General features: G+C 42.0%; 2 protein-coding genes across 2 annotated transcripts; one reads left to right on the forward strand and one right to left on the reverse strand.

Moving 5' to 3' along the window:
- Window positions 1-24,261: 24,261 nt before the first annotated feature.
- TAF7L (TATA-box binding protein associated factor 7 like) lies at window positions 24,262-43,403 on the forward strand. The gene is made up of 13 exons (XM_040266515.1): window positions 24,262-24,460; window positions 24,686-25,125; window positions 29,668-29,746; window positions 30,688-30,821; window positions 31,446-31,572; window positions 31,820-31,875; window positions 34,751-34,792; window positions 35,567-35,714; window positions 36,047-36,160; window positions 36,595-36,795; window positions 37,102-37,214; window positions 38,497-38,556; window positions 42,478-43,403. The coding sequence occupies exons 1-13, from the start codon at window positions 24,262-24,264 to the stop codon at window positions 42,520-42,522; spliced, it is 1,758 nt and encodes a 585-aa protein (XP_040122449.1). The 3' UTR covers window positions 42,523-43,403.
- Window positions 43,404-46,625: 3,222 nt separating this feature from the next.
- DRP2 (dystrophin related protein 2) lies at window positions 46,626-94,311 on the reverse strand. Its single transcript, XM_040264955.1, has 23 exons — window positions 93,984-94,311; window positions 80,094-80,273; window positions 75,188-75,351; window positions 73,286-73,442; window positions 71,745-71,865; window positions 69,447-69,715; window positions 68,675-68,821; window positions 68,139-68,217; window positions 66,341-66,401; window positions 65,965-66,026; window positions 64,530-64,604; window positions 63,444-63,645; window positions 63,135-63,220; window positions 61,332-61,489; window positions 60,648-60,814; window positions 58,370-58,481; window positions 56,572-56,708; window positions 56,044-56,109; window positions 55,716-55,781; window positions 54,723-54,866; window positions 52,415-52,652; window positions 51,190-51,310; window positions 46,626-50,878 (listed from the first exon to the last, which is right to left on the reverse strand). Exons 2-23 carry the CDS (start codon window positions 80,208-80,210, stop codon window positions 50,754-50,756), a joined length of 2,874 nt encoding a protein of 957 aa, XP_040120889.1. The 5' UTR covers window positions 80,211-80,273; window positions 93,984-94,311; the 3' UTR covers window positions 46,626-50,753.
- Between the last annotated feature and the right edge of the window lie 38,621 nt (window positions 94,312-132,932).

Raw genomic sequence — 132,932 nt, forward strand, 5'->3', positions numbered from 1 at the left:
AGCCTGGGGACGTGCACTGATCTTTTTTTTTGTTCAGTCACTAAGTTGTGATTCTATGTAACCCCATGGACTGCAGCATGCCAGGCCTCCCTGTCCCTCACTGTCTCCTGGAATTTGCCCAAGTTCATGTCCGTGTCCCACTGGAGGAAGGAAATGGCAACCCACTCCAGTATTCTTGCCTGAAGAATCCCATGGACAGAGGAGCCTGGTGGGCTACAGTCCACAGGTCAAAAGGGTTGGACACGACTGAACAACTACCATACACAAGTATTTTTTTTCCTGTATCATTTCTTATTTTACTGTATCAGTATTTCTTATTCTTCATTACCTTTGGATACAAACCGATTTGTCTGTTCTTACAAAGTAGTATTGCTTGCTCAGCTAACATACATGGTAAGAAAGTGGGTCTGTCAGATTCAGGCAGTACACTTGAGCACCAAGTATATGTTCGCTGCTGCTAGACACAAGGGGAAAGAAAAAGTAGACCATTTGCCCACATCCTCTTGGAGGTTAAGTCCCAGAGCAACAATTTGAGCTCTTGTTTGTCAGTCTCAGAAATTTATTTCAAAACCTTGATAGAAAGGGTGCTGTCAGCCCTAATGACATTCAAAGTCCTCATTTCAAATATTGAGGGTAGAAAATTCAAACTTCAACTGTAAAACAAGAGGACTGGGTTAGTAGACTTTTCCTGAAAGGAAAAGGAATCTAAGATATAAAATAGAAACACAAAGCTGCTCTGGTGGTGGGGGTATCTGGAGGCCTCCTCCACATCCCTGTGCAGCAGCTCCCCCTGGTGACTAAAGCACTGTCTCTAGGGTCTCCCCAAGCATACTGTGGACCTCTAGGGTTTACCCAGGCATACTGTGAAAACTGGAACCATACTATCCCTAAGGCCCTTGCACATGAATGAGCATCAGGGATAACTGATACACGGAAATCAAGCAAGAACTTGGTATTTATGCTAACAAATCACGAGGAGTGTGAATTTTAAGAAAAATTCAGTAAACCCCATGTAAAATAGCCTTTACATGGAAAGCAGTCAATGGCCCTTTTTGAACCAGTTTTCCCTTAGTACAAAATTTTGGCCTAGGGAGATTTTAATTCAGTCCTCCCAGTAGGGCTTCTTTTAAGATTCCTTATTCTCTCAGCCTCATTTTTTTTGTTGTTGGCATTTTGCTGGACTCAAAAGAGATTGGTGGAAAAGTCTGGTAACTTTCATTCCACGGAGGAGTAAGGGTATTTAGATTTATTGATCATAGACAATAGGGGCTTCCCTGGTGGCTCAGATGGTAAAGAACCTGCTTGTAATGCAGGAGACCTGGGTTCAACCCCTGGGTCAGGAAGATCCCCCTGGAGAAGGGAATGGCAACTCACTACAGTATTCTTGCCTGGGAAATCCCATGGACAGAGGATATAGTCCATGGGGTCACAAAAGAGTTGGACACAACTGAGTGACTGTCACTTCATTCACAAAAGACAACAGGTATGGACCAAAAGGAATATCTTAAAAGGTAGAGAGGGAAAACAGCCAAGAGCTGTAGAAAGGAAGTCACAGGAGGTACCATTAAAGTTGTTGAGGGCCATAGGCTGCCATTTCTTGAAAAGGAAATACTACATGGAATGACTGCATAGGTACTGAAAATACCCAAGGCCCTGTTCAGATAGTTTATCTGAATGCTTATACAGAGCACAAGACAAATAGTATCCAGCCCAGGGCTGGTTTTTGTGATTGGCTTCCCTAAAAGAAAGGGTTGCAAAGAGTCAGACATGACTGAGCGACTTTCACTTCAAGGCAGTGTCCAAACTTGATACCTGACACAGAAAGTGAGTCAACAGAAGAGCAGATTAGAATACACACCAGGAAGTTACTCTGGCCATCCTGAGGTTCCACTAGGAAGACAAGCAAGTAGAACTGATCACTAAACACAGGGCAAAAAAAGATAAGTCCTGCAGTAAAAGAATTACTGTTGTTAGCATTTATATAAGAAATGCTAAAGCAATTTGACAATTAAATCATTGCATTCTTAACACCCTAACAAGTGAGCAGCATTTGAGCAATTAGCTGTTTAATGTATGAATTAAAATTAGTGTTCTAGAGCTATGTCTTGGAAAAATCACTCAAAAAGGAAAGCCTGTACAATATAATTATGCTACACAGAAATGCATAGAAAGGACAATTAGGATATGGCAAATCAGGATTCAGATGTACTGACCAGGAATTCCAGATGAACAAAAGGGACAACAGGATTTTGAGATGCACCTGCAGTATAATGATAATAATAGCTATGCTTTATTGAAGTTATACACACTATTTGCCACACACTGTACTAAGTATTTTATATTGGATCATCTTTTGAAAACAATTCTGAGTGAGAAGATCTATTGTACCCATTTTACAGATGGAAAAGCTGAAGTTTGGAGAAATTAACTTATTGAAGGTTATACAGTTAGTTGGTTGTAGTAGGGCTAGGATTTGAACCCAGGTAGTAAGCATCGAGCTCATAGTCTGAAATACTATACTAAGCTGCCTCCTAAAGTGTTAAAGATAAGAAGTAATGTTCCTCTAGATGATGGGGCCAGAATGCTGGGAACATTCCATTCTAGAAATAGCATGGAAGAGTGGAAAGAGCCTAAGGTTCAAATACCTCGCCCAGTACCTGTGTCCCATTGGGGAAGTCACTTAACCTTGGATCCTCAGTTTCTTCATTAAAAGAAATTAGATGGTAATGCCTGCCTTACAGGGTTGAAAAATGAGATTACATGTAAAGCGCTTGACACACTGTAGATACTTTAATGTAGCTATTTATTATTATTCAGAACTGAGCATCTTTTTACAATTTTAATTATTTTTTATTTTTTGGCTGTGGCAAGTGGCATGCAGGATCTTAGCTCCCCAACCAGGGATTGAACCTGGGCTCCCTGCATTGGGAATGCAAAGCTTAAGCCACTGGACCACCAGGGAAGTCCCAGAACTGAGCATCTTTGATAACCCTAGCAGAGTTGTCTGGGAGAAAAAGAGAAAAGCAAGGCATCACTTCGTGAAGCTAACTGATGAAGTGATAGAGCTAAAGGAGACTATAATGTTAAGTTTGAGTTTTATCTTGCAACCATTGGATAGCTGTTCGAAAATTTTAAAGTGGAATAATATAATATTTGTGCTTGTTTCATGACAGAAGTACTAAATGTATGGTATTAAAAGTTTCAAACAATATAGAATTGCTTAGAATAAATGAAAATCCTCCCCTTACCCTCTTATATACATTTAGAAAGATCATTTTCGCAGCTCTATGGTAGTTGGATTAAGACTGGGAGAATAGTATTTATTTTGCTAGTTCAGGCAAGAGGCTGGAAGATTGAATTCAGAGTTAAAGTGGGGATGGACAGGAGGGGACATTTTAGAAATATGAGAGAGCTGTGAGAGGAGAAAACTGGAGCAAAGTAGAGAGCATGATAGGGAAAGAGGTGAAGGTGAAGGTGAAGTCGCTCAGTTGTGTCCAACTCTTTGCAACCCCGTGGACTGTAACCTACTAGGTTTCTCCGTCCATGGGATTCTCCAGGCAAGAAGAGGTAGGGGATAGAAAAATGTGCCAATGAGATGATGCCTTGGGATTCAAAGGGGTGCAAAAGTGACTGGGAAGAGAGGAAGGTAACAGAACTTACCCTGTTGAACAGGCTACAGAAAGCAAGTTATACAAATGGTCATTCTCAGTGTCTGGGTAACCCATGGAATTTCTCTCTGCCCTCAAATTTAAGGAACAAGTAAACTTTTCAAAGGAAAAGTTAGAAGCAAGCTAAGAGGGAAAAAAATACTAGTTGAGTTTTAACTCTGTATTCTGATAAGGTAAGGAAGAATGAGTAGAAATACAACAAGGAAAAAGGAAAAGAAGAAGTTGAGTCAGCCGTTCAGGCATCCCTCCAGGGGTATTGGTTCCAAGACACACACCCCCACTGCTGCAGAAAGTAAAATCTCCAGGTGTTCAAGTCTCTTATAGAAAATGTAGTATTTGCATATCATTTATACATATCTTCCTAAATACTTTAAATCATCTCTAGATAATGTATAATGCACAATACAAGGTAAGTGCTATGTAAATAATTGCCAAAGTGCAGGAAATTAAAAGTTTTGCTTTTTGGAACTTTTTGGATTTTTTCCCAAATATTTTCAATCTGCAGTTGGTTAAAATCCACAGAATCAGAACCTGTGGACACAGAGGGCCTACTGTTAAACTGTACTTCAGACCTGGGGCTTCCCAGGTGTTTCAATGTTAAAGAAGTAATCTGCCAATGCAGGAGACGTGGGGTCAGTCCCTAGGTTGGAAGATCCCCTGGAGCAGGAAATGGCAATCCATGCCAGTATTCTTGCCTGGAGAGTCCCATGGACAGAGTCTGGAGGGCTACAGTCCATGGGGTCGCAAAGAGTTGGACACGACTTAGTGACTAAATAACAACAAACTTCAGACCTATAGTTATTTCCTTATAGCTTAAACCATTTTGTGGCTTCCCTGGTGGCTCAGGGGTTAAAGCGTCTGCCTGCAATGGGGGAGACCTGGGTTCGATCCCTGGGTTGGGAAGATCCCCTGGAGAAGGAAATGGCAACCCACTCCACTACTCTTGCCTGGAGAATCCCATGGATGGAGGAGCCTGGTGGGCTACATTCCATGGGGTCGCAAAGAGTCGGACACGACTGAGCGACTCTACTTTTCACTTCACTTAAACCATTTGCTGCATAACATGACTGACCTGTGCACTAAAACAGTATTGTTTAAATTAAAAGTCTCAGGTGGTCATGTTATTGCTGGATGTACCTTGACACTACAAAAGGAACATCAGCATGGCCTAGTTGCTTTTCTGAACACCTATCCATCATTGTTTGGGTGCATACACCACCACATCGAAAGAGTTGATCCCTTCTTTTCAAGCATTTTTTTTCCGTTCCCTCAGGCAGATCCCAGGGATGCTTTATTTTCTTTTTTTTTTTCTTAAAACTGCCAACACTTTGAGGTTCTTTTCCCCATCAGATTAGTTATTATTCCTATTTCACCCCATTCTCCATAAGACAAGCATATCTTAAGGGTTTTCTTATAGATATTAAGAGTTTTGCTTTGAATTACCATGGGAGAATAGCCATGGGACAACACACAGAATAAATATGGGTAATTGCAAAGGTTCAGAATTTTACAAGTTTTTAACATTCACCTCTGATTCATATTCTCTTCCTTACTGATAAGGTGATTAACAAGATCTCTCTCAGTCTTTATTCTTTAGTGGGCTTCCCCAGTTCACACAAAACTCACAACCAAAAAAGAAAAGATTATTAATTTTGTCTACATAAAAAAATACCTGAACAGCAAAAGCTTCCATAAGCAAAGTTAACAGGAAAACAAATGGGGAACAAATATTTGAAAATTTTCAACAAAGGACTAATTTACTTATTATATAAAGGGCTCCTTTTCTGGTGGTGCAGATGGTAAAGAATCTGCCTGCAACATGGGAGACCTGGGTTCCATCCCTGGGTTGGGAAGACCCCCTGGAGGAGGGCATGACAACCCACTCCAGTATTCTTGCCTGGAGAATCCCCATGGACATAAGAGCCTGGCAGGCTATAGTCTGTGGGGTTGCAAAGAATCAGACATGACTGAACGATTAACACTACTAAATCTATTCCAGAAGTCTGACTTCTAAGAATTCATCCTACAGATACACTTACATGTACAGGATGAGGAACCACTTTATATATTGATATGGAATGAGCTCCAATACATATTGTTAAATTAAAGCAGCAAGATTCAAGTCACAATATGCTGCAATTTGTGCAAAAGGCGGGATTAAAATAGATGTACACATTTGTTTGAATAAGCATAAATTATCTCTTGAAAGTGAAAGTGTTAGTCGCTCGGTCATGTCCGACTCTTTGCAACCCCTTTGTGGCCCATCAGGCTCCTCTGTCCATGGGATTTCCCAGGCAGGAATAATGGAGTGGGCAGTCATTCCCTTCTTCAGAGGATCTTCCTGACCCAGGGACTGAACCCAGGTCTCCTGCATTGCAGGCAGATTCTTTACTGTATCAGGCACCAGGGAAGAAGGATATCGTTAACATGTTAACATTGTTTTCCGGGAGGGGAACTGGGTGGTTAGAACTTAGGAGTGACAGGGAGACTTTTTACTATGTATATTTTCTCTGTGTCTTTTGAATTTTGAATCGTGACTATATTCTCTATTAAAAATAAATATTATTTAAAAAATAAAATTCCTCCCCACTTCAGAATTCTGAAATGTATACTAAGAAGCAGAGAGGTGATAGAAATAACTTCTAGGAATAAAAATCCTATATCTGCTACAATAATTTCAGATGCCCATTAGTTACAAATGGATTATTTATATATCTAAAGACATCAAATAGGGATGGGATAAGGGTGGGGTGAGTAAGACATTCACCTTGTGTGCAAAATTTAAAGGGATGCCAAAAAACTCAGTGATCAGGATAAATATTTTAATGTAATAGTTTAAAAATTAGTGCAAAAATCCATGATGAACAAAAATGTAAAAAATTTAAATAAAGACAAAGCCATACCAAGCCATACTGGACTGAGGAAAATGGGAAAATGTGGACCCCATGTACATGTTTTTGTGTGTTCTTGAATGATTAATTTTTTTCCAAAAAATTAAAGCAGTTGGAAAAATTGAAAAGTAGGTACATTAAAAATCACAGCATTGTTTAAATAGCTTATCTACACTAAAAGCCAAATAAAATTTTACTTTCCTGACTTTAATGGAAGCAAACTCATCAATAATATTTTCATTAAAACCAATAATATTTCATTAAATATTTTCTTAGGCCTAATAAGAATATGTAGAATTTGGGGAGAGTGCTAATACGCTGGTGGAACTTAAATGCAAGGTAGATATTGGAGAATCTCGGGAAATAAGAATTGCAAGGTAGACGAGAACTATTTAGTTAAGCCCTGCTAAGGAGTTTAGATTTTATTTTGAAGGTGATGATGAACCTCTAAAGTATTCCTGAAGTATTTCAATCTTCTTGTAGGAAGATTACAATCACACCAGTGACAAAGTCCAAAAAAGGGTAAGACTGAAGGTAGGGACCTGATAGATTAAGTTAGAAATGTAATTGCAAGGTAGGTTGGGTAAATTCTGATGACTAAATAAGAGGAGCAAGGGACTTCCTTGGTGGTCCAGTGGTTAAGACTCGGCACCGCAAGGGGGAATGGTTGGATCCCAGGTCTGGGACTAAGATCCCACATGTCTTAGAGTGTGGCCAAAAAATACTTAAAATTTAAAAAAAAATAGGAGGAAAAGGGGAAAAATGAGAAAAGAACAAGAAATTTAAAAGATCAAATAATTTTGAAAGAATTCTAGAAGTTCAAAAAAAGTTTTGATATTAAAAACTCAGTGAGTAGATTAAACCATAGATTGAGCACAGTTAAAGAGAAAAGTGGTAAACTGGAACACAGATATACAAAATATAACAGAGAGATAAAGAATTAAAAATATGAAAGAGGTAAAGAGACAAAGAGGACAAATGGGAAAAAAAGTAATATTCAAAGAAGTAATGGGTAAGAGTGTTCTAGAACTGATGAATTAAAGATGTGAATTCTGATTCAGGAAGTGAGTCCTGAGCAGGAAAAATACAGACTAAATTCACATTTAGACCATTTTTTATATCTTAGAACATCAAAACAAATGATCCTAATGATAATACTCTACATTTTCTATGTGCCAGGATTGTTCTGAACATTTCACTCAAAAGACAATCATTTTAATATATTGGGGTATTTTTCTTCCAGTCTTTTATCCATGCATGTTTATGTATAAAAACAAAAATTTTGAAGAAAAATATACTACACATATAATTTTGTATTCTAGTTTTTTACTCAGCATCTTTCCATAAGCATTTTCCCATGTTATTAAGCAGCAGTAGCAATAAAAGCATAAATAACAAATAACATTTTACTGTTGTGGTTATGAACATGGGTTTTTGAAGTCAAGCTTTCTGTATTTGAATCCCTGGTCACTACATACTAGCTGTGTGGCTTTGGATAAGTGACCCATTCTCTCTCTGCTCCCATTTTCTCATCTATGAGAACCTACATCCTAAGAGTTATTGTGAGTTACTGTTTACTAAGCTATCTGCCAGGCACTGTGCTAGACACATGAATGATCTCATTCAGTACTCACAAAGTTCCTGTGGTTAGAACTGTTATTGCCCCTGTTTTACAAATGAGAAAAGTAGGGCTTAGAAGGACTGTTAAGTGATTTGCCTAAAGTGACACAGCCAGTGATGGTGCTTAAACTTGAATTCAGATGTCTCCAAATACTATTATCTTGCTTGTCATGCTACACTCTTCTTCAATATGTTTGAATGGCTTCATAGAATGTAGGGATCATAAAGCTCATCACAATATCCCCCAAATGTTGCACATTTAGATTTTTTTTTAAATTTTACTTTATTTTCCTTTACAATACTGTATTGGTTTTGCCATACATCCACATTTAGATCTTTTCCACCTATTTCCCATTACAAATAACCCAGTGAAGAACATCTTTGTGCATAAAATATTGTGTGCACTTCAGGTAACCTGTTTAGGGCAGTTATTCTGAAGTGGACTTAGACTAAGTCAAAAAGTTTGAACATTTTAAGGCTCTTAACAAAGTTGGCAAACTGTTTGCCAGAAAGGTTGAAACTATTTACATATCCATAGGTAGTTAACAAGAATAAAGTTGAATATTTTTTTTACATATTGACCACTTACTTAAATGCTTTGCCCATGTTTCTTCAGAGATGTTCATTTTTCTAATTTGTATGCTATATAGTTATATATTATGTTCAGTTCAGTTCAGTCGCTCAGTCGTGTCTGACTCTTTGCGACCCCATGAATCGCAGCACGCCAGGCCTCCCTGTCCATCACCAACTCCCGGAGTTCACTCAGACTCATGTCCATCAAGTCGGTGATGCCATCCAGCCATCTCATCCTCTGTCGTCCCCTTCTCCTCCTGCCCCCAATCCCTCCCAGCATCAGAGTCTTTTCCAATGAGTCAACTCTTCGCATGAGGTGGCCAAAGTACTGGAGTTTCAGCTTCAGCATCATTCCTTCCAAAGAAATCCCAGGGCTGATCTCCTTCAGAATGGACTGTTAGGTGTATATATTATATAGGCTTCCCAAGTGGTGCAGTGGTAAAGAATCTGCCTGCCAATGCAAGAGATAGGAGTTTGATCCCTGGTCAGGAAGATCTCCTGGGGGAGGTCATGGCAACCCACTCCAGTACTCTTTCCTGGAGAATCCCATGGTCAGAGGAACCTGGTGGGCTATACGGTTCATGGGGTTGCCAAAGAGTCAGACATAACTGAACAACTAAACAGCAAATTTATTCCCAGGATGTCTCTCTTATTTGCGTAATTTTCCTAGCAAAGTTGCTTCATCCTCAAAATAGAGTAAATATTCAAAGACAGGGACAATCTCTCTTCTACTTCCTCCCTCCCCTCCTTTGTTCCTTCCTTTTTTTAAAAAAATTTTTTTGCTTTTTTAAAAAAATTTTTATTTTTACTTTATTTTGCTTTACAACACTGTATTGGTTTTGCCATACATTGACATGGATCAGCCCTGGGTGTACATGAGTTCCCAATCCTGAACCCCCCTCCCACCTCCCACCCCAAAAGTTTCTTCCTTATAGTGCAGGCCTTGAGAAGTGAGATTCAACTGTAACTCTAGGCCAAGGCAACAGGAGCTGAAGTTAAATTTGGTTTTGCTTAGCCACACCAAAATGGATCTGAATGTAGGGCAGAGACAGAAATATACTCTTGAGATGATTTTTTATTATGTAAAAGTAAGTAAATGTATATCTATGCTTATGTAACTATGTCTGTGTATGTGAATGTGCATGTAATTATTGGGAGGAAATGAGATTTTACTGAAAATATCTGGGAAAAAGAGAAACCCTGAATGCTTGTTGGCTTATTCTAAACCTGACTGTGATCCATGGAAAAAAAAAAAAACAACAACCTTTTTAATCTGAGCATTGAGTTAAATATAATTCCAATAGGTTGTACATTGAAGAATGCTTACTGAATATTAGTCCAGCCCACATTCCTTCAGGTGTGTAGCCACTATGACCTAAATAAAGGCAGAAGTATTATTAGTCTATTAATTCTAAAACAGTATAATATAATAAGCTTATATTGCAGCTATTTATATTTTTCTTCAGGTGAAAAGAGAATTGAAAAATGTAACTTGTTTATAAGCTTTAGTAAGGAACTTAGATTTTTTTTCTTATTAATATCAAGTTTATTTTATTCCATTTGTGAAACAAGATATTTACTTGATTTTTAAAAAGCTCAATTGTTTCTTCTGATCATTATTAACATGCATATTAATTGCAAAAATAAATCAGAAAATACAGAAAAGTGCAAGGAAGAAAATGTGCTAATGGAAAGAAAAGAAAGAAAAAGAGAAGAAAAACTAAACAATCACTTTAAAAATGTGGAGATTGCTCTAATGGAACTGCTCCTGGTCACTTTAGTAAGGCCTATCTTCTATAAGATAAAGTTTCTTCCGATGAAAATACTGGAGCTGAGAACCAAGACTAGGCCCATGTAGAAGTCAGAGTGGCCAGACACTGTGTCCTTCTAGCAATGATTCTCTGTTGAGATAAAATACTGAGATGGACAATTTCTCTTGATTAAAACATAAATCCTGTGTTTGAGTTACATCTGTGAAAAAATGGCAGATTAGGAAACACCAAAAGTCCTTCCCTCTACAAAAAAGCAAACTGTCAAACACTATCAAAATCAACTTTATAAGAACTCTGGAAACAAAAGTTTATAGCAACTGTAGTTGTTGAGTGACATCACCACAAATGGCAGAATAGGGAACTCCAGGGTTGTATCTACACAAAAACAAACAAGACATCAAAATCTGTCAAGTTTTGCAGAATTCTAGAATCTAATTAAAAAATACAACAAACAGTGGAAAGTTTAGTGAAGAAAAAGTGGTTACATTGCAGTAAGAGTGCTCTGGTGCTTTCAATCACCTGCCTACCAACTCTTCACTCCCCAGGTCAGTGGCAGCAACGAAGAATGACGTCCTGCACTCTTGGCACAGGTTGATATTGCCAGAATGAGTAATACAGACCTTGTTCCCAAACATTATGGGTTTCCCTAGTGGCTCAGATGGTAAAGCACCTGCCTGCAATGTGGGAGACCCGGGTTTGATCCCTGGGTCAGGAAGATCTGCTGGAGAAGGAAATGGCAACCCACCCCAGTACTCTTGCCTGGAAAATTCCATGGATGGAGGATCCTGGTGGGCTACAGTCCATGGGGCTGCATAGAGTCAGACACGACTGAGCGACTTCACTTTCTTTCCCAAACATTGTGATTGTTTCAACCTGACTAGTGGCTGTCTGGTATAAGGACCTGACTTTATTTCACCTGAATTAGAACATTCCCATGGCTTCCTTGGTGGCTTTTGCCAAAAGCATTTAAAAGCAAAAGTGTTGTCTGGAGTAGCCCAGGGAAAGGGGTGACAGTAGGGATAGGAAATAGCTTGAAAAGCCTGGAAAAAAGAAGTTCAGAAAGGAAATATTCCAACAGTTCTCATGTATACCAGCGAATTAAGAAAGCTACATGCATACCAACAGCTGGACTCATGTTCAAAAAAGGCCGTGAGAAGATCTAAGCTTTCACCTCTGCCTGATCTTCAGGATTTGTGCAAACAGGAACCGACAGTTAAGGTAGAGTTCTAAATGTACTGGCTAAGCATTTATACAGTCCCCAAACACATAGCCAATCTACAAACGTTGGTAGAGTGCTTTTTTCTTTCTCTTTTTTTCCTTTCTGTATTTCTTTTCTTGACTCCAAGCAATTAAGCAAATTCTGTCAGAATACTAGTTGACCACTCAGTTAATGGAATACAAACTTGACTGGCCACACTGCACACTACAGTAGTTCCCCCCTTACCTATGAAGGATATGTTCCAAGACCCCTAGTGACCAAAGCCTATATATACTATGTTTTTTCCTACACATACATATTTATGATAAAGTTTAATTTGTAAATTAGGCACAGTGAGAGATTAACAATAATAATAAAATCAAACACTTATAACAGTATGCTGTAATAAGAGTTATGTGAATGTGGTCTCTCTCTCTCTCAAAATACCATATTTTACAAACTTAACACCTTTTCCATTTTAACCAAGCCCTTATCATGCACTGTGGCCATAACTTTTCATAGTTTGAGGTGCAACAGCAAAGCTATCATGAATTTCTTTTTCCTTCTTCAAGATTTCACAGATAGAAGACTTGTTCTGTCGATCTTACCAACCTCAGCAGACATTTTTTTTCTTATTAAGTCAAGAACTTTCACTTTTTTACTTAAAGGAAGAACTTTAAAGCTTCTTTTTGGCATATCTGAATTGCTAACATCATTACTCTTATGCCTTGAGGCCATTATTAACTAAAATAAGGGTTATTTGAACATGAGCACTGTAATATCCTGACAGGTAATCTGATAACCGAGAGGGCTACTAAGTGACTTATAGGCAGGATATGTTGGACAAAGGGATGATTCATGTCTCAAGTGAGATAAGATGGGAAAATGAGATTTCACCATGCTACTCAGAACAGAATGTGGTCCACTGGAGAAGGGAATGGCAAGCCACTTCAGTATTCTTGCCTTGAGAACCCAATGAACAATATGAAAAGGCAAAAAGATAGGACACTGAAAGATGAACTCCCCAGGTCGGTAGGTGCCCAATATGCTACTGGAGATCAGTGGAGAAATAACTCCAAAAAGAATGAAGGGATGGAGCCAAAGCAAAAACAACACCCAGTTGTGAATGGGACTGGTAATAGAAGCAAGGTTTGATGCTGTAAAGAGCAATATTGCATAGGAACCTGGAATGTTAGGTCCATGAATCAAGGCAAATTGGAAGTGGTCAAACAGGAGATGACAAGAGTGAACATCGACATTCTAGGAATCAGCAAACTAAGATGGACTGGAATGGGTGAATTTAACTCAGATGACCATTATATCTACTACTGCGGGCAGGAATCCCTTAGAAGAAATGCAGTAGCCATCATGGTCAACAAAAGAGTCCAAAATGCAGTACTTGGATGCAATCTCGAAAACGACAGAATGATCTCTCTTCGTTTCCAAGGCAAACCATCACATAATTCAAGTCTATGCCCCGACCAGTAACACTAAAGAAGCTGAAGCTGAATAGATCTATGAAGACCTATAAGACCTTTTAGAACTAACACCCCAAAAAGATGTCCTTTTCACTATAGGGGACTGGAATGCAAAAGTAGGAAGTCAAGAAACCCCTAGAGTAACAGGCAAATTTGGCCCTGGAGTACAGAATGAAGCAGGGCAAAGGCGAATAGAGTTCTGCCAAGAGAATGCACGGATTATAGCACACACCCTCTTCCAGCAACACAAGAGAAGACTCTACACATGGACATCACCAGATGGTTGACACCAAAATCAGATTGATTATAGTCTTTGCAGCCACAGATGGAGAAGCTGTATACAGTCAGCAAAAACAAGACTGGGAGCTGACTGTGGCTCAGATCATGAACTCCTTATTGCCAAATTCAGATTCAAATTGAAGAAAGTGGAGAAAACCACTAGACCATTCAGGTATGACCTAAATCAAATCCCTTATGACTATACAGTGGAAGTGAGAGATAGATTTTAGGAACTAGATCTGATAGAGTGCCTGATGAACTATGGATGGAGGTTCATGACATTGTACAGGAGATGGGAATCAAGACCATCCCCAAGAAAAAGAAATGCAAAAAACCAAAATGGCTGTCTGAGGAGGCCTTACAAATAGCTGAGAAAAGAAGTGAAGTGAAAAGCAAAGGAGAAAAGGAAAGATATAAGCATCTGAATACAGAGTTTCAAAGAATAGCAAGGAGAGATAAGAAAGCCTTCCTCAGAGATCAAAGCAAAGAAATAGAGGAAAACAGCAGAATGGGAAAGACTAGAGATCTCTTCAAGAAAATTAGAGATACCAAGGGAACATTTCATGTAAAGATGGGCTCAATAAAGGACAGAAATGGTATGGGCCTAACAGAAGCAGAAGATATTAAGAAGAGGTGGCAGGAATACACAGAAGAACTGTACAAAAAAAGATCTTCACGACCAAGATAATCATGATGGTGTGATCACTCACCTAGACCCAGACATCCTGGAATGTGAAGTCAAGTGGGCCTTAGAAAGCATCACTAAGAACAAAGCTAGTGGAGGTGATGGAATTCCAGTTGAGCTATTTCAAATCCTGAAAGATGATGCTATGAAAGTGCTGCACTCAATATGCCAGCAAATTTGGAAAACTCAGCAATGGCCACAGGACTGGAAAAGGTCAATTTTCATTCTAATTCCAAAGAAAGGCAATGCCAAAGATTGCTCAGACTATCGCACAATTGCACTCATCTCACACGCTAGTAAAGTAATGCTTAAAATTCTCCAAGCCAGGCTTCAGCAATATGTTAACCATGAACTTCCAGATGTTCAAGCTGGTTTTAGAAAATGCAGAGGAACTAGAGATCAAATTGCCAACATCTGCTGGATCATCAAAAAAGCAAGAGAGTTCCAGAAAAACATCTATTTCTGCTTTATTGAATATGCCAAAGCCTTTGAGTGTGTGGATCACAAACTGTGGAAGATTCTGGAAGAGGTGGGAATACCGGACCACCTGACCTGCCTCTTGAGAAACCTATATGCAGGTCAGGAAGTAACAGTTAGAACTGGACATGGAACAACAGACTGGTTTCAAATAGGTACAGGAGTACATCAAGGCTGTATATTGTCACCCTACTTATTTAACTTACATGCAGAGAACATCATGAGAAATGCTAGGCTGTAGGAAGTGCAAGCTGGAATCAAGATTGCCAGGAGAATTATCAATAACCTCAGATATGCAGATGACACCACCCTTATGGCAGAAAGTGAAGAGAGCCTCTTGATGAAAGTGAAAGAGAAAAGTTGGCTTAAAGCTCAACATTCAGAAAACGAAGACCATGGCCTCTGGTCCCATCACTTCATGGCAAATAGATGAGCAAACAGTGGAAACAGTGGCTGACTTTATTTTTGGGGGCTCCAAAATCACTGCAGGTGGTGATTGCAGCCATGAAATTAATTAAAAGATGCTTACTCCTTGGAAGGAAAGTTATGACCAACCTAGTTAGCATATTAAAAAGCAGAGACATTACTTTGCCAGCAAAGGCCCCTCTAGTCAAGGCTATGGTTTTTGCAGTGGTCATATATGGATGTGGGAGTTGGACTGTGAAGAAAGCTGAGTGCCTAGGAATTGATGCTTTTGAACTGTGGTGTTGGAAAAGAGTCTTGAGAGTCCCTTGGATTGCAAGGAGATCCAACCAGTCCATCCTAAAGGAGATCAGTCCTGGGTGTTCATTGGAAGGACTGATGTTGAAGCTTAAACTCCAATACTTTGGCCACCTGATGCAAAGAAGTGACTCATTGGAAAAGTCCCTGATGCTGGGAAAGATTGAGGGCAGGAGGAGAAGGGGATGACAGAGGATAAGATGGCTGGATGGCATAATTGACTCGATGGACATGAATTTGGGTAGACTCCAGGAGTTGGTAATGGACAGGGAGGCCTGGCGTGCTGTGGTTCATGGGGTCACAAAGAGTCGGACATGACTGAGTGACTGAACTGAACTCAGAACAGTGTGTAATTTAAAACCCATGAATTGTTTATTTCTGGAATTTTCCATTTAATATTTTCAGATCATGGCTGATTATGGGTAACTGAAACCATGGAGAATGAAACTTAGCATATGAGGGAACTAATGTAAAGATTTTACAAAATAGTTTAGAAATATCATTAAACAAACACAAGCCACAATAGGGAGCATAAATACACCCCGAGGAAGGGGAACAATCATATTTCAAAAGTTACCATGTTGTAACATTCAAAATATCCAATTCTCAACAAAAATTACAAGACAGGCAAAGAAAGAAGAAAGAATGGCACATTCACAGGAAAAAAAGAGAAATTAATAGAAACTGTCCCTAAAGGAGCTGAGAATAAGAGTAGACAAAGAGTTTAAGACTTTAAATCAACTGTATTAAATATGCCTAAAGAACTTAAGGAAACCAAGAACAAAGAATTAAAGGAAACAGTAGGACAATGTCACATAAAGCTGCTGCTGCTAAGTCTCTTCCGTCGTGTCTGACTCTGTGCGACCCCATAGACGGCAGCCCACCAGGCTCTGCTGTCCCTGATATTCTGCAGGCAAGAACACTGGAGTGGGTTGCCATTTCCTTCTCCAATGCATGAAAATGAAAAGTGAAACTAAAGTCACTCAGTTGTGTCCACCTCTTAGGGACCCCATGGACTGCAGTCTACCAGGCTCCTCTGTCCATGGAGTTTTCCAGGCAAGAGTACTGGAGTGGGGTGCCATTGCCTTTTCCAGTCACATAAAGCAGAGAATATCAATAAAAAGATATAAATTATAAAAAAGGAATCAAAAAGAAATTCTGGAGTTGAAAAGTACAACTGAAATAACTGAAATAAAAATTTCACTAGAGAAGAGAGTTTTTAGCAAGATTTGAGGAAGAGGAATCAATGAAATTGAAGACATTAATCCATATTATCCACTCTGAAAAGCAGAAAAATAATGAAGAAAAATTAATAGAGCCTAGGGCTTCCCTGGTGGCTCAGACAGTAAAGCGTCTGCCTGCAATGCGGGAGACCTGGGTTCGATTCCTGGGTTGGGAAGATCCCCTGGAGAAGGAAATGGCAATCCACTCCAGCACTCTTGCCTGGAAAATCCCATGGACAGAGGAGCCTGATAGGCTACAGTCCATGGGGTCGCAAGGAGTCAGACACGACTGAGCGACTTCAGTTTCAGTTTCAAGAAACTGATGAGACACTATCAGTCATACTAACATATGAAAAATGGGATTCCTGGATGGAAGGAAGAGAAAGAAAAGGGAAAAAAAACATTTAAAGAAATAATAAATGACTGATTACCTCCAAAATTTGATGAAAGACATGAATTTATATATACACCAAGAAGCTAACAACTTCCAAGCATGGTAAATTCATGAGATCCACACTGATACACATTATAGTCAAATAGTCAAAATACAAAGCCAAAGAGAGAAGTATGAAATATCACAGAAAGAAGTGACTCATAATGTGTATGAAAGCCTCAATAAGATTAACAGCCTATTTCTCTTCAGAAGCCATGAAGGCCAGAAGACAATGAGGTCATATATTCACAGTGCTGAAAGAAAAAAACTGTCAAGTAAGAATCCTATATGTGGTCAAACTATCATTCAAAAAAGGGTAGAAATTAAGATATTTCCAGATAAGCAAAAACTGAGAGAGTTTATTACTAGTAAACCTGTGCTACAAGAAATGCTAAAACTCATCCTTCAGGCTGAAATGAAAAAAACACTAGAGCATAACTCAAAGCCATATGAAGAAATAATGAACAACACAAAGATAGCTACAGAGGTAAATGTATAGGCCAGTATTATTGCATTTTTCATCTGTAACAAAGATGGGCGACAAGGCTATATAGAAGTAGAGTTTTTGCATGCCATTTAAGTTAAATTGATATCAATTTAGATTATTATAACTTTAGGATATTAAATGTCTTCCCCATGGTAACCACTAAGAAAATATCTATAGAATGTACACAAAAAGAAATGAGAAGGGAACCTAAATGTGTCACTACACAAAATCAACCAAACACAAAGGGAAATGAGGGATAAAAAAGCTATAAGACATATAGAAGGTAAAAACATTAGAAATGTATGTTATCAGTCTTTCTTATATTGATGCTACAAAACTTGGAATTGAGGGGAGCAATAATTATCAAAAGATATGTCACTTCTGTGTGGATGCAATTTTTCTTGCAAAAGTATTGCTCCAAAATAAAATTCTAAACTATGCAAAAATGTCAAAAAAAAAAAAGACATATAGAAAACAAATAGCGAAATAGCAGAAATTCTTTATTTTTCCTGAGGAGTAAGGGATCTGAGCTCCACACCAGGCACTCTAACTCTGATCCTGCACAGGAGAGAAAAGACCCTCAAAGTCCTGGCTTTGAAAACAAATGGGTAATAATCCAGGAAAACTGTAAAACTACAGAGAACAGAAACCCACTCTTGAAGGGCTCATGTGTAACCATAGCCCTGGCACAACAGGAGGATGCAAGAAACCCACATAGGGGACATCCCTTGAGTACCTGGCTCTGGTGACCAGGTGGGACTGCACTTCTGGGCCCCACAGACATCTATGTAAGGCCATTTATTCAAGATTGTGAGAGGTAATGCATAGAAACAAACGCAGAGAGTTGGGCAAAAGAAGAAACAGAGATTGTTCCAATAAAAAGAACATGACATGAAGAAGGAAATGGCAATCCACTCCAGTACTATTGCCTGGAAAATCCCATGGACAGAGGAGCCTGGTAGGCTACAGTCCATGGGGACTCGCAGAGTCAGACACGACTGAGCGACTTCATGTTCACATTTCTTAAAAAACCGAGATATAATTGACATGTGAGGAACTTCCTCAACCATAATCTCTCCCCCCAAAAAAAATAAATAAGAAAGCCAACTGGAAACCCAATAGGAAAAAAAATGGCAAAGAATGTGATTAGTCAGTTCACAGAGGGAGAAAACTAGATGGCAAAAAAAAAAAAAAAAAAAGAACATGACAAAATCTCAGAAAAAGCACTAAACGAAATGGAGATAAGCAGTCTACCTCATAGAGTTCAAAGTAATGGACATAAAGATGCTTACCAAACTCAGGGAAAGAATGGACAAACACAGTAAGAACCTCAACAAAGAGACAGAAAATGTAAGAAAATACCAACAGAACTAGCAAGTGGCCCAGCTATTCCACTTCCGGGTATTTTCTGAATGGGACAGAAACGCTAATTTGAAAAGGTACATCCACCCCTGTGTTCAGTGCAACATTATTTACAGTAGCCAACCTAAGTGTCCATCAATGTATGAATGGATAAGGAAGATGTTGAATATATATACAAGGGAATACTACTCAGTCACAAGAAGGTTGAAATCCTGCCATTTGTGACAACATGGATGGACCTTGAGGGTATTATGCTACATGTATAAACATATATTCTGAGATTTCACCATGCTACTGAAAACAGTGTACAATATATACATATATATTCTTTTTCAGATTCTTTTCCATTATAGGTTATTATAAGATATTGAATATAGTTCCCTGTTCTATATAGTAGGTTCTTATTGTTTATTTTATGTATAGTAGGATATCTGTTAATCCCAGGTGCCTAATTTATTCTTCCCCTCCTTTTCTCTTTTGGTAACCATAAGTTTATTTTCTTTGTCTGTAATCTACTTCTGTTTTGTAAATACATTTCTATCATTTTTTAGAGTCCACATCTAAGTGATATAATGATATTTGTCTTTCTCTGACTTCACTAGGAGGATAATCCTAGGTCCATCCATGTTGCTGCAAATGGCACTATTTCATTTGTTTTCATGACCAAGTAATATTCCATCACATATATATTGACATTTATGTTGCTTGTTATTTATGTCTTGGTTACTGTAATAATAGTGCTGCTATGAACATTGGGGTGCATGTATCTTTTCAGATTTAGAGTTTTCATCTTTTCCAAATATATTCCCAGGAGTGGGGTTGCTGGATCATGTGGTAACTCTGTGTGCATGCGTGTGTGCTCAGTTGCTTCAGTCATGTCCAGTTCTTTCTGACCCCATGGACTGTAGCCCACCAGGCTCCTCTGTCCATGGGATTCTCCAGGAAAGAATACTGGAGTGGGTTGCCATTCCCTCCTCTAGGGGATCTTCTCAACCCAGGAATCAAACCCATATCTGCATTGTGGGCAGATTCTTTACCTCTGAGCCACCTGGAAAGCCCTGTATGATCACTTACTTTCAGCTTTTAAAAGAACTTCCATGCTGTTCTCCATAGTGGCCACACCACTTCTTATTCCCACTAACAGTGCAAGAGAGTTCTCATTTGTCCACACCCTCTCCAGCATTTATTTTTTGTTTTTTGCTTCCTTTTGTTTATTTGTTTTTTGACAACAGAAAATCTGACATTTATTGCTAGTGAAAAACCAGGATAATATTTAATAGATTTAATTCTCATTTGAAAAATTGAGAAAACTGAGGTTTCCCTAAAGAAAAACGAATCACATTCAGAATGTTTTTTAAGCATTCTGTTGAATTCCTTGAATTTCTGCTTATAACTCTGTCCTTGGGGAGTACAGATGGAACTGGCAGATGATAACACTTATTATTTGTAGACTTTTTGATGATGGCCATTCTGGCCAGTATGAGGTGGTACCATGCTCATTGTATTTGTGATTTTCAGTTCTCTAATAATTAGTGATTTTGAGCATGTTTTCATGTGCCTGTTGATCATCTGGGAGATGGTCTTTGGAGAAATGTCTATTTAGGTCTTCTGCTCATTTTTTATATTGAGCTTGGAAGTTGTTTTCATATTTTAGAAAATAATCCTTTGTCAGTCACATTGTTTGCAAATATTTTCTACTATTCTGTAGGTTGTGTTTTCATTTTGTTTATGGTTTCCTTTGCTGTGCAAAAGTGTATGTGTTTAATTAGGTCTCATTTGTTTATCTTTGTTTTCATTTTCTAGGAGATGGATCCACAAAAATAAAGCTGTGATTTATTTCAAAGAGTGTTCTGCCTATGTTTTCCTCGAGGAGTTTTATAGCATCCAGTGTTATATTTAGGTTTTAATCCATTTTGAGTTATTTTTGTGTATGGTATTAGAGAATGTTCTAATTTCATTATTTTACATGCAGCTGTCCAGTTTCCCCAGCAGCACTTATTGAAGAGACTATCTTTTCTCCAGTGTATATTCTTGCCTCCTTTGTTGTATATTAATTGATATGGTCAGTTGATTTTCCACATGAGTGCCAAGACCATTCAATAGGGGAAAGGACAATCTCTTTGACAAATGATTTTGTGAAAACTGGATAAGATGTCCACATACAAAAAGATGAAGTTGGACCTTTACTTTACACCACATATAAAAATTAGTTCAAAATGAATCGAAGACCTAAATATAAGACACAAAACTATAAAACTTGTAGAAGAAAACATAGGGGAAATCTTCACGATATTGGTTTCAGTAACAATTTCTTGGATACAACACCAAAGGTACAGGGAACAAAAGAAAAAATAAATTAGATGCCATAAAAACTAAAAAAAATTGTGTCAAAGGATTCTATCATGATTATGAAATAGTAATCCACAGAATGGAGGAAAATATTTTCAAAGCATATATATGATAAGTGATTAGTTTCTAGAATATATAAAGAATGCCTACAACTCACCAACAGCAAAATATAAAAACCAACTAACTCCACAGAGTGTACATACCTCAACATAATAAAAGCCATATATGACAAAACTACAACTAGCATTATACTCAAGGTGAAAACCTGAAAGCATTCCCCTTAGATCAGGAACAAGACAAGGATGTCCACTCTCACCACTTTTATTCAACATAGCTTTGGAAATCCTAGCTACAGCAATCAGAGAAGAAAAAGAAGTAAAGGGAATCCAAATTGGAAAAGAAGTAGTTAAACTATCACTGTTTGCTGATGATATGATACTATACGTAGAAGATCCTAAAGATGCTACCAGAAAACTACTAGAACTCATCAATGAATTTGGTAAAGTTGCAGGTTATAAAATTACTACACAGAAATCTGTTGCATTTCTATACATAACAATGAAAGATCAGAAAGAAAGTCAAGAAGCAATTCCATTTACCGTCACATCAAAAAGAATAAAATACCTAGGAATAAACCTACCTAAGGAGAGAAAAAACCTGTACTCCAAAACTGCAATATGCTGATGAAAGAAATTGAGAAAGACATAAACATATGGAAAGATATACCATGTTTGTGGATTGGAAGAACCAATATTGTCAAAATGACTACACTGCCCAAGGCAATCTACAGATTCAATGCAATCCATCTCAAATGGCATTTTTCACAGAACTAGAACAACAACAAAAAAGTCTCAAAACTTGTATGGAAACACAAAAGACTCCAAATAGCCAAAGCAATCTTGGAAAAGAAACACAGAGCTGGAGGAATCAGCCTCCCTGACTTCAGACTATACTACAAACTACAGTCATCAAAACAGTATGGTAGTGGTGCAAAAATAGAAATATAGATCAATGGTACAGGATAGAAAACCCAGAAATAAGCCCATGCACCTATGGTCAATTAATCTATGACAAATGAGGCAAGACTACACAATGTTGGAAAGACAATCTCTTCAACAAATGGTGCTGGGAAAACTGGACAGACACATGTAGAAAAAAAGAAATTAGATCATTCTTTAACTCCGTACACAAAAATAAGCTCAAAATTCATTAGAAACCTAAATGTGAGACTGGACACTATAAAACTCCTAGAAGAAAATGTAGGCATAATACTCTCTTACATAAATCACAGCAACACCTTTCTTAATCCATCTCCAGAATAATGGGAATAAAAGCAAAAATAAACAAAGGAGATCTATTTGAATTCAAAAGCTTTTTCATGGCAAAAGAAACAATGAAGAAAACGAAAAGACAACCCACAGATTGGGAGAAAATATTTGCAAATTATGTGACCAATAAGGGAATAGTCTCCAAAACTTACAAACAGCTTATGATGCTCAACAGCATCAAAACAAATGACCCACTAAAAAAATGGGTAGAAGACCTGAATAGACATTTCTCCAAAGACAACATACAGATGGCCAATAGGCACCTGCCCAACATGGCTAGTTATTAGAAAAATGCAAATCAAAACTGCAATGAGATATCACCTCACACTGGTCAGAATGGCTACTGTCAAGAAATCCACAAACAATAAACGCTGGAAAGGGTATGGAGAGAAGAGAATCCTCCTACACTGTTGGTGGGAATGTAAATTGGTACAGCCACTATGGAGAACAGTATGGAGGTGCCACAAAAAACTAAAAATAGAGCTACCATATGACCTTGCAATCCCACTCCTGGGCATATATCTAGAGAAAAACATGATCCAAAAGGATACATGCAATGCAGGTTTCATTGCAGCACTGTTTACAATAGCCAAGACTTAGAGGCAACCTAAATGCCCACCCACAGAGGAATGGATAAAGAAGATGTGGTACATATATACAATGGAATATTACTCAGCCATTAAAAAGAATGACACTACAGCAGATAGAAATAGTTAGGGATTGGGAGAGAATATGATTATTTATTTAAGACAAGGGACCTATCAATGGTGATGGCACCCCACTCCCGTACTCTTGCCTGGAAAATCCCATGGACGGAGGAGCCTGGTGGGCTGCAGTCCATGGGGTCGCTAAGAGTCAGACACTACTGAGCGACTTCACTTTCACTTTTCACTTTCCTGCATTGGAGAAGGAAATGGCAACCCACTCCAGTGTTCTTGCCTGGAGAATCCCAGGGATGAGGGAGCCTGGTGGGCTGCCGTCTATGGTGTCGCACAGAGTCGGACATGACTGAAGTGACTTAGCAGCAGCAGCAGCAGCCAGTAAGGTTCACAGTTGTTAAGAGGTGGATGAAAATTGGGTCTGAGCTTCCTAGCAGCCATAGAAAGGAAAGTTAATTACATAATTCACACTGTCCATAGGATTCTAAACACACAATTACTTAACTATCTCAGTTATGGAGAAGAATTTTCCTTTGAATTATTATTAAATAATTATTTTTGATATAATAAATGCCATCAATAATTTTCTACAGGAAATAAAAAACTAATTTCATCAATCCATTTTGTATTGCAATCCTCAATGTACCCCCACCAAATAACGCTAAAGTTCAGTGGCTGAATTCTCAAAGGGACAAAAACGGTTCTGTGTAGATCTGAAGCTCTGGCAATTTAGCTTCAGGAAAAAATCGTGTATCCAGAAGAAATGAGGATACAACAATTAGTTTTCTAAAAATATTTATTTCTTACCATGAAGTTTAGATAAGTGAAGGCAACAGAGACATCATGGCTATAATCTTCTAACAGGCACCCCATAATATTTCTAATATTACCCCTGTGTCTTTAAGGGGAATACCTCTGACATCATTTTAGGAAATCCTGGCGTCTTTTGGATCTTATGACGCAACAGGAAGCCATTTTACAATCTCAACGGTTTAGATCAGAGAGCTCCTTGAGGCACGTCGCCCCAGTCTCTCGGAATTTAATCCAACATCAGGAGTAATGAGCCTCCAAGATTCCCAAATTCCTGCTGACCATGGAGCTGAAACTTCTGGCGATCACGGAGCCCAAACTGCTAGTGACCAAGGCATCCAAACTCCTGCTGATGACCCTCACGGTGATGCCGCCATTGCCGCCATTGCCGCCATTGACACCCAGGCTGCTGCCCAAGCCTCTGTGGAAAACTTACCCCAAGAGAAAGGTAAGATGTTTTTTCCTCTAAGAATCTTTGACAGAAACGAACTATTAGAAGTTTGTTTGAACTGTGATGACCGCAAGAAAAATAAAACGGACTACCTACTATCTCTTGCGCAAAAGACATAAAATAGTGACCTCGTTGAGAAGGGATCAGCTAATTCCGTTAAAGTAGTTGGGACTCGGATTCTGGTTATTTAATGGGTTTGTGCGGCGGTGTATTTGTCATCAGGCGAGGTCACCTCTCTGAGAAACAAATTCATCCAACCCAATGGATTTTGCAGGGCAACCGATTGTGCCAGCCCTTGTACAGATATCACTGTGTACTGGCAAAACTCCCGCGGCCGTTGCCAGGGTCGTCCCTCGGTCAAGGGTGTTTGTTCTACAGCCTTGTTCCTCGAGGCCCCAGAGCGGCTGTGTCCCCGCGGCCATCAGAACCCTTCGTGCCACCCCTCCCAGGCACGCGGCGAGCTGGCCACCGCCTCGAGGCCACCCTCCAATACGCTGGGCTGGCGGGGGAGGAGGCGTGGCGAGGTGCGGAGGGGTGTCACGCAAGGCTCCTACCACGGTCGGCTGCATCCCGCCAACGCGGGACGCAGCCTGGGAGCCCGCTTGCTTCTGGAAACCCTCTGGGCAGAGAGGCGGTCCCGGCGCCAATCAGCGGAGGAGCGGGTGAGTTCGGCGATCAAAGGGCACATGATGGGCACCAAAGGGCTTCGCGCTGTGCTAACCTTCCAAGCTGGCCTGGGGTGACACTAAGGCTTAGGGCCCCTTGGACCCGAGAGAGGTTTTCTAGGGAAATGGGATCAAAGACTCAGAGCCGCGCTCTGCCCTTGGGAGCTTAGTGCCCCCCTTGGATAAGGATGAAGTGGTCATTGCCTCCAAACTGCAGCCAGCGGCAATGAACTTGAGAAAGTACCAGCTTAGGCTTGTGCTGAGTTGTGCTGCTGGGAGCACGCGATCAGGCACTCTCCATCTAGCTATAATTCTAATTCCAATTCTAATTCTGGTGAAATGAGGTGGAGCTGGTGAAACGTGTGTGTGTGTGTGTGCGCGCACACACGCGCGCGCACGTGAGGGAGAGAATGGTGAAGAGCGGTCCTGTTAATTTAATTCAGTATCAGAGTGCTTGCTGCAAAAAAGTGGATGCCTTTTCTTGAAGATGATACAACCAGTTCATTGTATAAAGTGAAAGTGTGTTAGTCACTCAGTCATGTCTGACTTTTTGCGACCCGATGGGCTATAGCCCGCCAGGCTCCTCTGTCCATGGAATTCTTCAGGCAAGACTACTGGAGTGGGTAAGCCATCCCCTTCTCCAGGAGATCTTCCCGACCCAGGGATCAAACCCAGGTCTTCTGCATTGCAGGCGGATTCTTTACTGTCTAAGCCAAATTTGCAGGTAGCAGATCTTAAAAAATCATTAAAACTCATTTCAACTAAGGGTGTTTCCCTTCTTTGAAAATGATTCCAAGTTCTTACATTCTTTCTTTCATAAGAGAGGAGTTGCCAGAAAGGCACTGAAATGAACAACATGCCCTAGTCTTAGTTCTGCTGAGAAATCCAAAAGTTACTACTGATCTGATAAAATCTTGCTTAGCAGCTAGTTCTGTACTTCTGCTACTTCTGTGACTCTGTGCTTCTGCTCCCTATCTTGTTTGTTGCTTTTATATTAGGCAGTGTACCCAGTTCCAAGATTTTTTGTTTAATTAACTTTTCCCCTTACCTTTACATTTAGTTTTTGTATTTATGTGTGCATGTGTTTGTATAACTGTATGAAGCAGAAAAAAGAGAGAAATGACTATCACAAATCATCAGTCCCTTTTCTCCCTTTTTCTTTCTCTCTCCCTCCCCCTTCCCTTGCTGTCTCATCCTGGATGTCTCATTTCAGTTCATGATTTCTCTTGTGCTCCTGTGCTCTTCTGGTAGTTTCTGAAGTCAACCTAAAGGACTGAAACCATAACTGGTGAATGATTTACCTATAAAAGGGTCTCAGACTCACTTGTATATGGTTTTTTTTTTTCTCTATGTTAACTGCTGCTGCTGCTGATAAGTCACTTTAGTCGTGTCCGACTCTGTGTGATCCCAGAGACAGCAGCCCACCAGGCTCCCCTGTCCCTGGGATTCTCCAGGCAAGAACACTGGAGTGGGTTGCCATTTCCTTCTCCAATGCAAGAAAGTGAAAAGTGAAAGTGAAGTCGCTCAGTCGTGTCCGACTCTTAGCGACCCCATGGACTGCAGCCTCCCAGGCTCCTCTGTCCATGGGATTTTCCAGGCAAGAGTACTGGAGTGGGGTGCTGTTGCCTTCTCCGCTATGTTAACTGATAATGTTAAATATTCTTTGTCCCCTCCTTTCCAATTTCTTCTTTTATTGAAGTATAGTTGATATGCAGTACTATATGTTACAAGTGTACAATATAGTGATTGACAGTTTTAAAGACTATGTTCTGTTTATTATTATAAAATATTGCGTACATACCTGGTGTTGTACAGTATATTCTTGTAGCTTATTTTATACCTAATAGTTTGTACCTCTTAATGTGCTACCTGCAAATTTTCCCTTCCCCTTCCCTCTCTCCACTGGTAACCATTAATTTGTTCTGTGTATCTGTTAGTCTGCTTCTTTTTTGTTATATTCACTTGTGTGTGTTTTTTAAAAAAGTTTCCATTGCATTTAAGTGAGATTTAAATCAAAAACTCAGAACTCAGTTAATGGTTTACAGAGTATTAGGAACTGTACATTATCTGGAGCTTTTTGTCTAACTTAAAAGTATAAGATTTTATAACTTGGTGTATAGCATAGTGTCCTTAGAACACAAGAAAACTGTCAGATTTCATATATGTACATGGCTTTATTTCCATTTTTGAGAAAAAAATTCCTCAGAAGTAGTGTGGACCCTGAAACCCCAAATGCAAGCTATTACAGATGTATCTCAAATAGAAGTTAAAATAAGATGAAAAAAATGAAGATTAACTTGGAGATTATTCATTTTACAGAAGGTGTATTTTGTATGTGTGTATGAAGTGAAGTGAAAGTTGCTCAGTTGTGTCCGACTCTTTGCAACCCCATGGACTATACAGTCCATGGAATTCTCCAGGCCAGGATACTGGAGTGGGTAGCCTTTCCCTTTTCCAGGGGATCTTCCCAACCCAGGGATCGAACCCAGGTCTCCTGCATTGCAGGCAGATTCTTTACCAGCTGAACCACCAGGGAAGCCTCTGTGTGTGTGTGTGTGCATGCATGCATGAGTGTGTGCTCAGTCGTGTCTGACTGTTTGTGACCCCATGCCAGGCTCCTCTGTCCATGGGATTTTCTAGGCAAGAATCCTGGAGTGGCTTGCTATTTCCTCCTCCAGGGGATCTTCCTGACCCAGGAATTGAATCCACATCTCCTGCGGCTGCTGCATTGCCAGGTGGATACGTTACCACTTGAGCCAGGAGGGAAGCCCATGTCATACTGTGTGTGTGTGTGTGTGTGTGTGTGTGTAGCTTCCCAGGTGGTGCTAGTGGTTAAAGAACCTGCCTGCCAGTGCAGGAGACATAAGACATACAGGTTCGATCCCTGGGTGGGAAGATCCCCTGGAAGAAGGCATAGAAACCCACTCCAGTATTCTTGCCTGGAGAATCTCATGGACAGAGGAGCCTGGCAGACTGTGGCCCATAGGGTCGCAAATCTTTGGACACGACTGAAGCAACTTACCTCACATGCTCGCAAGGTGGCTTTTAGAAATAATCAAGATATATCAAATAAGGTGTTTCCAAGCTGTATACACATCATTCCAGTGAGGGTTATTAGCAAGATATCATATAATTTAATCAGTACTACCACTTCAGTATTCTTGCCTGGCAAATCCCATGGATGGAGGAGCCTGGTGGGCTGCAGTCCATGGGGTCAAGAAGAGTCGGACACGACTGAGCCACTTCACTTTCACTTTCATGCATTGGAGAAGGAAATGGCAACCCACTCCAGTGTTCTTGCCTGGAGAATCCCAGGGACGGGGGAGCCTGGTGGGCTGCCGTCTATGGGGTCGCACAGAGTCGGACACGACTGACAACTGACGTGACGTGACGTGACCAGAAGTGGTCGGTAGAGGGAGCAAGAGGAATTTTTAGTAACTTTCTGTTGGTTTTATTTCTGTTTTCAAGAAGTCGAAAAAAAAGAGATGAGTGGAAGCCAGGATGAACCTCCTCACGAGCTTGAGAACCAGTTTATACTGCGTCTGCCTGTGGTAAGAAACCCTTGTATCTCAGACCAGATATCTTCAGTGCATAAGTATTAGCTTTGCTTGGATTCTTAAATATTTCTGTTTATTTAAGATAGCCTATAAAACCAAGAACATTTGTTTCCCAGAAATCGTGTTCTATTGGCAGTTCTATCCCAGCATGTACTCTTTTAAGCAGTATTTCTTTCATCCTGCACATGCCACTTATCTTCCTGGTTGATTTCCTGGCAAGCGGGTAGGACGATGATGGACTCAGTCACTTATCACCAGTGCTAAGAGCTTTGATCACTGGACAGCCCAGACAGGACTCTTCTAAAATAAAGTTCTTTTCTGTAACCTCAAAAGGGGCAATCTAGTGGTCAGCGCTGTCTCCTCAGATTCATCACCGTGCGAGGCTGTCGAAGCTCACCTCAACAGTGTGTTAGCATTTCTTCCCCTGTTGATACTTGTGTTCAAGTATTTATTTAGTCTAAGAAGGGTATATTAAGGATGGGCTTCAGAAAGGTATTTTCCCACTTAGGGTTAATTAATATACCCTATAATTAGTCGGACATGACTGAGCGACTGAACAACAACAAATATACCCAGTAAACTGCAGCTAAGCCTTCCCTTAGCAACCACAACTGAAGGGCAACAGTGAAAACCAGGAATGTACAGCTAGGAGAAGGCATTATCTGTAGCTACTAAGAGACAATAGTGACCAATACAGAATTGTAAAGTAAAAATTATAAATAAATAAATAAATAAATAAATTAAAAAAAAAATTAAAAAAAATAAAAGTTAAAAAAAAAAAAGAGAGACAATAGTGAGATTAGAGTCAACTTCTTCCTAACGTGACTTCACAGTGCACAGTATCACATGGTGCATGGCACTCTTCCTAACGTTTGAGACGTTTAAGGTTTTATTTAAAGGAGGACTGTTTCTGACATATCTTCCTATTAGCTGCTAAGTTGACACTTGATCCTTCTGATTTTTCAATTTACCTCCTTTTTAGGAACATGCTTCCACTGTCAGAAAGATGCTGCATTCTGGAACTTCTTCCATGAAGAATAAACTAAAAATTAACTTATTTTGTAAGTAGTTAATATCCATTCACCATACATTGAACAGTAGTTCATTAAGGGATTGCTGTGTGTCAGGCATAGTATTAGAGGGCAAGGATGTGGCAAAGAATACAATGTGGTCTCTGCCTTAATGAACTCAAAGAGAGGCTTCAGGCACTCCTACCTCTTCTTTTTAAGAGGAAAGAAAATAGAACTTGCATAAAACTTGAGGTAATTATCATGGTGTGTATAAGAAAGAACTTGGAGGTCAACTGTGGGATTTACATACTGGTGATTGTTTTCTAGATGCAAGTTTTTCTGACTGACTAGGGGAATAACAAGTGAATTTACTAATTTTTGTTCACAAAAGTGACATATCTTTATCTCCATAGTATTTATTAGATTTTTAAATATGGAGAGGTATATGAAGAATAAAATTTTAAATGGCCCATAATCCCAGCACTCAGGTAGTGTATGACTGATTGTTTCTCTCTTTCTCTCTCTCTCTGGCTATTGTATAGAATTTTACCTTTGTGACTTTAACTAGAGATTATAACTTGAGACTTACTAGTACTATTCTAGAATCAAGCGTTCCCTTTGAAAACACCCACGTTCAGTGACATGATCGAGTGCTCCTAATGGTGTCCAAATGAATGGACTTGAACGAATGGAGTTGGTCTTTCAAGAAGAGAATGAAAGATTTACTGCCTCATTCACCTTCAGTTCACAGCCATTACCAAGAAACTGATCTACTTTTGATTGAGTGACATAAACTGGAAAAAAAAGAGCTCCATATGCTCCACTTTCTTTGCTCTGGGAAGTTGCTAGTTGTGTACCCAATTCTCGCATTATGAGAAATAATGTTTCAGTGAAAGACGCATCTGTCTCACATAAGTCTTCATTATTCAAACCATCAGGTTTAAGAGTACATTGGGAAGATGCGAACCTTAATTTTTTCTACTTTTCTTTAGCTGACACACGTCGTGCAGTTGTTGAGGTAGACAACGTCTCACTAGCTGCTAAGGTGGTTGATTTGCCTTGTGTTATCGGAAGCCTAAAAACTCTGGATAGAGAAAGTTTTTATAAAACGGCAGATGTTTCCCAGGTATGGACAACTTTTCTTAATCTATTCACCCTCATATCCTTTTAGGATTTCCTTTCTCCCTCCTTTTTTTTCTTTCTTTCAATTCTCCTTTCACCTGTTTGTCATTTCTAATTTCCAGCTCAATTGCACAGGAATACAATGTCATGTGCTAGTTTGGCGTTTGATCCATCACTTCTCACTACTTAATTTTATCCAAATAGCCTTTAGAGCCTCCTGTTTGCCATTTATCATTATTTGAAAAATATGAACATCTGGGATCTTCGTCTGAACTCCCTGCTAACTCTGGAGGTTTACACTGGTTCTTGTTCAGCATCTCTACTGTTGATTTTTTAATTTTCTTTCTAAAGCAAAATGCTATCTTTTTTTTTTCAGCCATATTCCTTCTGCAGCGGTAAGCACTTGAGCAAAAAACAAAACAAAACAAAAGCCCCTCAGCATCCATATGCAGTGCTGCTGAGATAGAGAGGGAATGAATATGAGTGTATGTAATACTTGGTTTTCTGGAAATGCCAAGTAACATTCTCCTTCTGTGCTGCAGGATTGCTGGTGGTAAGAATGATCACGATCCATTACTAACTGAAGATTTGTGGCCATGGTCAACTTCTTTGTCTTTGTCAAATGTAGATGCTTGTGTGCACTGCTGATGCTGAGGTTCCCTCTTCTCCTGAAGAACCAATAACCTCTACTGATCCTAGAGCAGTCAGGAAAGCTGAAAGGCGGAGAAAGAAAAAATATACCTGGAAGCATGGCAGTGAGTCAACGACAGTCCCTTGCTCATTCTGGCTAACTATATCTATCTGCTGAGTTCTGATTACTTGGGAGCCAGGGATCTGTTGTCATACTTAGGTATTGGGTTCAGGAGGCATCTAGACACTCTTGAAAGAACAAGTCGTGTCATGAGCCTGTAGCTTATAGTGTGAGCTTTCTCTGTCCAATTCAGATAGATATGTGACTACCATCAATCATATATACATTTCACCATGTTGAATTTATTTCAGTTACTCCACCACTTAAGAATGTCAGAAAGAGAAGGTTCCACAAAACAATAAAAAAGGTTTGTGGCATGCAATTTCTGTGTCTTCTGGGTGGATTGGAAGAGGATTATGGCGGGGAAGGAGGGAGACAGTCAGTCGGATGTTCATTTGTTCACTCATTTATATGTCCAGTAAACATTTATTAAGTGTGAGCAACATGCCAGGCACTGTGTGCTAACAAATGGAAATATGTAATGAACAAAAATAGACTGGACTCTTGAAGTTATAGGCTGCTGCTGCTGCTGCTAAGTCGCTTCAGTCGTGTCCGACTCTGTGTGACCCTATAGACGGCAGCCCACCAGGCTCCCCCATCCCTAGGATTCTCCAGGCAAGAACACTGGAGTGGGTTGCCATTTCCTTCTCCAATGCACAAAAGAGAAAAGTGAAAGCGAAGTCACTCAGTCATGTCCGACTCTTCTTGACCCCATGGACTGCAGCCCACCAGGCTCCTCCATCCATGGGACTTTCCAGGCAAGAGTATTGGAGTAGGTTGCCATTGCCTTCTCCACTTATAGGCTAGTGTTTAGGAATCTAGATGTGTCATGAATTTGAAACTTCTGCTAATGCTTTCAAACGTTTCCAACTACAAAATCTTATTTTAAAGTGAACCCAGCCAGAACCTGAGAATTGGGAAATGTGGTTGTAGTCCTAACCTTACCTCAGATTTGTACAACCCTGGGAAAACTACAAGAGTACTATGCCTTGGCTTCTTTTTTAATTACATTTTTTATTTTGAAATAATCGTAGATTCACATGCAGTTGTAAGCAATAAAAAAGAGATACCATGTACCCTTGACCTAGTTTTTCCCATTGTAACTTTTTGCAAAACTATAGTAGAATATCACAAACAAGAAATTGACATTATCACTAATCACTAATCTTTTTCAAGTTGCTCCAGTTTTCTTGTACTCCTCTGTATGTGTGTGCATGTTTGTTGTTGTTTAGTCGCTAAGGCATGTCTGACTCTTTGCAACCCCATGGACTGTAGCCTGCCAGGCTTCTCTGTCCATGGGATTTCCCAGGCAAGAATACTGGAGTGGGTTGTCATTTCCTTTTCCAGAGGATCTTCCCAATCCAGGGATCGAGCCCGTGTCTCCTGCATTGACAGGCAGATACTTTACCGCTGAGCCACCAGAGAGGTCCTTGTATGTGTTTAGTTCTGTGCAGTTATCCCATGTGTGTATCTACCTACACCGTCAAGATACTAAACAGTATTGTCACTACCAGATCCCTCATCTTGCCCTTGAAAGCTACACCCACCTCCCTCCAACTGCCACCACCAGGCTCTAACCCCTGTTAATCACTAATATGTTCTCCATCTCTATAATTTTGTCATTTTGAAAATATCATATAAGTGGAATCATACAAAGTATAACATTTGAGACTGACTTTTTTCCACTCAGATTAATTCCCTTAAGGCCCATGCAGACTGTTGCATGTATGAATAGTTCTTCCTTTTTATTGCTGAGTAGTAGGCTGTGTTATGAATGTACCATAGTTTGCTTAATTGCTCACTCATAGAAGAACATCTGGGTTGTTGACAGTTTTTGACTGTTATAAATAAAGCTGCCAGCAGATTTTTTGTGTGTGAACATAAGTATTCATTTCTTTGGCATAAATACCCAGGAGTACAATTACTGGATATGTTGCATATTTAGTTTTATAAGAAACTACCCATAGCATTTTCCAGAGTGGCTGCACCATTTTACCTTAGCACCAGCAATGTTCACACAATCCAGTTGTCCGTTTCCACCAGCATGAGGTGTTGCTGCTAGTTTTCAATCTGAGTCATTCTGATAGTTGTGTAGGGGTCTCGCTGTGGTGTTGGCTTTCCCTCGTGGCTAATGATGTGGAGCATCTTCTCAGGTGCTTGTTTTCCATCTGTATGTCCATTTCAGTGAAGTGTCTGTTCATGCCTTTAGTCCATTTTCTAAATGGATTGTTTTTATTGTTCTTGTTGAGTTTTGAGGGTTTTTTTATATTCTAAATACTAGTTTTCTGTCAGATATGTGGTTTGCAAATATTTTCTCCCAGTCTGTAACTTGTCTTTTCAACTTCTTCACAGGGTCTTTCAAAGAGCTAAAGATTTTTGTTTGATGAAGTCCAATTTATTGATTTTGTTTTCTTTTAAGGATCTTGTTTTTCATGTCAATTATAAGAACTATTTGTCTAGCCCAGATCCTGAAGATTTCTCCTATTTTTAAAAAAGTTTTGTAATAAATAAATAAATAAAAATTAAAAAAAAAAGAACCATAAAAAAAAGTTTTACATTTAAGTTTGCAATCTATTTTGGTGTGAATTTTTGTACTTGAAGATTAGTTCAAGATTCTTCTTTGTTTTTTTTTTTTTGCATGTCCAAAATCTCCAGCACCATTTGTTAAAAAGGCTGCCCTTTGTCCATTGTATTGCTTCTGCACTTTTGTCAAAAATAAGTTGGGCAAAAAAAAAAAAAAAGTTGGACATATTTGTGTGAGTTTTTTTTCCTGGATTCCCTATTCTGTTCGACTGATCTGTGTTGATCACCAGTTCCACAATGTAGGTTTGTAATAAGTCTTGGAATCACGAAGATTGATTTTATTTTTTATTCAAGATTATTATAGCCATTCTAGAGCCTGTACCTTTCCATGTACATTTTAGAATAAGTTTGTCATGTATTACAGAAAAGGTTGTTGGAATTTTGACAGGAATTGCATTAAACCTATAGATCAATTTGGGAAGAACTGATAGTTTTACTATGTTTAATCTATGAACACAGTTGCTTTGGCTTTATACTGTTAGTCTAGAGCATTTATTGAGTGTCTACTAAATAAAAAACTACGTTAAGAATGGGTCTAGAGCTCTTTAAACTTTAGTAAAATAGAACAATTTCATCGTTTACTGTCTTCTCTTTCATAGGTTACTGATACCAAACAAACTGAAGAAATAGAGCTTCCTGAGGTAGACAAATCATAATATAACCTCATTGTTTACCTATAGTGGATTTTATTTTGCAGCTTTTAACAAACCCCCAAAATTATCAAGTTTACTTTTGAGCCTTCCTTCTCACCTGTAACCCCTACTCCCATACACATAGACTGAATTTGATTCACTGGAAAATGAAGAATTCATTGTTTAATGTTTGACAACTCCTAGAGCGGAAGATGCAATTTGATCAGTAGTCTTGGTATCTTAATCTGCTTCTTTTCTGTGATATTTATTTTTAAAAATTTTCTTGGAAGCCAGAGTTCACTTTTACCAGCAGTTTTTTGCAATTGCTTATTCCCCCTCAAAGTTCTAATTTCTATTTGTGGCACGATGAATTGGTTGCCATGGAGATAATTATCTAAAACTGGACTTAAGGGAGAATGTGTATAAAAACAGGCTAAGGTCCTGTTTTTATAAGAAACTCTCTAATAAAGATTTGGGAAAGTAGAATCTGGGAATTTGGGTCTTTACACAAAATTACGTCTAAGTGGCAAAATATAGCAGTTCTTTGCTAGTAAGGGTCAATGCAAATAATAAGTGAGACTTAAGGGTGGTACTTCTGAGAGAGTCTTTAGAGTTGCAGATTGAAAAGATTAAATGTCTCAAGTAATTGATTGGGAAAAAATAAGCTTGCTGTACAAAAATATAGACCCTGATCAAAGTTTCATTTATAAATAGCATTGTTTAAAGTAGAAATTTGATTGGATGTATCTTAAGCCTAATTTTTTTTAATTCATTTGTATGTAGGAAACGGCCATTCCTGCAGAACACAGGGTGTTAAGTGACATTACTGGTATTCCTTCTTTCCCTACTGTGGTTCAGCACATTGAGTCTCCTGATGTGGAAAAGGAAGTGAAAAGACTGCTGTGTTCAGATGCTGAAGCTATCAATGCCCGTATCCTTTTATACAAAATATTTTCTGTGCAGTTTGTTCCACCTCAAATGCACTAGGTGGCAAGCCCTCGTTTCTGGTATTTGTGTGCTGACGTTAATGTACAGAACTTAGAATTGGGGGTAATGTTACTTTCTAGCTAGGAATAGTACATTCACATAATAGAAATCATTCACTTGTGTAATTCAATATAAAACATTTATCCATACCAGAAATCCAGCTACAAGTGGCCTGAAGTTGGACTAAATTAAATAGCACTTTCAGATAGAGAGCCTTTTCCCTTTCAACATTACCTTCTTTCTTTCTGCCTTTTCCTTGACTTCCTCTCCTTTTAGGGTGGGAGGTCATTGCTGGAGATGAAACCAAGGAAATTGAAAGTCAAGGCTCCATTCCTAGCTATTCAGTAGCCTCAGGAATGAGAGACTATAAGCAGGGTCGTATCTTACCAGGTATGCTAATAAAGGCAAAGCAGAAGATTCAGAGAGAGAAAGTGTTGACTGTGTGTAGGCCCATTCTCCACAGACTCACAGGCCAATCACACAAAAAAAATGATGCCTTTGCACCTTCTTGTCTCTTACTGGTCCCTCAAGTTAAGGGGTTTTATATTGGGGTTCTAATATCCCATCCATCACTGCTATTCTAAAATTCCTATGGGCCCTTGGGTTGTCTAAATATTTTGATCATTGAATACATGAGTGGATCTTACACTGTTTTGTATTTTCTGTCCTTGTTTTATAAAGGGAATCATCTTCCTGTGAGACAAATTATTTATGAAATTCATTGGTTGCCCAGTAAACTTGAAGGGGAGTATAATTGCAGTTGGTGTGGGAGTCATTTAAAAAGCTTCAAATGTTTTCACCTTTCTCTTTTTTAAAACCCTTAGAATATTACATGCTTCAGGAGATGCGCAGTGATTCTAGCAATAACACTGAGGAGGATGATAAAGAGGAGGAGGAGGAGGAGGAGGAGGACTATTATGAAGAAGAGGAGGAAGATTATTATGACGAGGACATAGAAAGGGAGCTACAGGCCGGGTTCATTGAATATGGCCAGTGTGAGGCAAAGGAGGGAACCAGCTCAATGGGTAAGTTAGAGGGAAAAACAAAAGGGTGGGACAGAGTGGGTGCCAGTACTAAAGACTGACTTTTTTTTTTAATTTTAATTTTTACTTTATTTTACTTTACAATACTGTATTGGTTTTGCCATACATTGACATGAATCCACCACGGGTGTACATGTAAAGACTGACTTTGAACTTGCATTAGATGCAAAGTTAAGTTTGAGAAATTATTGCTCAAATATGTACTGGAGTTTTAGTTGATTTGGACCGTGGTCCACTAGTTTAGGCCTTGTTTAATAGATACCTGAGGGTTTTATCTATCTGTGTTAGTCATGGACATTCAGAAGTACACTCAATACGCAGAGAAAAAGCTCCATGAGATTCAGCGCAAGGCACAAAGACAGAAGGAGCTCATCAGCAAAGTGGAAAACCTGACACTCAAGGTAAATTCTTGTTGGTGGGTATAAAGATATCTTATTTTCAAAATCCCATCTCTGTGTTTTCCACTCATCTCATCTCTGTGCAGCATTCTAGTTCATTCATGAACCTGAGCAACTGCTTTAGAAATCCCTGATAAAAGATAGCCTTATTTTGTTTTACCTGAGTAATTTTGTTCATCCTATATAAGTATTTGGGGGAAGGGACCAGCAGACTTGAAATAATAATTGCCAATATTGAACATTTAACAATGTGAAAGGCATGCACAGAGCTAAGCATTTTACATGTTACTATATTTCATCCTGACATCCTTGAAATACAGGTACTGTCACTATTCCCATTTTATAGATAAGAAATTGAAATTCAAAGTTCAGGACTTTGCTAGGGACCACAGTAAGTGGTAGAGCATAGATTGCATCTTATTGCTCTGTATCAAAATGTATTCATTGCAATGAAAGAGAATTAAAGTTAATTTTTAAATTTTATGATGCTGCTTGAATAAGAATACCATGCTTGAGTTTTATTAATACAAATTAATGCATATTTTATTAATACACATTTCAGCAAAGGGAAAATGTATGTCTAGGCCATGTTTCTTCCCCTTTTATAGTGAGGGAAATTCTGAAGCATTCGGGAAATTTCTTGCCAGATTTCTTTTTCTGTAGAGCTTTTGTCATTGAAGCGGAGACACTTGATACAGAACTATACTTATTCAGAGTGTTGTCCTTTAGAATAACCAAGTGAGATAATAGATGTGGACATATTTTGAAAGCTACAGATATCGTGATTACTATTGCGTGCAGTATTAGTTAAGAATGATAATATTCTGTCCGAGTGCAGGGGAATGAAAGAGTCAGCAACAAATTCCAGGCCAGCTTTTTAAATGGTTCACCACAGTCAAAGAATTTGTGCTAAGCTAGAGAAAGGGAACATGGAGGCATTCCAACTGTTTGTTTTAGGGCAAGGAAAAAAAAAAGCTTTGTAGGGTCAAAAAATCAAATCAAATGGCCCTGTAGTTGGAGAGCATAGTTTTTATACTCTAAATCCTTTTTAAATTTTTTTTATTGAAGTATAGTCGATTTACAGTGTTGTGCCAGTCTCTGTTTCATAAAGTGATTCAGTTACACACATAAAGACAGTCTTTTTCTAAATCCTTTTTAAAAGTCTTTTGTTACAACAGACAGTTTTTTTTTTAATTTATCAAATTATTTGCCAAACTCTTTGTCTCTCTTGGTTCTCTTTTCCTTTGTGACTGAGCATTCATCACTCATATGATTTGCTTTCCAGAATCATTTACAGTCTGTGCTGGAGCAGCTTAAGTTACAGGAAGAAGAAAAAACTGAGCAGGTGAGAAGTGTGTTTTCACATCAAAGAAAATTATTTGTTTGATACAATAAATTATTAGATAGAAAGAATCCCCCAATCTCATTTCTGGCTGTTCTTTTCATAGGAATAGTAGTGGCCCAAATCTTCTAAATGAAGGTAGCAGGTTGAAACAAAGTCTTTGTGAAAATTCACTCATTCAGTAGGTATTAAATGCCTATTAAGTGAAAAGCACTGGATGTACACACAGTGTTGAAGAAGACAGATACAATACTTGTCCTAATGGAACGAACAGTCTAGCAGGGACGATCAACAGTAAACAAATTATAATAGAAATAAAAAGGTGCAAATAATAAAGGAGAACTGTGAAGGAGAGTCAGGGATGTGCTTTGAATAAAGAGAGTCCTGAATTAAATTGGGAGGGGGGATCATAATCAGCCTTTCTGAGGAAGTGATATTTAACCTGAGACCTGAAGGGTAAGTCCAAGCAGAAAGGATATGAAGAACTTGGGTGGAGCGTATGCCAGGTCCCACACTGGAAAAGAGCTTGGTCTCTTTGAGGACCTCTGAAGTATTAAAAGCAAGGAAGTGACTCAACGTGAGGTTGGTGAAGAATGCAGAGGCCATGATAAGGAAGATGGGTTTTATTCTTAAGAATGTAATGGGAAACCTTGGAGAGTTTAAAGCAGGAAAGTGACATTTAATTTAGAAGTTTTAAAGATCCTTTGGATTATTGATATCTGGAGAATGGATTGTGGGAGGACAGGACTAGAAGCTGAGAGGGCAGTTAGGAGGCTGTGTTGTAGTCTAACAAAAGATGATGGTAACTTGAAATAAGGAGGTGGAAATGGAGATAGAATAAATAATTTTTTTTTTTTACTGAAGTATAGTTAACTTACAATGTTGTGTCAGTTTCAAGTGTACAGCAAATTGATTCAGTTATGTGTGTGTGTGTGTGTGTCCATCCATCCATCATGTGCTCAGTCGTGTCTGACTCTTTGTGACCCCATGGACTGTAGCCCACCAGGTTCTTCTGTCCATGGATTTCCCAGGCAAGAATACCGGAGTGGCTTGCCATTTCCTGCTGCATGGGATCTTCTTGACCCAGGGATTGAACCCGAGTCTCTTGAGTCTCCCACATTGCAGGTGGACTCTACCGCTGGAGTCATCTCTTTTCAGACTCTTTTCCATTATAGGTTATTACAAGATACTGAGTATAGTTTCCTGTGCTATATAGTTGGTCCCTGTTGTTTATCTAGTTTATACATAGTAATATGTATATGGGGTTCCCTGATGGTTCAGTGGTAAGGAATCCACTTGCCAAGCAGGAGATGTGAGTTTGATTCTTGCCTGGGAAATCCCATGGACATTGCAAAAGTCAGACACGATTTAGCTACTAAACGGCAACAAACACATATATGTTAATCCCAAACTCCTAATTAATCCCTCCCCACTCTTTCTCCTTTGGTAACCATAATGTTGCTTTCTATGTCTGTGGGTCTATTTTGTTTTGTACATAAGTTCATTTGTACCATTTTTTAGATTCCACATACAAGCGATGTAATATTTGTCTTTCTCTGACTTACTAATACTTCACTTAATATGATAATCTCTAGATCCATCCATGTTGCTGAAAATGGCATTATTTCATTCAGAAAGAACATATATATTTGTAAATGCAATAAAATGTTTTATAACTGTTTTACTGGGATATAAATTCATGTGCCATACAATTCACCCATTTAAATTGTACAATCCAGTGACTTTTAGTATGTTCACAGAATTGTGCATTCATCACCACAATCAATTTTACATTTTCATCACCCCCAAAAGAAACTTGTACCCATTAGCAGTTACTTCCCATGTCTTCTGACCCTCCCACACACTCCATCCCCATCCCCACCCCCCAGCTCTAGGTAACCACTAATCTTCTTTCTACTACCCTACTTTGCCTATTCTGATTATTTAATATAAAAGGAAATATAAAATACATGGTCTTTGTGTTTGGCTTCTTTCACTTGGCATAATGTTTTCAAGGTTAACCATGTTGTGGAATGTATCAGTAATAGATTCTATATTATGGCCAAATAATATTCCATTGTACAGATATACAACATTTTGCTTATCCATCAGTTGACACTTGGGTTGTTTCCACCTTTTGGTTATTACAAATAATGCTGCTGTGAACATTTATATATGAGAGAATATATTTTAAAGTTAGAATTGATGGGACTCAGATCAGTTTCTGGGCATTGAAGGAGAAGGGAGCGTTAAGGGCATAGGCTTGATTTCTAACTTGAAAGACCATTATGTAAAGCCCCCAAAGAGTGAGCAGAGTGAAGAGAGAAGAGGGCAGTGTGGGATTAGTGAAGGTCAAGCAGCTGTACAGAAATGTATGCTGCTTAAGAGTAGGATAATGGTTTTAAAGAGAATGGTGGTCTTATTATGAGGATGGACTTAGCATGGGGCTCTTTTTAGTTATTTACTTTTGGCTGCCCCATGCAGTTTGGGGAATCTTAGTTCTCTGACCAGGCATTGAACCTCAGCAGTGAAAGTGCAGAGTCCTAACCACTGGACCACCAGGGAATTCCCTAGCATGGAGCTCTTAAGGTAATGATGCCATTCCCCCATGTCCATCCCCATACCAACAAGGTCAGGAGAATTCTCACATTCTGTATATGCCCTTCCCCTCGGCACATCACTCACCCAAGTACTGCTTATATACAACCATGTGAACAGTTAATGCCATGATTGCTTTAATACCCTCTAAACATCTTTATTTTCCTCCATATAAGTAGTTAATATTGGGGAAGTGCTATTTTCAACATAGAACTATTGCTGTACTCTTTATTCACTTAGAGTCCTTTTTGTGCTGTGCTGTGTGCTGAGTTGCTCAGTCATGTCTGACTCTTTGCGACCCCATGGACTGTAGCCCACCAGGCTCCTCTGTCCATAGGGATTCTCTAGGCCAGAACACTGGAGTGGGTAGCCTTTCCCTTCTCCAGGGTGTCTTCCCAACTCAGGGATCAAACCCAGGTCTCCCACATGGCAGGTGGATTCTTTACCAGCTGAGCCACCAGGGAAGCCCTTTATGTTAGCTCATTTATTCAACACAGATTTATTGGGTACCTACTTAAAGCTAGGCTCTGCAGGGAACTACAAAATGCTTATGTCACAATCTCTGCCTCCAGTTGGGGAGAAATCCATGAGAGGGATAGGGATTTAAAGGAATGAGAGCTCACTTTTGTCCATGGAGATTAGAGAAAACTTCATAGAGAGATGGTGTTTAGGGCCTTAAGAGGTGGGTAGGGTTTTAATAAGCTTCTCAGGTGGCACAGTGGTAAAGAATCTGCCTGCCAATGCAGGAGACTGGGTTTTGATCCCTGGGTTGGGAAGATTCCCTGGAGCACAAAACAGCAACCCACTCCAGTATTCTTGCCAGGAAAATCCTATGGATAGAGGAGCCTTTGTGTCCATGTGGTCACAAAGAGTCAGACATGACTGAGCAACTGAGCACACACAGACACAGGGTTTAATAAAGAGACAGAAACAAAGGCATTCTGTATGGAAATTTGTATGGAAAGTAGCATGCACAATGGCTCAGAGGTGGTGATGCCAGGCTTCAGAGTTGAGATTTTTGGTGTAGTTCATAGTAAACTTTAAAAGCTTTTTCATCTGGAGAGTAACTCAGGAAAATTTCTGTGCCAGAAGTAGATGGGAGAAATTGAGGTAGGAAAAGATTAGAGGAAGATGCAAGTGATAGAAGGAATCTGAACTTAAAAGTTGATTGGCACTGTTCTTTTTTTAACATTTTAAGACTAAGATAACCTTATAAATGCCAAATGACAGTCTTTCTATTTGGTTTATATAAGTAAATTCTAGATCAAGTAATGGGACTTAAGATTTCAGATGAATTTTTCATGTTTTTTCTCCCTCTGCCTACAGCTCACTTATCTACAGGAAAAACTGAACTATTTCCTGAAGAAGTGAGGAGAGTCTTCACTCTGGCACCCAGGCCTTCGATTAACCATCCAGACTGAAGTCTAGATAAACTGTGCCTGTTTCTTTTCCTTTCATTGCCTTATGCCAAATCATTTCTATTTACTTCTCTGAACCTTTTTTTTTTTTTGCTAGTTCTGTAGGACCTGAAGATCCAGCTCAACTATGAGACTTGGCTTCTTTTTATAAAGTTTTAAGAATTTCTTAAATGCTTCTATACTATGGTGCCATCAGATAATTTGGCCATGCTTGCCAAAGGCAGACAGTCTTAACCTGGAGGCTACATAGCCAGTCTGCAGAGATTTTAGCTTTTTCTTCTGCTTGTTTCAGATATTTACTGAAACAGAACAAAGTCAGACCATTTCTGCCAAGTGCTAGAATCCGCCACAGTGAATTTAAGTGCCTTCCTGGCAGCAGTTGTTCCTAAGTTGTGAGGTGTCTTTGTTCAAGCATTAGCAGCTGCTTTCCTGCTCAGAGGAAGTTTCTTGCTGCCTCCATCTTCTTTACATTGTTAATATTTTTAGAATTGTGCCTGGTTGTTATTTGGCAGCTATAGGAATAGTTAAAGCAGAGGTGAAATTCTGAGCTGTTTTCCTTATGCTGAGCCTCTTCATCCTAACCCCCACCAGAAAAGGTTAGGAAAAAGCAGACACCTGTGAGTGTTCCCTGGTAGCCCACTGGTTAGGATTCCAGGCTTTTCACTGGTGTGGCCAGGGTTCATTTCCTCATCTGGGAACTCCTGCAAGCTACATGGCCCAAACAAAAAATAGATGCCTGTGAAAACATCCTTAAAAACCCTGGGCCAGTTCCTTTATTTCTAGCTGTATTAAGATTTTCTAGCCTGTGTTTTTAAGCAATAAAATTATTTAAGTGGATTATTGTCACTTTATTAAAACAGTTCCCTTGAGAAGTACATTCAAATCCAAAAGGAAACTGATGAGACAAGCAATAAATTCTGCAGTTAGGAAATGACAGAAGATGCTGTCAGCACTGGGGCATCCTTCTAAAGAGCTGTTAGGATGATTCCTAATGAGCTAAGCAAATCGTCTAATATTCACAATACATCACTGGGCTTTTGAGAGAAGGTACAGAGAAGTGATAAAAATGGCAGCTCCAATATTTGCACTGAATTATGTTGTAGTCGAAGGAACACAAGGTTAGAATCCTGGCTCTGCTACCTAACTTGGGCAAGTCCCTACACCTCTTAGAACTTCTGTGTCCTTATGTGGAAATTAAGGGTGATAATGCTTATCACCAAAAGGCAGCTGAAGGTTTTCTGGAAGTAGCCCAGCTTGACTCAGATCTGGTCTCAATTGGTGAAGTTGGTGCCACTCCGGGAGATGAGCCCCAAGCTTGCTCTGCCACTTTCAGTGCTCCCATTCCCAGCTGAAAGCAGTGAGCCAGGGCAGAGAAGGGGAGGTTAATATGCATGGGCTGGGCCTGTGCAGAAGGGATGAAGATGCAAGGAATGCTTGGGGGAAAATGCAGGGGAAAAGTGGGACTAAAGGGAAGGAGAAAATGAAGCCAAGCTTAGGAGAGAAGTTAGAGGACAGTTTGAAAACCAAGATGATTTTTTTTTCAGAAACCCAATTTAAAAGATGAAAGAATAGGGAAAAGGAATTGTCATAGGCAGATGGTGGGGGAAGAGGCAGGATTTGAAAAGAAGGCAGGCCTTTCCAGGTGAAAGGTGGCAGAGGACTAGGGAAGAAATGTAAACAGTGCCCTGGGTACATGGCTGGGGAGGCTGCGGCCAGAGAGCATGCCACATGTGCCACGTATGGGGCCATCGCGTGGGAGCAGGAGCTCTGGTGAGGCCATGGGGAAGAGAAGACAACAGGAAGGAGCAAATTCATGCATCTGTGGCACCCTTCTGCTCCCTCTTCCACCACATCTAACCCTGGGTAACTGCCTCACCACTGTCCAATCCCCCCTCAGGCGGCAGCAATAAGCTGCCCTGACTCCCTCCTCACCCCAGCACACACACACGCTACATCATGAAGTTTTCCTTCTCTACAGCCCAGTGATTCTGACTTTGGCATGTTACAGAACTGCGCTGTCCAATGTGGTATCCACTAGCCACATGCAGCTTTTGAGCACTTGACCTACGGCTAGGCAAAATTGAGGTGTGTCTTTCCAGGTAGGCAAGGCTCAACTGCAGGAAGCCCTAGGCCTTGGCTGAATGCTCCATGAGCCCCCTGGAACCTGGAAAGACAGGCAATCTCATGGGGCTTCGGGACACACAGCTTCCTGTTTGGAGGGAGGCTGTCATGGGGCAGTTTCTCATCTGCCTCCCTCATTCTGGTGAGGCATGGGGTTTTTCTGCCTGCCTCCCTTCTCCCCTGTCCTTGCCCCACAGGGTTCTGCTGCGAGCCGTAGAGCTGCTTGGCGGAGGTGTGGAGCTGCTCCTCAGGAACGCAGTGCGCTGCCACTCCTGTTGCATGCCATCTGGCCCCTTTTGTTTCAGTGTCATCCTGTGCAACAGGGAGCAGGTCCCATTGCTGGCCTTGCTTTTACTGTCTCTTCAGTAATAAAGTGCCTGGCTCTATGTGGGTTTCTAGTTTTTTACCAGCTGAATTTGTACACTGCTTGACAATTTCTGAAAGTGTAAGTGAAAGTCGCTTAGTTGTGTCTGACTCTTTGCGACCCCATGGAGTGTAGCCCACCACGCTCCTCTGCCCATAGGGATTCAGGCAAGAATACTGGAGTGGGTTGTCATGCCCTCCTTCAGGGGATCTTCCCAACCCACAGATCATAGCCAGGTCTCCCACAATGCAGGCAGATTCTTTACCTTCTGAGCCACCAGAGAAGCCCAAGAATACTGGAGGGGGTAGCCATTCTCTTCTCCAGGGGATCTTCCTGATCCAGTAATCAAACTGGGGTCTCCTATATTGCAGTCGGATTCTTTACCAGCTGACCTATCAGGGAAGCCCCTGACAATTTCTAAGGCTTATTAAAAAAAACACCAATACAGTATACTAACGCATATATATGGAATTTAGAAAGATGGTAACGATAACCCTGTATGCGAGACAGCAAAAGAGACACAGATGTATAGAACAGTCTTTTGGACTCTGGGACAGGGAGAGGGTGGGATGATTTGGGAGAATGGCATTGAAACATCTATAATATCATCTATGAAATGAATCACCAGTCCAGGTTTGATGCATGATACTGGATGCTTGGGGCTGGTGCACTGGCATGACCCAGAGGGATGGTACAGGGAGGGAGGAGGGAGGGGGGTTCAGGATGGGGAAGACGTGTATACCTGTGGCAGATTCATGTTGATGTATGGCAAAACAAATACAATATTGTAAAGTAACTAACCTCCGATTAAAATAAATAAATTTATATTAAAAAATAAAATAAAATATGTTAGTAATGGTTTTATACTGATTACATGATGAAAATATTTTGGATATATTGGGCTATTATTATAATTAATTTCATTTGGGTTTGTTGGGCCTTTTTTTATTATGGCCGCTAGAAAATTTTAAGCTGCATATGTGACTCACACCATATTTCATGTCAACTTCATTGACAATGAAGTCATAGACTGGTGAGAAAGAAGATTGGTGGTGGGGAAGAGGGACTGACGGGGATTTATTTTGCCAGAAAAATGTATTAAAAAAAACTTATCACCAATTCACAGAGACATTTAACACAGACATCCCCCCAAAATATATAACCGTAATCTCAAAATAAAGGATACATTTTTCCTGTATCAGGATACATTTTTAAATTGAATATATGTAACTTTATGGAAACTCCCTGCATTGTCCATATTTTTCTCTTACTGCTTTAGGGTGGTGAAAAATTCCTCAGACTGATGAGGACGGTGTTGAAGAACCATTGCTATAGAGAGCTCGTTCCCTGAGTGAATAACTAGCTAATTTTTATGGGGCCTTTAGAGGTGACCACTCCAGGTAACAGTGGTGGATGAGGCTAGTGGGGTGTGCCTTTTTTGTCCTGTACGTGTTGGACTCTTCTGGTGTGTTTTACAGTGTTCTTGTGGGCTTGTGGCCCCACCCTCTCCTCCCACGTGCAATAAGGGAACAACGTAGAGTGTCAGAGTCAAAGAGCATAACCAGAGGAACCAAAGTAAACAAATACGAATTTATTCTTTCAAAGCAGAATTTAAGGGAAAGGGGGAAAAGCACCACGGTGAGTGGCAAAGTTAATCAATTTGTTCCCAGCCCTGTCCTTTCATTCCAAAATTTTCTAGACTAGTATGCCACCCTTTCTGCTTCCCTGAATACCACCCTTGTGACCACCAGCTCTTGTAGCCAGCGAGCAGCCTCACAGGCTTCAATCTGGCCTCAAGACTGACCTAGGGACACCAAAGACATTGAGCAGGTGCCCCTCCAAATGTGGCAGCTGTGGGAGGAGATGAAGCCTGGGAGCTTAACCTTGGCCTTGAGCCTTTTGCTCTCCCACAGTCACTGGTGTTTAAAGAACCACAAGGAGCTGATGTATTCCTTTGTTCTCAGAGTCAGCTTTTGGCAGGAAGGCCCAGACATAGAGCTGCCCAGCTGAGTAACTAAGTCTCCACAGCCCTAGGGCAAGCCTCCACCTTTCTCCTCCAGAACTATTTATCTTAGGACAGTTACATTCTTAGTTATCTGTCACTTACGTCAACAGAAGTTTGATGAGAGTCTTGGCTTGAAATGTTCTCAGAGGCCATGATTCTGTCATTGAGAATGCCTGTTCAAGGAATGTTCTAGCCTGAAGTTGAATATGGAGCCCAGATCCCAAACGCACACCTCAAGCATCATGGGTATTCCTTAAAATTTATCCGGAAGGAAATCATCACCCAGGATTGGCCTCTGTTTGACCTCAGGGTTTCTCATTACCATGGCCTGCCAGCCCAGCCCCTAAAGTACGACAAACTCAAGCAAGTTTCTCTACAAGGAAATATCTCCAAACGTTGGGCCTTGAAGGAAATGGGCATTTGAGGGCCTTGGTTTCAGCCTTTCCATCTTGGAGGGAAGGGTGCATATCCTGGGTTGGACCCTCTCTAGGGAACCATGCAACAAACAGCCGGATGTCCTCCAACCAGTCAGCCTTCCTTAATAATTTCCCAGTCAACCTGACTCCACTCTGCTCTCACTGGAAGCAGAGGCACCCTCCTAATGGCTTTTTGGCCTGTGTCAGATTCTGGCAAGAATATATCACCTATCAATCCTAACTGTTCCCCATACTATATGACCACAACCCCAGCAAACACTCACTTTCCTTACCACTGATGCTAATCCCACAAGTCAGAGGTTTTCATTAGGCCGCCTACCCAGCAACCCCCCTCACCACCCTTCCAGTGCAGGGCCATAAACTACGCAGCACCACACACACTACCTCTAGGAGACAAGACACACAGCAGACGGCCTAACACACACATCTCAGGAAATCTCACCTTCATCTGAATTCGCAGTGCCCAAAGATCTGTTTACTTCACTGTGGGCAATCTGTGCTGCAGTGACTATCACTGGACCCTTGAGCCATATGCACACCTCAGGCATCAAGGTAAACACAGGACCACAAAGTGTCAGTGACCCTATTACTGAGAATTCAACTCTTGACCTGCTGCTTCAGTCCACCTATAACACAAATCCTACATGACGAGATCTACATCTTCTCTACCAGGACCCACTGCAGTTGTCATAGGTCCTCAAGAGCCCAAGATCTCTCAGGCGGAGCAGAGATTATGGAAAAAGATTTTGCAAAACTTTCCTGGTAAGATTGTTTCAGAACATGTGCTTTCTTCAGGCTTAGGCAGGCATATGCCTCAAAGATCCTGAGCTCTCAGTCCTATAGAAAATTTCTCCTATCCTTAATGTGCTCAGTTGCTCAGTCATCTGTCTCTTTGAACTACAGACCCCATGGACTGTAGCCCACCAGGCTTCTCTGTCCATGGAATTCTCCAGGAAAGAATACTGGAGTGGGTTGCCATTCCCTTCTCCAGGGTATTTTCCCAACCCAGGGATTGAACCTGGGTCTCCTGTATCGCAGGTGGATTCTTTACTGTCTAAGCCACCAGGGAAGGCCCTACCTATAATCTAGGCTCCTACAAATACAGGTCCCTTGCCAAGCTTGCTAACCAATGTCCAGGCTCTTTGTTTGATGCCTACCTGCCACCTGCTCACCATATATTACCAGTTCTCCTGCCCTGAGACCTCATGAGCAGTAAGGCAATTGTCATGAAAAAGTCTGACACCCTGAAAATGTGGCTAGTGCCCCTTGGTGATTCTAGAAGGAGGCAATCCTAGGTTTCTGGACCAAAGCCACTGCCTTCCATGCCCTGCAGTAGATAAATCTAGTTTCCCAGCAGTTCTACCCACTGGCTACTGCTTGATTATAAGAGAGCACTCCAACCATCTCACACCCTTCTAAACTTTGTGGCAATTTCTACTTTCTTTAAAGCCCTGAGTCAGACTTAGAAATTGGAAGGGGCAAGAAGATGTACTCTGTGTCTTAGCCCGGCTATTTGTTCCTCCCTTTATGCACAGGATGGGTAGAGCTTGGATTTGCTCTATTTTGGCCCTTGAACCATTATTCAGAGAAGCCCAGAAAAATTCACCCCAGGACCAGGTCTTCAGGGAACAAGATTTGGAATGAATGAAGAGAACAGAGTGACTCTTCCTGTTAGATTCCTCTGTGGCCACAGGCTTTCTGTTGCTTTGGTTTTGAGGATGGCTCACCTCAAATATGAATGGAGAGACATCCTAAATGAGCAGCTAGGAGGCATCTTATCTGTCCATCCAGAGGCTGGGACTAACAAAGAGCAAAGCAGAACATTAATACTTCAAGAGGTATTAGAATTTAATGTGTGAGTGAGGCTGGGGTAGTACTGATGTACAGTAGATACGAAGGATAGCTAAGTATCTATATAAACTTAGGCAAATCAAGTCAGTTGCAGGATTCTAAGTTATAAAGTTCCTTTTGACAGAAATCTGCCTAAATGAGACCTGACTCTGTTCAAAGTTCCCAAGCCTGCTCCCCCAAATCTCCCCCCTCCCACTATCTACTCTGAATAGTTTCTGGATAAAGGGATCATGGTATGTGTTGCCTAGGAAGAGTTAGATAAAATTGCCTAGGCAGATTCATCCAGAAATCTGCCTAACAAATTTGAGGATTGGGTTCATTTTCCAGAGTTAGAAAGAAAGGTTTTATGCAAAGGACGGCCCTGCTGTTGTCTGTGCGGAAAGCGGCCAACTTGCTGACCTGAAGCCCATGGATCCTAGGAAAGGGCTGCTATTCAGGGTGGACTGTTGCATGTGCCTTCTGATTAGCTGAGGGATATCAGCCACCTCATCTGATTCAACTTAAGAGAAAGAAGGGTCACAGCCGTCAAGGGTGTGGGACAGTCACACTCCTCTGGTCTAGAGGGTGGCTTTCCTTTCCTCACCCAAGGAGAAGGCCCCCTTGCTGAGAAGCTGCCAGCCCTCCCCCGGGGCTGTGAGGGCTGACTCAGAAGAGTTGGTCTCTCAGAATGCTGAGCCTTGCAGGAAAGAGGAGGATCCGGGGAAAATATCTAAGCCCCTACATATTTCTTTACTGTTTCCCAAAGTAAGGTGAAAATAGGAACCTGAATAAACTGTTCCCCCTTGAGAAAGGTCTGCCAGGGACTGAGGCAGAAGAAACTGAAGATATTCACAGGGGAAACAACATCTAGGTAGCATCAGGAGGACTAGAGCTATACCCTCGAGCCGAAGTTACCTGACATACATTGTCCAGATTTTTCAGGGGTACTTTGGGGGATGGGAGTGTCTTCAGACTACCCCTTCACCTCCCTTGTGTTGGGTCAGAGAGTAGGGCTAAGTTCTGTGTATTCATAATGCTGGAGCCTTGGGGTCATTAGGTGCCCTCCTTCTCCATCATTCCATGGAGAATAGAAAGGGACCAATGGGCACTGCTTCACAAGGCAACCCATCTGAATGGCTTCCAAGTGCCATCAGCCTGGGCTGCAACAGAAGCGTACTGAAGGGACTGATGTCAAACTTGAAGTAAAGGGCACATTTCTAGAATCAGAGGAATCATGCCTCTCTCTCCTCCAGCCCCCCTACCCCCACCTCGCATACCACCAAATCTCTGCTGCTGCCCAGAGCACAAATTACTCCAGCTGAGGAGAGTGGGGCCACTGGGGACTGGGAAGGTTGGGTGAAGTCTGAGGAAAGCCTTTGGCCAGACCAGGAGAGGACCATGGACTATAGGGTGGGGCTCTGGCTCCCTCAAGAGGCCAGCAGTGTGTTGGCAGTCACATCAGAACTTCGTACACTGGGGAAGGCATGGCGGAGCTTTTCCATGATGTCCTCCAAGCAGAGGCTGACATCTTGGCTCTTCAATCCCACATCATCTGAATTGGAAAAGAGAGATTTGGGAAGACAACTAGAGATCCCCTTATGAGGTCAAGGGGCCGAGGTAGGATGCTGCCTGCTGAAAGATAAACCTGTAGCATGTGTATCTTCCCAGCATGATGCCTAGGTACGCATGAGGTGGTCAATATACATTTGTAGAATAAAGAAATGAACGAATCATCAATAATCCAATCATCCCTGACCCTAAGCTCAAAGACACGAAGAGGAACCAGTCCCAGCCCTAGCAGAATCTTGGGCAGGAGACCTGAGGCAAGACAAAGCCATGGAGGAAGGGGTTGAGAGAACTCACCTGCAGCTTCAGTGTCTGGAGTAGTCTGTCCTTTCTCTTGGGGGTGACTGCCTTCTGACTGCTGTGGAGAGGAAGCCAGAGACGAGCCTGCAGAGCCATTGCCATTGGATTCGATAGGTGGCTGGCAAGAGGTAAGGCATAACTTAAGTGACTTTGCCTTCCTGACCTTACTTTGACAGACTCTTGAGCTTAGAAAGGTCCTTAGAGACCTCATGCCCATCTCTTTACCCTAGGACTTGAAGATACTTTTGATGGTGCCCCAGTCAGTTGCTTCTCCTTACAGGAAACTTCTTAGACTATTTAATTACTAAACACCTTCTTCCTTCAACACCAGGTATCAAAGGCTTCCAGTTCTTATAAGGATGGCATTGCCCCCAGAAGATCTCTTGCTTGTCATTTCAGCTATAATTAAACTATTTAGAATCCAATTCTGTCTGGAAATATAGAGTTGCACTCCTGATCCTTAGGTCATGACATAATATCATTTGTTAAGACCTCCAGAAATTGATCCGGAGGTCATCCCTTGGAAGATCTGGTGTGGTATTCCCTGGTATGGATAATGACAACAATAGGTAACACTTATAAAGTGTTTACTAATATTTCTGGCATCATGCTAAATTCAATAAATGTATTATCTCATTAGATTTTTACCACAATTCCATGAAATTGGTATATTTTCATCCCTGTCTTACAGATGAGGAAACTGGGCTTAGTGAGGCTAAGGAAGTTGCCTAACAATCCAAGGCCACTAATTGGCAGAACCATATTCAATTCCAGGGCTGTTGAACTCCCGAACCACACTACATTCTATACACCCCCTCTCAAAGAGGAAAGGGATAAAAAGTAACAAGTGATCTGTCCACAGCTGAAATCTTTCTTTCCCCAAGCATGCCCAAATTTGCTTCTTTCCAGCAAACATCAAAGCAGCAAAATCAACCTTTTGGATGGTTCTTTGAACTTGTTCTTTCAATACCAGATTCAAATGGGGGTTGGGGACATGAGCCCCCAAAACCCTCCCTCTGCCCGAGGCCCCATGGTGACTTGAGAGTAACACAGAAGGATGGAGTGGAAGCTCAGTGCAAGAAAATTGGCTGAGCGCTGTGATATAGTGGCTCCTTCATTACCCCATCTTTTCTGATTGCCAGCTCAGCGCTCTTTAGAAAGTCTTCCCAGCCCTCCCGTGCCCAGAGGCTTGCTCTGGTTCTTCCCCTGGCCCCAGACCCACCTGTAGGAGCAGCTCCCTTAAGCGCTGCAGCTGGGACTCCAGTTGCTTGTTGTGGTCTTCAAGAATCTGCATGCGCGTCTCCAGGCGGCTCTTGTGCTGCCGAAGGATCCGGGCCTCAGCCAGCAGCTCCTCATTGCAGTGGCCCTGCGCCACCTCGGCGGAGCCCTCAGTCAGGGCGGGTACCTCAGTGGCCTCCTCATGCTGCCACTTCAGGCGCCTCAGCTCTCCCTGGAGAATCCTGTCAAGGATGGAGAAGCCAAGGCTGAACGACCTCATGGGGTATTGACTGTCCAGGGCCAGTCAGAGCCAGGTGTGAACAATCCCTTCGCATTCCCATTCCCACCCCCACTCCAGCTGTGCTCTTGCCTGAATGGCCATATCCATTTCCTCTCCAGCATATGTGTCATTTACTCTGCTGTTCTTAGGCTGCAGCGCAGAGAGAGCTGACATTTAGTATAACAAATTTCTCAGCACTTTGATGTGCTGCTTTGGGGATTAATTCTGACCTTAAAGCCAGGCAGAAACACGTTCTGCAAAAAAAATAAGGCATTAGAGCCGCTGACTCACCTACTCCACTTTTAGATTTTTAGATTACAGGGGAAGACATAACATAAACAAAAGATCACCCATCTTTCCTCTTCTCTCTGCCACCCTCCTCTTTGGCCCACTTTAAACACCCACGTTGGGTCATCAAGGAAACAGATTCCAAAGAGATGGTCTCCTTGGGGGGATATTACTTTTTTTTCTCTCTCTCTCTTTTTTTTACAATAGAATCACTCTCTCCGGTGCTTCCCAGGGCCTCCCCACCACTGCCTAGCACAGCACTTCTCAAAATATCCATAAGGAAAAACCAGGGGGATTTTTCAATCCATCGTGGATGAGTGTTTGGTCTGAATGCATATGACTAGTACATTGGTCATGCCACACAGCACTTGCCACACAAAGTTCAACAATACTCAAACTGGTCTACATCCTATTCAATGAAGACAAGTCCACTCATTATATGCTTGGATATCATGGCAATGTCAAATTGCTATGAAAGTTTCTAAAAGCTTACTCTGTATTTATGTATTTATCTTGTCTTGAACCAGTAAAAGATACTTTGCAAACAGGCACTGTTCTAAGGACTAGCAACTCCAGACACAGTCTGTTAGGCCAGCAGCATGGGCAACTTCTAGGTTAGAAGAGCAGGAACTCAGGCCTCATCCCAGACCTGCAAATCAGAACCTGCATTTCACTAAGCTTCCCAAGTGGCCTGTATGCACACTGATGTTTGAGAAGCACTGTTCCAGGGGGTGCTATTTATTCTAGGACACACCCCTGAAGTGGCTTAGATGCTCTTCAGACTTCTGCTGCCCTCTGTGCTTTAGGGAGATCAATGTCATCCCCATAATCATCTTCATCTTCGCTCTTCCAGTCGTCACATGTTCTATGCAATATTATCCTCCTATTACCACTTTCACTAAGTGATAAGGATTTCTTTCCATTTCCAACAGCTGAAAGTTCCTTGAGGACAGAGACAAGCAGCATCTCTTCTGTATTCTCTGTTTGCATTCTGTCTGCCGGCATCTCCTGGGTACTTGGAGATACTCAGCTTGAGTTAAAATGATTCAAATAATTATTAGTATTGTGTGTGTGTGTGTTTATTTGTTCAGTCATGTTTGACTCTTTGTGACCGATGGACTGTAGCCCACCAGGCTTCTCTGTCCATGGGATTCTCGAGGCAAGAATACTGGAGTGGGTGCCATGCCTTCCTCCAGGGGATCTTCCCAACCCAGGGATTGAACGCACATCTCCCATGTTGCAGGTGGATTCTTTACCATCTGAGCCACCAGAGAAGCCCAAGAATACTGGAGTGGGTATTCTAACCCTTCTCCAGAGGATCTTCCTGATCCAGGAATTGAACCAGGGTCTCCTGCATTGCAGGCGAATTCTTTATCAGCTGAGCTACAACAGGAAAGACCAATTATTAGTATAGCTAGCTTTTATTTTAGCTATTGAAAGGGCTCTTTTGGAACCCTTTCAATAAGACGGACACTGGCTAACATATTGAAAGGGCTATTTTACAACACTTACAATAAGATAGACACTGGCTAACACATTATATGCCTGATCATTTTATCTTCACAGATGACTCTCAGACATAGGTACTATTATCACCATCCCCATTTTACAGATGAGGAAATGGAAAATCACAGAATATACGTCACTTGTTTGAGGCCACAGAGTTAGGATGTGGAAGTCCAGGACTTGAGTTAAGCTGTCTGACTGTAGAAACTACACAGATCTCTGCCATTGTCACACCCACCGGTTCTCATCCTCTAGGTGGGCTAGGATCTTCTCAAGCTCCCCTTTGCTCCCCGTGGCCATGCTGTGCGGAGCCTGCTGTCTGAAGGCCGGCTCCCGGTCTGTAACGGGGCTCGAGTGCCGTAGCAGGTACTGGTCCTCATCTCTGTGTGTGTGTGGAGAGAGGAAAGAGGGGCCGGACATTGAACAGGGAAACAGCTCAGGGTGTGAGTTCTCAGCTCCCAGCTCAAGCCCCAAGACACATGTTGGGGAAGTCCCTCTCTAAGTTGCACCCAGCAGGAAGAGGGATCGAAGTGTTCAAAGGTGCAAGGGTCATGCTTGGGGGTGACAGGAGAGAGTGCTTCCAGGATGCTGGGGTGTCTGGGTTCTACTTGTAGTGATCTGGGAAACAATGAGCAAGTCGCTTCCCTTTCTGTGATGTCCCCCCACCCCATCCCCCTTCGCTTTCCCATCCCCAAGGGAATTGTGGCCTGCCTGAGTCCCAGTCCCAGGACCGGATTTATCCATGTAACTCACAGTTCCGAGGTCCTCTGAGAAAGCTGGGAACCTCCCTAGAAATGACAGGTCCCTTCTCTGGGCTAGAGCATCCAGGAATCTCTCTGGCCACACTTCAGTCAAGCCCCTGATATCTCCCCAGGGTTCATGTGACCCAAGATGGGGCATTGGCATTTTGAGCATAAGATACGGCTTATTTGTGAAACTTTAGATGAGGGCATATTCTTCTTCCCTTAGAGTTGGAAATAGAAGGATGGGATCTTACAACAGAAAGGGACCTTGATGGATGGCAGGGAGGTAGTACATCCTTCTCTGCCCAGTTCAGCTGATAGAGGGCACATTGCTTCTCTCATTAAACACTGTGCCCAGAAAGCAGCCTTCTTTCCTTAGGATGTCAAGGACCCTAACCACCACACCCCTCTTCCCTTGAGGATATACCCTTCCCAAATAGTGGCCAAGGAGAGCTATTCTTGGCAAATAAGCAGCTGTGAAAACTCACATGCTGTCATCTGGGGACAGGCTGTCATTAAAGAAGGAGCAATTTTGACTTTCCATCTCAGCAAGCCTGGGAAGAAAGAGGAGGAACATAAGGGAACACAGAATATGAAGCTTGCTTTCATCTCAAGGACTCTCATCACACAAGAGGATAATCAGGGAGTTTGGGGGGCTGTCCCAACTCTCCCTCCCCCCAAACATTGGGCCTTGCTGGCTGCTGCATATCCTCACTTTGCCCATCCCCCCGGCTGTGGTGCCATTCTCTTGCCCCAACTGAAAACCCCTTCCCCCTTGGACTCCTTACAATTCTCCTCCCCCAAATGTGGTGGTACCTGCTGGCAAAATGCTCAATTCGGGAGTGTGTGTCAGCATGTGGCAACATCGGGGAAGAAGCTGGCCTGGAGGAAAGCAGCAAAGACTCAGAAGACCAAAGAGTGCACAGCTGGGAAGCCTGTCTCCTCACTACCACCCATCCACACCACCCCATCACCACCACCCAGCCACACACACTCCATCACCACCACCCAGCCACACACGCCCCATTACCACCACCCATCCACACCACCCCATCACCACCACCCATCCACACACATCCCATCACCACCACCCAGCCATACACACCCCGTCACCACCACCAAATTAGAGAGCTGGGCAAGAGCTGATGGGAACCAGATCCAGAGACTGGATTCAAATCTGTTTCTTAGGTCAGACTCCTGGTCAAGCCCCAGCTGAATTGTGCTGTCACTAGTTGGGTTTGTCCTGGAGCACTGCCCTAGCCCACGCAGGACTTGGCCACTTCACAGCACACCCCTAGGCTCAGTGAGGATGCCTGCAGCCCCTGCTCAGCCTCCGGTACTCACGTCTCACTGTAGTCAGCCTCCAGCACCGATTGAACAGGCAGATAACCTCGCTGAGGGTGTTTGCTGAAATAATGCTTTGAGCGGAATTTGTTCTTTAAGGTAGTGGCAAAGTCCCTCATGTTCTCACTGGATGTGGTCTGGGGGGAGACAAGACAGTGGGACTCACACTAATGGGCTTTTCTATGGAGGTGTGGCTGCTCCACTGGAGCAGGGAACATGACTGGTAATCAACTCTCATTTATCTTTATCACATCTCACTCCTAGAAAAAGATCTAGAAGGATATGTGCCAAACTATGAACACTCGTTGCCTCAGGGAAGTTGGGCTGGAGGGGTGGAGAACATACCGAGAAAAGGGGACTTTGTTTTATACTTTAAACAGCTCTAAAAATTAGAATCTTTCACAATGATCATATATTTGTTAACTTTTAGATATCTTTTACATAAATTCTAGAGATGTAGATGAGCAGGAGCTAGAGGATTATCAGTCTATCATCTCAAGCCAGTTTTCATGTATGATTTTAATAAATGTTTATTTTTGCAGTGCATGGTAAGTCGCTTCAGTTGTATCTGACTTTGTGACCCCATGGACTGTAGCCCACCAGGCTCCTCTATCCATGGAATTCTCCAGGCAAGAATACTGGAGTGGGTTGCCATGCCCTCCCCCAGGGAATGTTCCTGACCCAGGGATTGAACCTGCATCTATTACATCTCTTGTATTGGCAGGCAGGTTCATTACCACTAGTGACACCCGGGAAGCTGAATGCTTATTTTTAGATCATAGTAAAAGAGAAAATTTAAAGGGCAACATCACTGCTTCCATTGGGTCACACATGTTTCTGTGCCAACAAAACATAGAGAAGAAATGACAGCTCATGGAGATGGATTATGGAGATGAGGAGAGGAGATGGAAGAGAGCAGTGGGGAGAGCTAGGGATATGCCTGGGACTTTGGTCTTATCTGTGGGGAGAGGGATAAAAGAGTTTAGGGAACAGAGTCAGCTCAGGAAGCTAAGCCTGGAGCTGTGGGTCCTCAACACAGCAGAGGAGAAACTCTGTGGCTTGAGTTCAGGGATGCTGACCAACCTGGTCTCAGGAGGCTATGAAGGGACCAGTTTTCAATGAAAGCCAAGTCAGTTTTGGAGACCCAGATAAAGAGCATTTCCTCCTTTTCCCACAAGAGACTGAGTAATGAATCTGAGCACAAACTTTAAACTTTGGTTTTGACTCAAAGGGATAGAAGCAATGACAAAGTAGCAAGTGAAGACCAAGAAACAAGAACGATCCAGGAAGCTAAGCAGGAAAAACTAGAGGGATCAAAGGCTAGTCACCAGGAACTGTCTTGCTCTATTTTTTTCCTAGACTTTTCTCTGCAGGAGAAGGCTGCTGCTGCTGCTGCTGTCGCTTCAGTCGTGTCTGACTCTGTGCGACCCCATAGACGGCAGCCCACCAGGCTCCCCCGTCCCTGGGATTCTCCAGGCAAGAACACTGGAGTGGGTTGCCATTTCCTTCTCCAATGCACAAAAGAGAAAAGTGAAAGTGCAGGAGAATAGTGAGTGCCTTTTAGGTGACCAAGAATGTCCTGGGTTGATCCAACCAGTTGCAGCCCAGGTGAGGATGAAGGACAAGCTCTGCTAGAAGAACAGGCCTGGATCCCTCAAACCAGTCAATTACCAGGCCTGTACGGGGGATGCTCCCCAATGGAGAGCACAATACAGTGAGCCAATGCTGGGCAAAATGGATCAAGCACCCGGAAGCTGAGAGCTGCCAGCCGCCCCCCTCCAGCCCAGAGGCTCCATACCGGGGTGTAATACTCCATGATGGGGTAGTGAAGTTTGTTGCCCTTGCTGGCCCTGCCAGTCAGGAAGCAGGTCTGGCAGATGTCCACGTTAAACTGTTTCAGACTCCGGTACCTTGGGGAGAGGAGAGGTGGTGGGAAAGAGGATACAATGTACTCTAGTGACCTTCCCCTCCTCCAAACATCCAAATTCACACCTACATTAGAAGAGGGCGAAGCATGGAACTATAACCTCCTGTACATGGGGCATTTAACCTCCTACACAGAGCAGTGGCAGAGTCCTCACTAGATGACTAGTCTTACTCGAGACTACAAATCTCCATGAAATCACATGCTCAGAGTTACAGGAAGTTTGGGAAATAGCATTGTCTCACCATCTTTTTCAAAGGGAGGGTGGTATAAACAACAAGGTCTCACTGTATACAGAGAACTAAATTCAATATCCTATGGTAAACCATAATGTAAAAGAAAATTTAAAAAGAATGTATATATACACATGTATACATATATGTGTATATATACATTCTGAATATATATATATAATGTATCCAAGTCACTTTGCTGTACAGCAAAAATTAATACAATGTTGTAAATCAATTATACTTAATGTTGTAAATCAACTATACTTTAATTAAAAATATATAAAAGGGAGGGTGGGACAGGGGTAAAGAGCTCATTATATCAAATGGCCTTCTAAACAAGGGTGGCCTGAAAGGGTACAGTTTCACAGGTATGACCAGCTTCCTTGGAGAAGGTACACTTTCATTATGAAAACAACTGATTCTATCAGCTGTGGGCATGTTGACTAAAAGTTATTCCTCAAAGTTATTTATAATAACTCTATTGTGACTGAATACAGACTAGCCATTCAGATCCAATTCCAAAGCCTTCCTGGACTGCCCAGACCTAGTAGCGTGGCATGGTGAAGTACCTAGACTTAGAGCAGTCAGAGGTCTGACATCTTGTCCTAGAGCTACACCAGCCAGCGGCGTAAACTCCACCTCTGTGCCTCATTTGCTTATTGAAAGCAGACTGCTTATCAAAAGAGTATGTGCTAGAGCTTTAAAAAGGTTTTTATTATTTAGTCAAGAAGTCACGTCCAACTCTTTTGTGACCCCATGCACTATAGCCCTCCAGGCTTCTCTGTTCGTGGGGTTTTCCAGGCAAGAATACTGGAGAGGGTTGCCATTCCTTCTCTAGGGGATCTTCCTGACCCAGGGATCGAACCCACATCTCCTGCATTGGTAGGCATATCTTTACTGCTGAGCCTCTAGGGATAAAAACAAGCATTTTATGATGAAAGCCAAATTCAGGACAGTAGTTATCTTTGTGGGAGTAGGAGGGAAATTTCATCAAGGAAACCTCAAATATATTGTTTTGCATATTATATAAAATATGTTTATAATATATAAATTAGTAGACATAAACTATATAAATATATAACATATATACAAATATATTGTAAAATCTTGTTTATTTCTTCAGCTTGGTGATGGGTGCCCACCATGGGGTACTGGAGCCAGCTCATACCAGCTCATGGGAGCCAGTTGTTAACATTTCAGGAATTTTCCAAGTTGGTTGTTAACTATAGCTATTAATTATAAATTAAATCATATAAACTCACAATTAAGCAAAGAGTGTTAAAAACTAAGGTAATAAATACTCAAGCTTATCACTTCCTATTTCACTATTATTTAGGCTCTGGAGGTTGTCTACATCTATTGTACCCTGTGGTGGAAATACTATAAATGGTGTACAACTGTGCATCTCTTCCTGACCTCCTGTGGGTAGCCTGACTTTGGCCATGGTGGGAGTATCTATATCATGGAAATTAGCCAATGCTCTATCAGGTTTCTCTTCTGCTTTCTGGAGAGTAGGCTGTGTACCAGCACACCTTTTGGTACATAGGTGTTCTCATAGGTCAGGATGTTGGAGCTTTTGGGTTCTACTTAATGCTCCCTGGGAAACAAAGAACAAATTACTTCCTTTTCTGGGCTGTTGTCCCACTCCACCCCCACTTTGCTTATCTATACATTTTTCTAGGTCTGAATACTTCATAATATAACTGAAAAGATATTATTCCATCTTTTTTTCTTTTTCAAAAATTAAACAGAATGCAATAGAAAGAATTACAACCACATACAACAACATATATATATATATACACAATGGATTAGTTGTAATTATATAACTACATAATGCGTCATCTTGCAATATATGATTTATATGTGACATTGCCTATTTTTATTAGTATCACTCCAGCAGGTACTGTTTTCCCTACCTGAAGCCCTTGATGGGGCACTGCCTACAGATAGAGCACTTGGTCTGATGCTTTACTTGTTCAGCAATGGTGACCCGATGCAGAACAGCCAGCCACACCATGGATTGGGGCTCCAAGTTGACCCATTCCAGGAACTGTGAAGCTTCAATGACTGGCTTCCCAGTGCTCTAGGGAAACAAGAAGCCCGACGGCGATGTCTGAGGCCCAAAGCGTCTTGAGCCTAGAATGGCAGCCCTCGTGGGAAGAAGAGAAACAGCAAGGCCTGGGTTTGCCTGTTCTTTAGAGGTGTCCACCTTCTACCCTGTCCTAGTGGACCTGGTGCCCTTCCTACAGGACTCTAATCCTAAAAGCCCAGAGGACCCTCTGCCCTGTTGTTCCAGCCCAACAAACTCCCTTCCATCTGAGTACTATAGCACAGGCAACTCTACTCAGTACTCTGTAATAACCTGTATGGGTAAAGAATCTGAAAAAGAATGGGTATTTGTATATGTATAACTGAATCATTTTAATGTACACTTGAAACTAACAAAACATTATAAAGCAACTATATGCCAATAAAACTTGAAACAAATATCTGAAGCAAAGCAAAACAAGAACAGAAGCCCAGCTTTGAGTCCTCCCTCCCTTCTTCCCAATCTTTGTCTCATTGTCCCTCCTTTCCTCCCTCCCTAGCTCCATACTCACAAAACGGAAGCAACTACGGACACTGGGCTCCACGTTGCTGCCACCAAAGGCTGCCACTTCCCCCAGCTGACGGGGCACCTGAATGGCCTCATGAAGCAGGACACCAAGATGGCGTTGGTCACACTGGCTGCCTGAGTTGGCCACTTGGCTGAAGAGGTCTGCTGGCCCCACCATAAGTCATGGCCAAGCCCACAACAGAAATGGCCAGGGAATGGTGTGAGGAGAAAGAGGAGAAAAAGAAGAGAGGGTAAGAGTGCATTGACTTAGGTAATGACTTTTGAAACTGGAATACCTAAAGGTCCCCGATCTTCTAGAAGCCCTCTAAGAACATTCTAATGCTCTCCTTCTTTGTGTCTGTCTCACTTTTTTCTCTCTGAACACAGAGAGGAGGAGGGAAGGATGAAGAGAGAGTGAGCTGTGCGTGAGAGTAGTGCCAGACACAAATACACTGCTGGGAAAACAGAGTCTCAAGAAGCAAGATCAAGGGGTTGAGGGTTCAAAGGTGCCCGAATATGAATCAAGGTCGGTCTGCCCTATCCCCTCCTGTTTGTGTAGCCCATGTAGTGTCATACTGCAGCAATCTCTCAATTATCCACACAAATGAAAAGAAACACTGTAGAGATACTCTATAAAGAGGACATAATTCAACCCATTTGGTCATCTAAGAATTCACTCTAAATGACTGTGGAACAGCTTATGGGACTTATATTTGAACATTGCCCTTGTGGGAACTCCCCTATTCCAACCCAATTTTAAAAAACCTCCTCCAGAGTTTCTTGTTTCTCTGTTTCATGCTTCACCTAAGGCCCAGAAAACAAACAAAACTAGAAGACAGAGGGCCTGGAGTTTAGTTCTTGACCCATTACTAACTAGCTTGGTAAACCTTGGGTAGGTCATGACTCTCTCTATGCTGAAGTTTCCTTACTTATAAATGAAGACTACATCATCACTGCCCATCCCATCTGAAAGGAATGTTGGGAGAAATAAATTACATCATAGCTATGAATGTACTTTGAAAAGTCTTCTTCCCTGTAAAGCTTTCCTAGATTGTTGTCCTCACTCTTCTGTGTTCTCATATAGCACATATCCTTTCCCATTCGGGTTATTCTAATCAGCACTCTAAGAAATGCTTTCTCTGTACTTCTGTCTCCTCACCTGACTATAAACCACTTGAGACAGGGACCGCATCTAACTGGGTCTTGTACTCACCACATTTAGCACAGTAGTCAGTGAACAGTAAATATCTGACCACTAATGATGCTGCTGCAGAAAAATGCAAAATGCTGTACAAATGATGGAGGATGGAAGGGAAAACAAAGATATTGTACACCAGAGAGGTTTCAACTTACAGAATTACATGCTGTCCACCCCCTAGATAATGGGGTTATTGCATACTGCCCATGTTATCCCATGGAAAGTCTCCAGCAGAACATGCGACATAGTTTGAGCATCAGATTGGGAGAGGACTAAGCCTGATGGTCCATCGGGAAGTGGAACTAAAAAGTCCAGGACCTGGGTATCCCAGGATCCCAGCTCAGATCCCCATCAAGTAATTACACTAGATCAGAAGGAAGCAATGTCCTTGGAGGGACAGTGGGAATGATAACGGGCCTTAGACCCATCTTGGCCTTTGGCTGTTGTAGATTCTTTGCAATAGCCTGTACCAGGAAGCATTACAATGTAGTCTGAGTAGCCCTGTGCTGAGTCATAAGCCTGGACCTCTGCTTATCTTGCACCTTTCTCTCTCCCACCACAACCCTCCCTGCACCCAACTCCTCTTCCGGACTTTGGAGTTGTACTCACACTGCAGTTTTTCCTTCACTTCCGTGCCACACAGGCAGGCAATGCCAGTCTTAAAGGATAATGCCCGCATCTTTCCACTGCGACCGCTAGGTTTAAAAGAAGAGACTGAGAACTTGAATATCTGCAAAGGGTTAACATCTTGGCAGTCATTTCCCTCACGGGCTGGATCCCAGCAGGGCTTGGTGCCACCCATACCCCAAGCTGAGCCGAGTCCAGATCCACCAGGGGAGCAAACCCTTCCCACTGTGTCCACTCCGGATATCCCACTGGAACTTCATCCTGGAGGCTGCCAGGGCAGCAAGACCTTACCTATCAAAAACATTGAGGAGCCAGTTGAGACTCATGTCCACACAGAGCGGCACATTGACCAGGATGCCTCTTTCCTCCTCCAGCCGTTCATATAAGGCAGTCAGGCAGTGAATGACCTCCACCACATCCATCACATGCTCACTGGCCTGCAGATCATGCTCATTGAAGATCTCCAGGGCTGTGGTTAAAGTTACGAGGTCCACTGGGGAGGAAAGGAGAGAAAGTAAAGCCCAAAGTAGAAGCCCAGGGACTAGACAGGGAGATACAGACACCAGCATCACCAAATCTGACTCTATCTCCAGACTAGCCATTTGTAGTATGAAATAAGCTTGCCCTTTACCAAGACACACAACCCAAGTAGGGAGAAAGCATTAGAAGACCCCCTAAATTAACTCCAAATGTTCCTTGACATCAGTTTCAAGAAGATGGTGGGATTTGGGTAAACTCCAGGGATCAAATACCATACCATTTTTTCAGTTTCTCTGCCCTTACGTGCATTTCAACTGCAAATAGGTGGGTCCATGGACCTTGTTCTAAAAACCTAGACACTGGTTATGAAGGCTTGTGTATGGCTGTGTGAATGTGACATACCTCAGGAGGATTTTTTAATTGCCCCAAATGCTGGTATCAGCCTAGCCAGATACACTTGGTCCAGGAAGATTGGATGGACAATGTCTTGGAGAGGAGACAGAAGGCGCATTATATCTGCAGCCATGTTGTCCCCTATCCATTGGCATTTGCTTCAACCATTCTGCTGCTACATCCAATAACCCCAAGATGGTGAAAGAACACAAGCCTTCAATGGCTCCAAACCATTTGCTATACTTTTTGCCATAAAACACTAGATTGATTGTCTGTGTTGGGCAGGGAAGAAGGGACAAAGAAGAGGAGAGCTGTGGGTTAATTTGGAAATGAGTCTGGAGGTTGGAGAAAACAGAAGGGCCCTGGAAAGATCAGGTGTCCACAGCCAGCATATCCCAGCCTTTGGAGAGTCCAACAACCTTGGCCAAGGTGAGATGTGAGTGGGAAACAGCCAATGGATGAGGAAGGATGAAGGCCATAAGGGAAGTGTGATGGGAGACTTACAGCGCAGTGCTTTCTGGACTCTTCGTAGCTTCATGGCAGTGCGGTAAGCTGAGAACTTAATGTTGTTCAAATCAGCTGCAAAGAATAGAAAGAGATCCACTCAGATCAGGGAAATGCAAATTAAGACCACAACAATATATCATATTACACCTGTCAGATTGACAAAAAATAAAAGTCTGACAGTAGCAAGTGTCAGCAAAGATGTGGATGAATGAGAATTGCTAGTGGAAGTGTAAACTGACACAATCATGTTGGAAAACAACTTGGTATTACCTAGTAAAACTGAACATTCATATATCCTACAACCCAGCCAGCTATATATATATTCCAGAGCAGTGAGTTTTACATTTTTTTTTTTACCAAGCAGCACTGTTTTTGTTAGCTCCAAAGTAGAAATGACCCAAATGTCCATTAACAGTAGGATGGATGAGGAAACTGTGGTATATACAATGGAACACTCTATGGCAGTAAAAAATGAATGAACTATAGTCACGTGCATCAACATGGGTAAAACCTACAACATAATAGTGAGTCTCTCTTAGCAGTGTAAGATAAGGTACATGAGAGTCACATTCATCATATTCATATTATAGAGAGTCACATTCATATTATAGCCTTGATAATGTCTTTCAAAGCAGATATAGCATATATCTATAAGCATAATTCCCTGATGTGATGATAAAGTTGCTCAGGAGGAGAATAGAGCTTCCTGTTGAGGGAGGTGCAGAGAGGAAAGGAAGGAAGCCACTGGAAAAAGGACAAGGACTCACTTCCACCCTCATCTGCTTGTTGGATGGGATTCCCTTGTGTTCTTCCTTTTTATTTTTATTGAGACAACATTGGTTTATAACATTATATAAGTTTCATGTACACAATATTTTATTTCCACCTGTCACCATTCAGTCAATCCCCTTACCTATTTTGCCTTTCCCCCATCCCTTCTTTTCAGGCAACCACTACTCTGTTTTTTGGTATCTATGTATTTGTTTGGTTTGTTCATTTATTTTCTTTTTATATTCACATATGAATGGAATAATATGGTATTTGTCTTTCTCTATCTGATTTATATCACTCAGCATAATATCCTGAAAGTCTATCCATGTTGTCACAAGTTGCAAGATTTCATCCATTTTTATGATTGTGTTCTACCATGTGTATGTGTGTGTGCACGCATGTGCAGGTGTATGTATGATCCAGCTATCCCCACTCCTGGGTATTTACTCAAAGAATATAAAAACACTAATTCAAAAAGATACATGTACTCCTATATTCATCACAGCACTATTTACAATAGCCAAGACATGTCTATCAGCAGATGAATGAATAAAGAGGATATGGTATACATACACACAATGGAATACTATTCCCCTGTATTCTTATAGGACAAAGGCAACTGTATAGATCTCCACCCTGTTCAGGAACCTTGAATTCTTACCTAGAGTTTGGTATAACTCGGTCATCTTGGGATGGTCCCAGCATGTGGTTTGAGCCTGGTGGCTATAAATAAAAGCATCAATAGCACCAGGCTCCATATCATGCCCCCACCCCACAGACAAACATGCACACATCTGTCAGTGATAGGTTGGATACAAGGAGCAGCAGGATCTGAGGGTGAACCCTGAAGATCCCAAAGCACAAGGGTTCACCTTTACCTGGTAGAATATTGAGCTCTTGAGATGAGTAAGAAGAAAAACTGGATTGGATGGAGGAATCCCAACAGATAGGGGTGAAAGGGATAGGTAGGAAAAAAGACAGGGGAGGGAGAGGGTGGGCAGGTGATTGGCCTGTTTCCGATTCAGATGGTCACTCACTTGATGTAGTAGGGAACTTTATTGGGTGAAATTGCTCTTTCCCAGGGAACCTGAACAGAGGCTGGAGAGGGAGAAGAGAAAGAGAAAGAAGCTGGCCACTAATGTTCTTCAGGCCCCTGATTACTCCCCTGGACTATCCTCCCAAAGAAATAGCTAAGCCCAAAAGGGGATGCCCGAGTCTCATTGCAGGTCTTAACAGGACCTGAGCATGGGGCAAACACTTCTAATGAAGACACTTCACTCCCTGATGTTAGGGTGAGGGACTGAGAAGAGGTTGTCACTGATACCACCATGTGCCAGAGACACAACAAGTGCATGAACAGGTGGCCTTGGTCACCCTGACAATCTTCCCCCTGAGCAGGCTGTCATTTTGTCCATTCAGCTGCAAGCAGCTGGTGTGCAACTGTGGATATGAAGTGACCCTACTTTCCTCATGAGACTCAAAGCCCTTCCCCCAGAAGGCCCAGCTTCTCAGTCCTGTGAGACAATGGGGAACAGGACTGCCCACTCGTCTATGGTAAGAAACTCTGGAAAATGATGCTTCTCTCTGTTCCATGTTTTTAACTTGCAGATGTTCCAGGAGAGGCTCAGTCATCTGGTCAATCTCTTCCTTGCAGTTTCCCTGGGTACAAGAGCTTTCTGCAGGTGTAGCTGCATGCCAGTCATTATAATGCAACAGTTTGAATTGCCATTAACATTTATTGAGTTCCTACTATGTGCCAGATACTCTACTGAATGCTCTGTGTGCATATCTAGTTTTCATATCTAGTTACAGTTCCACCATCTCCACTCTGATTGGGTCACCATCGTCCCTCATTTAGATGATCACAGTATGTACCCTAACAGGTCTCCCTCCTCCTATTCTTGGCCCCAACACTCTGTTGAAACAGAAGATGGATCATGTCATCCCTCTGCTCAAACCCCTACAAGGGTTCTTCATTCTACTCAGAATAAAATCCTAGTTCTTACCATAGCCCTCCAGGCCCTCCATGCTTTGGCTTCCTGCTTGCATTCTGATCTCTCGTTCTCTCTCCTCTTCACTCACTTCTATACTGGTCTCCTTGCTGTTTCTCAGGCATGCCCCTGCCTTACGGTCCTGGAAGTTATTGTTTCCTCTGCCCAGTCTGCTCTTCCCTCAGATATCTACATGGCTCATTCCCTCACCTCTTTGAGGTTTCTACTCAGTTGCCACGATTTCAGTGAAACATTCCCAACCACCCTATTCAAAATTGCAATGCCTCCTCCATTATGTCCAGCACTCCCTAACCCATAACTTCCCTGCTTTACTTTTTTCTGGAACACTTGTCACCAATTGACATTTTACACACACACACTTATTTGTTTATGGTTTGGCTTCTTCTAGCAGAATGTAGCTCTCCAAGTCCAAGAATTTCTGTTTTGTTCACTGATGTAGCCCCAGTGCTTAGAATGGTACCTGGCCCACAGCAGGCCATCAATAAATATTTTTGGAACAATAAAGTCATTTAATTCCCATAACTCTATGAGCTGGGTATCATATTTCTCCCTCTTTTTAATATATGGGAAAATTGAGGTTCAGAAAGGTTAAGCTATTTTTTTCAAGTTTCCATAGCTATGAAGTTGAGGGGCTCTGACTCAGATCCAGGTCTCTCTGACTCAAGAGCCTGTTCTTTTAACCACTATCCTACACTGCTTTATTCTACTGCTTCTTAGATGCCAAGGTACACTGGGCTCCTACCAGGCCCCCAACAGACAACAGTAGACTGTCTTGGAAAGTGTCTGAGGTTCTACAAAGTGAAGTACAGCTTGTCTCACATACAGGAGAGGAAGTGTTGTGACCCAGGCCCAAAGTCCCGGTGAGCATCCTGAAGCTGCTTAAGCCTCTCGCCAACTGACACCTATGGAAAGAATATGCAGGAAGTCAGTGGCCTCATTCCACATATCCAGGGTGGGATTTCCAGGTGCCTCCGGCCATCTTTGTGAATTCCCTCCAAGGCTGCCTCTTCTCCAGTTCCAGATCCTCCCACCATTCACCCAAATCTTAGTTCTCCTGTGTCATTCCCAGAGGTCAGAGAAGAGCACCTCTAACTCCAGGCCACAGTTACTCTTCATCTGCCCCTGTCTACTCTGAGTGCTCAAATGCAGACAGGCCCCTCTCAGATTATTTTAATTACTTCCTGCAGTTTAGAGGTTGAGAAGCTTGTTTCCTGGCCCCAAATTCTATACAAATTTTTCCCCACATAGATCCCATTTCAATGCCCCTTTACTTCCTGAAGGCCTGGAGAAGTCCCCCCATCACCAAGCCTAGTTATACTGAATCTTTCTCCCATAGCTCACTTTAGGCTTCTCCTTTACCTGTAGCTGTTTCCACCGGATGTTGATTTGCTCCAAAGCCCGGGAGTTCTCCATTGACAAGTGCACATCAGAAATGGCCAGTTGATGGGCCAGATCATTTACTAACTTCACTCCATCTTTCACGGGGGAGAATTCTTCCTTGAATAGCTATGCAACCAGGATCCAAGTCCCACAACAGGTAGATAAGAGGAACCATTAGTCATTCACACCAACTCCTTCCTCTTTACCCAGAGATTTTGTTTTAGTAGCGCAGCTTCCATGCTTGCATATTAGGGCAACCAAACTAAGATGTGTGTGTATGAGGGGTGGGGGTGGGCATTGTCTTTACTTCCTTTTCTTCTCTCAGAAAACACCAGGGAAAGAGAAGACAGGAGGACAGAGGAGACCTCAGCTAAGTGTGTTATTCATTCAGTCATGTCTGACTCTTTGTGACCCCAAGGACTGCAACCAAACAGGCTCCTCTGTCCATGTGATTCTTCAGGCAAAGATACTGGAGTGGGTTTCCATGCCCTTCTCCAGGGGATCTTCCCAACCCAGGGATCAAACCCAGGTCTACTGCATTGCAGGGGGATTATTTACCATCTGAGTCACCAGGGAAGCCCTTCTCCAACCAGAGAAGCCCTCAGCTAAACCAGCCCCCAAATCCAGCAGAGAAACTGGGAGAGACTCTGTTGAAGTCCAGGGCAACAATGGAGCCTCAGCATCAGGAACACTGTCAGGGTCTGGGTGGAGTATCTGGTCTCTGGGTAGCCAGGAGAGAGGGCCTGCATACCTTAAGAGCCTGGATATGCTCAGGAAGTGAATCAATGAAGAGATCCCCGATGGGCTCCCAAGTGGCTCGGACTCCCTCAGCCTGGGTCAGAGATGCATTTAATTCCTCCATTGCCCCTTGGATCTCCAACAGCTGCTCCAGAGTGCGCTCAATGTGGCGGTGCTGGTCCACGCAGCGGGCTGTCAACTTCTCCCAGAGTTCACTGGCCACTGTTGCCTGCTTCCACACAAAGCGGCTAAGATTCTGGATCCGCTGTCTAGGAGAGGTATCTGCAAGGGCAGTCATGAAGTCAGGTCAGGCCAGCCAGGCAAGGGTATCCCACAGAAAGACAAAAACAGCCTTTTGTAAACAGGTGTGTGCTGTGTGTGTGTGTTTTCATACACACACAAATACATATTTTTTATGGCTGAGCTCCTTCTATAAATGTGGCTTTTTAAAAAATTAAAACTTTAATTTTGAGTTCATAGTAGATTCAGATGCAATTGTGAGAAATAATAGAGGCCTCATGTAACCTTTAGATAGTTTCCCCAAATAGTAACATCTTGTAAAAATTATAGTATAACAATCAGGATATTGACATTGACACAATCCAGAAATTTTTTTCCAAATTCCCCAATTTTGCTTTTACTCATTTGTGTATGTGTGTGTGTTTTGTTCTATGTGATTTTATCACATGTGTAGGCTCATGGATCCACCCCCACAGTCAAGAGACCATATTGGTGTTTTCTACCTATGGTATCATGAGGATTTCCTCATATTCTTAAGAAATGGGCAAGGTAAAGAGTGAGTAAAATATTTAAGAGGCACAGTAAGGCCAATCATCCAGAGTTCTATTCACATGACCTTGGAATGTGATTTTGCATTAGTGTCTATTGTGTGTGTGTGCTAAGTTGCCTCAGTCACGTCCAACTCTTTGTGACCCCATGGACTGTAGCCCATCAGGCTCCTCTGTCCATGGGATTTGCCAGGCAAGAATATTGGAGTGGGTTGCCATTTCTTCCTCCAGGGGATCTTCCCGACCCAAGGATCGAACCCACATCTCTTACGTCTCCTACACTGGCAGATGAGTTCTTCACCACTAGCACCATGTGGGAAGCCCAGTGTCTGTTGTGCAGTTCCTTCCAAAGAAGGGAGGCATTGTATGAAGGTCTAGCAGAGGAGAGGTTAGTACAACTTTCCCAGCCTTTCCACCTAGGCTCCTAAATTGTAATTTTCCTTCTCCTCCCTCAGACCTCCCCTCAAAAAAAGATTTAGAGCCCCCAAACTGCAGGCTAATTGGAATTGCCCTGCTCTCTTGAGCTTGTTCTATCTGAGGCCCATTGGGTGGTAAATTGAGTACTGGTTAGTACTCAGTAGGAGGGGCTCAAGGTAAACTGAGAGGGTCAACAGCATTGACAAAGGGCTCCATTAATGAAGGGTCCTGTCAGGTCATTCATAGTCAGTCTCAGAGTGTCAAAGCTTCTTTCTCAAGAAGAGGGCTTGCTGGGCCATCACTTGGAGCTAAACACCATGGATCCCACCCTGATGCCTTATTTAAACTTAGACCTACAGTGACCCGCTCCATCAGAGAAACAGAACCAAAAATCATCAGGGTCAGAATTAAAGAGCCACAATCAGTTTTCTTCTCAAGAACCATCACCTAATTTTCAAAGAATTTTTGAAAGGATTTTTATTTGCTAGTTGATTGGAGCAATGTCACATGCCTCTCTATACTGGAATAAACCAGTACGTTTTAAAAGAACACACTACTACTTTTATTTACTGAGTTTGTTTAACACATTTGAGTCTTTTTTATTTCTTTTTCATGCCTTCTTAGATGGCCACACACGATGCTCCAGAGAACCACATACAGCTTTGGGCCAAACGCTCGCCTCCCCTGCTCCAGGGTCTTCTCTTTGCTTTTCTTAGAGTATGAATCTTGTTCCTTCCCAATTTTGGACTCCTAGGAATAAATTAGGCAATGGCAACCCACTCCAGGACACTTGCCTGGTAGGCTTCAGTTCATGGGTTCGCTAAGAGTCAGACATGACTGAGCGACTTCACTTTCACTTTTCACTTTAATGCATTGGAGAAGGAAATGTCAGCCCACTCCAGTGTTCTTGCCTGGAGAATCCCAGGGATGGGGGAGCCTGGTGGGAGCCAGAGTCAGACATGACTGAAGCGACTTAGCAGCAGCAGCAGCAGCAGGAATAAATTATCCTCCTAGGTAACAGCTGAGAAAATGAGTTTGGGATGGGCATAAAGGTGTTTAATGGTTCATAGCTGAAGAAGAAGATGAAAGAGAGGAAGACCACCCACCTTTGCTCTCAGAACGAGGCTCCTCTAATTCATCAAATGGGTGCTGGGATAGGAAGGCCTGAGCTGACTCCAGCACAGAGTAAATATAGGGGCCTCGAGACTTGACATCTTCCATAAAGGCCTGTGAAGTTTAGCAACATGGTCAATGGGGAAGGAAAGTCTTTCAGTTGCTTTGAATTCCATCCTGCAATTGACAGTCTTTCTTCTCCTCAGTGCAGTTTGATATCCTGTATCTTTGGGCTACTCAGACTAAAAGAGGAGCAGTCTTCTCTACAGGCAAAAGAACAACTTTGAGACTGGAAGGTCTATTTACTCTGAAATGGGTCTGTCTATGCCACAAGATAGAGAGAAATATGGGGACTTGGGGCTAGGAATCTTGGTTCTCTGGAAGACTCAGAAAGTCCTCTGAAAGGGGCTTTAAGAAATCATAACCAGGATGGGCTAGATTTATATGAAAAGTTTAATTAAATTTTTGTTGAAATATACGTGAGTACACAAATCAAAAGTGTACTTTTCATCACAGCTTGATGAATTTTCATAAAGTCATTCCATATCTGTAACCAGTGCTGAGATGAAGAAACAGAACTCCACCAGCATCCCAGAACGTGCTGTCATGACCCCTTTCAGTCACTCTCTCCTCCTCCCCTCCCCCAAGGTGACAACTATCCTGACTTGTGCCGCCACTGATTAGTTTTGCCAATTTTTTAAACCTTATTATATACATGGAACCACACTGTATGTACTCTTTTTTGTATTTGACTCTTTTTTTCACTCAACATATTGTCTTTAAAATTCAGCCATGCTGTGGCACACATTTATAGTTTGTTTATTTTCCTGCTGTATTGTATTCATCTTTTAAATTGTGCTATAATTGTGTATAAATTTAACAAAATGTACTGATTTGATTGAGCACAATATACTGATTTGATATATTTGTATAATATGATTGCCTTTGTAGTGTGAACTAACACCTCTGTCACATCACATCACATAATGATCATTTCTTCCAGTGCATCTGTGTTCATTTTAAGAAACATTTGTTGTTATTTTCTGATTATAGAGGAAAGATATGTCGCAGAAATCTTAGAAATTTCAGAAAAGGATGAAAAAAAGAAAATTAAAAAGAACTAATTTCATCACCTGGAGTTACCCATTGTGAAGATTTTGATAGAGTTCCTGCTTGTGTGTGTATACACACATACACATCTACACATCTATATTGATTTTTATACAATTGAGACCTATAAACAGTTTTGTATCTTGTGTTTTTTTCAGTGAATGTCATTTTATGTTCATTTCCCATGTCCTCGTTAAAAATCAGGGAACCATTTTAAGGGAGGCCAATATTGCATGTGATGTATAGAGGGGGAGATTGGAGTTATTCTCTGGAGTGCCGTCCACAAACCAGCAGGACTGCATACAGCTTCCAGTGATTTTAAGCACCTAAGCAGAGACTGAGCATCCGTCTGTCAGGGCACTGCAGAAGACATCCCTTCCCAGCCGAGAGCCTACACACCACAGCCTCTGTAACTCTAACCTACCGCATGTGTCTCCTTCTCCTGTTGCACCAGGACCACATCCCCTTGTAGGGGCAGCTGAGCTGACAATTCCTCATCCTTTTGGCTGAGCCAGTCAATTATCTCTTGGAGAGGCAGCTGAAGCTTTCCACTGTGGTCTGAGAAGGCCTCTAGCCGGGCACTGCACACAATGGTAAGACCAGTGATTTTCAGTCCTCTTGTTAAGTGGCAAAACATTTTTCCCCAGCAGATATGTAAGTGGAATCTTACTATATAAACAGATGAAAGAGGTGCTGCTCTGGTTGAAGTGGGAGAAAGCCCGGAAACCAGCCTCTGACCCACCCACAGAGCCTCCCAAGACACCTCCCCATAGAGCACGGTACCAAAACATTTGGTGGACTTCAGTTCATTCAGCTGTGCACCCAGAATCAGGCTGCAAAGGGCAGTGAAGTAAGCAAGGGCGTTAGTGGAAACAGCTGTCGTGTTGCCCTGTTGTCCTGGAGGAACTCAAGTCATGCCAAACTGTTCATCGTCAGAGGCTTCTCAGAGGCTGCCTTCTGAGCAGGAGCAATGCAGTGGGTGGAAAGGGTGTGCCAGGTGGCTGAGTGTGGGCACGCATGTGTGTGAGGTTGCATACAAATACAAGCAGCCCAGGGGTCCCAAAGGATGAGGGCAACATAGGCTAGAAGCTTGACATACAGAAGGAGGAAAACATGTGCAGCATAATCACCTCTGTCTGCCTTCCCCTCTCCCCACAAATGAGCCGTGAACTGAAGTCCAAGTGGTAGGAAGCCAGAGGCCAGTCCAGGCTGTGTGCAGCCATTGAACCCAATCCCCTTAGATGCCTGGTAACTGGTTATTCCGTCCCTACCTCTTCGGCCAAGGCTTTTACATAAATTTTTGCTTCTACTAATTCTCAGAGCAACCTGGAGAGGTAGCCACTGGTGTTGACCAGAGAAGTTAAGTAATTTTCCCAAGGTCACACAGTAAAGTCACTGGATTTGAACTCAGGGTTGTCTGATTTCAGACCCTGCATTCCTTCAACTTCTGTACACTCCTCATCTCCACCAGAACCCACCAGAAGCCAGGAGTTTGGTCTTTGATGATAGAGAGTAGAGAGGAAAAGTGTGTGTCTGGGGTGGGGTAGTGGGAGGGGAGTTATGGAGAAGGGTAGAGGAATGAGGGACAACTGAGTTACTGATTTGCTCTTAGTTTAGGGAGGCATGGGTGGGGGATAAGCAGTGGATGGGAAGAGAGGGCTAACAACCACTACAATTATCCTGCAATTAAAATAAATACAAAATTTTAAAAGATGTGAAAAAGCAGATGAGAGCTACTAAGATAGAAGACAGTTATGAGAGGAAGGCGGGCAGTAATCAAATCCTCCATTTATATATCAGTGCTTTTAAGTGCAGAAAGCGTTTTCATGTCTCATTTGAGTCCTCATAACAACACTCGGAAATAGAACAAGCGTTATTCCTTTACTCATTTTGTTGTTGTTAAAAAAATCCAAACAAGTGGAAGCCAACTTTCAGGGATTACTGAAACCAATTTTCCAGAGTGACACAGCCTACTGAGGCTCGGGATGGGAGGGGAGTTTGGGGGAGAATGGATATATGTATATGTATGGCTGAGTCACTTTGCTATTCACTTGAAAGTACCACAGCATTGTTAATTGGCTATAACCCAATACAAAATGTTTTTGGTGTTAAAAAATAAATAAAAATAAAGGAAAAAGACCGAGACTCAAATCCAAGTCTCCTGACTTCTGACCCAGGGTTCTTCCCCCAGCACCAGAGCATGAAAAGGAGGAAAACCAGAGGATGAAGCTGACAAGAAGGCTGAGAAGAGGGTGACGAGCAAGAGGAGCCCAACATCATCCCCACCAATGCCCCAAAGCCCCTATTTCGAGGCTCCAGGCCTTACCGGAGATTGTGAGACTTCTTTTTGATTTCATTCCAACACAGATTCATGGCTGGTGGTTCCAGGGTTCTGGCGGCGCCAACAGACCCGTTGAATAGCTTTGGACTTAGGCTGGGTACCCCAGCACCATCATGAGGAGGCGCAGGGGTGGCAGCAGCAGCCCTAACCTGTACAGAAACACAGACACCTCTACAATCCCAGGAGTGTGCCACACCCTGGTCTGTGCCAGGCCAAGCATGGGACAAGTGTGAACGGGGCGGGGAGAAGGGGCTGGCTCTAGGATGTGTTTGAGCGGTTGAGAGAAAGAAAGACTCTGTGGTTCTGGGCAAGGTCCTCTCTTAGTGCTGCGCTGTGCTCAGTTATGTCCAGCTCTTTGTGACCCCATGGACTGTAGCCCGCACACACGGGCTTAACACATGTGTTAAGCACTTTGAGTTGTGCTTTTAATGGGAAGATTGGTTTCCTAACTTGCCTGGCGAGTCTTGTGTATGAAAGATGTATGGTTTGGGGGGAAGGAGAGACTAGAGGAAGCTCAGCCACCAGCAGGGCCATTTTCCTTCCACAGAAGGGGAGCAGGTAGACAGGCATGCATGCAGGTGGGTTTCCCCAGGCTGAGATTTCCTCTCCACACTCCCCTGTCCTTCACTCCCTTCTGCTTCTGCCTGAGGATGTCTTGAACTGCTAGGGAGACAGCTAACTCCTGAAGGGCTATTTGGCACACCTCCCATTCCTCCAAACCCCATAATACCCTACAGGGTGAGCAAGTGATGGGAGCCCCTTAGCTGTCGACTCTTGTCAGAGTTCTTTGGAGATCAGGACCCCAAATGCTGCCTTAGCCCTTTCTCAACCCATTGAAGATGAGCAGTGCTCTTTAGGACTCTCCTGACTGTGGTGGGAAATACGAGTGGTGAAGAGGGAGAAGGGGTCATCAAGGCCCCCTTGGAAGTAGGACATCTACTACAAATGGCTCTCTCTCTCTCTGTCTCTCTCTCTGAATTTGTGGGACAGCCCTTCAGCTTTCTTTTCTAGAAGGCTGGGTAAACTCTGGAACACTGAACTATGAGCCTACGGCTTACCTTGAATGCCATGGTTGCCAGTGTTTGGGCAATTTGAACAGTTCTAACCTAACACAAGTACTTCCAGGATCTCATCTGGGCAGTAGTGCTGGCAGAATTTGTAATAGTAAGAGTGATAATCATAGAAGTCAGCAGTTAAAGATAACCAACCTGTACTAAGAGAGGGCTTCTTTAGTACTAGTCCTAAAGAATCCGCCTCCCAGTGCAGGAGACAAAGGAGATGCAGGTTCGATCGCTGGGTTGGAAAGATCCCTTGAAGAAGGGTATGACAACCCACTCCAACATTCTTTCCTGGAGAATCCCCATGGACAGAGAAGCCTGGCAGGCTGTAGTCCATGGGTCGAAAAGAGTTGGACATGACTGAGTGACTCAGCACACATGAATCTATATAATAAAGAATATTCAAGATTTTTTTTTTAAAACTCCCACAGCTCGCAGCCATACACAGAAGGAGAAGTGGGAGAACAGCCAAGCTCCAGGGCACAGCTCTAGAGTCAGTTGCTCTGCATTCCCATGAGTGGACCCTACCTGTGCCGCCTGGGGACCCGCTTGCAGGATTGGGAAGCCCCATGATGCTCCTCCGAATGAACCCAGACCCAGCGCTTGGTGAACCGCAGGCAGAGTCCAGACAGGCTCTGAGCAGGCTCCCTAAGGGAGGGTGAGCAGAACTGAGCCAGGCCAGGAGGCGGGATCTGTCACCCTGTTTGTTTACTGACCCCCCAGGAATCCAGAGGGGGCGGCTATGTCAGGATTGGGGACGGTGAATCATGGCTTTGTCCCTGGGGAATTCCGGCTCACTCCCAACTGGGCCCGCCACACCGGGGCCAGGAGGGCCCTCCCAGGCTGGCAAGGATGGTGAGAGTGGGGTTGGGCATTCCATGGTGCTGAGGAGGGGTGCGCAGAGGGGAGCTTCTGTTGATTTATGTTCCCTTTGCCTGGAAGACACAAAGAACTCACTCTGCCTCTAGTTCCCTCTCCCCTACCCTGAGGTGGAGGAAGAGATCAGATCACTTTGGTGACAAACCTTTGGTAAGCAGTTTCACCAAGGCCTGGCAGGACAATGAGCTTGAGGATCAGCCTTGTCCTTTAGCATGTAAGCGACCTCAGAGACAGTGAGGGATGTATGCAAGGACAGAGCCGTGGGATGGTGGGCAAGACAAGATTGACCCAAGCCAGCAGTGAAAATGAGGGGGCGTTCTGCCCTGCCTTTGGAAAGAGAGGACAGAGAGCCTTGTCCCCACAGACCTCCCGCTGCACTCTAAGGCCAGGGGGAAACATATGGTCTATGGGCATGCGCCCTGGACTTCCGCAGGGTGGGGGAGGGCGAGATGGAACCCAGGAGCTCGGTGCAGGGAGCCTCCTGTGCCCTGCCTCTGCTGTCCTGGGCTACTGGCCTGAGGGGCCCTTCTGGAGGTGGCCACTCCTTTTCCAGAAGACTTGCCTGGGGAAAGGTTAACATTCCCAAGCTGACCCCTCCCCCCCCGCCCCAGCACTGAGGGAAAACACTTCAATTCGACCAAAAAGGGTTCTGTTCCCATCCTCATTTATCTCCCACAGAGTCTTCTGTGGGGCTTTCCACAGTTCCACATTGTTTCCATGCTGAGGCCCACCTACAGGAATAGTTAGAGCAGCTGCCTGAGCCTTTCTTGGGGTCCAGGGTGGGGCCATGTGGGGTGGATGGCAGAATGGCAGGGGACGGCAGGCAAAGAGCAGGGCGTGGCTCTAGCTCCGGGTTGCAGCTTGATTTATGCTGGGGTAATTGGCTGGTCTCGAGCCATCCTCACAGAGTTCCCTGGGATGGGAATGCCCTAGAGTTAGAAAGGGCCTCTTATGATCCGGCCACAGTGAAATTGTCATGGTTTTGACGGAAGCACCCATGATGAACAGGGCTCCACCCATGTTAGCCTTTCAGTCCCTCCAGCCTTCTTAGTTTCCTAAGTGTGAAAAGTGTGAAAGTGTTAATCACTGAGTTGTGTCTGACTCTTTTGTGACCCCATGGATTGCAGTCCACCAGGCTCCTCTGTTCATGGAATTCTCCAGGCAAGAATACTGAAGTAGGTTGTCATTTTCTTCTCCAGGGGATCTTCCTGTCCCAGGGATCAAACCCTGGTCTCCTGCATTGAGGGCAGATTCTTTACCATCTGAGCCACAGGGAAGCCCTAGTTTCCTAAATGCCACCCCCCAGTTTGGCTCCCTTAATAGACTCCCTCACCCTGTTCTCCCCTCGGAGTTCCCCCTACGAATCACAGTCCCCTCTAGCAGAGCCAAGCTCTCAGGCAAATGATGACTAATCCTTGATTTCTTTCCCTATCAATAGCTTTCTACTTCTGTTTTTGTGACCAACATGTTTGGTCTCCCCGCTCCCCATAGGACTTTCTCCTCATCTCTTGAAACTTTAAGACAAAGTCAGAGCTGTAGAGAAAGAAGAGAAGAAACTCGACAATAACTGAAGAGAGGGCTTGATCTCACCATTCTCTGTCACAAAATTAAGCCCTCATGTCCCACTGCCTAGGTAGTGAAGCTTGCAGGGAGTGGGCAACAAGCAGGAAAAGCCTTCTGGAAGGACCCACAGTTTTCAATCCCTCGACCATCTGAAAGCCCCACTCTGGGGAAGGGGTAGGTTTGCAGGGGGACTCTCAGCTGACACTGGCTTTGAAAATATTTTACAAGCAGTGACTTCTCTGTGGTTAGATGTGTCAAAACAGCTTGGAAGGCCTGGACTTTATGACTGTCTGGACCTTCATTGTCTCTCATTCTCTGCCCACATGGTCTCCCCAGTACCTACATTCTCCATCCCTGCCACCTTGGTATCTCTTTTCCTCCACCATATATATTCAGTGGCTGTTCACATCACCCATAGTGACTCAGCATCGCAGCCCATCTGTGAGATCCTAAGAAACATAGAACTTTCACACACTCCCATAGTCTCTGAACCCCAAAGCATTATGTGTACTAAGTTGCTTCAGTCATGTCTGACTTTTTGCCACCCTACGGACTGTAGCCCACCAGGCTCCTCTGTCCGTGGACTTCTCTAGGCAAGAATATTGGAGTGGGTAGCCATTTCCTTCTCCAGGCAATCTTCCCCACCCAGGGATTGAATCTGAGTCTCTTGCGTCTCCTGCACTGGCAGGTGGGTTTTCTACTACTGAGCCACCTGGGAAGGTTAAGCATTATAGGGCAAGCCAAAATATGCTTATACATCTCCCTTTTCTAGTCAGCTTTCCCTTGGACTTCCCTCATTGCCAGAAAAGTGGGTTGCCTTCTGGGATTACTGCCTCTCACACACCCTCTGCCCACCTGGCGCCACACACAGGCTGGCATACTCAGCCCCACCACTCCAGTCATAGGGGAGGAGAGAGAGAGGACAGGCCAGTAGGAAGCTCAGGAGATCTTTAGTGGGGTTAACCCCGGAGCTGTGAGTAGGACCAGGGACTTGAGAGGAGGAGCCAATGGAGGGAGAGGGAATATTCTGCAGGTAGAGAATATGAGGAAACCACAGGGAAGTCAAGGCAATGGAAGGTCCTGCCTTGTCCTAGGCTATGCCCTTAAGGAGCATGCTCTTCCGGGACCTCCTCTGGAAGCTTAAATGAAACCAGCCACCTTAACCATTGTGGGCTCTTTGGCTTTTCCAGATCAACACACTTCCTTTGCCTCATAAAAGGCCTCATGAATGACAGGGATGGGCCAGAGGAGGCCTCGTTGTGTGCAAGGGGTTTCATGTGTATGAAGACTACCCTTGAGCCCTAAGAAGCATGGATACCCACAAGAACACACACAGATCCTACGTCCACCCTCTCTCTCCATGGTTCTGTCTTTTGCCCTGAGCCTCTTACCTGAGGCTGGGGGCAGGTGCTTCGGAGGCTGCGGCTGTGATGGAAGTTGTCAGCTGCCCACCACTTATGACATCGTGGGAGGGTGTAAGGGCATCCCTGCATGACCATAGGTTGCATCAGAACCGAGGCTCATGGGGGTGGGTGGGGACAGGCAGTACATCAGCTGTTGAGCATAAGCACCTGGAAGAGTAACAAGGACAGATTTAGAGTCAAAATATAGAAAAGGCTTGTAAATGCAGCACTTACCCAGAGGTGCCTTGACCAGTTATGTCAATAAGCATCCAAAGCTTACTGACCTATCCAATAGTTTTTCCCAGGCCATCAAGCACCATAAAAAACTTGAGTTAATAATTGATCAAGGAAGTATCTATTGTTTCTCTATTGTGCTTTGTGCTAGAGACGAAAAGATGATATGCTATCTGAGATCTCATTGCATGGGGATAAAGTGTGGGAGATGGGGGGGCAATTGTGTAAGCTGATTGTTGTTTAGTCATTAAGTTATGTTTGGCTCTTTTGTGACCCCATGGACTGCAGAGTGTCAGGATTCTCTGAACATGGAATTCTCCAGGCAAGAATACTAGAGTGGTTTACCACTTCCTTCTTCAGGGGATCTTCCTGACCCAGGAGTTGAATCTGTATGTCCTGCATTGGCCAGAAAATTGTTTACCACTGAGCCACCAGGGAAGCCCATGTAAGCTGATAATGATAATAAAATACTTATGCAGCAGATGCTATAAATAAGGTTTTACCAGAAGGTTAGGGGAGCAAACAATATGGAATAATTAACTCTATCTGAGCATATGTAGAGATTTCAGACAGAGTGCATTTGAGATGAGTCTTGAGGGGTGAGTAGATATTTGCCTATGCAGAGAAGGGGAGAAAGGAAGAAGTGCTTTCCTAGGAGAGGGAGCCACCTGTGCAAAGGTGGATGTCACCCAAAAAAGCACAGCATGCTCAGAGAACAGTAAGTTCAGTATGGCTGGAGTTTGGGAGATGAAAAGACATGGTGAGGAGTTCTCATACAGAGAGAACAGACATGGGGAAAATCAAGCCATAAAGTGTTACTGCATTAATGGCAGAAGTATTTATGGGATGGAGTGAAGGGATGGATGAAGTGAGCCCTATCTGGTCATATCAGGAAGGCTCCCTAGAGGAAATATTCTTGAGGTGAGTCATGAAAGAGAAATTGGATTGTCATTAGACAGAGAAGATAAAACAAAAAAGGAACATTCCAAACAGCAGAAAATCAAATGTATGGCACAGATCAGAGTACAGGTAGGTGCCTTGTTGGGGAGTACCAGAGGAGGCTGTGGCCAGATAGGGTCATGGCTTGAATGATAAGCAGAGAATTCTAGGCATTATCTTATAGACAATACGGAGGTACTGAAGATTTTCAGCAGGGGAGTGACACAACCAGATTTGCATTTTAGTAGGAGCCCTCTGTCTTCCTTGTGGAGTGAGTCTCCCAAAGGAAGAATCCATTTAGAAGCTGTCAAAACAGGCAGGCAGTTGCAGGGAGGAGGGAGCAGAGAATATGACATTGAGATACATTGAAGAGGTAAAACACAGTGGATTCGGTGATCACTTGGATATGAAGAGTGAGAGAGGTGAAGGAGTTAAAGGCTTATAATGGTCCAAAAGCTGGATGAATAATGTTGCCAACAGCAGGAGGAGAAAACAGAAGAAGCAAATTTGGTGTGGTAGGGGTGTGAGGTCAGTGTTCTATAATAAGCTATTCTTGAGACATGTTCAGCTTTTGAAGTCAACAGCTAAGACAAGAGTGAAAAAAGTTAAATGTACCAAACCAATTGACAGTTTGGTGAATGTACACATGTCTGATTAGGATGGGTGGCTAAGACAATGCTTGCAGGTGATATAAGTGGTATCTTTTAGTGCTGGGCAAAGATGTGCAAACTTTGATCCAATAGCAAGAAGTGAACATCTCTCTTTTTTTAAACTTTTTAATTTTTATTGGAGTATAGCTGATTAACAATATTGTGATAGTTTCAGATGGACAGTAGAGGGACTCAGCCACACATAGACATGTATCCATTCTCTCCCAAACTCCCCTCCCATCCAGGCTGCCACATAACTTGGAGCAGAGTTCCCTGTGCTCCACAGTAGGTCCATGTTGGTTATCCATTTTAAATATAGCAGTGTATACATGTCCAAACTCCCAAACTATCCCTTCCCCCATCCTTTTCCCTGGCAACTGTAAGTTTGTTATTGAAGTCTGTGAATCTGTTTCTGTTTTGTAAATAAGTTCATTTGTATTATGTCCTTTTAGATCCTACATATAAGGGATGATTCCTGATATTGCTGATTAAATAGCCATCATTTTTAGTTTCTACTTCAGTGGTTCCCAACATAAGGGCCCCTTCTTAAAGATAAAAAAAAAAAATCTCACTTCACCCACTCACACCTACAAAGGAGCTGTACTTTTAGTACTTACAGAGTGAGAAAAACACTTATACATTTAAAGATCTGTGGACTCCTTGAACTAAGCTACCCTTCCCTCCTCCTCATGGGTCCATGGTCCAAAAACTGGGGACTATTACAGATCACACAAATGCAAGAACTTACAGTCTGAAGGATGTTTTATTGTGATCAAAGTCCCTAGAGATCACACAGCTACATAATTCCTCATCCCTAAAGAGATTACCCCAAAGAATGATTGAAAAGATGGCTCCTCTCTGATCCAACACCAATATGAAAGAATTAATCACTAAGACTTCCCTGGTGGTCCAGTGGTTAAGAATCCATCTGCCAGTGCAGGGGACACGGGTTCGATCCCTGATCCAGGAAGATTCTGTGTGCCACGGAGCAACAAAGCCTATGTGCCACAACTACTGAGACTGTGCTCTAGAGCCCACAGGCCACAATTACTGAGCCCCTGTGCTGCGACTGCTGAAGCCTGAGCGCCCGAGAGCCCATGTTCCACAACAAGAGTAAGTTTGTGTGCTCAGCCATATCTGACTCTTTGTGGCCCCATGGACTATAGCCCACCAGGCTCCTCTGCCCATGGAATTTTCCAGGCAAGAGTACTGGAGTGAAGTGCCATTTCCTACTCCAGGGCATCTTCTAGACTCAGGGATTGAACTCGAGTTTCTAGCATCTCTTGCATTGATAAGTGGATTCTTTTCCATTAGCAACACCTGGGAAACCCACAAGAGGAGCTACCGTAACGAGAAGCCCAAGTACCTAAATTAGAGACTAGCCCCTACTTGCCACAACAACTAGAGAAAGCCCACACTCAGCAATGAAGATCCAGTGCAGCCAAGAAACAATTAATTAAATTAAAAAATTAATCACTCAGATAAAAAATGAAGTATTGCTATGGACATATTCTAAGTATGAAGGCTACAAAAGTTTTGCTTTCAGACCTCTTTTTACATTAACATTTAAAATTTTTGCTGATTATATAAGCAATACCTGTTCTTTATAGAAAAATGGAAAATACAGAAAATCAAAACTGAAAATAAAAATGACCTATACTACTACTATCCAGAGGTAGCCAGCCATTACTAACAGGTATGAATCCTTACAGTAGTTTTTCTGTGAAAAATATATACTTGCACTTTGGAAATAACATTGTCATCATATTATTTATATATTAATTATATAGTTATAATTTATATCATGCTTTTTAAATTTGCCATTTATATCAGGATCAGTTTAAAATTTCATTAGCTATTCCTCTAACATATGACTTTTAATGGTTGCAAAGGTTATAGAGTTCTGTGGTTGAGGCCATGGGCTTTGGCGTCAGATAGACCTAGGGTCAAACTCACTCTATTCAACCTATTAGCAGTGTGGCCTGGGAGCAATTAACCTCTCTGAGCTTCAGGGCCCTCATCTGTAAAATGGGGATGACTGCCCTTGTAGTCTTGTTCTAATAATTAAAAATTATTAATGTATTTAAATAACTTAGCACAGTGTCTGGCAATAGTACACTATTCAATAAATGTTAGCTTTAATCATTGTTGTATAATATTCCATGGAATGGATAAAGCATAATTTATTTTAACAGTAAAACATGTCACACTGCAGTTTGTAGCCTTGTGCATATTTGTGATTCTTAAGATAATTTTGTAGAAGGGAGAGTTTGGGAGAGTTTCTGGATTAAAAGGCATGAACCAATTTCAGACTTGTATTAATAATGAAAGTGAAAGTCTCTCAGTTGTGTCCGACTCTTTGTGACCCATGGACTGTACAGTCCATGGAATTCTGCAGGCCAGAATACTGGAGTGGGTAGTCTTTCCCTTTTCCAGGGGATCTTTCCAACCCAGGTCTCCCTCATTGCAGGCAGATTCTTTACCAACTGAGCTATCAGGGAAGCCCTGTATTAATAATACATCCTTCTAAATTGCCCTAACAAAAATTAGATATCTTTATACCACCCTCAACAACCTATGAGAGAGCCTGTTTCCCAGCACACTTGCCAACAGTGAGTATTCTTTTTTTTTAAATATCTTTGCCAATTTTGTAAGTGAAGATGGCATCTTGAGAATTACTTTGTATTTCCTTAGTTACTTGAAATGCTTAACTTTTTCCTTACATTTTTAGTGGCCAGTTGTATTTCTTTTTTCATAAACTCTTTTTCTCTTTTGAGGTTCACCTCTCTACAGATTAAATTCCTTCCTTCATATTCTCCCCTACTGACCTGATATAAGTTTGATGCTTCACAAAATAACAAATCCAGGTATCAGGGAATTCAGATTTTCTAATCCCAATGCCGGCAAAAAAGGAATAAACTCTTTCTCGTCCTGGCATGACTATCCTCTGCTCTTTTCAGACTGTGCCATTGACTGTGACTTCAAGTCATTTCACCTCCTAGACCTTGATTTGCTAAAATGTTAATGGTTAACAGTTGCCACACATCAAAATGTTTGCTGTTTTAGTAGAACATACTTTTGTAGCCTGCTGTACTGTCTTTCTTGGTCCTCAAAGGACCCAACCAGAATTATGATTCCATCTGACAGATGAAGAAGCTGAGACCCAAGTGAACCTGGACCTCCTGACTTCTGGCCAGTGCTCTTTGTTCTACATAAAGATTCTTCTTTCTGCCTCTTTATTTATCTCCATTCTGTCCTAATTACCACCTGTACATATTGATTCTCTTCCTACTCCTCCTTTTAACTTGCTGAAGGTGAGGAATTGGAGATGAATCTGAATTGGTCCCCAAATGGCCAAGTGTAGAAAATAAGACATGTAAACACAAAAAGTATCACTTAAGGGAGAAATGATTCATACCTTCTGCAGGACACAGACATCAAGTTATGAGAGGTCACAGAGCAGGAACTGTTCCTTTCAAATTGAAGGGATTTAGGATGTATTTATGGAAGAGATGTTTTTGAGCTAAGGTGAGAGAGGAAGATTTGGATGTATAAAGTAGTATGGAGGATGCTTTTGGAGTAGAATTCATTCATCTGTGCTCTCCCCAGGGATCCTGCTAGATACCCAACTGTGACTTTTTCCTACTAGGAATACTCTTTTCCTAATTCTCAAAACCACACACAGGCCCTTCCAGGAGGATTCAGCATGAGACATTGTTTAACTTGGGCAGAGATAAAAGCTTTAAAAACATGTGGGGGAATACCAGGATTTCAGCATGAAAGCAAGATTGTCGGCTAGTGGAGGACAAGATTCATGCCCATTATTAATTTCTACTCCACACATTTTTAAACACAGAGCCAGACACAGAGCAGGTACTCAGTGAATGTCTCCTGACTTGATTTTTTAAAAGGGAAGTTTAGTTGGTTTTCAATATTACATTAGTTTCAGGTCTGCTGCTGCTACTGCTGAGTCGCTTCAGTCATGTCCAACTCTGTGCGACCCCATAGACGGCAGCCCACCAGGCTTCGCCATCCCTGGGATTCTCCAGGCAAGAATACTGGAGTGGGTCGCCATTGCCTTCTCCAAGTTTCAGGTATACAACATGGTAATTTAGTATTTTTATCAATTATCCTCCATTTAAAGTTATTATCAACTAATGGCTATGTTCTTTGTGCTGTACAATATATCCTTGTTGATTATTTTATGCATATGTGCTTCCCTGGTGGCTCAGAGGTTAAAGCATCTGCCTCCAATGTGGGAGACCTGGGTTCGATCCCTGGGTAGGGAAGATCCCCTGGAAAAAGAAATGGCCACCCACTCCAGTACTCTTGCCTGGAGAATCCCATGAACGGAGGAACCTGGTAGGCTACAGTCCACGGGGTCGCAAAGAGTCAGACATGACTGAGCAACTTCACCTTCATGCATAGACAAGTACTATGTGAAATCTAAAAAATAAAACAAACAAGTATACATAACAAAACTAAAACAGATTCCCGAGATTCACAGATATAGAAAATGCTAGTGGTTACCAGTGGGGAAAGGGAATAAGGAAGGGACACAAATTGACTTGATGTATTGAATTGAACTGCAATTAGGTAACTGTACAGCCCCTCAATTTTGTAGGTACAAATTCCAGGGAACATGAAGGGAAAGGCTTTGGATATACACATTTCTTGTGTTTGTGTGAAATGATGTATACAGAACGTTAGCATTTGAAGCAAGGCTTGAAATGAAAAAAAAAAAAAAAACAACAAACTGCAAATGACCTAAATGTCCATTACTTGGGGATTTGTTAAATAAATGATGGTGTATGCATACAATGGAATTCTATATAGCTATTAAAACCAGAATTAAGAACTCTTTATGCTCCAATATAGAATGATCTCTTGAGGTAAAGTTTTAAGTAAAAAGGAAATAAGAAAAAAGCTGTTAGTTTAATCTGTTTTAAAACAAAACATGTGCTTATATATACAATAAAATACTTTTGGAAATATACAAAAGAACCTGTTAACGTCGATTGCCTTTGGAGAAGGGAACCAAGTGGCTACTAAACAGACATGGGAGAATTCCTTCCACTCTTTTGAGATTTTTTCCCCTTATTTTCTCTCTTTTTAAAACTGAGAAATATAACTTACAAAAAGTACATAAAATATGTGTGTAAAATGTATTGAATTATTACAAAGCAAATCCCCATGTAATCACTGCTTGGGTCGAGAAATAGAATAATTATTTACATCCACAAAAGCCCTGTGTCACTGGGACTTCCCTGGTGGAGCACTGGATAGGAGTCTGCCTGCCAATGTAGGGAACACAGGTTCAGTCCCTGGTCTGGGAAGATTTCACATGCCGCAAAGCAACTAAGCCCGCATGCCCCAACTACGGAGCTCGAGTGCTGCAACTCCTGAAGCCCGCACACCTAGAGCCTCTGCTCTGCAACAAGAGAAGCACTGCAAAAAGAAGCCTGTGCACCACAACTAGAGAGTGGCCCCCACTCACTGCAACTAGAGAAAGTCTGTGCAAAAGCAACAAGGACCCCACGCAGCCAAAAATAAAGAAAGTTAAAAACCCCTGTGTCACCAATAGGAGATATAGTTTTCACTGAATATCCTTTTGTATCTTTGGAATTTTGAAGTGTGTGAATACATTAGCTATTTAACAGCTACTTTCTCCCTTCTTTCCCACTCCTCACCAAAGTGCCATAGACATCGTCAACTGTTTTATGGAAAGGTTGATATAGCAGCTTTTCCATAGCCAAAAAGCAGTAACAGTTAAAATTTACTTTATTCTACATTTTACATATATTAATTAATCAGTCTACATACAGGAAGTCATGGAATCCTCAGGACAATCTTATGAAGTAGTTACTACTGCTGTCTATATTGTGCAGATAAGAACATGGAGGCACACAGGAATAAGTAACTTGTTCAAAGTGATATTGTGACTATGAGGTAGGGAACTGGGATTTATATCCAGGCTGGTGTGTCCCAGAATACAAGTTCTTTACTGCTACACTCTTCTGCCTTTGTAAATTCTAGAACTCGGGCTCTGAGGCACTGTGGTCACCGACACTTAGCAAGTAGAGAAAATTCGTGGCTCTGGGCCACCAGCTGGGAGCCCAAGGGCTGACTCAGACATGCCATTATCCAGGCAAAGACACAAGCAATTAAGAATGGACAGGATGCAGTGGGTCTGGGGTATCACCCAGCTGGCAAATCTTACAGACCATTTAAATGACCTTCCTAGGGCATCTGGGAAGTAAACTGCTGGTCAACTCTCCCAGTCTGACCTCAGAGCTTCCCCAGTGCCTAAGAGCTAGGTAAATATATTTTGAATGAATGAATAAACTCTTTCTACCTATAAACTGGGAAAGTTTAGGAACCTATCCTACAGAAATATCTGCAGAAGTGGATGAGGGTATCTGCTGCAGTTTTGGTTGCAATAGCAAGACTGCAATCAACTCGGATGTCCATCAACAAGGGACTAGTTAAGTAGACTGTGTCGGAGAGGTGGCACAGCCTGACAGTGAAGGGTGTGGGCTCTGAGCCAGCACACTTGAGTTTCCATCCTGGCTTCTCGACCTATTAGTGCGGGTTTGGACAAGATCCCTGACTTCATATTTCAGTCCCTGCATCTGTGAAACAAGAATAACAGAAAGACGTACTTCATGGCCTTGTTGTAAGGACTTAATTCATAGTTACCATCTAGCAAGCACTCAAATCTTTTCTCTTATTGCAGTCACTCATGCTATGAAGTGACAGGGGCTTCGCTGATAGCTCAGGCAGTAAAGAATCTGCCTGCAGTGCAGGAGACCTGGGTTTGATCTCTGGGTCAGGAAGATCCCCTGGAGGAGGGCATGGCAACCCACTCCAGTATTCTTACCTAGAAAATCCCATGGACAGAGGAGCTTGGTAGGCTACAGTCCATGGGGTCAAAAGAGTCAGATACAACTTAGTGACTAAACCACCATGCTATGAAATATTACGTAGCTATTAAAAAAGGAGGTAGGTCTGTACCCACTGATTTGAACAGATGCCAGAGATATGTGTTTTAGGTTTTAAAACAGTTTCAGAGTGAATGTATCTAGTATAACTTTAATTTTGTAAAAAAAAAAAAACAACCTAAAACAAAAACATGAAAAATATCTTCTTTCTGTGTATGCACAGAAAGGAAGCCTACAAGGATACACAATTGTTCAGTGACATTTCTTCTGGAGAGTTGTATTAAGGGGACTCTCATGTTGAGTTTATACACTTTGTGTGTTTGTGTGTATAAAGTTTTTTATAACAAGGATTTATTGTTCTTGGATAAAAATAAATAGGGAGGCTCAGGAAAGAACAAGGCAGTGAAAAGAAGCCCCTTTTTTGTGAGTACAGATTCTTCTCTCCAACCCAAGGTAGCACTGCACGATGGCCCCCCTCTCACAGCACTGCCTTTCTACCCGACAGCATGGCACTAGGATATGAGACACATTTCATCTGCACCAAACCTTATTATGTGTTCCTAAAATACTTCCCGCAATGCAGCCAAAACCCAAGTTTCTGCTTCAGATGCTCTCACCTAATGAATAAATCATGGGCCACAGATTGTCAAGCTGGTAGAGACCTTAGAGATTATCTAGGCCAACCCCCTCATTTACAAATGGAAACAATGAAATGTGTTTCTGAGAAGGTAGCTGTCAAGCCATTTCGAGAAAGAAAATTTCTTTTCCATTGGAAAAAAGTCAGAGATGCATCCTTATGAGGACAATTTTATTATAAAAACCAATTAATAAACAAACTTCTGGTTACCAACAGGGAAAGGGGGAAGGGATAAATTAGGAACTTGGGATTAACACATACACACCTATATATAAAATAGGTGGTCAACAAGGACCTACTTATAGCACAAGGAACTATACTCAGTATCCTATAATAAGCCATAATGGAAAAGAATATGAATACATATGCATATGTGTGTATATAACTAAATCACTATGCTGTACGCCTGAAACTAAAACAAGATTGTCAATCAACTATACTCCAATTAAAAAAAGAAGAAAGAAAACCAAATGAAATAAAAGATATAGGAATTGGAAAGGAAAAAAGAAACAATTAATGCAATGTATCTGAAACCTTTACACACTGCTGGTGGGAGTATAAATTATTAACCATTTTGGAGAACAAACTGACAGTATCTCCCCAAAGTGAAGATTCTCATATCCCGTGACAGGACAATTGCCTTCTAAATATACACCCAATAGCAATAGTCACATAAGAATAGCTCCTCAGAAAAAAAAAACAAAGAAGAATATCTCCTCAGAAATGATCATAGTAGCCCTAATTGTGAGCCCCAAACTGGAAACAGCCTAAATGTCCATCAACTGCACAATGGATAAATAAATCATGGCATATTTCTTAAATGGAATGCTATATAATAGTGAAAAGTGAATGAACCAGAGCCACATGTCACAATGTGGATGAATTTCACAAATATAACATTGAATAGAAAAAAAAACAAATTGAAGAAGGATACATACCATTGTTATACATTTTAAAAATATAAAGCAGTGGCATATGGTGCTTAAAGACATATACAGTACAAATATAAATAAATGCATGAGAGGAACTTTGATCACAGAAGATAGACAGGGGATTTCAAGTCTATTGGTGATGTTTTTTCCTTAAGCTGCTGCTGCTGCTGCTAAGTCACTTCAGTCGTGTCTGACTCTGTGCGACCCCATAGACGGCAGCCCACCAGGCTCCCCCGTCCCTGGGGGGACGGACAAGAACACTGGAGTGGGTTGCCATTTCCTTCTCCAATGCATGAAAGTGAAAAGTGAAAGTGAAGTCGCTCAGTCGTGTCCAACTCTTTGCGACCCCATGGACCACAGCCTACCAGGCTCCTCCGTCCATGGGATTTTCCACGCAAGAGTACTGGAGTAGGGTGCCATCGCCTTCTCCCTTTTCTTAAGCTAGGTGGTGAATATCCTGATTTTTGTTATTCTTTACATCTCTTTGAATGCCCCCAAAATTTCTAGCACATTGTTTTAAAAATGCAGCAAATCACATGCTGAAAGGGAAATTCAGAATTTTCAGATACAACAAACAACGAAAGAAATCTGTAAGGTACAAATGTCTCACTAAAAATGACAGGATCGTTCCTTCAACCTGCTTCTTTTCCAGGGACTATTTTCACAGAACAGAAACTGCTGCCTGTGTGCTCAGTCGTGTCCGACTCTTTGCGACCCCATGGATTGTAACCCACCAGGCTCCTCTGTCCATGGGATCTCCCAGGCAAGAATACTGGAGTGGGTTGCCGTGCCCTTCTCCAAGGGATCTATCTGACCCAGGGATTGAACATGAGTCTCCTGCATTGCAAATGGATGCTTCACCACTGAGCCACCAGGGAAGCCCAGGGAACCTGCTAAAGGACAGAAATTGGGCATAAAGGACTGAGAATCAGGATATATGGGTTCCACTCTCTCAGATACTCAAAAAGAACAATTTCATTAACCTCTCAAATTTTCACCCTTCAAAATGTGGTGCTGGATTAGATGATTTTACAAGTTTTTTTCCATATGTCAATTTATTCGAGGATTTTTTTTTTTTTGAGCAGCAATTCCTAACACTGTGTGTGCAAGATACAAAAATTTTTCCATGGAGAAAAGAGGTCCTTGATCAAATCTATGTGGATTTCACTGGGTTGAACAGAATTAAACAGATTTCTTTACAGCAGTACTTCTCAGAGCCTTTAATACACTTACATACATGATGACTCTCCAAAAGGAGAATTCAGTTATGAAGCATTTTCAAAAAAAGAAAAAGATTGGACCATGGAATACACCCCACCCCCCACCACAACTCCTTATTTTAAAACAGAATCTATTAACATTCTCTGCAAACAGTGTTCTGTGGAACATCGGTGGTTTGGTAAATGTCATCCTAGAAGGATTTATCTCACTTGCTTTTTCAGTCGCTGATGTGTGTTAGAAGAATCTTTCCTAAGACAGGAATGTAGTTTCCTAGTTTAACTTCCAGAATGGGTTTCCTGTGAATGTCCCTGACCAGTGTAGAAGGCTGTCTTCTCAGGCTTCATTAGTGAGAGCCTATCCTCTCTGACTGTTCATGGGGCTCTCAAGGCAAGAATGCTGAAGTGGTTTGCCATTCCATTCTTCCTTTGCAGGAGAAGGGGATGACAAATGATGAGATGGTTGAATGGCATCACCCACTCAATGGACATGAGTTTGAGCAAACTCTGAAAGATAGTGAAGGACAGGGAAGCTTGGTGTGCTGGAGTCCATGGGGTCGCAGAGAATCAGACATGACTGAGGGACTGAACAACAAATCCTCTCTGACACTGTGGCAGATTTCACATCAGAAACTTTTGTACGTCTGTGGTTAGAAGTGCTTCCTGAATGGCCCCTCTGTGCTTGGCTCTTGGACCTTTGCTAACTTCGCTGCTTTGAGCCGTGCTCCCACCTTTGGGTGACGGTAGAGCTGAAGTGTGCTCAGACCCAGAGTTCAGGCTGAATGCCTAGGGGACAAGTCTCGTGGGAAGAGGAGCCCTGTCCAAATGCCCTCATTGTACGGCACTGGTTTACAGGAGGCAGAACTGCAGAGTCGAGGCCAGCCCACCCAGGAAAAGAGGGCCTCTTTTCTTCTTTCAGGGATAGGACACTTATCACTTCCACTGGCAGCACTGCCTTTTGGGGGGAGGGTTCCTTGGATGGTCCCAGGGTTTTCTGGAACCATCTCCCCATCCTAAGCCCAGAGAGGAAATCTCCTGAGGTTTGTGGCCCCCACTAGGCCTTTTAAAAGGTGTCAATGTATGGCAAAACCAATACAGTACTGTAAAGTAAAATAAAGTAAAAATAAAAATTAAAAAATAAATAAATAAAATAAAAATTGGATGGAAATATATAAAAAAATAAAAAAAAATAAAAGGTGATTTACCTGAGGGCCTTTAATCTAGAAACAAGAATTCCATTTGGAAAAGTCAGGCGCTAAGGTGGACGAGACAGAGAGGTTTTTTTTAAAAGGCTTTTTTTCTTTTGAACAATCAAAAAGAAAACATAAGAGAAAAGTATGTTCGTTTCCAGGCTGTGGGAGCTACCCTTCCTCTCTCTCTACCTCGCTCCACCCCAGCCTGACCCAGCCCCGGCTACCGCCTGGGACCCAATCCCTCTGAGGCCTGGCTCTTCCTACCAAAAAAGAACAAGGTAAGTCTTAACCCACACAGTCTCAGGGCCACTTACCAGGCTGGGGCACAGGGCCTGAAGCCGGGGAAGGCTAAGGAGAAGAGAAGGAACAGGGTGTTCGATTCCAGGAGAGGTGAGCCTGGTTTCAAAGCTCTCCAAGCTCCACTCTCAAGAGTGGAGAGATGCCTCCTGGTTACAAGGGGGTAGAAAGGAAATCAAGGGGAGCAGCCAGGAGGAAAACTGCAAGAGGGGAAGCTGGACTGAGCCAGGAAGTAAATGCAGAGATTAGGATGTGCCTTCAACCCCAGCCTCCTAGGTCAGAGCCTAGTTTGCTCCAAGGAAGCGCTCCTGTGTCCTGTCTGCTGGCCAGACAATCATTTGTTCAGGGGACCTGCTCTGAGGTCCCATGTTTCCTCTGTCCTCCCTTTTCAGCCAATGCTTTCTACACCCCTTCCCTTCCCTCCCACCAGGAGATCCATCCATGGACAAAAAGCCTGTCATTGAGAAGAGACATAAATAAATAAACAAATGAGTTAATAAATAAATACCCCTCTCCTCTCAAAGCAGCAAACTGTGGACCTTCCTCTTATTCATTTTCAGACCCTACTTGCTCAAATTGGCTGGAGTTTCTATTCCTGGGCATTTTTTTTTCTTTCTATGAATCCAAGCGGTAGCTACTTCATTGTGGGCATTTTTTAATGTAAGTCTTCCCCCAAAGGCACAAGCAGATGGCTGGCAGGCAGGTGCATACACACACACACACACACAGAGACACACACACAGACACACAGAGTACCTCTGGAGCTTCCCCTCCTTCAGTCATTCCCCCTGTGGGCTGAAAAAGGGCGAGGCTCAGAAATCATTTCTCTGTGGCCTACCTTCTGATTCCGGCAGGTCTGAGGATCAGGCGGCAACTAGGAGCTGGGTGGCTGGAGCTGGGCTGCTTCTGTGAATCAGCAAAGAAGTCCCTGAGACAGGAATGCCGACAGCTGCTGTATGCACACTCTCCCTCCGTCTCTCCCACCTCCCTGTCCTCCTTCTGCCCCTCCTCCCCTCTTTCAGAGCCGCTCTGTGTTGCTATGCAATCATATCATTGGCACTAATAGCATCTATCCGACCTCAGGCAAAGATACCCTTGACCAGGCAGATGCAGGAAGAGCAAGGACAGTTTTGTGAAACTATCAGAGCCTTGGCGGCTCTCGGAGATTTCAGTTCATTAGAAGCTGAAGAGGAAAGCGGAAGAGGCTGAGAGGCAGAGGGGGAGAGGCTTCCACTGGGGAGGAGGAGACAAAAGAGGCTGGGAGATCAATACAAGCTGCTGAGCCAGGAGCCTGGGCCCCAACTTCCACAGATCGAGCTCAGAGCCAAAGCCAACTTCAGAGCCAGCAGCTGGCATGATCCCTTGGTAGCCAGTCCAGGATTCAGTTTCTGTGTTGGAGGTTGAAACACTCTGCTCTAGAATTGTCACTGGTACCCAAGGTAGAGTCTTGGGCCCAGGGCAGTCTGCCAGTCACCCGTTAAGTTCCATCCTCACCTCCTCTTAGATCTAAAGGTGGAGAAATCCTTGCCCATGAGGAGAGCAAAATGCACCCTAAATGATTTGAGAAAACACAGCTCCTTCGTGCCTCCACTCAGCCACTACCCCAGTCCCTCTCCTTCCTTCTGTCCATACTAGGCTTTACTCTTTTAGCTGTCACCTCTGTTTAAGAGAAAAGGGTATGAATGCCAAACACATTGCCAGACATGGGAGAAACAACTGAAGAGATGGAGACAGTTATGTCCCTTTATAGGGTGCCCAGAGCACAGTACACTAACTCAATAAAGATTTACTGAATGAGTAAATGGGGTGGATGGATGGATCAATGGCAGTCAGAAGGCCCCCACCCAAATCCTCTTACACAAACACACTCATACTTAAAGCTCCCGTAGCTCCAGACCAGGGCAAAGAATAAGAGAAGCATTCTTCTTTCCTCTCTTCATTTCTGAGAACAGGGTGTGTATGACAGGGAGAAACAGATTGGTTTGGGGGTGGGTTGCTTAATTTCACTCATTTGCCTGTAAGAACTTTATAAGCTCTGATGGCACTGCAATTTAGAAGAGAATACACTTCCTGGCTCAAAGGACTTGGCACTAGTGTTGACAAAGTTTCCACAAAGACTGAGAATTAATACCATTATTATGATTGTTAGAGAAAACTCTCAGATAGGAAATAACTAACTGATGTGTGTGTTTTCTTTTGAGATAAAATGTTAAAAACTTAAGCTGCTGGTGTCAATGAAAGATTAGCCATAAGGCTGGATCTCTTTAAAACAAACAAACAAAATTGGAACCAACTGCTCCCTCCACCAAACAAGGCTTTCAGAGCTGAATGAGTGACCCCTCCTGCCTGGCTAAAACAGCAGCAGCCAGGCCCCCATGCCAGCGCAGAAAAGGCCTTTGATTTCTGAAGGGTTTTTGGAAGCACATCCCAGCTTCTCAACCTACATACCCCCGACAGAGCATTTCTGAGCTCCCCAGCCTTGCCCTGCCTGGCCCCAGTCTTAGCCCTGCCAGCATGCAGGTTTTCTCAGCACCATCCTGACCCAGGGCCCCAAGAGCCCTTTACACCTGACTTGGAATGACTTAGGGATAAGGGGAGTTGGCTAGAAGAAAGATTAGAGAAACACTCTGAGAAACTGTTGGGTTGGCACAGTGCAGAGCACACACCAAACACATGCAACCTAACTTTAATCTCACCCCTGGCACCAGTAGGCTGGTGGGTCAATCCAAAGCCGAGCTTAGATCTAGAAGGAGGAAGGAGAATGAACTGGATGGGATACTTGTTCCCCAACTTGACTGCACTTGGAACTGCCCAAATCACTGTAAGCACTCAGAATCCTTCTTCATTTTTCTATCTCTAGAGAAAACATTCAGGTAGCAGATACAAAAAGACAGTACCAGAGTCCAGGAAAATAAACCCATAGAGTTTCTTTCACGGGATACAACAAAATCTTTCCCCAGATCTCCTTCCCACTGACCCAATCATCATGGAATCATTGTTCCTTTACTTCAGGCACTCAGACCTCCTGTGAAAAATGAGGATATTACCATGAGACAAAAAACATTAAAGTATTATCAGCGACCAACAATTAAGATTTAATTATTAGATTATAATAATGGTTAACATTATTGAGAATTTACTTCAGGCTAGGCACTGTTCAAAGTGCTTTGCATACGTTATTAGCTCATTTCATCCACATAGTAGATTAAAAATAGGTTCTATTATTCACCCCACTTTACAGATAAAGCTCTATAACATGGTGAGGTTACATGACTTGCCCAAGGTCACACAGCCATGCATTATGGAGCTAAGACTTACACTAGATCTCTCTGGGCAATGCCCGCATTTTTAACCATGATGCTATATTGCCTGAATGTATGTTCTAGTGGCCTGATCAGATGTCAAACCTAGGTAGGTCATTGAGACAACTGTGACTAGGACAAAGTCCCTGGATAGTTTTTCTAATCTTTTGTGCCTTTCTCAAGCTATTTTCTCTACTCAAAATGTCTACCTTCCCTTTAGAGGTCAAAAACACAAAGTCCCAAGTGAGCAGACTCCACACAAATTTTGATTAAAACTGAATGGAGTATGAAAGGGAAAAGACAAGTGACCTTGAGATGAGGTGGATCGCTCCAGTTTGCTATAGTTCCCACACGGCCCACTGTACTCTGCTGCTGCTAAGTCGCTTCAGTCATGTCCGACTCTGTGCGACCCCATAGACGGTAGCCCACCAGGCTCCCCCCGTCCCTGGGATTCTCCATGCAAGAACACTGGAGTAGGTTGCCATTTCCTTCTCCAATGCATGAAAGTGAAAAGTGAAAGTGAATTCACTCAGTCGTGTCCGACTCTTAGCGACCCCATGGACTGCAGCCCACCAGGCTCCTCCATCCATGGGATTTTTTAGGCAAGAGGACTGGAGTGGGGTGCCATTGCCTTCTCCGCACTGTACTCTAGTCATTTATATTTCCTGTTTAGCTCCTGTGGTTTTTCAGTGGGTGCCACCTCATAGGTTACCCAAGGTGCACTCTTTACTGTGGTAATTTGGGGGTATTTGGAGGAGGACTGTTTGATTTTTGTTTCCTGGAGGGTGTTGAGATAGTCTCTATAGTTGTCTCTCAGGAGAGGTAACATCTTTGCTTGAACATTGCAATTCGAGAGAAAATTTCACTCTGACATTTAAATCCCATGCATGCTCAGCTGCTCAGTCACATCCAACTCTTTGTGACCCCATGAGCTATAGCCCACCAGGCTCCTCTGTCCATGGGATTTCCAAAGCAAGAATACTGGAGTGGGTTGCCATACCCAGGGATCGAACTTGAGTCTCCTGCATTGCAGGTGAATGCTTTACCCCTGAGCCACCGGGGAAGCCCATTTAAATCCCAGGGACACTCGTTTTCACCCAAGCGACATTTGGACAAAGCAAGCACACAGGCTAGCTTCAACTATTTTTCTGAGGAGGACAAGGAAAGATCAAAGGACATCAGGTCACAAGCTTTGATTGTAGCTCCACCCTGGTAACCTGTAGGAGGATGTTTGAGACCCATCCTAGTATCACTGAGCAGGACTTTGCTCAGTGGACAAGGATAGGTGGGGCATTTCAGGCAGAGATAAAACATGTGCAAAGTTACAAAGCTGACATAGCACTGCTTGCTAAGGGATTGTAAGTACTAGAGCACTAAGCTAGGATGGGGTTGCTGGTGGGAAGCAGCAGGGAGTGGCAGATGAAGCTTTGCAAGCACACATGAAGGGTCTAGGGTCATCTGTGTTTTTGTGTTTTTTTCAAGTAGTGAAGTGGAATGGTCAGATTTATGTTTTAGAAGTATTACTATCATTCTAACGGCTTCCATGGAAAAGACAAGTTTTTACATTGAAGTATAGCTGATTTACAATATTAGTTTCATGTGTACAACATAGCGACTCAATTTCTTTTATAGATTATACTCCATTTAGAGTTATTACAAAATAATGGCTATATTTCCCTGTGCTGGAAAATATATCCTTGTTGCTTATTTATTATATATGTAGTGGGTTGTGTCTCCTAATCCTCTACCCCTATCTCACTCCTCCTACCTCCTCACTGATAAATACTAGTTTCTTCTTTATAGTTGTGAATCTATATCTGATTTGCTATATTCACTAGTTTGTTGTATATTTTAGATTCAACATATAAGTGACATCACACAATATTTGCCTTTCTCCATCTGACCTATTTTACTTAGTACAGTACTGTCCAGGTCAATTCATGTTTCTGCAAATGGCAAAATCTCACTCTTTTTATAACTGAGTAATATTCCATTGTATATACACCTTCTTTATCCATTCATCTGTTCATAAGCACTTAGATTGCTTCCATATCTTGATTATTATAAATACTGCTGCTATGAACATAAGGGTGTATGTTCTGATTAGTGTTTGTTTTTTTTCCTTTTGGTTATATACATAGGAGTGGATTGCTGGATCATATTGTAGTTCTAGTTTTAGGCTTTTGAGGACCCTCCATGCTGTTCTCTATAGTGGTTGCATCAATTTAGAATCCCACCAACAATGTCTTAAGATTCCCTTTTCTCCATATCCTTGCCAACATTTGTGAAGAACAATTATTGAGTGCTTGCTGCATACTAGATCTGTGCTAGAACTCAGGAGCACAGAGAAAATTTGGAAACTACCTTCAGGTTGCTCATAGCCTAATGGGTGAAACAACTAATTAAACAGAAATACAGTCGACTGCAATGAAGGATGAATTGGAGGGGAGGAATGCTGGAAGCTTGAATACTTGGTAGGAGGCAGTTGTAGTACTCATCTGATGAGGACCTGAAAACAGAGCAGTTGGTAGTGAGGATGGAACAGTGCCCCCATCCCTAATGGATCTTCCTCATATTATCCTTTCCTTTTATCATTTCTTCCTAGCTTTACTACTTGCCGAGTTGCTAAAAGAGAAATAAACTGTGAATATGGTAGGTGGGGGAGAGGTGGTGTAGGTCACTCCCATTGTCATTCCACAACCTTATTATTGGCCCCCAACCATGTTTACCAAAAGTACTACTTGAAATTGTTTCTACTCTTCTCCAACACCCAACCCAAGCTCACCTACCTCAGCAAATAACCACCATTTTTGTTTGGCTGAGTGGTGAAAGATATCCCTGTAAAAGTCCTCTCTACTTCAGAATTTCATCCCATCTTCTTCCCCTCCCACCATCCTCTGACAAAGGACCTCCCTTCACTTTTTCCTCACCAAGGTCAATACCTCTGCTCATGACCTCACATCATTCTCTCTCTGTCTTCTCTAGGAACTTCATTAATTTTTGTTTTTCTCTGGTTTTCATCTTCAGTCTTTTCCTTGCTTCTGACACTTTCCCCTGCTATCCAAAAACATGTGAGGAGAAGGGAGATTGCTGACTCCTGTGGGCTAGGAAAGGGGAAGAATGTTTCCCCATTAGAGAGAGCCCTCCAATTCACTCTACAGGAAACCACTGCACACACAACGAGGTCAAGACTGTCTTATCAACAAGGTAGAGAAAGTTTGAAGGGAAGAAACATCATCAGGGTAAAGAATTACTAGGTTTCATGTAGGGCTGTGAAGTAAAAAGTCTCACTAAGAAAATGCAGAGGAGGGCTTCCCTGGTGGCCCAGTGGTAAAGAATCCGCCTGCAAATGCAGGAGACACAGGTTCGATCCCTGATCTGGGAAGATCCCACATGCCACAGGGCAACTAAGTCCATGTGTCACAACTAGAGCCAGTGCTCTAGAGCTGAGCCACAACCAGAGAAAGCTCACATACAGCAACAAACACCCAGTGCAGACAAATACAATATTGTAAAGTAATTAGCCTCCAATTAAAATAAATAAATTTAAATTTTAAAAAGAAAAAACCTAAAAAAATTAAAAAAATAAATTAGTAGATAAATAAATCTTAAAAAAAGAAAATGCAGAGGATAATAATAATAATAATAAACTTTTTTACCAAAGGGGAAAGGGAAGAGAGATAAATTGGGAATTTGGGATGTTAAGATACACACTACTATATAGAGAATAGATAACCAATAAGGACCTACTGTATAGCACAGGGAACTACATTAAATATCTTGTAATAACCTACAATGGAAAAGAATCTGCAAAAGATGTACTTTTGCAAAAGGTATACTTTTCTGTATCAGTTCAGTTCAGTTGCTCAGTTGTGTCTGACTCTTTGCGACCCCATGAATCACAGCACGCCAGGCCTCCCTGTCCATCACCAACTCCCAGAGTTCACTCAGACTTGCGTCCATCGAGTCAGTGTGAAACATTATAAATCAACTATACTTCAATAAAAATTTTAAAGTAAAGAATTTGCAGAGTGTTTTTTTTTGCCACATTATTTTATTTACCTAGCAGAAATTGCTTCCAATGAACGGGAATTTCATGCAGCAAAATTGAAAGGGTTAAGTAGAGACAGAGGTGAAATGCCTCAGAATAAGTTGGGATTGTGAGAATGAGTCAGGCAGTAGGAGGGAGGGAGTTTCACCAAGTGTGTATAACATAGACAAGGGAGCAGAAAATTGGGTGCTATGTTGGAGGAACACATTTGAAATGTAGGGACACACTGCTGAAAAGGCTGGGTTTTGTCATTGAAATTGGTAAAGAATAAGGTGAAACCACAACAGAGAAGGGTTGAAGAATCAGTGTTGTCCCAGTCAATAGTCTTGGCACCCTCTGCTCTTTCTGCTGAACATCTCAAAATGTAGAACTCATCTTACACACTTGGCTACCTCCCACCCTCTTCTGCTGCTTTTCAAGCTTCTGCTACACCAGACCCAGCAGCTGGGATGTTATATAACCAAATATTATGTTCTATTTATGTTCTTAAATGTATTCCACTTAGACCAAAACCATTCAAGCTACAGTAAAGGTGGTATAGTGGAAAGAACACAGAATTAGGGGTCAGAAGACAAAGGTTCTAGTACAATTTTGCTACCAAATTGCTGTTAACCTTTTTGCACCTTGGGTTTTTTCCCCCTTTACCAGAAAGAGGATAATATCTGCTCTGTTCACTTGATTAGGTTGAGAATCAAACAGAATAATGGATATCAGTATATATTGAATATACTGAAATTATAAAATGCTGCTCAAATATAAGAGATTATTATTTCCATTGCTTCAAGGTCCTGGTGGTTCTCCTATCTGCAAAAGACATAAAGACTTGGAGTAGATTATAGCAGCTAAAGAAGCAGAGCCAGAAATGTAATTAGCTCCCTGTCTCCATAATAGATCAGATACTATATGCTTTAAGTAGACATACCAACAAGGCACCTCAGATCATTTATCATCCTTCACATTATCAACATTCTCATCCTCTTTCCAGCTGAGAAGGCTAGATATACACACACACACTAACAACCTTCACATATGCAATTCTAGGCTAGGATATACAACACAGTGGTAGCTCAGATGGTAAAGAATCTGCCTGCCTGCAATATGGGAGACCTGGGTTCAATCCCTGGGTCTGGAAGAGCCCCTGGAGGAGGAAATGACAAATCCCTCCAGTATTCTTGTCTGGAGAATCCCGTTGACCAAGGGGCCAGGAGGGCTATAGTCCATGGTGTCGCAGAGTCAGACATGACTGAGCGACTAAGCATTCACTCAAAGTGAGACTCTGTCAGTGTTAAAAGGATGGCTTACACAGTGTTTTCTGGCCAATAACCAACAACTCACAGCTACTGAATGGGCCCCTCCTTAGAACTGATCTTAAATGCAGTCTTATAAGGGTGAATAAAGTCGGTGGGTATCTACTTGATATGACTTGAGGAAGACTGAAACGCTATCACTAATCAAAATGATTTCCCCTGCTGGCCCTGTCATGAGACCTGCAATTCCCTACTAATCTCTTCTTTCAGGTTAAGGCATCTGTCAAAATGTAAGAGCTATCTTCAGTCATGATACATGATAATCAGTAGTTTATCACTTTCATTCTGATCACCAGACAGGTATGGAATACAGAGCAAATTATATCACAGAGGAAGGCAGAGAGGAAGCTTCAGTATGATGTATGATGGACAGCTAGAGTCCAAAGAGTCCAGTTGAAGACACTTAGAAACCTCAAGCACCAAAGAGGTAACATTACAAATCCTATATGCCGTGTTGTGCTAAGTTGCTTCAGTTGTGTCCAACTCTTTAAGACCCTATGGACTGTAGTCCTCCAGTTCCGGTGTCCATAGGATTCTCAGGCAAGAATACTGGAGTGGGTTGCCTTGTCCTTCTTCAGGGGATCTTCCCATCCCAGGGATCGAACCCTTGTCTCTTATGTCTCCTGCATTGGCAGGTGGGTTCTTTACCACTAGTGCCACCCGGGAAGCCCCACAAATCCTATATGCCAATATATAATTCAAGATAAAAATAATATTAACCTATAAAGTAGGCATAAGATGGTTCAACAAAATCTGATTTTTCCCATAATTTACACTGCAATTCTTTTCTATTGCCATACAATTCATACTTCAAAAGTATACACTTCAATGGAGTTTAGTATATTCAAAGTTGTGCAACGACCACTATGATCAATTATAGAATATTTTCATCACCCTATCCCCTACAAAAAAACTTTATCAGTCACTCTCTATTTCCCTCGTCCCCTCCTAGCTCTAGGTAACCACTAATCTACTTTCGAAAAGTCTATGTAGTTTTTCCTATTCAGGACATTTTACATAAATGGAATCATACAATGTGTGATCTTTTGTGTCTGGCTTCTTTCACTCAGCATAATGACATCAAGATTCCTTCTTGTTGCAGCATGTATCAGCACTTCACTCCTTTTATGGCTGAATAATATTTCCTTTTATGGATATAACACATTTTGTTTAACCATTCATCAATTGATAGACATTTGGGTTGCCTCCACATTTAGGCTATTATTGAGTATTGCTGCTATGAACATATGTGTATAAGTTCTTGTATGCACATATGTTCTAAATTCTTTTAAGTATATACCTAGGAATAGAATTGCTGGGTTATATAGTAACTCTATGTATTTCACTTTTGAGGGACTACCAGACTCTGTATCAAAGTGGTTATACGATTTTATGTTCCTGCCACACCAATACTTGTTATTGTTTTTTGATTATAGTATCCTAGAGAAGATCATCAAAAAAGCAAGAGAGTTCCAGAAAAACATCTATTTCTGCTTTATTGATTATGCCAAAGCCTTTGACTGTGTGGATCACAATAAACTGTGGAAAATTCTGAAAGAGATGGGAATACCAGACCACCTGACCTGCCTCTTGAAAAACCGATATGCAGGTCAGGAAGTAACAGTTAGAACTGGACGTGGAACAACAGACTGGTTCCAAATAGGAAAAGGAGTACGTCAATAAGTCACCCTGCTTATTTAACTTATATGCAGAGTACATCATGAGAAACGCTGGGCTGGAAGAAGCACAAGCTGGAATCAAGATTGCTGGGAGAAACATCAATAACCTTGGATATGCAGATGACACCACCCTTATGGTAGAAAGTGAAGAGGAACTAAAAAGCCTCTTGATGAAAGTGAAAGAGGAGAGTGAAAAAGTTGGCTTAAAGCTCAACATTCAGAAAACGAAGATCATGACATCCGGTCCCATCACTTCATGGGAAATAGATGGGCAAACAGTGGAAACAGTGTCAGACTTTATTTTGGGGGGCTCCCAAATCACTGCAGATGGTGACTGCAGCCATGAAATTAAAAGACGCTTACTCCTTGGAAGAAAAGTTTTGACCAACCTAGATAGCATATTCAAAAGCAGAGACATTACTTTGCCAACAAAGGTACATCTAGTCAAGGCTATGGTTTTTCCAGTAGTCATATATGGATGTGAGAGTTGGACTGTGAAGAAAGGTGAGTGCCAACGAATTGATGCTTTTGAACTGTGGTGTTGGAGAAGACTCTTGAGAGTCCCTTGGACTGAAAGGAGATCCAACCATTCCATTCTAAAGGAGATCAGCCCTGGGATTTCTTTGGAAGGAATGATGCTAAAGCTGAAACGCCAGTACTTTGGCCACCTCATGCGAAGAGTTGATTCATTGGAAAAGACTCTGATGCTGGGAGGGATTGGGGGCAGGAGGAGAAGGGGACGACAGAGGATGAGATGGCTGGATGGCATCACTGACTCGATGGACGTGAGTCTGAGTGAACTCCGGGAGTTAGTGATGGACAGGGAGGCCTGGCATGCTGCAATTCATGGGGTTGCAGAGTCAGACATGACTGAGCAACTGAACTGAACTGACTGATCCTAGAGAGTGGGCTTCCCTAGAGCCTCAGTGGTAAAGAATCTGCCTGCAATGCAGGAGACTTGGGTTTGATCCCTGGGTCGGGAAGGTCCCCTGGAGGAGAGCATGGCAACTCACTCTAATACTCCTGCCTAGAGAATCCCATGGACAAAGATGTCTGGCAGGCTGCAGTCCATAGGGTTGCACAGAGTCAGACGTGACTGAAGCAACTAAGCAGCAGCAGCAGCATCCTAGAGAGTATGAAGTTACATTTCATTGTGTCAATCCTTTTTTGAAATATCAAATATCCAGTTCTTAAAAAAAAAAAAAACCCTTTAGTGCTTCTATTTAGCTGGTTTCCTAAGCATATGCTTGATCTGCCCATTTTTAGAGCATCCAGGACTGAGATCAACTAGAATTGATTTGGTTTCTGGGGTTGGAAGGCACATAAGCAAGGGCCTGACAGGTAAAACATTTCCAACACCAAACTAAGACACAAAGATGACTAAGCCACACTTCCTGTTTAACAGAGGAGTCAGTCTCCTACTTAACCAACTACAAAGCAAAGTACAATGAGGGAAGTGCTATAATAAGGCAATGGAAGCACAGAGGGGTATCAGAGCAGACCAGATGCAGTTCTCTGAAAATACAATGCTAAGCAACACCAAAATCACCAGAGAAGCGTAACTCTCCACTCCTACCCAGTCACAGTGTGAATCCAGAGTCTTCTTGGAAACAGTTACAAAGGAAGGGAACAAGGCTCTTAGAGATATACTGTACTGGGCCTGAGAGGTATGTTTGTCATTATCTCATTTCAATTACCAATCATACTTATTACCCACTGGCTGGCTCTTTCAGACTTGCCCTCATTATTGTCAGTCTTACATCAATTTGTAGGACTGCACTGAAGAATGCTTGTAAAGTGCTTTGTAATTCTAAAGTGTGTTATAAATGATAATGTCCCATTGCAACCTTCTCAGCAACAACAAACAAATCCTATTCCAGCAGTTCATTGCCCTCTCCCCAATCTACCATTTTACCTGAATTGTTCCCATTATACCTTTTTGCATCAGTATACCCTAACTTCTGGAGATAATGCTTGCAATCAGCTAAGCCTTCAGAGAGCCTTGCAGTCTTAGAAGCACTTTGATTCTGAATTTTGCTTTGGAAATAGAAAGCAAGCCCAAGAGACTGCTCCCATTTCATCAGGGAGAGGCTGAGGCATATGAAGATTGTGACCCAATAATTTAAAAGAAATCATGTTATCAGACTGACGTTCTATGTGTCCTTCCTGTTTTATGCCCACCTCTACCCATGAGAAAACTGCAGCTATTGAGATTGTGGGTTTGGGATACCTATTCCCCAGGTCTTGAGACTTTCTTAAGAGAAAGACTTTCTCTTTCTCCTGAGAGTAGTTAAGAGTAAGCCAGCTGCCTGAGCACAGCTAATTCATATTCACAGACCAGAGAAGACAATTTCACTTTTGAACTGCTCTCTACTGTTCTGAAGTGGGACTCAATTGTGCTCAAAAAAGTCAAGCACAACTGAATCGCCCTCAACCATCTGTCTAAACCCTGCTCAGAGCAATGGGTTAGGGTGTTGTAAAAACATGTGACTCTGCTTGAGGGAGGCCTTGGAGGAAGCCCTTTGGAAAATAAAGACCTCTCATCATTGCTCTATTTATTCAAATATTTATTTAGTACTTACTAATTGAATACTTCAGAGTGGTAATAACATAGGGGTCATCAGCACAGGTTCTTAAGGTCAACTGCCTGTGCTCAAATCCTGACTCTAATGCCTGCTTACTGACTTTAGTTTCTCTCTTGGTAAAATGAAAATAATAAAATTACTCATGCCATGTGTAGACATGAGGACATATCTATATGAGATCCATATCTGAAGTGGCTAGTGCATTGCCTGGTCTGTAAGAAATTTTCAATAAATACTATCTAATATTGCTATTCACACAGAATCAGAGAAAACCTGTCAGGGAGCCATGGATGGGAGTAAAATTTGACAGACCTTAAGCCAGTTTATGGCAACCCACTCCAGTATTCTTGCCCAGAGAATCCCATGGACAGAGGAGCCTGGTGGGCTACAGTCCACGGGGTCGCAAAGAGTTGGACACGACTGAGCGACTTTACTTCCTTACTTACTTAAGCCAGTTTCACGGGCCCATTGCTGGAGCTGTTCTGGGGAAGTCAATGTGCTGAGAAGAGTGGTCGGAAAATGCCGTGACTGGAGGAAGTAAAGTAGAAACCATACTTGGGAACCATTTGCTGCACTACAGAAGTTTCAGAGAAGATAAGCACCAACGAGGAAGTTATTGCATATCAATACATTCTGTTCTAAGGTAAATGATTCCTGCTAACACAACTGAGCCCCTCCCAGTCCCATTTTCCATCACACAACAGAGGACAATGAAAATTTAGGGAGGTGATTGTTAGGTGCAAAGTCTGGAACCTAATGTTATTTTAACTTCCTCCCAGGAGCACTTTTCCTGGAATTAGTCCTGTGAGCTGGGGTACCCCAACTGACCCCAAGAAAAGACAAATATGCAGAAGAGAAGATCCAGTTGATGAGCTAACTGAGAGGTCTGATTTAGGACTATCTTGAAGGGGTCTTTTGCTGGGACAAAGCTCAAAAGAAACTTAGGGAGGGTGGGGAGTGAAAGTGAGAATACTGTTTTGACCATGCTAATTGCTGTCGTGCAGGAATCTTTTTAATTAGTTTATTTATTTATTTTGGCTGCTCTGTATCTTCACTGCTGTGCATGGGCTTTCTCTAGTTGAGACAAGCAGCAGCTACTCTAGTTGCAGTGCACAGGCTTCCCATAGGGGTGGTTTCTCTTGTTATGGAGCATGGGCGCTAGAGTGTGCTTGTTGTTTAGTCACTAAGTCATGTTTGACTCTGAGATTCCATGGACTGCAGCACGCCAGGCTTCCCTGTCCTTCCCTATCTCCCAGAGTTTGTTCAAACTCTTGTTCATTGAGTCAGTGATGCTATCTAACCATGTCATCCTCTGCTGCCCCCTTCTCCTTTTGCCTTCAATCTCTGGTAGCATAAAGGTCTTTTCCAATGAGTCAGCTCTTCGCATCAGGTGGTTAAAGTATTGGAGCTTCAGCTTCAGCATCAGTCCTTCCAATGAATAGTCATGGTTGATTTCCTTTAGGATTAACTGGTTTGATCTCCTTACTGTCCATGGGACTCTCAAGAGTGTTCTCCAGCACCACAGTTCAAAAGCATCAATTCTTCGGCACACAACCTTTTTTATGGTCCAACTCTCACATCTGTACATGACTACTGGAAAAACCATACCTTTGACTATATGGCATGCAGGCTTTAGTAGTTGTGGTACACTGGGCTTAGCTGCTCTGTGGCATGTGGAATCTGCCCAGATCAGGGATCAAGCTCGTGTCCCCTGCATTTGCAGGCAGATTCTTAACCACTTGACCACCAGGGAAGTCCCAAACAGGAATCTTTAAACCCCATTCCTGGCTTTCATGTTTATCGAGTCTCTCGTGTGTGCAGAGTAGTGCTGAGCATTGCAAGGGACCCCAAAGAAGCAACAAATGAGCTTCCTGCTTCCAAACAGTGATTAAACTGAACTGGGGAAAAATAGTCTATATTTTCTGCCTGTAACTTAATTCCAGATTGGAGAGTACAATAGTAACAGCTGCACTAACTGCTTTTATTTTACATACAGCACTTAGAGTCAGAACCTCTTGAACTCAATTCACAAAGTGACAAAAAATCATGTGTGGGCACTTCTGTTTGTTATAGGATTGCTGCCAGAACTGTATAAAATCCTATGTTTATGTTCTCTGCTGCACCACTCTCTCACTGGACTTGCATTCCATAGTCTTTAAACAACAACCAACCCAGTGAAATCTCTGGTTTTCCCAGGGAAGGACTGGAGAGACTCAAGGGCATTCACACAGTGAGTTAATATCACTGGGCATTCCAGTACCAACTCTGCTGTTTTCTCTCAAGTTCCCTTGCCATTTGAAGGCCCCGTGTTTGTTTTTCACTCCTGATGGGCTGAACCTCAGGAACAGTGGGCAGGTGAACAACCATTTGTGAACAATCTAATTGTGAAGAAATCAGGGCAATGGCAGACTGAGCAGAATGAACCTGAAGCTCCAAAGAGCTACCAACCCATGCACTGGTACACTCTCTGGATTCCTGTGTCCGAGTTCCTTGCACCTCCCACTTAGGGTAACAAAGCTCACAGTGAGAGGGAGGTACTAGACAAGGCAAGCAATTTGTTAGGATTATTTTTTCTCTTCTACAAGACATTCTCAAAAAGTTCTCCTTTGCTGGTCTAAGGTGGGTTAGGTGCAGTTCTGCTGAAAGCAGAGATAGCCCCTTCCAGCCACATGAATCTCTGGGTATATTTCCTGACCCCCACAGAGATGAGCCACGTTTAGCACCCATGCTGTGTATAGTCCTTTTTTTATGTTCAAACCTAGCAAGGGCCAAGCTATCCATAAGACCTCTGCTTATTGAAAGCATGCTGCTACTGCTATTACTACACCTTTCATCACTGCTTCCTCCCCTCGGGGAAGCTCAGCCTGATAGCACAGTCACTAAGAAATTAACTTTGACTGCAAGGGGAGAGAGTCTGTGAGACTTCCAACAGGGGCTGATACTTACACTGGTCACCAGGCAGGGAAGGGCATTCCAGGCTGAGCAACATGAGCAAAGGTGCAGGGCTTTGTAAGTGCATGGTGGATTCAAGAAAGTGGATAGGGACTTCCCTGGTGGTCCAGTGGCTAACACTCCACGCTCCCAATGCAGGGGGCTGGGGTTCGACCCCTGGTCGGAGAACTAGATCCCACATGCCACAACTAAGTGCTCGCATGCTGCAATGAAGATCGAAGATCCTATGTACCCAGTGCAGTCAAATAAATACATAAATAAAATTTTTAAAGAAAGAAAGAAAATGAATAGCTGAGTGGGACACACTGAAAGTGAAGGGAGACTGATGCCTGAGAGACTGGACCACTGTAGGGTGGGGCAGAACATGCAGGGCACTGAACGCCACATTCAGCAGGTGGATTTACTCCTCTAGGCCATGAGGCGTCCTAAGCAGATGAAACACAATCCAGCTCACACTTACAAAGAGAGATCTGTGGGAGTATTGAAGCTTGATGGTAGACCATTGAGGAGGCTTTAGGCAAAGGGCAGGATAAGAAATGAGAGCCATGTCTAGGGTAGTGGTAGTAGGAACTGAAGGTGGCAGATTTGGATGCACTAAGAAGCAGTCATGTGCTGGTAAACAACTGGCTCAGAAAAGAAAAGGGGGAAAAAGCCCTGATTCATAGTGTTCATTGATTTCCAAGGTGTAAATACTTTATCACAGCTGCTTTTAAGCTATCTACTAGACATCAGTGGATGTGAAGTTGGGAAGACGTGTGCTCAGTCAGCTCTCTCGGGCCAGTGTGAGCTGGTGTTCCACTATCTGGTGACCAGTTCAATGTGGGGGAGACAGAGAAAAACCAAATGTGATGAACATGTCTAATCTGGATGACTCCTTAGATGTTAGCAGATAAAGGGAACCCAGGGAAAAAAAACAGACTTTCTTTATCTGTTTGTCTGGAGTAGGGGATAATTAAAAGGCATATCATGAGGGAATTGTGACTTTGATTTTGGACATGTTGGTTTGGAAGTCTTAGCCCTGGAATTCAACTTTCACTGAGGCTCTACCTTATAACAATAACTCACATTGATGAAATATTTATATTGTGCTGAGTACATTATATTTGTTTATGATCTTTCAGTAATGCCACAACCTTATGGATCTAGTAGAAAAGCTGTCAAATAGTAGTTACACAACAAATATCTTTTAAATGAGTGAATGAATTAGGTAGTGTTATTTTCTTCATTTTACAAATAAGAGAAACGAGACACAAATTGATAGTAACTTGCACAAGGGCATACATCTGGGACTCAAACTCAAGCCTGTATGATTCCAAAACCACTCTGCTATACTATGTATATGTGCTGTGGAAATGAACCATGAGAGTAACAGAGAAAGATGGTGTTAGGTGCTCACTCGTGTCCAACTCTTTGTGACCCCGTGGACTGTAGCCCGCCAGGCTCCTCTGTCCATGGAATTTTCCAGGCAAGAATACTGGAGTGGGTTGCCATTCCCTTCTCCAGGGGATCTTCCTGACCCAGAGACTGAACCCAGGTCTCCTGAATTGCTTACAGATTCCTTACCATCTGAGCCACCAAGGAAGCCCATGGATCCCATAGACATCTTTATCTCTACACTTAGTCTCCAGGAGCAAATCCCTTTTCTGTTTGTAATAGAAAGATACTTAAAAGAGTGGACTACTTGGAGAAGGAAATGGCAACCCACTCCAGTATTCTTGCCTGGAGAATCCCATGGACTGAGGAGCCTGGTGGGCTACAGTCTACGGGGTCGCAAAGAGTCGAACACCCCTGAGTGACTTCACTTTCACTTTCACTTTCATATTGCCATGAACTTTCTAGCTTGCTCATGTTGCAAGTTCTCACCCCAATTTAAAATCTTAACTTTATTAAATCTATTCCCATTTAAAAAAAAAAAAAAAGAGTGGACTACTGACATCTCAGCCCATTTCTTTCCCAACGCTTCTCTTTCCTTTATATCTTAGTAGCTATTCACTGGATTGTCAGTTTTACTTTCACTGTATGTGTTTTTCTGATAATATATATCAATGTCAACCATTAGCAAGAACAAATTTAACTATTTTATCTATCTCACAACTCCTCTCTGCAAATCTGAAGCTTCTTCTTCTTTTTTTTTTTTTATTTTTTCTTTTTGAAGCTTCTTCTTGACTAAAGATTCTCACTTCAAAGAAAAATTGCTGGGTAAGGATTCTGAGTTCATCAATTATCATGTTAAGCAAAATATTTCCTTGAAAACCAACAGGATATAGGAAAAATGAAAGCTTACTGCTTTCTCCATAGTACTTAATGGTGGTAAACTGGGGGAAGAAATAATAATGGTTAACATTCATCAAGTGACCATTATATACTAAGCACTGTTCTAAGTTGGTTTTAGAAAAGGCAGAGGAACCAGAGATCAAATTGCCAACATCCGCTGGATCATCAAAAAAGCAAGAGAGTTCCAGAAAAACATCTATTTCTGCTTTATTGACTATGCCAAAACCTTTGACTGTGTGGATCACATTAAACTGTGGAAAATTCTGAAAGAGATGGGAATACCAGACCACCTAACCTGCCTCTTGAGAAACCTATATGCAGGTCAGAAAACAACAGTTAGAACTGGACATGGAACAACAGACTGGTTCCAGAAAGGAAAAGGAGTACGTCAAGGCTGTATATTGTCACCCTGCTTATTTAAGTTATATGCAGAGTACATCATGAGAAATGCTGGACTGGAAGAAACACAAGCTGGAATCAAGATTGTTGGGAGAAATATCAATAACCTCAGATATGCAGATGACACCACCCTTATGGCAGAAAGTGAAGAGGAGCTAAAAAGCCTCTTGATGAAAGTGAAAGGGGAGAGTGAAAAAGTTGGCTTAAAGCTCAACATTCAGAAAACGAAGATCATGGCATCTGGTCCCATCACTTCATGGGAAATAGATGGGCAAACAGTGGAAACAGTATCAGACTTTATTTCGGGGGGCTCCCAAATCACTGCAGATGGTGACTGCAGCCATGAAATTAAGATGCTTACTCCTTGGAAGAAAAGTTATAACCAACCTAGATAGCATATGGAAAAGCAGAGACATTACTTTGCCGACTAAGGTCCATCTAGTCAAGGCTATGGTTTTTCTAGTGGTCATGTATGGATGTGAGAGGTGGACTGTGAAGAAGGCTGAGTGCTGAAGAATTGATGCTTTTAAACTGTGGTGTTAGAGAAGACTCTTGAGAGTCCCTTGGACTGCAAGGAGATCCAACCATTCCATTCTAAAGGAGATCAGCCCTGGGATTTCTTTGGAAGGGATGATGCTAAAGCTGAAACGCCAGTACTTTGGCCACCTCATGCGAACAGTTGACTCATTGGAAAAGACTCTGAGGAGGAGAAGGGGACGACAGAGGATGAGATGGCTGGATGGCATCACTGACTCGATGGATGTGAGTCTGAGTGAACTACGGGAGTTGGTGATGGACAGGGAGGCCTGGCATGCTGCAATTCATGGGTTGGCAAAGAGTTGGACACGACTGAGTGACTGAACTGAACTGAACTGAACTGTTCTAAGTGCTTTACATGTACTAATTCACATAAATCTTACAATAGCCCTAAAAGGAAGGTGATATTATTATCCCTATTTTACATATAAGATAACTGAGACACAGAGAGATTAAACAACTTGCCCAAAGCCACTCACCTAGAGTGTGGCAGAGTCTAGATTCTAAACTAGGCCATCTAGCCTCAGAGTCCACTCTGTTAACTACCATACTATTAGGTTAAGTTTTTATTCAAAGTTTCTAGATACTCAAGCTTTTAAGGATGGAATAGAAAAAGTAGAATTACCCACTATCTATTTTTCTCCTATTTTCTCCTATTTTACTGGACCTGTGCCAGTAATTTACTCATTGCCCTTCAACTCTACTCTACCATTCTAGACTTTGCTCTGTACATTTCCCAGGCTCTTTTGCTAACTTAGCTTGCTCTTCGGGTCTGCAAATAAGAGGCAATGACAGGAGATCAGAAGGTGGAGAAAGAGAGATGCTTCCTGCTTTTGGCTCTGATGGGTGGCAGTTGCTGATAGAAGATGTAGTTGCAGAAATAATAGTTTTTAGCCCTGGTTAACCAGGTGGTGATAGCGGTAAAGAACCCACTTGCCAATGCAGGAGACATAAGAGACACAGGTTCAATCCCTGGGTCAGGAAGATCCCTTGGAGGAGGGCATGACAACCCATTCCAGTATTCTTGCCTGGAGAATCTCACGGACAGAGGAGTCTGGATGGCTGCAGTCACTTTAGTACTCGTGTCTGGTGAAGCTCATGGACAGAGGAGCCTGGGGGGCTGTAATCCATAGTCTGACACAGAGTCGGACATGACTGAAGCAACTTAGCACAAGCATGAAAAGTGATACTACTGCTTATTTAACTTCTGTGCAGAGTATATCATGCAAAATGCTGGGCTGGATAAATCACAAGCTGGAATCAAGATTGCTGGGAGAAGTATCAACAATCAAATATGCAGATGATGCCACTCTAATTGCAGAAAATGAAGAGGACCTAAAGAGCCTCTTGATGAAGAATCAAAGAGAGGAGTGAAAAAGCTGGCTTAAAACTCAACATTCAGTAAACTAAGATCATGCATCCGGTCCCATCACTTCATGGCAAACAGATGAGAGAATAGCACTGGACATGTACATTACCACATGTAAAATAGACGACCAGTGCCAGTTTGATTCATGAAGCAGGACACTCAAAGCTGGTGCTCTAGGACAACCCAGAGGGATGGGGTGGGGAGGAAGGTGGGAGGGGGGTTCAGGATGGGGGGACACACGTACACCTGTGGCTGATTCATGTCAATGTATGGTAAAAACCACCACAATATTATAAAGTAATTCGCCTCCAGTTAAAATAAATTAATTAATTTTTAAAAAGACCTGGTGCAGCCAAATAGATATTTTTTAAACCATTGAAAAAAAACCCTCAATATTCAATAAACTAAAATCATGGCATCCAATCCCATCCCTTCATGGCAAATAGATGAAGAAAAGTGGAAACAGTGGCAGATTTTATTTTCTTGGGCTCCCAAATCACTGCAGATGGTGAATGTAGCCATGAATTAAAAGATGCTTGCTCCTTGTAAGAAAAGCTATGACAAACCTAGACAGTGTATTAAAAAGCAGAGACATCACTTTGCCAACAAAATTCTGTATAGTCAAAGTTAAAAAGGTTAAAAGTGTTAAAAAGTTAAAAAGGTTAAAAAATCCACCTGCCAATATGGTGGACATGGGTTGGATCCATGCCACGGAGCAACTGAGCCCATGCACGGCAAATATGAAGCCTGTGCTCTAGAGCCTGGGAAATGCAACTACTGAGCCCACATGCCAGAACTACTGAAGCCCGCAGGCCCTAGAGCCTGTGCTCCACAGCTAGAGAAGCCACTGCAATGAGAAGTCCACTCCCCACAACTAGAAAAAAGCCCTGCAGCAACAAAGACCCATCACAGCCAAATTAAACAGTTTTTTTTAAAGTAAGATCACTTTTTACAAAATGAAAAATAACAAGTGTTAGCAAGGATGTGGAAGAAAATGGAGCTCTCATACATTGCTAATGAGAATGAAAAGTGGTGCAGACACTTTGGAAGACAGTTTGGCAGTTCCTCAGTAAGTTAAACATGTAATTACCATATAACTTTGCAATACTATTCCTAGGTACACACCCAAAAAAACTGAAACACAGGTGTTAAAATAAAAATTTGTATAAATAAATTTTCACTGCAGCACTATTCACAATAGCCAAAGGTGGAAGCAACTCAAATGTGCATCATCTGATGAATAAACAAAAGTGGTGTGTCCATACCGTGAAATGTAGGGAACAAGGTATAAGGAAGGTTGAGAAGTGCTTGCAAACGAGACTCTCAACCAGGGCTGAACATTCTTGCAAATGAGATGTTCTGCCCAGTGTAGGGAACAAGGTATAAGGAAGGTTGAGAAGTGCTTGCAAAGGAGACTCTCAACCAGGGCTGAACATTGTTGCAAACGAGATGTTTAGCTAAGAATCTTCTGTTTGTTCCCGTGGGAAAAGAACATTTCTTGCACACAAGGATGTTTCTCTGATTCCTCAAAAGGAACAGACCCAGGGACAAAATGGATTCTAAGTTGATAAGGAAGTTCCCCAAAACAAAGTCTTAGCTGCAGTAAATAAGTCAAGGTAAAGGTTATCTCGCCCTGCACCTGCGCACTGTATAGTCTCTAAATCATAGTGCTTGGCAACTTGCCCTGTAGGTTGTTGTGCAAGGGATATAAAATAAAGCAGCTGTAAAAAGCAAGTGTTAAAATATAAAGATTCAAACCACTCTGCAGTGTTGGTGTTTCATTCCGTCGCCAGCAGTGAAATATTATTCAGCCATGAAAAAAATGAAGTTCTGATACATGTTGCCACATTATGCATGTGAAAGAAGCCAGACACAAAAGGCCACATATTGTATGATTCTACTTATATGAACTATGCAGCATATTGGGCTGAGAGAAGAGGGGGAAGTGAGGAGCAACTGCTTAATGGGGGCAGGGTTTTCTTTTTGGATGATAAAAAGTTCTGGAAGTAGATATTGCTGAAGATTGCACAACATTGCAAATATACTTACTACCACTGAACTGTATAATTTAAAATGATTAAGGTTGTAAGTATTATGTGTATTTTACAGAATAAGAAAAAAGCATCAAATATAAAAGTTATCTTACCAAAACTAGTCTTGCAGAGTTCTTAAATAAACCTGATAACACAAAAATGCAAAATATGAAAAGTTGTCAAAGGTATTTGGTACTAGAATGATAAAATGCTAAGAAAAGAAAGAATCTTTATTAATGTCAAGAAAAAATCTGAGGTTTAAGGTAAAATGATCTAATGTAGCTATTAGTCAATATGTCTGAGTGAAATTTGCTCAGTCGTGTCCAACTCTTTGCGACCCCATGGATTATACAGTCCCCAGAATTTTCCAGGCCAGAATACTGGAGTGGGTAGCCTTTCCCTTCTCCACAGGATCTTCCCAACTCAGGGATCAAACCCAGGTCTCCTGCATTGCAAGCGGATTCTTGACCAGTTGAAACACAAGGGAATGGCTAATAGGGGTAGGGTTTTTCAAGAGGTATAGAACCCAGCAAGATTCAATTATTGTCTGACCCCTAGACTCTAAGTCTATATCAAGAATCCTCAAGTTGAGGTAAGCTCAATTTATTTCCAGACAGAAGGGAAATGGATCTTTGTAGTCAAGAAGGGCAGAAATCAGAATTGTACTCTAGCTCCCTGATTCAGCTCAACACACTCATTTTTCCTTTGTCTGCACTAGCAGAGGCTAGTGAAAGTGAAAGTGAAGTAGCTCAGTCGTGTCCGACTCTTTGCGACCCCATGGACTGTAGCCCACCAGGCTCCTCCATCCATGGAATTTTCTAGGCAAGAGTACTGGAGTGGGTTGTCATTTCCTTCTCCAGAGGACCTTCCCAACCCAGGGATCTAGCAGAGGTCAAATTCCTTGTAGTGGGGTAAACGTCCAGCAGGGGGAGATGCTAAGTTATTCTAAATTCAATAGTAACATGGAATTCTAAACACAACTAAGATTTTCTTACACAGAGCAGCTTAGAAAACAGGTTAAGTAATTGAAATAAACTTAATTTTTACAATTCTCACCTGAAATTAAATAGGTTAGTAAATTTTTCTTCACGATTATCCATATAGAAATGTGAAAATTTCCCATTTCTATTTAAAATATTCACTCTGACCGTATCCTCATTCAGAATAAAGAAAACTAAATATTTTGTTAGAAACTCAGTTGCCCTTAATTTGTTTGAATATATCTATTGTAATTATATTATATATTCTATTTTTGGTAGAAAAATATGCAAATACCTCTAAAATTGATCAAAACCGTTTTAAAAGAGAAATAATATTACAATGATTTTTACCCACAATTTCATAACCTACTTCCACTTACCTATCTATACTTTAGAAAATTGTTCCAGCTTATCTTTTTTCCTTGCTGATCCTAAAATATCTTCAATAAACATGCAAAGCTAATATCTACCTTTAAAAATTCTTTAAAATATTTGCTAGCTACACAGTTATCATATAAAATTCTCTTTGCATAGGCCTAATTTCCTAGACTGGAAGAGAATAAGGTATGAGAAGAGACACAAATAGTGATTTTATGACTATAATTTTTTTTTCAAATTCATTATTATACAGTTAAGATAATCATTATCCAAACATGAGATCTTTAAGATTACTTATCTCATCCTTTCCAAAACAGGACTTAAGACAGTTCTATAAGCTTTAAAGAACTTTACTGATATACTTAATAACATAAAATTCAGTGGTTTTTATCATATTTACAGAGTTTAGAATACTTTTATCATCTTAAAAAGAAACCTCATAGAGTGCCAGGCTGAGCTCCCTGTGTTGTATAGCAACTTCCCACTATCTATTTTACAATGGTAGTGTACATATGTCAATGCTACTTTCTCAATTTGTCCCACCCTCTGTGATGACCTAGAGGGGTGGGATGGGGGAAAAGGAGGGAGGCTCAAGAGGGAGGGGATATATATATAATTATGACTGATTTGCACTGTTGTATGGCAGAGACCAACACAGCATTGTAAAGCAATTTTCTACCAATTAAAAGTTTTTTTTTTTTTTTAATGAGAATGAAAATAAAAAGAAAACCTCATATCCATTAGCAGTCACCTCCAGTCTTAGTCCATTCGGGCTGCTATAACTGGGTAGCATATAAACAAGAAACTTATTTCTCATAGTTCTGGAGGCTGGGGCGTCCAAGATCAAGGCACTGAAAGATGTAGTGTGTTTGGTGAGGACCAGCTTCCTGGCTCATAGACAGCCATCTTCTTGCTATAACCTTACCTGATGAAAAAGGCAAGGAAGCTCTCTGGGGTCTCTTTTATAAGGGTATTCATCCCATTCATAAGAGGTGCACCCTCACAACTTGATCACCCTCAAAGGCCTCACTCCAAATATCATCACACTGGTAATTCAGCAAATAAATTTTGAAGGAACACAAACTTTCAGTCTATCAGTTCAGTTCAGTCACTCAGTCGTGTCCGACTCTTTGTGACCCTGTGAATCGCACCACGCGGGCCTCCCTGTCCATCACCAACTCCCGGAGTCCACCCAAACCCATGTCCATCGAGTCAGTGATGCCATCCAACCACCTCATCCTCTGTTGTCCCCTTCTCTTCCTGTCCTCAATCTTTCCCAGCATCAGGGTTTTTTCAAATGAGTCAGCTCTTTGCATCAGGTGGCCAAAGTATTGAAGTTTCAGCTTCAACATCAGTCCTTCCAAAGAACACCCAGGACTGATCTCCTTTAGAATGGACTGGTTGGATCTCCTTGCAGTCCAAGGGACTCTCAAGAGTCTTCCCCAACACCACAGTTCAAAAGCATCAATTCTTCGGTGCTCAGCTTTCTTCAAAGTCCAACATACATGACCACTGGAAAAACCATAGCCTTGACTAGACGGACCTTTGTTGGCAAAGTAATGTCTCTGCTTTTCAATATGCTATCTAGGTTGGTCATAACTTTTCTTCCAAGGAGTAAGCGTCTTTTAATTTCATGGCTGCAGTCACCATCTGCAGTGATTTGAGAGTCCCCAGAAATAAAGTCTGACGCTGTTTCCACTGTTTCCCCATCTATTTCCCATGAAGTGAGGGGACCAGATGCCATGATCTTCATTTTCTGAATGTTGAGCTTTAAGCCAAATTTTTCACTCTCCACTTTCACTTTCATCAAGAGGCTTTTTAGTTCCTCTTCAGTTTCTGCCATAAGGGTAGTGTCATCTGCATATCTGAGGTGATTGATATTTCTCCCGACAATCTTGATTCCAGCTTGTGCTTCTTCCAGCCCAGCGTTTCTCATGATATACTCTGCATATAAGTTAAATACGCAGGATGACAATATACAGCCTTTTCCTATTTGGAACCAGTCTGTTGTTCCATGTCCAGTTCTAACTGTCGCTTTCTGACCTGCATATACGTTTCTGAAGAGGCAGGTCAGGTGGTCTGGTATTCCCATCTCTTTCAGAATTTTCCACAGTTTATTGTGATCCATACAGTCAAAGGCTTTGGCGTAGTCAATAGAGCAGATGTTTTTCTGGAACTCTCTTGCTTTTTCAATGATCCATTGGATGTTGGCAATTTGATCTCTGGTTCCTCTGCCTTTTCTAAAACCAGCTTGAAAATCTGGAAGTTCATGGTTTATGTATTGCTGAAGTCTGGCTTGGAGAATTTTAAGCATCACTTTACTAGCGTGTGAGATGAGTGCAATTGTGTGGTAGTTTGAGCATTCTTTGGCATTGCCTTTCTTTGGGATTGGAATGAAAACTGACGTTTTCCAGTCCTCTGGCCACTGCTGAGTTTTCCAAATTTGCTGGCACTCCATCACCTCATCCTGATGAGTGCAGCACTTTAACAGCATCATCTTTCAGGATTTGAAATAGCCCAACTGGGATTCCATCACCTCCACTAGCTTTATTCCTAGTGATGCTTTTGAAGGCCCACTTGACTTCACATTCCCGGATGTCTGGCTCTAGGTGAGTGCTCACACCTTCGTAATTATCTGGGTCATGAAGATTTTTTTTGTACAGTTTTCTGTGCATTCTTGCCACCTCTTCTTAATATCTTCTGCTTCTGTTAGGTCCATACCATTTCTGTCCTTTATTGAGCCCATCTGTGCATGAAATGTTCCCTTGGTATCTCTAATTTTCTTGAAGAGATCTCTAGTCTTTCCCACTCTGTTCTTTTCCTCTATTTCTTTGCACTGATCGCTGAGGAAGGCTTTCTTATCTCTCCTTGCTATTCTTTGGAACTCTGCATTCAAATGGGTATATCTTTCCTTTTCTCCTTTGCTTTTCGCTTCCCTTCTTTTCACAGCTATTTGTACAGCCTCCTCAGACAGCCATTTTGCTTTTTTGCATTTATTTTTCTTGGGGATGGTCTTGATTCCTGTCTCATGTACAATGTCATGAACCTCCATCCATAGTTCATTAGGCACTCTGTCTATCAGATTTAATCCTTTGAATCTATTTGTCACTTCCACTGTGTAATCATAAGGGATTTGATTTAGGTCATACCTGAATGGTCTAGTGGTTTTCCCTACTTTCTTCAATTTCAGTCAGAATTTGGCAATAAGGAGTTCATGATCTGAGTCACAGTCAGCTCCCAGTCTTGTTTTTGCTGACTGTATAGAGCTTCTCCATCTTTGGTTGCAAAGAATATAATCAATCTGATTTTGGTGTCGACCATCTGGTGATGTCCATGTGTAGTCTTCTCTTGTGTTGTTGGAAGAAGGTGTTTGCTATGACCAATGTGTTCTCTTGGCAGAACTCTATTAGCCTTTGCCCTGCTTCATTCTGTACTCCAAGACCAAATTTGCCTGTTACTTCAGGTGTTTCTTGACTTCCTACTTCAGTCTATAGTACCTCCCATTATCTTCACCCTATCTCCATCAGCCCCAGACAACCACTTAACTATTTTCTGTCTTTACTGATTTGCCTGTTGTGGACACTTTCATATAAGTGGAACCATACAATATGTGCTCTTTTGTGACTTATTTCACTTTGTATAATGTTTTTGAGGTTTGTCCATATTATAATACGTACTGCTTCTTCACCTTTCTTTTTTCTTTTTGCTAAACAGTATTCCATTATATGGTAATGGCATATTTTATTTATTCATTCATCAGCAGGACATTTGGGTTAATCCCACTTTGAGGCTAGTATGAATAATGTTGCTATGAGCATTTGTGTACAAGTTTTTGCAAAGACATGTTTTCATTTCTTTTGAGCATATATCCAAGAGTGGAATTACCCAGTCATATAGTATCTCTATGTTTAAGATCTTGAGGAACTGTCAAATCATATTCCCGAGTGGCTACACCACTTACAGCCCAGTCGGCAGTGTGTAAGTTTCAATTTCTCCACATCCTCGCTTGTCGTGTCTTTATTATAGTCATTTTAGAGGGTGTGAGGTGGTATTGCATTATGGTTTTGATTGAATTTACTTAATGATGAACGATGTTGAGCATCTTTTTCATGTTCTTATTATCCATTCATACACTTTACTGGGAAGAAATATCTAGTCAGATATTTTGCCCATTTTTAAAATTGTACCATCCTTATGATTGGATTGTAAGTGTTGTTTAAGTACTCTGTATACAAGACATTCATGAGATACATGATTTGCAAATATTTTCTCTCATTCTGTGAAGTTTCTCTTCACTTTCTTGGTGGTCTCATTGAAGCACAAAGTTTTTAATTTTGATGAAGTTCATGAATTTTTTTGTTTGTGCTTTTGTTATCAGAGCTACAAAATCAACGACTAACTTAAGGTCATGAAGATTTATTCCAATGTTTTGTCTAGGAGTTTTACAGTTTTAGACATTAATGTTTCTCATCCATTTTGAGTTAAGCTTTGCATTTGATGTGATATATGGTCCAACTATACTCTTTGCTTCCCAGGTGGCATGGTAAAGAACCAGCCTGCCAATGCAGGAGACATAAGCAGTGTGGGTTTGATCTATGGGTTGGGAAGATCCCCTGGAGAAGGGAATACAACACTTCTGTATTCTTTCCTGGAGAATCCCATGGACAGAGGAACCTGGCGGGCTACAGTCCATAGGGTTGTACATAGTTGGACACGACTGAAATGACTCAGCACAAACTCTATTGCATGGGAATATCCAGTTGTCCCAACACCACTTTCTTTCCCCATTGAACTGTCTTGTTATCCTTGTTGAGAATCAAATTGACCCACAATGAACTGGGTTTCTTTCTGGACTCTCAATTCTATTCCATTGATCTTTGCTTATCCTTATGCCAGTACAACACTATCTTGATTAGTAAGCTTAGCATCCAGGAAATGTGAAGCCTCCAATTTTGTTCTTCTTTTCCAGTATTGTTTTGGTTATTCGTGGCAGTTTTTGTTTCCATTTGAATTTTCAGGATCACCTTATCAATTTCTGCAAAATACCAAGTGGGGTTTTGATAGGGACTGTATTCAAAGTGTAGATCAGTTTTGGGAGTACTACTATATTAACAATATTCAGTCTTCTGATCTATGATCATGGGATGTCTTTGCATTTATTAGATGCATTTTTACTTTCTTTAAACAATATTTTGGGACTTTCCTAGTGGTCCAGTGATTAGGACTCCATGCTCCTAATGCAGGGGGAAAGGGTTTAATCCCTGGTTGGGAAACTAAGATTATTCCCACATGCTGTATGGCATGGCCAAAAAAAAAAAACAATGTTTTGACACAGTGATGTTAAGCCATCCTTCTATTTGCACTACTGGGGTAAGTAAATCCCAGTTGATCATGTTTTTATGTTGGATTTGCTTTACTAGTATTTTTCTTGAGCTTCTTGAACATATACATTGCTTTTCATCAAATTTAGGGCAGACATTATTTCTTCAAATATATTTTGTCTGTTTTGTCTCCTCCTCTGTTATACCCATTATGAATGTTTGTGTGCTTAATGTTGTACCACATTTTCATAAGGCTCTGTTCATTTTTCTTCACTCTTTTCAAATGAAAAGTTCAGCTTTTTGATTTGGGGTCTGGTGGGTGTATTATATCCTTTACTAGCATTTTCTTTTCTCCCACTTGTCTTTGGCTGCACTGGGTCTGTGTTGCTGTGTGTGGGCTTTCTCTAGTTGTGGCAAGCAGGGGCTACTCTCTAGATGTGGGGCATGGGCTTCTCACTGCAGTGGCTCCTCTAGTGGTGGAGCACAGGTTCTTGGCATGTGGGCTTCAGCAATTGTGGCACATGGACTGAGTTGTTCTGTGGCACATGGAATATTGCTGGAACAGGGATCGAACCTGTGTCCCCAGCATTGGCAGGAATGGATTATTAAACACTGGACCACCACAGAAGTCGGAGTATTTTCAATGAGTCACTGTCATCACATATTCCTTTAATTATTTAAACATGGTTTAAGTTCTTTGAATGTATTTAAAATAGATGTTTGAAGTCCTTAGTCACCAAGTTCAACATCTGACTCCCCCTCAAAGGCAATCTTTTTTTCCCCCTGCATATAGGTCACACTTTCCTGTTTATTAATCTGAAGTTAGGTAACATATTGTAGCAGCACTGGATTTGGTTGTCTCTGCTCCAGAGTCTGTATAGTAACTTGGCTGGACTAATTTCTCGTGTGCAGGCCCTAATTTTTGGATTTTTAATTTTTATCTTGACACCTAGGTTCCTAAAGTAATTCCCTGTGTCAGAGGTATTGTTTAGCAGTCATCCACTGATTGACTGGAGTTGTACCATAGCCCCCAAGTACAATGGAGCCAATAAGATTTTCTTCTTTTGCTGCTTGACCAGTGCGGTTTAGAGATTGCTTTCACACTTCTGGGAGTCTACAAATTGTCTCACATTTAGTCAAGGACTAATAGCAAATAAGTTTCTTCTTCAGTTGCTCCAGAGAGAGCAGAGCCTTAGGTATGTGTACACTCATCCTTATCACCAGACCTCCTTTGCTGGCTCTTTCTCTCATATGTTAAACTTCTGGCTGGTCTGCCTCTATAAGTATCATACCATGCTTTTGATTGTTTGATACCAGGCTCCACTGATTGTTTGCTGATTTTTACTTTGTACAATTCCTTGAAGGCACAAATTGCTACACAATCCAAATAAAGTAAGGTCCCTCAGGCAGCACCATGGTGTTGCCAATTTTTGAGTTTTTCTATGACCCTGTTTGAACCTCTATATTATGGACAGTATCTAAGGGAGATAGGAGCTGCCACTTGGCTGCCAAGCTCTCTGTAATACCTGTTCTGCAACAAGGAGCTGGGTGGGGAAATGGGTGTAACCTCTAGCTCACATGTTAAGACTCCTATTACTAAGCTTTGCAGATATTTAGTAAATGGTTTTCAATTTGCTGCAAATCCCTTTATCATTCTTTCGAGACTCTGAATGATGGTCTTGGCTAACTTTAATACCCATTAGGCAAATATTTTTCTGGGGAGAATTTCCATTGGTCTTTTCATATTGCCACCTAGAATTCCTCCCCATTACAGTTTTCAATTGACTATGTAGAAACTGGTGATCACGTTTATGAATTTAACCTAGTCCACAAACCTGATTACAAAAAGGATTCAGTTCTATTTTTTAAGTTGAAATTAACAAACATCTAATTAAAAATTATATACTATTTTTTCCTCCATTACCCCAAGTAACAGAAAGTACATCTACATATAGATACAAGGGGAAAGTATAACATATAAAATATTCACTCTTGTTCTAATGCTTAGGATGGCAAACTATTAAGTAGGTGCTAATTCAAACTTCCAGCACTTTTGTCAGAAAGTCTCAGGAAAGCTCTGTTCACACAGAGAGTAAAGTATAGAGAAAATACATTATTCCAGTAAGCTACTACCTCCTGTTGTTGTTAAGCCGTTAAGTTGTATCCAACTTCTTGCGGTCCCATGAACTGCAGCATGCCAGGCTTACCTGTCCTTCATTGTCTCCCAGAGTTTGCTCAAATTCATGCCCATTGAGTCAGCAATGCCATCCAACCTACTTCCTAAATCTTTAATTGAATTTTTATAAGATAGTATACTTTGATCAAATACAGCTTGCAAAGTAGGAAAAACCTATATATCATTTCTCCTCTTTTTGGCTTTTCAATGAAATTTTTACAGGCTTTCTATCATTTTACATGCCAAACCTTTGAAAAATAAATCTCAGAATATAAATTTTACCAAAGAAGTAATCAAGAGGCAAAATACTTAAGTGACTTCCAAGGCCATTTTGTTGTTCGGTCCTGAAGTTGCGTCTGACTCTTGCAGCACCACAGACTACAGCTTGCCAGGCTCCTCTGTCCATGCTATACTGCAGGCAAGAATACTGGAGTGGGTTGCCATTTCCTTCTCCAGGAGACTTTCCCAACCCAGGAATCAAACCCATGTTTCCCGCATTGCAAGCAGATTCTTTACCACTTTGCCACCAGGGAAGCCCAAGGTAATAGTAATGACGAATCTAAAACTAGAAGCAATGAAAGGATTTAACATCCAGCCTTCAGCTCGGAGAATGCAATGGCACCCCACTCCACTACTCTTGCTTGGAAAATCCCATGGACGGAGGAGCCTGGTGGGCTGCAGTCCATGGGGTCTCAGAGAGTCGGACACGACTAAGCGACTTCACTTTCACGCACTGGAGAAGGAAATTGCAACCCACTCCAGTGTTCTTGCCTGGAGAATTCCAGGGATGGAGGAGCCTGGTGGGCTGCCGTCTATGGGGTTGCACAGACTCGGACACGACTGAAGCGACTTAGCAGCAGGAGCAGCAGCCACCTTCAGCTCTGTGCACCAAATCAAACTAGATAAGCTAATATTCTTTCTGACAAGCTGAAAAAGTCTGCACTCCTATACATAAAGTGGACTTTAATTCACACACACTATTATGTTCCTTGGGAAGATACCCTTTTCTGAGTATTATAAAACTAAAGCGTTAATGATGTCAATGATACAGTCTGTTAAACACTACTGCCCATTGTCTTAGATCAGGCTGCTATATAATAAAAATACCACAGACTGGGTGGCTTTAAAAAACAAATTTACTTCTCACAATTCTGAAGGCTGAAATTCCAAGATCAGGGTATCAGGATGAATCTTCTTCCAAGCTTGTAGACAGCAGCCTTCCCTGATGGATTTTTCTCAAAGGGGAGGGAAAGATTATCTGTTATCGTCTCCATTAAAGGCACTCCTAGACTTTCTGGGTCTCCTGGACTCAGGACCCAGGAGAAAGGATCAGTGACCCCAGAAAAGACTGAGCCAGACCTGCCTTTGAGTGTTTGGGAGTCTCCAGTGGAGGCACGGGTTGACAGTGGCCTGCCAGGGGGTCAGGGACACTGACAGCAGCAGTCCTGGGAGCTGGGATATGCTGGCATAAGTTCTTTTGGAGGGGGTCACCATTACTGCCATAAACCCTACCATTGATGAAGAACTGATGCTTCTGAATTGTGGTTCTAGAGAAGATTCTTAAGACTCTTGGACAGCAAGGAGATAAAACGAGTCAATCCTAAAGGAAATCAACCCTGAATATTCATTGGAAGGATTGATGTTGAAGCTGAAGTTCCAATACTTTGGCCACCCGATGTGAAGAGCCAACTCACTGGAAAACACCCTGATGCTGGAAAAGACTGAGAGCAGGAGGAGAAGGGGATGACAGAGGATGAGATGACTGGATGGCATCACCAACTCAATGGACATGAGTCTGAGCAAACTCCGGGAGATAGTGAAGGACAGGGAAGCCTGGCATGCTATAGTTCATGGGGTTACAAAGAGTTGGAGGCAACTTGGTGATTGAACAAGAACAATCCCTACCATAGTTTGGTCTCAGGCCAAATTACAGGAAGGGAACACAGCCCCATCCACCAACAGAAAACTGGATTAAAGATTTACTGACCAAGGCCCTGCCCACCAGAGCAAGACTCAGTTTTCTCCACAGCCAGTTCCTCCTATCAGGAAGCTTCCACAAGCCTCTTATCCTCATCCATCAGAGGGCAGACAGAATGAAAACCACAATCACAGAAAATTAACAAAAATGATCACATGGACCAAAGCTTTGTGTAACTTAATGCAATTATGAGCCATGCCGTGTAGGGCCACGCAAGACAGATGGGTCATGGTGGAGAGTTCTGACAGAACGTGGTCCAATGGAGAAGGGAATGTAAACCACTTCAGCATTTTGCCTTGAGAGCCCCATGAACAGTATGAAAAGGCAAAAAGATATGACACTGAAAGATGAAACCCCCAGGTTGGTAAGTGCCCAATATGTTACTGGAGAAGAATGGAGAAATAGCTCCAGAAGGAATGAAGAGGCTGTCAAACTGGAAATGACGCTCAGCTATGGATGTATCTGGTGGTGAAAGTAAAGTCAGATGCTGTAAATAACAATACTGCATAGGACCGTGGAATGTGAGTTTCATGAATCAAGGTAAATTAGAAGTTGTCAAACAGGAGATGGCAAGTGTGAACATTAACATTTTAGGAATCAGTGAACTAAAATGGATGGCAAGGGGTGAATTTAATTCAGATGACCATTTTATCTACTACTGTGGGCAAGAACCCCTTAGAAGAAATGGAGTAGTCCACATAGTCAACAAGAGTCCAAAATGCAGTACTTGGGTGCAGTCTCAAAAATGACAGAAATGACAGGATGATCTTGATTCGTTTCCAGGGCAAACTATTCAACATCACAGTAATCCAAGTCTATGCCCCAACCACTAATGCTGAAGAAGCTGAAGCTGAACGGTTCTATGAAGATCTACAAGACCTGCTAGAACACCCCCCAAAAGAGGTCCTTTTCATCATAGGGGACTGAAATGCAAAAGTAGGAAGTCAAGAGAAACCTAGAGTAACAGGCAAGTTTGGCCTTGGAGTACAAAATGAAGCAGGGCAAAGGCTAACAGAGTTTTGTCAAGAGAATGCACTGATCATAGCAAACACTCTCTTCCAACAACACAAAAGACAGCTCTATACATGGACATCACCAGATGGTCAATACCAAAATCAGACTGATTATATTCTTTGCAGTCAAGGATGGAGAAGCTCTACAGACTCAGCAAAAACAAGGCTGGGAGCTGACTGTAGCTCAGATCTTGAACTCCTTATTGTAAAATTTAGACTTAAATTGAAGAAAGTAGGGAAAACCATTAGGCCATTCAGGTATGACCTAAATCAAATCCCTTATGATTATCCAGTGGAAGTGACAAATAGATTCAAGGGATTAGATCTGATAGACAAGAGTGCCTAAAGAACTGTGGATGGAGGTTTGTAACACTGGACAGGAGGCAGTGATCCAAACCATCCCAAAGAAAGCAAGAAGGCAAAGTATTTGTCTGAGGAGGCCTTATAAATAGCTGAGAAAAGAAGTGAAAGGCAAAGGAGAAACAGAAAGATATATCCAACTGAATGCAGAGTTCCATAGAACAGCAAGGAGAGATAAGAAAGCTTTCTTAAGTGAATGATGCAAAGAAACAGAGGAAAACAATAAAATGGGAAAGACTAGAGATCTCTTCAAGAAAATTAGATACCAAGGGAATATTTCATGCAAAGATGGGTACAATAAAGGACAGAAACGGTATGTACCTAACAGAAGCAAAAGAGATTAAGAAGAGGTGGCAAGAATACATAGAAGAACTGTACAAAGCTCTTAATGACCCAGATAACTACGATGGTGTGGTCACTCATCTAGAGCCAGACATCCTGGAGTGTGAAGTCAAGTGAGCCTTAGGATGTATTACTACAAAGCTAGTGAATGTGATGGAATTCTAACTGAGCTACTTAAAATCCTGATAGATGATGCTGTTAAAGTATGGCACTATTTATGTCAGTAAATCTAAAAAACTCAGCAGTGGCCACAGGACTGGGAAAGGTCACTTTTCATTTCAATCCCAAAGAAGGGCAATGCCAAAGAATGTTCAAACTACACTGTACAATTGTGCTCATTTCACATGCTAGCAAGGTAATGCTTAAAATCCATCATGCTAGGCATCCACAGTACCTGAACTGAGAACTTCTAGATGTACAAGCTGGATTTCGAAAAGGCAGAGGAACCAAAGATCAAATTGCCAACATCTGAATCATAGAGATATCCAGAAAAAGATCTGCTTCACTGACTACATGAAAGCCTTTGACTTTGTAGATCACAACACACTGTGGACAATTCTTAAAGAGATGGGAATACCAGACCACCTTATCTGCCTCCTGTGAAACCTGTATGGAGGTCAAGAAGCAACAGCTAGAACTGGACATGGAACAATGGACCAGTTCAAAAATGGGAAAGGGGTACATTAAGGCTGTATATTGTCACATTGCTTATTTAACTTCTATGCAGAGTACATCATGGGAAATGCCAGGCTGGAGGAATCACAAGCTGGAATCAAGATTGGCAGGAGAAATGTCAATAACCTCAGATATGCAGATGACACCACCCTTATGGCAGAAAGTGAAGAGGAACTAAAGAGCCTCTTAATGAAGGAGGAAGGGGAGAATGAAAAAGCTGGCTTAAAACTCCATATTCAAAAAATTAAGACAATGGCATCTGGTCCCATCACTTCATGGCAAATAGATGGGGAAACAATGTAAACAGTGACACACTTTATTTTCTTGGGCTCCAAAATCACTGTGGACAGTGTCTTTAGCCATGAGACAAAAGACATTTTTTGTAAAGGAAAAGCTGACAAATCTAGACAGTATATTGAAAAGCAGAGATATCGCTTGGCCCACAAATGTCTGTATAGTCAAAGCTATGGTATTTCCAGTGGTCATGTATGGATGTGAGAGTTGGATCATAAAGAAGACTGAGTGCCAAAGAACTGATGCTTTCAAACTGTGGTGTTGGAGAAGAGTCTTGGGAGTCCCTTGGACAGCAAGATCAAGCCAGTCAATCCTAAAGGAAATCAAACCTGAATACTTACTGGAAGGACTGATGCCAAAGCTGAAGCTCCAATACTTTGGCCACCTGATGTGAAGAACTGACTCACCGGAAAAGACCCTGATGCTGGGAAAGATTGAAGGCAGGAAAAGGGGATGACAGAAGATGAAATGGTTGACTGGCATAATCGATTCAATGGACAAGAGTTTGAGCAGACTCTGGGAGATAGTGAAAGACAGAGAACCCTGGTGTGCTGCAGTCCATGGGGTCACAAAGTGTCAGACAGGACTGAGTAACAATGTAAAGGCACTAACCCCATGTCATGAGAGGTCCATCCTCAAAATCTAGCTACCGAAGGCCCCACCTCTAAACACCATCACGTTGAGAGGGAGGGACCGGAGTTATGACTTCAACAGATAAATTTGAGGGAAACAAATATTCAGTCCACAGTGTCCACCTTTGCTAGAAACAAGATTTTTTTTTTACATGACAGAAATAGAGGTTCTCTATACATGTGGGGCTCAGAAGGTAAAGAATCTGCCTGCAAAGCAGGAGACCTGGCTTTGATCCCTGGGTTGGGAAGATCCACTGGAGAAGGAAATGGTAACTCTCTCCAGTATTCTTGCCTGGAGAATTCCATGGACAGAGAAGCCTAGTTGGCTACAGTCATGGGGATGCAAAGAAGACACGACTGAATGACTAACACTTCCACTTTCATAAATTTAAAAACCTAATAATTTAAACAAAGTGAAAAGTAGTATCAATTCAAAAAATATCTTAAAAATATAGTAACAAGTGGTGCTGGGAAAATTGGTCAACCACTTGTAAAAGAATGAAACTACAACACTTTCTAACATCATACACAAAAAGAAACTCAAAATGGATTAAAGATCTAAATGTAAGACCAGGAACTGGAAAACTGAGAACATAGGCAAAACTCTCCGACATAAATCACAGCAGGATCCTCTATGACCCACCTCCCTGAATATTGGAAATAAAAGCAAAAATAAACAAATGGCACCTAATTAAAATTAAAAGCTTTTGCACAATGAAGGAAACTATAAGCAAGGTGAAAAGACACTCTTCAGAATGGGAGAAAATAATAGCAAGTGAAGCAACTGACAAAGAATTAATCTCAAAAATATACAAGCAACTCCTGCAGCTCAATTCCAGAAAAATAAATGACCCAATCAAAAAATGGGCCAAAGAATTAAACAGACATTTCTCCAAAGAAGACATACAGATGGCTAACAAGCACATGAAAAGATGCTCAACATCACTCATTATCAGGGAAATGCAAATCAAAACCACAATGAGGTACCACCTCACACCAGTCAGAATGGCTGCAATCCTAAAGTCTACAAGCGATAAATGCTGGAGAGGGTGTGGAGAAAAGGGAACCCTCTTACACTGTTGGTGGGAATACAAACTAGTACAGCCACTATGGAGAACAGTGTGGAGATTCCTTAAAAAACTGGAAATAGAACTGCCATATGACCCAGCAATCCCACTGCTGGGCATACACACCGAGGAAACTAGAATTGAAAGAGACACGTGTACCCCAATGTTCATCGCAGCACTGTTTATAGCCAGGACATGGAAACAACCTAGATGTCCATCAGCAGATGAATAGATAAGAAAGCAGTGGTACATATACACAATGGAATATTACTCAGTCATTGAAAAGAATATATTTGAATCAGTTCTAATGAGGTGGATGAAACTGGAGCATATTATACAGAGTGAAGTAAGTCAGGAAGAAAAACACCAATACAGTATACTAATGCATATATATGGAATTTAGAAAGATGGTAATGATAACCCTGTATGCAAGACAGCAAGAGACACAGATGTATAGAACAGTTTTTTGGACTCTGTGGGAGAGGGCGAGGATGGGATGATTTGGGAGAATGGCATTGAAACATGTATATTATCATATGTGAAACAAATTGCCAGTCCAGGTTCAAAGCATGATACAGGGTGCTTGGGGCTGGTGCGCTGGGATAACCCAGAGGGATGGGATAGGGAGGGAGGTGGGAGGGGGGTTCAGGATGGGGAACACATGTACACCTGTGGCGGATTCATGTCAATGAATGGCAAAACCAACACAATATTGTAAAGTAATTAGCCTCCAATTAAAATAACTAAATTTATATTAAAAAATAAAAGGTCACCTAAAAAAAATATATATAATATCAATTTTAGAGAATAATTTTTCTTCTAATAAACTATTTTGTGATAAAATATAACTGATATAAAGAGAATTTCTACTATGCTAATAAAAGTTTATGAGGCACCATAGTTATCATTTTTTCTTTCCAGATTGTCCCCAAGCCCAGACGAAGAAGTTATGATAAAAAAGTTAGAAATCTAATAGCATTGTTATTGAATATTAAGTCAATATTTATAACATTGGCAATTTTACACAGAATACTGGGTATTCTTTTTGTAGAATTGGGAAAACAAACCACATTTTCTATTTCTTTTCTTAGACATATTTTGCATGCAAGCAAAATATTCTTGTTTTTCTTTGCCATGAAGATTCTTCAAAAAAGACTTTTCAAATAACTAGATTTGGCATATTTGCACAGCTGTATATCTAATTTTAAGTGTGTTAAATAATTGATCAAGAAGAATATGGTCAAAGAGGTACCCAGGGAATAATTATTGAAGAAAAACACAAACTAAGGGGAAAAATTTTTTTTCTCCCAGAATATAAACTCAAGTTTAGAGAAGTTTCTTCCATGATATGAGATTGTTAGGGGTTAAATTTTCATAAAAACTAATCAAACCCCTTCTCACAATTTAAAGTTCTACATGACCTTAAGGACCAAAATAATATGTTGTGAAAAACAATATGGGAAGTTACTTGGAGTACGAAGTTAAAAGCAAATTTTCTAAATGACAATGGCTACCCACTGGGGAAGCTATCAGATTTACTTCAAAGCAGTTAAAGCTTCTTTTATCCAGGTATATGTAAGCAACATTCCATACCATTAAATATCCCCTCCTTTTTGAAACATTTTACTTGGCTTCCAGCACATCAGTCTCCTAACTTTTCTTCTAGCTCACTAGTGAGTACTTCTCAGTCTCTTGCTGGTTCCTCCTCTTCTCTACTACTTAATATTTGCATGCTCCAGGGTTCAGTCCTTTGCCATTTTCTCTTTGCAAGCTGTACTAAGTGATCTCATCCAACATCATGACCATGAAATAAAGACTCCCAAATCAATTGTCAGAATCAAAATGTACTCTGCATTCTTGGACTTGGATATTCAACTGCCTATTTAGTATCTCCAAACTAACATGACCAAAAACACCCTCATGACTCCATACTCCTTCAAATCTGTTCCTCATCTCTCCATTCCAGCATTCACCCAGTTGCTCAATCAAAAAACTAGATGTCATCCTTTACTCCCCTCCCCCCACTTCATATCCAAGCTATCAGCAGAGCCTTTAAAATATAGCTCGAATACAGTATCTGACT

This window comes from Oryx dammah, unplaced genomic scaffold, assembly GCF_014754425.2.
Source record: "Oryx dammah isolate SB20612 unplaced genomic scaffold, SCBI_Odam_1.1 HiC_scaffold_23, whole genome shotgun sequence".
NCBI classification, from domain to species: Eukaryota; Metazoa; Chordata; class Mammalia; order Artiodactyla; family Bovidae; genus Oryx; species Oryx dammah.

Bases quoted from the DNA above. Each gene is read 5' to 3' on its own strand.
- TAF7L (XM_040266515.1), top strand. From the start codon at position 24,262: ATGAGCCTCCAAGATTCCCAAATTCCTGCTGACCATGGAGCTGAAACT. The intron at 34,793-35,566 runs GTAGACAAATCA...ATTTGTATGTAG, and splicing joins AAGAAATAGAGCTTCCTGAG to GAAACGGCCATTCCTGCAGA. The intron at 36,161-36,594 runs GTATGCTAATAA...TAAAACCCTTAG, and splicing joins GCAGGGTCGTATCTTACCAG to AATATTACATGCTTCAGGAG.
- DRP2 (XM_040264955.1), bottom strand. From the start codon at position 80,210: ATGCAACCTATGGTCATGCAGGGATGCCCTTACACCCTCCCACGATGT. The intron at 73,443-75,187 runs GTAAGGCCTGGA...CATTGTGTGCAG, and splicing joins AAGAAGTCTCACAATCTCCG to TGCCCGGCTAGAGGCCTTCT. The intron at 60,815-61,331 runs GTGAGTATGGAG...TTGTTTCCCTAG, and splicing joins TCCGTAGTTGCTTCCGTTTT to AGCACTGGGAAGCCAGTCAT.